The sequence below is a fragment of the Glycine max genome, chromosome 10, assembly GCF_000004515.6.
Source record: "Glycine max cultivar Williams 82 chromosome 10, Glycine_max_v4.0, whole genome shotgun sequence".
Taxonomy (NCBI): Eukaryota; Viridiplantae; Streptophyta; class Magnoliopsida; order Fabales; family Fabaceae; genus Glycine; species Glycine max.
The window spans coordinates 9,195,108-9,332,262 of record NC_038246.2 but is presented as its reverse complement, the minus strand read 5'-3'; the positions used below and the strand labels follow the sequence as shown (position 1 = coordinate 9,332,262).

At 33.8% G+C, this 137,155-nt stretch overlaps 6 protein-coding genes and 2 long non-coding RNA genes across 8 annotated transcripts; 3 read left to right on the top strand and 5 right to left on the bottom strand.

The window, feature by feature from the left end:
- The first annotated feature begins 26,246 nt into the window (after nt 1–26,246).
- On the top strand, nt 26,247–27,646 carry LOC100780240 (protein TRACHEARY ELEMENT DIFFERENTIATION-RELATED 7A). The gene has a single exon (XM_003537061.3). It carries the CDS (start codon nt 26,469–26,471, stop codon nt 27,318–27,320), a length of 852 nt encoding a protein of 283 aa, XP_003537109.1. The 5' UTR covers nt 26,247–26,468; the 3' UTR covers nt 27,321–27,646.
- Nucleotides 27,647–29,698: 2,052 nt separating this feature from the next.
- On the top strand, nt 29,699–30,355 carry LOC102664344 (uncharacterized). Its single transcript, XM_006589811.1, has one exon. It carries the CDS (start codon nt 29,699–29,701, stop codon nt 30,353–30,355), a length of 657 nt encoding a protein of 218 aa, XP_006589874.1.
- Nucleotides 30,356–57,544: 27,189 nt separating this feature from the next.
- Nucleotides 57,545–58,444, bottom strand: LOC102664070 (uncharacterized). Its single transcript, XM_006589809.4, has 3 exons — nt 58,012–58,444; nt 57,705–57,906; nt 57,545–57,633 (listed from the first exon to the last, which is right to left on the bottom strand). The coding sequence occupies exons 1-3, from the start codon at nt 58,057–58,059 to the stop codon at nt 57,545–57,547; spliced, it is 339 nt and encodes a 112-aa protein (XP_006589872.1). The 5' UTR covers nt 58,060–58,444.
- A 2,139-nt stretch (nt 58,445–60,583) lies between these two features.
- On the bottom strand, nt 60,584–65,108 carry LOC106794738 (uncharacterized). The gene is made up of 6 exons (XM_014762622.1): nt 63,626–65,108; nt 61,921–63,178; nt 61,490–61,778; nt 61,319–61,390; nt 61,177–61,244; nt 60,584–60,701 (listed from the first exon to the last, which is right to left on the bottom strand). Exons 1-6 carry the CDS (start codon nt 65,106–65,108, stop codon nt 60,584–60,586), a joined length of 3,288 nt encoding a protein of 1,095 aa, XP_014618108.1.
- A 6,520-nt stretch (nt 65,109–71,628) lies between these two features.
- On the top strand, nt 71,629–74,962 carry LOC100779175 (heat shock protein 82-like). The gene is made up of 3 exons (XM_014762621.2): nt 71,629–71,832; nt 74,382–74,819; nt 74,927–74,962. The coding sequence occupies exons 1-3, from the start codon at nt 71,629–71,631 to the stop codon at nt 74,960–74,962; spliced, it is 678 nt and encodes a 225-aa protein (XP_014618107.2).
- Nucleotides 74,963–87,068: 12,106 nt separating this feature from the next.
- On the bottom strand, nt 87,069–91,143 carry LOC100778638 (uncharacterized). The gene is made up of 3 exons (XR_416281.4): nt 89,909–91,143; nt 89,130–89,201; nt 87,069–87,892 (listed from the first exon to the last, which is right to left on the bottom strand). It is a non-coding gene; the product is annotated as an uncharacterized lncRNA (long non-coding RNA).
- A 12,334-nt stretch (nt 91,144–103,477) lies between these two features.
- Nucleotides 103,478–104,931, bottom strand: LOC106794737 (protein IQ-DOMAIN 1; the record flags this gene model as incomplete). Its single annotated transcript, XM_041006162.1, has 4 exons — nt 104,916–104,931; nt 104,177–104,301; nt 103,679–103,792; nt 103,478–103,588 (listed from the first exon to the last, which is right to left on the bottom strand). Coding segments are annotated over exons 1-4 (366 nt in total), but the record flags the coding sequence as incomplete, so codon positions are not given.
- A 388-nt stretch (nt 104,932–105,319) lies between these two features.
- Nucleotides 105,320–108,708, bottom strand: LOC112998090 (uncharacterized). Its single transcript, XR_005886869.1, has 3 exons — nt 108,565–108,708; nt 107,119–107,220; nt 105,320–105,854 (listed from the first exon to the last, which is right to left on the bottom strand). It is a non-coding gene; the product is annotated as an uncharacterized lncRNA (long non-coding RNA).
- Between the last annotated feature and the right edge of the window lie 28,447 nt (nt 108,709–137,155).

The following is a 137,155-nucleotide window of genomic DNA, read 5'->3' as shown; positions in this document are numbered from 1 at the left end:
CACAAAATCTAAAGCAAAAAAGATTTTTTTTTTCATGGGCTTAGTTTCTCAATTTATGTTATTCTGATTTGGGTTGGGTACAAAAATTGTGAATAATCAAAAAAGAAATAACAAATGTGATTCGGAAAAAAAAAATTAAAAATTGATTGTTACAGGTGCAACATTGCCACTATTTCCTTCCACTTCCTCAATCGCCTTACTGGATTCCTGACTTTGCTGTCATTGCTGCCTTTTTTCACCATTGATATGAGGGAAACTGTCGGGTAGATGGTCTTAACACCCTCCAATATGCACGTGTTTGATTGTCGTTGTGATGACTTCCTACTAGCATGAGGGAGGAAGAAAGAAAGTGTGAGTTAGAAGAGAAGTGACTTGATGGGTGCTGATTTGGGGAAGAATGGAGAGAAAGTGATGAAAAGCGCGAAGCCACCCTTATCAGAGTTGGGGACAACTTTGCGGAGGCTAAAGGTGATGGCAGTGCCAGTGATAAAAGAAAAGGGATCCCAATAGAGGTGTGAAGGTACTCAAGAAGGAGATGGAAATCGAGAGAAGTTTGCAAAAGAAGAATAAGGTATATTGGGAAAGAAAAGGGAAAAATATTGTCCAAAAAATCAATTTTTTAATAGGGGTACCATAGTAATTTAAGTTATAATTACTAGGGGGTATACTTGTCATTTTCATTTTTAAAATAAAAAATTATAAAATGGATAATAATATTTAAGATATAATAATTTCTTTTTTAACTTTTTCATGGTGGACCAATTGCCAATATGTTCACCATAGAAGTTTCTTTATTGATAATGTAAAATAATTTCATATTGTTAATATGTTAAATTAAAAATGGTTTTATTCATTTGCAAATCAAATAATACTTTGCAATTCACTCTCATTTTGTAATAGTCTACTATATTTTTTCATGATCCACACTAATAAAGGAAACCGACTAACATAATATTAATTTTAGATGACCAACCTAGTCCAGGAAACCATTTATCTAACCAGAGAAGTGTTATTTACACTCAACTTTTTTGTGATTTCCTTCGTAAGTAAAGAAATTCAAGGTAAAAAGTGTAGCACATGTAGAACTACTCATAAAAATGGTTTAAAAAAGATTAAAAAAAGGTAATATTAAAGAAAGATAGTAAATATTAAATTCCTAGGTGAAATGCTAACATTTCTTACTTGCAACATAGAATGCATAATTAGAAACAAGGCAGCCTAGTAATTTTTCCCCTCCTTATGTTTAGGTAAAATGAATCAAATTAGTGCTTTTGCATTTTAGGAACTTGAGGTTATCCTTAGAGATCATCAGATATATAAGGTAGTGAAGGAACCCTACTAGCACCAAGGAAGGAGTTTCATGGTTGTTGTTATTATTATTGTTGTTGTTGTCATCATCGTTGTTGTTGAAGTCGTTGTTGTTGTCGTCGTCATCATCATCGTTGGTGTTGTTGTTGTTGTTGTCCTCTTGGTTAGGCTCAGTGGATACACATGAGCTATGTGGTGAAGTTGGTGACACCATTGTTGGAGTGGTTCCACTTTCGTCATTCATGGTTATTCCAAAGTATGTTACCTGTTTTCACTCAAACCATTAAATAAAAGAAGCACATAAAAATTTGAGTTTTAAGTAAAAAAAAGGAAAAAAAGAAGCAAGGTAAGCATTTATGTACCTTTAGAGGCTTGAAAAACAAGGTTTGGTTGAAGGTAATTCAAGTTTTGAAGGAGAAATGAAGTACGATGAAAGGTTCAAAGGAGAAAGGGATGTCAAGCTCCAACACCAAGCAAGTGATATGTGTTTAAGGGCCTGGCGTAGACCACTTTAGAAGATGAAAAAGGAAGGGGTCATTGAATGCATATATTTATTGCAAAGTAAAATTTATTTGTCATTCTTCATTTTCCCCTTTCTTTTGGTTGATAATTACTTGCCAACATTATTTTATTATGTTTTTAGTATTTAAAGAGGGGTTGAATTTAAGACTAGAAAATGAGATAAAAGGTAATTAGAGTACCATGTAATTTACTATCTTATTTTTATAATAATTTAATAAGCTTTATATTATATATTTATTTTTTGCATTGATTGAGGATGCTAACTTTTTCATTGAGTATTTATGGTTTGTATTAATCAACAATTAAGACACCATGACCGTGATATTATATTTTATCAGTTATTAGATGGACCCATTAAATAAGTCCGACGTAGCATAGTAAGGCGGGTTCATCAAATATTAATCTTTTACCGTCAAAAGTCTCATAATTTGGTTTAGTTTGATACTTAAATGCATGCTTAAATATGTTTTTGGTCCTTTAAAACATATATGAATCTTACTTTTGACCCTAATAAAAAATTTCTTGGCTTTTCATTCTTCAATTTTCGTCATTAGGTTTGATCTATTAAGTGTTGAGGTGACATTTGAATATTTTATAAATGATTTATGAAAATTTTGAAAATATTCAGTATTGATTTAAAAAACTAAGTTACATTTTCTAACGATTTTAAAATCGGTAGAATGAATTAAAGAAAAAATAAAATAAAAAGAAATATGATTAAAGCAAAAAAAAAACTAAGAAATTTGTTAAAATTTCAATTTTTTAATTAAAAGTTGTTAATTCATCATCTACACCTGCTTAACAAATTCTTTTGATTCACTTGTCTCACCCTAGCATGTAACACCCCATGTTTTGAGTATTAGGAATATATCATAAAGAGAACTCTTATTAGGACCCTTTTGTTATATTTTTTGTAAATATTTGTTATTATTATTTGTATATTATTGGTTTTGTCCTAAGCATGTACTTGTGTTATGATAATGTGTGTGTTCCTATACATCTGTGTATTTTTTTAATTTATTGTTGTTGTTGTTGTTGTCTTTATTATATTATGTTATATTATATTTGATGTTAGAAGAGTATTATATTAACTGCTTATAATTAAAATGCTTGAAATGTTGAAGTCTAATGTTAGTTTTATAATGACAACCCTAGAAAGATCACCATGTATCTTAAGTTATAGTTGTCTATTTGAGGTGTTGTTTGCATCATTGGAAAAATTGATGAAAAAACTACAATTCATTCGTACGCCTTGGAAACCAAGCCTTATATGCACATTTGACAAAATGATCTCATGAATCCCTTTCTTCCCTTATATATAAAGGAAACCACCAAGCCTTATATGCACCAAAGAATTAAGTGAGCATAGCATTAGGTATGGAGCCTCTCATTATCAATATTTTTATATTTCCCTTTGAGTTTTCAAACTTGGGGAATTTAGACCGCTTGAGATTGTGTTTTTAATCACAACCTAGGTTTTGCCATAGTAAGAGTTGTCGTGATGATCGTGGTGGACAAAGCCATTGTGTCAATCTGATCATGGGAGTGGTCATGAGATTGTCTTCTTTTTCCTTGTTGAGGAATTGCTTCATTTGAGGTCAAGAGGAGTGAGTTCTCTCTTTTTCTTTTTTTGTATGAGTGATAATGAGCCGTAGGTAGATTGTACGATCTTAGGCTTATGATTATAACAAGTTTATTTTCTTTGATGGGTTGTGAATACCCTAAAACACTTTTTTTTGTTATGATTTGAGGAATTTGATTGTTGGATGTTTTGATGTTTTGCACTTTTAATATTCTTGAAATTGAATTTGATAATTGATGTTGGATGCATATGCTTATTTTTTGATAGAAAATTTTAACTTAGAACACCAAAAAGTATACTTAAATGATAGAATTAGATTGTGTTCTTCATAAGAGTTGTTGTGACACCCTCTATCCCGATATACATATAAATAAATAAAACATATAAAAATACTGATAAAAAATTCACGTGGATAAAAGGTTCACATTCACTTCACTATTACCAAATAGAACTTATTAAAAACATATCCACTCAGAACAAGGCTGTTAAAGTTTACAAAAGAAATTTTGTTAAATTAGTGAGGTAAAATAAAATAAAGTAACATCATGCGATTAAAATAAAAACTCATTCCCAATGTCACATCCTACCAGAGCATTGTGTCCCAGCGTCTTCTAGCATGAGGTTCTTTAAAGTCATCCACCTAGTCATTTTCTCCCACGAACACAAAGTTCGAGATCATCACAGGATCCAAACACAAATAGCACACATGGAGTGAATTATCACATTTAAAAAAAACAAATAAACAAAGATGTAATCAAAATAAATTATGGAAGTAATTATAACATAGCTCAATTTATTACAATCCACATCACTTCACCACTTTGTCATTTAAAATTCATTTCTCAAACACCAATCACATTACGCATGAATCACACACTCGGATCAAGATGAAATAACACTCATCAATTTCACAATAAACAATTAGCAAGAGGTATACAACAATTATAATAAGACTCAAGCTTATATGCAATGTGGTACCATGTCAGTGAAAAACCACCATGGGGCGCTTAGGAGTACATAATAAGACACACCACACAATGGGTATGTTAGGTCACTCTCACTAAGTAAAATTATAAGGTGATCGGTTAGGGTCACTTTGTTTTGCGAGAATGCTCCAACCATATGAGATCAACATAGGCTTAAAGGAGCACTCCAACCGAGAGTGTCTTTACCCCATGACCTAGACTCCAAAGAATCTGTTAGGGCCTCACCTTCCTGATTTAGGTCCAACTCCTAAAATAATTTTTTTGCACGCAGACATTGCTCATGAATTATACAATATCCACGACCTCACACTCCTGTTTCAAACACGTTCAAAACATTGCACTACAATTTAACACCGGTTCCTTACTATGAATCCTACACTTTCCTTTTAACACTGCGCATAAACATTTTTTCTCAAGGTAAACACTGGTCGGGTTATTGTATAATTCACAGCTCACAACATAAGTATTGTCGCATTAAGTCTTAACCACATACTTATTCACAACCAAATCTCATGTCCACAATTTAACATCTCTTAATGCCACAATCCATCATCACATGTTTACGTCTATCTAACAAATTAACACATTCAACTTTGCACTTATACTCAATCTTAATAATAATGTTATAATCTCAAAACAACATGTGATAATTGATATGCTTACGTAATTTAAATATTTAAATCACATAGCAATTATCTAATTTTTCTCTCTTTTATTCCTTCTTTTGTGTTAAAACATTAGGAATTTAGCTTCTTCTGAGTTTTTATCCAATAAATGCTAAAGTTATCTAATTTACAGTGTTTTGGTGTGTATTGTTTTTTTTTTTTTTTGTAGAATTACATAGTAGGAGGCCTAGAAGAGGGTTGAAGAACTGGATCAGCACGCTCAATGCGTCAACAATCGCTCAGCGTGAGGAAACAACTTGGAGGCCAGGCTTAGCCCGCATCTGGCGGCTTAGCATGCATTTGGTGACATAGCGTGCATCTGCGGCTTAGCCTGCATCTTGCAGCTTAGTGCGTATCTGTAGCTTAGCGCATCTGTGGCTTAGCATGCATCTGTGGCTTAGCGAGCATCTGCAGCTTAGCCTGCACCTTGCGGCTTAGCACGCAGTCCCTTATGTCAGTTGGACTTTGCATGTGTGCTTAGCGAGCACATGTCGGCTTAGCGCATGGTTAATGTTGAAAAACATGATTGTGCTGCATTTTAAAGAAAAAAAGAGGGAGAAGTCAGGGAGTTCTTTTGGGGGACCAAAATAAGAAGCTAGGGCACGAGAGAAGAGGGAGAACCCATTCACTTGGGGACTCTTGCCTCCATTTTCTTCCACACCTCTTGTTTTCTTTTTGTATTAGTAAGCTTCTCATGACAATGAAAGGCTAAACCACCCATTGTTGGTAGCTCAACAACCAAACACTCTTATGTAATGATTCTAACTATCTATTTAATGTTATTTTGATATTATTTGTCTTTTTTCTGTGCTTAATTTCATGTTTATGGCTTGATCACCCATGCACATGTAGTGTTATAGGATTTATGCATTGGAAAATGTTTATCTCCTAAGAACTTGAAAAGAGCATCCAGGTAATCCATGTCTAGGGATAGCATGGTATTATTTAGCCTTATTTATGCATCTTTATTCTTAAAGCAAATTATTTGATATAGCTCTTAAGGGATTAGGAGTGAAATTAGGTAATTTAGACTCTTTCACATAAGGAATCATGGTTAGGGTATGTTAGTGGATGAAGGTAATAATCAAAATAACGTTAAATAGTGAAAAACCCTTAATGTTGCATCAAGAGTAGTTTTGGTAGGTTGAGTCTCAACACGTTCTATAATTCTACTTCAACCGACAACTCACCCCCTGAGTGTTTGTATTCTATCTCTTTAATGTGCTCTGCTTAATTATCTTCATTTATGTCAAATTTTATATTCCATATCATTATTTGACTAATATAAAATTTAGTTCATTGATTGCTTAAAATTGGACATATACAAACTCTAAGTACAATCAAAGTCCCTGTGGACTCGACACTCAGTCTTACCGTTTTAAATTACTATTTGAACAAATTGGTGCACTTGCCAATCGATTAACAAGTTTTTGGTGCCGTTGCCGAGGATAGAACTCGGGTCACCTGCATGACAGGCGGGAATACTTACCATTATACATTGTATAATTTACAGCTCACAACATAAATATTATTACATTAAGTCTTAACCACATACTTATTCATAGTCAAATCTCATGTCCACAATTTAACATCTCATAATGTCACAATCCACCATCACATGTTTACATCTATCTAACAAATTAACACATTCAAATTTGCACTTATACTTAATCTTAATACCAATGTTATAATCTCAAAACATGTTATTTCACAATTCATCACATATTCAATTTATAGACACTACTCATGAATTATATAATACTCACAATCTCACACTTATGTTTCAAACACGTTTAACACATTGCGCTACAATTTAACAATGGTTCCTAAATAGGAATCCTACATCTTTCCTTTAATGTTGCGCATAAACACTTTTCTCAAGATAAACACTGGTCGGATTATTGTATAATTCACAGCTCACAACACTAGTATTGTCACATCAAGTGTTAACCACTCACTTATTCATAATCAAATTTCATATCCACAATTTTACTATCTCAATATAATTATTTATCATGTTAAATCTTATCTAAAACACAAACAAATCATACAAAAATGTTTCTCACAACACGAGGAGTAAAATCCCTCAAACAGTTCACATGATCATACAGAAAGAATTACAATAATTTGTATAAAATAAACAATTGAAGAGAATATTATTTAGAGTACAATTCATGTTAATTAACAAAAAAACTTAATTTTTAGGGTTCATACTCAACACAAAAACACATCAATTTCATGACAATTTCTCATTGGGATATTAATTGGTCTGTCAAACATGTATAATTCACAATTATAATTGTAAAGATAGAATCAAAATTTGCAAAAATACCCCAAAAACCCATTTCAATTGGTATTCTAAGAATCCCTACACATGTTCTCACTACTCTCCAATTGTGAATAACTCATCCCTTACCTCTAAGCGGGCTCACATGTGTTCCATCAGTGATAGCGGCATCTTTAATGGTTCCCTAACATTCCTCAAGCTTTTCCTCTGGTTGCTCTGATAAGCTTTCCAAACGTTAGAGAGAAGGAGAAGAGATTGAAGCCTTCATTCCACTATCTACATGAAATGAGTATTTCTCCCTCCCTAGACATTATTTTCCACATCTCAACGGTTAAAATGTGCGGGACTTAATTTCAAACCTGGTGTCCAAATTTCACAATGATCCAACGGTTAATATGTCCATGATTGTAGTTTTATTGGGACAAGTTTTGGGTCTCCGCTGGAAATGGAAAAGCTATGACGTGAAGGGAAATTCTTTCAAATCCTGGTGCTCAAATTCCAACCCTGAGAATGTTGAGAAATGAGTTCCAAACCTGGTGCTCAAATTTCACGACAATCCAACGGTTAACGAGTTCGAGATCATCGTTTTACTGATATAGGTTTGAGTGTGTGAGGGAAAAAAGAGAGGGTTTTGGGAGGATGAGAAGGGAAAACGAATTTAAGAGGAAGAGAAAACACAGAGACTATCGTCAGTCTAAAACTGACCTAACATGTCTCTATTTATAGTTAGGTACTCTCAGCCTATTATTTACTCTATTTTTTCTTTATTTTTATTATTTTATAAAAAAAGATCTCTATTTTATTTCCTATAAAATGAATAAATCAAATATCTTGTTTTTCCTTCAAACCATTATTTTAATAAATTTATTTCTCCTTATTTATTTAATTATAAAAACCTCACAATTTTTATAAAACTCTATTTATTTTTAATAAAAAAATCTTTTTAATTTATTTATGAAAAATTGGGTGTTACAGTTGTATGCATACGAGTAAATGGTGATAATGATAATGTCGAGGTGCCATTGTGTGGCACTTCATCAACTACATGGACTCCCAGGCTATATTCACAGTATTTTCCAAAATGGTGCCATATGCATACGAGTCTCCAGGTTTAATGTGCATCGCATTTCATGTGCGACTTTGTATATGGAATGTTTGATTTGGACGAGACATGCTTGTGTTGTGGAACATAATTGTTTATAAATATATCTTATATCTATATGATTTCCTTAATGTTGAAATTCATTGAGAAGTATCTCATTCCCCATCTGTTTGTCTTGTTTATGTTTGAGTTGAATGTCACCCTTGTAAATGAGTCTCTATAAGGTTATGATGATGATGCTACTAGAGAGACTTAGGTCTCCACTTTATATTACTATTGATTTTAGGGTTATGAATGATCTGAAAAAAAAAATTAACATTAGGACATAGGTTTTATTCATGTATATAAGGATTAAAGTAATGAGTAGTTTTTCACAATATTTTATATAATATGGTTTGTATGGACTTTCAAGCGCTAAGATTTGTTTAACATGGAGTTATGTTATTTATTGATCTATTTTCTTTAAGTTTACAAATATTTGACATGTAATACTTTTATCGCGAAATAATTTTTTTTTGAAAAAAAATTGTCTGTAATCCGTTTAAATTCTGCTATGAACCTGTCTAGAAAACATTACAAGTGTATGTGTCTTGGGGTAGAAGGGTGTTACATAGCATCACAAAATCCATCATGCTAGAGATCCATTCTCTTCCCTTCTGGGATGATTTTACTAGAAAATTGCACTATCTTAACCATTCACTAGACCTATATCCTCCATTTTCTCTATCACACACATCACAACCTTCATAACACCATCCACTTTGATGACCCAAATAGGATTTGCACCACCTAACCTCACTTTAGATCTCTCAGATCTAGGCATAAGACACATCAATAGACTCAAGATCTTCTAATGTGGGAACAGTGAAGACAACATAAAAGCTCTAGAAAGGGCTTCTAATAGTTTGAAAAAAGTCATCAAGTGAAAAGGTGCTTGGTGATGGACATACTTGGAACCCTTGGCTGTTCACTGCATCGAAAACGTGACTCCTCAAAGCAGTGAGGCTCCAGTATCCCCTTTTGCGACGCCATTCTCATTGTTTCTTCTTCTTCACTCTTTTTCGCTTTTCCATTTTTAGTTCAGCACAACCACCATAAGATCTTAAGAAAGGTTTATGTTATGTTTTATTTTTATTTAATTGATTGTGGAGATCTTAAATCTTGGGATAAGAAAGACATAAATAATTAGAGTAAAAATAATTTCTATATTAAAATCATTTTACAAAAAAAGTATGTAAATAATTTACATATTAATTTATGAAATTTAATTATAAATTGATAAAATAAAAATAAAAATATAAATTATTCAAAACAAAAACATAAAATTATATAAAATAAAATTTAAAAGATTTATATATTAAATATTTTTAATTTATAAATTTTGATAATTTGAAAAAAAATATAACTCTTGACTTAATGATACATAGAAAATAATATTAATATATTTAACTAAGCAAATAAAGTATATTAGTAGTTTATTACATTGTCTATGAATAAAGGGTCACGAGTTCAATTCATATTAAGATGTTTTTTATTTTTCACTTCATTTAATTTTTTTTCACATAAGCGCCATGTCATTTGCCTACATAAGCTCCACATCAGCACCAATATGTCACATCAAAGTCAACATTTGACTTTGGATGATCAACTAATAGGACTAAAATTGCTTATTTTGGAAAATAGGAAAACTAGATGTCTTGATTTATAAATGGGGGGCCAAATTGCGGATTTGAAATCATAGGGGGATCAAAATAAAAATTTAGCCTGAAAAAGACTTAAATTTATTTTTCATACCTATAATATATCCATTTTTCATATTTCTACCTATTGTTATTTTTTTAATTTTGCTATCTGACCTTGACATCATCATTGCCACATCAAGTTGAGACGGTGAGTTGTTGTCCTCTAATTTTTTGCATCATTATATTTTTTAATTTTTTAAAATTGATTTAAATTAAAATTAAGAAAACATCTATGTTTAACACTCTTCTTCTTGATCTCCCTATCAGCATCACCACCTCCCACTTAGTCCTCAATCACATTGCCAACACCTCCCTGACGATCGCCACGTTCTGATTTGGGCCCTTCATTGTCGACCTTATCAACGACCTCCACCGTGAAATGAAAAACAACATATATGATAATTTTGTGTTTTCTTTCTTCCTTGATTTTCCTCCATTCACAAAAAAAAAAATAAAAAATTATGTAGAAGCAAATAACACAAGAAGGGGAGTTGAGTTGTGTTTTTAGAAATTTAAAAACTTTTTTCTAAGACTGATAACATGTTTATCATCTAATGTAAATAGACCAAAGAACAGTTAGAGACTAAATTATATCAAACGATGATAAAAAAAAAATTCCTTGTAAAAGAAAACAAGATATAAAATCTAAAAAAAATTCAAACTCTTTGTCAGTTAAAGTAAAATAGAGAAGCACACAAAGAATTATATTAGTTCATCTCAAACTAAAGACTATGTCCAATTCTTGGCAACCACCAAAGTTCCACTAACTTATCAAAGTTACAAGTATTGTTTAATGCTACTTCTAGCTCTAATGCTTACAAACTCTATCCCAAGCTTGACTTAAAGTCAGTATTGTTTGTCCTACCAAGAAACTACTAGCTCTAAAAAATCATCAAGATTAGGTGGAAGATTGTACAATGACTAAATAGTATGATTGTCTTACAAACGGATATATCACTTAGCACTTTTAGTCTTTTCTCTCAAGGTATACAAGGTGTTTTGAGAATTTTATATCTTTATAAGAATTTACAGAAAACTTTACAAGAAAGTGATCCGTGTAGGAAATTTGTGTATTATTTCTTCAAAGTTTCTTCTATATAGTCTTTATCTCCAAGTATTTGTTATTTCTCAATGGTTGGATTCTTCACTTTGTTCTCCATTTGAGGTCTTGAGTCCATTAGAGCATTTAGTGTTTGCATTAAATGCATTGCCCCTTTTTCGTGCAAAGTTCATATTGATAGGTTAACATGCCTTGTACTTCAGCAGTGAAATCACCAAATAATTTCTCAAGTTTTAGGGGTAAGAAGTTTTTGTTGTGTCTTTGACGCCCACGCGCTAGCTAGTCTTAGCCTTTGGTTGTGAGCGATTTGGGTTCCAACACCTCTTCCTCTTCTTTATCATATATTCGGATTGGGAAACATAGTGAACCTCCACAGTTTTGGAGTTTTATGATGCTTAGTGAGTAAAATAAAGCCTAGACAAGTGAGCTAATTAAGTAAAGCAGAACTAATTAAGGAAAACAAGCTAATTGAGAAAAGTAGAACTAATTAAGGAAAAAAGACTAATTGAGGAAAGCAAGGCTAATTATGGAAAAAAGACTAATTAAGGAAACAAGACTAATTAAGGAAAAAAGAATAATTAAGGAAAGCATAATAATTAAGAAAAGTAAAGGCGGGGCTTAGTGCAAGAAGTCCGTTAATCTGCACCTATAAAAGAAGAAGAGAAAAGAAAGAAAAGACACACAAAAATTTCAAGAGAATACAATTCCTTATAGAAGGCAAAAGCTGGAAGAAGGATAAGCAAGCATTGAGAATCATTCCTTCCCTTCATTCCCTTTCTTATCTTTTTCCCCCTTTACTAAATATTCTCCTCTTGCAATGGTAAAGTCTCTATGACAATGAGAGGCTAAACCCCATTTGTTGGGAACTTGGCAGTCAACTACTCTTGATGTAATTTCTCTTCCTATCTATTTATGAATATTACATTTGCATTATCTTTTCCTGTGCTTAATATTATTGTTTCTGGCCTGATCACCCATTTGCATGATAAGTTTTAAGGGTAGCGTTGGGAAATATTATTTTCTAATAGAACTAGGAAATAGTATCTAAATAAAGTCATCACTAGGGATAGATTGATATTTGTTTAGCCTATTATACATGCTTATTCTTAATGTAATTTACTATTTTAGCTTTGCAAATGGATTTGGGAGAGAAAATAGATAAATTAGACTATTTCATGTGGGGACCAAAGTTAGAGTATACTAGTAGATGCAAGTGTAACTTGGAATAATTATAAATATAGAAAATCATTAACATTACATCAAAGAATAGCTCTGGTAGGTTAAGTTCTCAACACTCTCATCTTCTGATTTTCCTTCTACAATAATATTGAATTTTCTCATATTTTATGTCTTTTAATTTAAACTATTGTTTAACTTCTCCTCTTGTTTGATTTAATTTTATGTCAATTTAAATTACTATTTTCTACAATCTTTCCAAATATTTTTCTTAATTAAATATTCAACTACCTAAGTACAAACGAAGTCTCTGTGGATACGATACTCGGACTTCCATTTTAACTTTACTACTTGAGACGCATTGATGCACTTGCAATCCATCAACAACATAGAATCTCTGCTGTTATTACGTGGATAAATTTCTTAGATTGAGATGATTTAAAATTAATATTTTAAAGAAAACACATAATCCATTTTTATCAAATCTTATTTTTTTAAAAAATAGTTATTCCTTAAATAAATTATACTAACATGATTAAAGTACAAAAAAAGTTAGAACAACTAGTTTGCGTCACAACTATAGAGATTCATCATGGATCAGAACAATGATCTCATCAACGATTCTTGATTTTCTTGGTTTACGCAATAGGGCAAGGATTTCATCTAGAGAACACCCAAAAGTTGCATTCAATTCAATCAGACATTTGGTACTAAATTTTGAATAGATGAAAAATATTGTTTCCACATCATCGTCATGTTTGAGTTTCATACAATTGTATTCAACACAACCATCACCTACGTAAATTGGTTGATGATAAAAAAGATCAAGTAAAATTCTACTACCTCTGTTGGTGTCAAAAATTGTTTTCCTTAAGGCATCAAGCAACATGTCCCCACTTATTGTGATGACTTTAGAATCATCATGACATTCAAACACTATCCCTTCATATGATGGAATCATGATCCCATTGCAATACACAAAAACGGATACACTCTCCATGTTTTAAGCTAATATAGAATAAGTGTTGAGGTTCATCTAACCCCTATAACTATTTATATTAGGTGATCAACTCTTCTCTTGTGACTCATACCAATGGCTGAGATTGTATTGACAATATAAATGGTTTAGATTGTGTCTTAATTTATTATAGTTGGTTTGTGTAATTAAAAAAAATGTTCAGTTATATCATCTAAAAAACATTGTGAGGTCAAGTTGTCTTGAAAAAAGCAATATTTAGTTAATGTTGTCTGTGTCCTCCATTCCACATCTAAGAGGTTGTCTATTCTTGTCGGCTATTGATGAACTTGTCCATGTTCTTTGGATTGAAGTTGTTCATTAGTAACAACAAGTTTCTCTTTCACTAAAATTTGGTTGATTGGTTGAAGAATTACTAATAATAGTTTGGTGAAAGGATCCAAATGAATGTACGAGCATACTTTGCATGTACACATAAGCAGACTTCGGTGTTTGAAGATCTAAATCTATGAGGTTGCTCATAAAGTCTTCTCTACTAGCACTGAAGAACAACGAATTGTTCCCATAATCTTGATGATGTTGTTGTTGTGGCGTGAATTCAGATGATTGAGGAGGTGGTTGCAGTCTTTCATTATGCATGTTGGCAACAACTAGTGGGCTTTGTGGTGGAGGATGTTGTTTAGTTTCCATCTCTGAATGATTGGATTGTAGAAGCAAGCTTCATGATGATGAATCAAGTTGATTCAAGTAGTTTTGATGAGGACAAAAAGCCCAAAGAATGATTTCAAGATTCAGTCAACAAGTTCAAGATCAAGATAAATTTCAAGTTTCATGAGAAGAAATCAAGAAGATTCAAGAATCAAGAGAAGTTTGATTTCAAGATCCAAGAGAAGATTAATTCAAGATTCAAGAGAAGAAATCAAGAAGACTTCACAAGGGAAGTATTGAAAAGATTTTTCAAAAAACAAACATAGCACAATTTTGTTTTTCAAAAGAGTTTTTCTCAAAATTTTTGAGTTACCAGAGTTTTTACTCTCTGGTAATCGATTACCAGTTTCCTGTAATCGATTACCAGTGGCAAAATTTGATTTAAAAATCTTTTAACTGAATTTTCAATGTTCCAATTGTTTTTTAAATGGTGTAATCGATTACAATATATTGGTAATCGATTACCAGTGTATCTGAACATTGAAATTCAAATTCAATTGTGAAGAGTCACATCTTTTCAAAAATGCTTTGTGTAATCGATTACATGGTTTTGGCAATCGATTACTAGTGACAAGTTTTGAATAAAAATCAAGAGATGTAACTTTTCCAATGGTTTTCAGGTTTTTCTCAAGGTCATAACTCTTCCAATGGTTTTTCTTGACCAGACATGAAGAGTCTATAAAAGCAAGACCTTGACTTGCATTTCAATAACTTTTTCATATATTCTTTTACAACCTTTGAATCTCTTTGAACTTCTTATTCTTCTTCCTTTGCCAAAAGCTTTCTGAGTTTTCTGGTTTCCAAACTTTGTTCTTTCACAGAAAACAAAAGTGTGCTATTCATCTTTTGCATTCTCTTCTCCCTTTGCCAAAAAGAATTCGCCAAGGACTAACCACCTGAATTCTTTTTGTGTCTCTCTTCTTCCTTTTCCAAAAGAACAAAGGACTAACCGCCTGAATTCTTTTGTGTCTCCCTTCTCCCTTTTCAAAGAATTCAAAACGACATAGTCTGAGAATTCTTTTGATTCTTCCCTTTCCCTTAAACAAATCATCATTGCCACATCAAGTTGAGACGGTGAGTTGTTGTCCTCTAATTTTTTGCATCATTATATTTTTAATTTTTTTAAAATTGATTTAAATTAAAATTAAGAAAAACATCTATGTTTAACACTCTTCTTCTTGATCTCCCTATCAGCATCACCACCTCCCATTAGTCCTCAATCACATTGCCAACCTCCCTGACGATCGCCACGTTTGATTTGGGCCCTTCATTGTCGACCTTATCAACGACCTCCACCGTGAAATGAAAAACAACATATATGATAATTTTGTGTTTTTCTTTCTCCTTGATTTTCTCCATTCACAAAAAAAAAAATAAAAATTATGTAGAAGCAATAACACAAGAAGGGAGTTGAGTTGTGTTTTTAGAAATTTAAAAACTTTTTTCTAAGACTGATAACATGTTTATCATCTAATGTAAATAGACCAAAGAACAGTTAGAGACTAAATTATATCAAACGATGATAAAAAAAAAATTCCTTGTAAAAGAAAACAAGATATAAAATCTAAAAAAAAATTCAAACTCTTTGTCAGTTAAAGTAAAATAGAGAAGCACACAAAGAATTATATTAGTTCATCTCAAACTAAAGACTATGTCCAATTCTTGGCAACCACCAAAGTTCCACTAACTTATCAAAGTTACAAGTATTGTTTAATGCTACTTCTAGCTCTAATGCTTACAAACTCTATCCCAAGCTTGACTTAAAGTCAGTATTGTTTGTCCTACCAAGAAACTACTAGCTCTAAAAAAATCATCAAGATTAGTGGAAGATTGTACAATGACTAATAGTATGATTGTCTTACAAACGGATATATCACTTAGCACTTTTAGTCTTTTCTCTCAAGGTATACAAGGTGTTTTGAGAATTTTATATCTTTATAAGAATTTACAGAAAACTTTACAAGAAAGTGATCCGTGTAGGAAATTTGTGTATTATTTCTTCAAAGTTCTTCTATATAGTCTTTATCTCCAAGTATTTGTTATTTCTCAATGGTTGGATTCTTCACTTTGTTCTCCATTTGAGGTCTTGAGTCCATTAGAGCATTTAGTGTTTGCATTAAATGCATGCCCCTTTTTCGTGCAAAGTTCATATTGATAGGTTAACATGCCTTGTACTTCAGCAGTGAAATCACCAAATAATTTCTCAAGTTTTAGGGGTAAGAAGTTTTTGTTGTGTCTTGACGCGCGCGCTAGCTAGTCTTAGCCTTTGGTTGTGAGCGATTTGGGTTCCAACACCTCTTCCTCTCTTTATCATATATTCGGATTGGGAAACATAGTGAACCTCCACAGTTTTGGAGTTTTATGATGCTTAGTGAGTAAAATAAAGCCTAGACAAGTGAGCTAATTAAGTAAAGCAGAACTAATTAAGGAAAACAAGCTAATGAGAAAAGTAGAACTAATTAAGGAAAAAAGACTAATTGAGGAAAGCAAGGCTAATTATGGAAAAAAGACTAATTAAGGAAAACAAGACTAATTAAGGAAAAAAGAATAATTAAGGAAAGCATAATAATTAAGAAAAGTAAAGGCGGGGGCTTAGTGCAAGAAGTCCGTTAATCTGCACCTATAAAAGAAGAAGAGAAAAGAAAGAAAAGACACACAAAAATTTCAAGAGAATACAATTCCTTATAGAAGGCAAAAGCTGGAAGAAGGATAAGCAAGCATTGAGAATCATTCCTTCCCTTCATTCCCTTTCTTATCTTTTTCCCCCTTTACTAAATATTCTCCTCTTGCAATGGTAAAGTCTCTATGACAATGAGAGGCTAAACCCCATTTGTTGGGAACTTGGCAGTCAACTACTCTTGATGTAATTTCTCTTCCTATCTATTTATGAATATTACATTTGCATTATCTTTTCCTGTGCTTAATATTATTGTTTCTGGCCTGATCACCCATTTGCATGATAAGTTTTAAGGGTAGCGTTGGGAAATATTATTTTCTAATAGAACTAGGAAATAGTATCTAAATAAAGTCATCACTAGGGATAGATTGATATTTGTTTAGCCTATTATACATGCTTATTCTTAATGTAATTTACTATTTTAGCTTTGCAAATGGATTTGGGAGAGAAAATAGATAAATTAGACTATTTCATGTGGGGGACCAAAGTTAGAGTATACTAGTAGATGCAAGTGTAACTTGGAATAATTATAAATATAGAAAAATCATTAACATTACATCAAAGAATAGCTCTGGTAGGTTAAGTTCTCAACACTCTCATCTTCTGATTTTCCTTCTACAATAATATTGAATTTTCTCATATTTTATGTCTTTTAATTTAAACTATTGTTTAACTTCTCCTCTTGTTTGATTTAATTTTATGTCAATTTAAATTACTATTTTTCTACAATCTTTCCAAATATTTTTCTTAATTAAATATTCAACTACCTAAGTACAAACGAAGTCTCTGTGGATACGATACTCGGACTTCCATTTTAACTTTACTACTTGAGACGCATTGATGCACTTGCAATCCATCAACAACATAGAATCTCTGCTGTTATTACGTGGATAAATTTCTTAGATTGAGATGATTTAAAATTAATATTTTAAAGAAAACACATAATCCATTTTTATCAAATCTTATTTTTTAAAAAATAGTTATTCCTTAAATAAATTATACTAACATGATTAAAGTACAAAAAAAGTTAGAACAACTAGTTTGCGTCACAACTATAGAGATTCATCATGGATCAGAACAATGATCTCATCAACGATTCTTGATTTCTTGGTTTACGCAATAGGGCAAGGATTTCATCTAGAGAACACCCAAAAGTTGCATTCAATTCAATCAGACATTTGGTACTAAATTTTGAATAGATGAAAAATATTGTTTCCACATCATCGTCATGTTTGAGTTTCATACAATTGTATTCAACACAACCATCACCTACGTAAATTGGTTGATGATAAAAAAGATCAAGTAAATTCTACTACCTCTGTTGGTGTCAAAATTGTTTTCCTTAAGGCATCAAGCAACATGTCCCACTTATTGTGATGACTTTAGAATCATCATGAATTCAAACACTATCCCTTCATATGATGGAATCATGATCCCATTGCAATACACAAAAACGGATACACTCTCCATGTTTTAAGCAATATAGTGAATATTAGACAAAGGTGTTGAGGTTCATCTAACCCCTATAACTATTTATATTAGGTGATCAACTCTTCTCTTGTGACTCATACCAATGGCTGAGATTGTATTGACAATATAAATGGTTTAGATTGTGTCTTAATTTATTATAGTTGTTTGTGTAATTAAAAAAAAATGTTCAGTTATATCATCTAAAAAACATTGTGAGGTCAAGTTGTCTTGAAAAAAGCAATATTTAGTTAATGTTGTCTGTGTCCTCCATTCCACATCTAAGAGGTTGTCTATTTCTTGTCGGCTATTGATGAACTTGTCCATGTTCTTTGGATTGAAGTTGTTCATTAGTAACAACAAGTTTCTCTTTCACTAAAATTTGGTTGATTGGTTGAAGAATTACTAATAATAGTTTGGTGAAAGGATCCAAATGAATGTACGAGCATACTTTGCATGTACACATAAGCAGACTTCGGTGTTTGAAGATCTAAATCTATGAGGTTGCTCATAAAGTCTTCTCTACTAGCACTGAAGAACAACGAATTGTTCCCATAATCTTGATGATGTTGTTGTTGTGGCGTGAATTCAGATGATTGAGGAGGTGGTTGCAGTCTTTCATTATGCATGTTGGCAACAACTAGTGGGCTTTGTGGTGGAGGATGTTGTTTAGTTTCCATCTCTGAATGATTGGATTGTAGAAGCAAGCTTCATGATGATGAATCAAGTTGATTCAAGTAGTTTTGATGAGGACAAAAAGCCCAAAGAATGATTTCAAGATTCAGTCAACAAGTTCAAGATCAAGATAAATTTCAAGTTTCATGAGAAGAAATCAAGAAGATTCAAGAATCAAGAGAAGTTTGATTTCAAGATCAAGAGAAGATTAATTCAAGATTCAAGAGAAGAAATCAAGAAGACTTCACAAGGGAAGTATTGAAAAGATTTTTCAAAAAACAAACATAGCACAATTTTGTTTTTCAAAAGAGTTTTTCTCAAAATTTTTGAGTTACCAGAGTTTTTACTCTCTGGTAATCGATTACCAGTTTCCTGTAATCGATTACCAGTGGCAAAATTTGATTTAAAAGCTTTTAACTGAATTTGCAATGTTCCAATTGTTTTTTAAATGGTGTAATCGATTACAATATATTGGTAATCGATTACCAGTGTATCTGAACTTGAAATTCAAATTCAATTGTGAAGAGTCACATCTTTTCATAAAATGCTTTGTGTAATCGATTACATGGTTTTGGCAATCGATTACTAGTGACAAGTTTTGAATAAAAATCAAGAGATGTAACTTTCCAATGGTTTTCAGGTTTTCTCAAGGTCATAACTCTTCCAATGGTTTTCTTGACCAGACATGAAGAGTCTATAAAAGCAAGACCTTGACTTGCATTTCAATAACTTTTCATATATTCTTTTACAACTTTGAATCTCTTTGAACTTCTTTTCTTCTTCCTTTGCCAAAAGCTTTCTGAGTTTTCTGGTTTCCAAACTTTGTTCTTTCACAGAAAACAAAAGTGTGCTATTCATCTTTTGCATTCTCTTCTCCCTTTGCCAAAAAGAATTCGCCAAGGACTAACCACCTGAATTCTTTTTGTGTCTCTCTTCTCCCTTTTCCAAAAGAACAAAGGACTAACCGCCTGAATTCTTTTGTGTCTCCCTTCTCCCTTTTCAAAGAATTCAAAACGACATAGTCTGAGAATTCTTTTGATTCTTCCCTTTCCCTTAAACAAAAGATTTCAAAGGACTAACCGCCTGAGATATCTTTGTTTCCCCTTCACAAAGTTTCAATGGACTAACCGCCTAAGAACTTTGTCTTAACACATTGGAGGGTACATCCTTTGTGGTATAAGTAAAGGGTACATCTACTTGGGTTGTTGTAACCGAGAACAAGGGAGGGTACATCTCTTGTGGATCAGTTCAAGTGGAGGGTACATCCACTTGGTTGTTCAAAAAGAACAAGGGAGGGTACATCCCTTGTGGATCTTTGCTTGTAAAGGATTTTACAAGGTTGAAAGAAATCTCAAGGACCACAGGTCGTTTGGGGACTGGATGTAGGCACGAGTTGTTGCCGAACCAGTATAAAATTCTTGTGTTTGTCTTCTTCTTCCCTACACTCTTTAATTTTCACTGTGCACTTTAATTATCGCTTTTACTTTTGGTTAAGTTTCTATTTCTGTTCTTTACTTTCTTAACTTTGTAGTAAAAGCCTAATTGAATCTAGTAACATTAAGAAGGATAAATTTTTAATTAGTAAAGGTTCACTAATAATTAATTCAACCCCCCTTCTTAATTATTCCGAGGCCACTTGATCCAACATGGATGAGTTGCAAAAAATGTTAGAAAAACTTTTGAATTTCCTTGGTACCAATTCATGTAATGACTCATATGTTCAAGATGTCCTTGAATAGGTTGACTAATTAACACATATTTGGGTCGTTCCTTCCAAATTGTAATTCACTGTTAATGTTCCTCTGCAAAATTTTTCCAATGTCCTCTCATGTTAGTTTGATGGAGTTTGTCAAGATTATGTGGTAGATTTGGTATGTCTTGACAAAGTCTAAATTGGAGCATGACCATGTCAATTTGCTATCATACTACCATTAAGAAAGAAATTAAAGCAACACACGCACTTTATATTTTGGAATCCTTGTATGCATGTTTTGACATAAATGACTCAAACCCTCTGTAAGGTATCCAATGGAACTGAAAAAATAATCCAGGTTAATAATTTTTAAAATACCATAATTGGCATTTGATAAATAAAACAAAAATAAATTGTTTAACCTCGCCATTACGTATGTTATTGAATCTTGATCTGTATCTTGTAACATCATATCGTGCGGGACTCCAAAAAATCATGTTCCTCTGTCACTCCATCTAGTAAAATGTGATACGGTAGTGTCAAATACTTTACCAAAAATGGTCTTTGTTTGAGTGAAAAAATTTTATTTACCTAATTGCAAGTGGATATGATGGTTGACACTCGACCATTGATTGAATGAATGACATGGAATACCATGCCCAAGACTCCAACAACACTGTACATCCTTCCACTTTTTTGGATGATGGATAACTTATTCTACACATTTCTCTATACAAATGTGTTAAACATGTGAAACTCTGTACAAGATCTGCTAACAGAGGTAGATACATTAGGTGAACTCTGTTTCCTGACTTGTCTGACATCAAGACCCCACCAACCAATCCTAAAATGTATGTCCTACAATGAATTGCTAATTGTTATTGTGTGAGTTTTGCTGAAAGAGTAGCCTATTTTCTTTTAACCATTTAAGTTTTAGTGTTGATCCCACTAGTGTATTCTTTAGGGAAACAACACCTGTATATTTTGTGCACATTTGTTCCCAATCATAATATGTTAGGCTAGTAACTGGTTTTCCATCAACACATAAACCCAGTTGAAAAACAACATTTTCCAAAGTGATTGTGCATTCACCAACTAGAAGGTGAAATGTGTGTGATTCAGGTCTTCACCTTTCAACCAAAGCAATCACTAAAGTGTCGTCAATTTTAATTTGTCTTAGGTGTTGGACCAGCGGCCTCAATAACTTAAGAGGGATATGCTTAGAATGCAGAAGAAGCAACAATCAATTTAATAATGTTCTTTAAACATACAAGACAAAATTGATTGCAACAAAATAAATAAGATAAGGGAAGAGAGAATACAAACACAGTTTTATACTGGTTCGGCAAATTCCGTGCCTATGTCCAATACTCAAGCAACCCACTTGATATTTTCCACTCCCTTTGTAAAAATCCGTTTACAAAGTCTGAACCACACAGGGACAACCCATCCCTTGTGTTTAGCATTCCTTACAACTTAAGAGACCTTCGGTCCCTTAATCAATCTCATTGAATGAGAAGAAAGAAGAAGAAGTTTCTCTCTTTAAGAGAAGGATATCACAATTGAAGTCCATGAATGAACTCTTAATGGATTTGCAAGTGTTTGCCCAAGAGTTTCTTTTGAGAGAGCATTTGGCAATGAAGTTCTCTTGAAATCTCTCTCATTTTCTTTTGAGAGGATAAGACATTTTGGACCAGCAAAACTCTCTTCAAAATTCGTGCCCAAGTCACCTATTTATAGGCCTTTGATGGCCATTCACAAATCCAATCAAAAGATGTGACTGTTGGCAGATTTTCTGAAAACTCTCCACTGGTAATCGATTACAATGTTTGTGTAATTAATTACACAGTTATAATTTGAAGGGTTATGACTTTTGAAATTGAATTTTCAGAGTTCCGTTGCTGGTAGTCGATTACAAACATATGGTAATCGATTACATGTTCAAAATTCAAATTCAAAATCCTTTTCAACAACTTTTTTTCATTCTTCCCTTCTGGTAATTGATTACACTTCCTGGTAATCGATTACCAGAGCCTTGCATGACTTTGAAACCCTTTGTTTTGAGGCAAGGCTTGATCTTTAGTGAATCTTGAAACAAGACTTTGTTTGTTGAAGCAATCTTGAATTAATCTTGAAGCAAATGCTTATCCTTTGAAGCATCCTTGTTTGATTCTTCGTTGGCATCATCAAAATCATCATACATTCATATTCTCCCCCTTTTTGATGATGATAATCAAGTGATTTCTTTTCGACATCATCAAAACAATGCATGATCCACATTCTCCCCCTTTTTGATGATGACACTCATTATCAAACAAATTCTCTTTGACATCATCAAAACCTGCATGATTTACATTAGGAACCAATTTCTGATCTTGAACAATAATTTGTATCATCGATGTAGATAAAAAAATTGTATTATTTGTGTAATTTTTTTTTTTTTTTGTATTTTAAAGGTAAAAAGTCACCAACAACAATGTCGTCATATACATATAGTCTAAATATAATGTTTTAACAATGTTAATAAAAACTTAACCAATATGAAACTCATTTGAGAAAGGTATGTAAAATCAAGAATATAGTTAATATTAATATATTATAAAAATATGTAAAAAAAAATCAAACATAAACTTTCACTTTGGAAGTTGTGCTCTTCATAATTTGTTTCATAAAGTGAAGATCATCAATATCATATTTGTGGTAAATTTTTCAACAATTTTTTTCAAGGCTTAATTGCACATTTTACCTCTCAACACTCATAATTTTGCAATTTTTACCATCTAAATTTCCCTCCTGCAAATTTTATCATCCAAGTTTTCAGTTTTTGCACATTTTACAATCCATTTTTTCACACATTTTATTATCACAGTTTCCAATTTTTGTGCATTTTACCATCATGTATTTCAATTTGTGCCTATTTTACCATTATGTTGACAACAAAAACGATGTTGTTTTATTTTCTCAAAAAATGTTTTTAGTGACTCATCAACATTGGTACTATATGCAAAAGGTTGAAAACTTGGATGATTCTTTGCAAAAAAAAAAAGGATGGTAAAATTATGATAGTTGGGTGATAAAATATTCAATTAAACCTTGTTCCAATATAAACAATTATGTGATTTGTCTCTTGTTGTAGTTGCTTTTACTTGTATAGATTTAGTGCCCTAGAGGCTTTCTAATAGATGAATAAAATTGTCTTTTACCTATTACTAACATGCAATTCTTAGTTTCCTATATTTACAAGAAGGTGATACATGTGCAAAAACAAATTAACTAACTTTGGTGCTCATAATTCTTTTTGTTGGTGGTACTCAGTTGCAACTTTTATTTTGGACAATTATACGAGAAAGAAATAGAGATAGTTTGTCTTTTTTAAGCTTTAGATGATAGTTGGTGTTGTTGGTTGTTCCTTAAGGGTTTCTATTTGGCCCCATTGCTTCTTGTATTGGCCTCTTTTTTGGTATTTATATTTTTTAGAGTGCCTTTTGACATTGACAAAAGAAAAGTCAAAACAAACTGTAACTATTTGTGAACCAAATGATACAAAATTGAATTATCAATCTCAACTAATTTTTTATATAACTCAAACTTGTCAATAGTAAACAAACTTTGGAAGTTGACATCTTTGGGTATATCAAATTCATAATGTTGCAATCCAAATCAAATTAATTGGGTTGAATTCACGAGTTACTTGTACTCGCGCACTCTACTAATTAAAATGTAATTAAGTTTTTAGTCCTATAACTAGTCTCCATAATTTTTTGTAGACCATTTTTAGTTGCTATTTAAAAATCTAAGTTTAAAATGTTGTTTGTTCCCTTATAAGACCTGGTGTATACTATTCCTTACATTAATTATTTTTAAACTATAAATATTCCTAATTAAGAGAAGAGATGTAATGCATTGATAAACAATTAGAAGGGAGAAGACTATTAATGACAATGATAGTTTTAAAAAAAAGTTATAAATTTAAGATAAATTTATTGCTATAAACCAAATTAACCATTTTTCTTAATATTATGAATTAAGTAATTAAGTCTTATAATAAAAATAAAGGGAGTAATTAATATTAGTTTTTTCAAAGAATAATTTTTGTCTATTTTTAGTCACTCTCATGGACTAATATTGATGAATACAAATAAATGAGAGTAAAATATGTTTCTCATGCTTAAAGGATATTATAAAATATGTTTAAATGTTTAGAAAAACTCAAAACTTAATTAAATCTTAAGTTATATAAAATATTCATATGTTTCTCATGCTTAAAGGATATTATTATGCTAATGTTCCTAAGTCCAATTACATATCACGGTCTTAAAAGTTCTTTCATTATAGTTCTAAAATTATAATTCTCTAATTTCTAACTTGGGTTTAGGGATAACCTAGTCCATACACTAGATAAAAATGAAGGTGTTACCGAAAATAAAGATGATGGAGATCAAATCCCGCGACATCCGAATGCATTTGTATTAAAATGGTTATTCAAAATCAGTTATGAGCACTGCCGAAAAAGAGTTGTCAAAAAGAAAAAAAAAATCAGTTGTGAGAATTATATTTTTTTAACTCATAATATTGGTGAGATATACTAATCTTTATTTAAAAATCTGATCAATTTGTTTTTATGAGATTTCATTTTTCAATCAGGTTTTAAAATAATGAAAATCGAAATATTAACAACATTAATATATAAAAAATATTAGCAACATTAATATATATAATATTGAAAATTGAAATTGTGATTTAAAAATGTGTTAACAAATCAGAAATCGGATAAAATTAACAAATTTAACCCCACTTAGGCCACATAGAACTTTAAAGATGACAAAATTCTTTCCCTAAATATTTAACTAAAATTTAAGACTATTGATTAAACTAAAATAATTCAACACTAGTTAATCAACACACTTGGTTAAAATATCAATTGAAAATGATAAAAATATTTACAGAAAATAAAACTAACAGATAAATGTTAATTAATTGAATAATAATATTGACCAACAATGGTAAGTAATATATGTATTTAATTATACATATCTTTCATAAAAATAATTTTAAATATCAATTATATTTTTTTTGGTAAGTTGGGATTTTTGTTTCTTTCTTTAGTTAAATACGCTGGGATTTTTATTCAATAGTGTATATATATCTGTTTTATGGTAAGTTGGGATTTCTGTTTAACACTTCTGTCATAAATTAGATTATTTTTAAATTATGTATAATTAAATATATTTTCATATAAAAAGCTTGTTATTGTAACTTATTACTCATTTTTATTATTTTATCATGACAGTAAATTACTAAATTTTATCTTAAAAACCCACAACATAATTACTTTAGCAATTACCATCAACAACTTACTACATTTGGCTTCCTTTACTTAACCCATTTATCTAATTTAATCGTTTTTATATTTACACACATTACAATATAGAAACAACGAAACCTACGGTCTTCACACATTTCTATCAATCTAATTTTGTGTCTTCCGTTGCTTTCATCACCAAGAACCTCCTTTCTCTTTGTTTCTTCCTTGGGGTAGATAGACTTCATATATCACCCTTCACCATATTGCCTCTCTTTCCCCTCTCCCTCCCTCCCTCCCTCCCTCCCTCCCATTCACTATCGTCATCATTGGGAGAGAGATAAAATATTAAACCAAAAACCATCATCAAGCAGAGTTTTAAGAAAAAGGTTTGGGACTACTACAATTGTAGTTGCAACATCAAAGTTTTTAGGATATATATCTTATTGCAACCATATCAACCGCAATTTCTTGTAGTATCAAAGAACATAACGAGACTATAATATTGTGACCACAATTTAAAACCTTGTGGTAATCAACATGGCTTCGTCCAATCAAGAAAAAGGTAATTCCCAAACAGAATCACCACCATTGACTAACCAATCCTCAGAACAACACACCGACCCACCACCACCAACCACTACACACCCCACCCATCCACCTCCTCACCCAATGTATTACCAAAACCCTCACACATACCCCCAATACCCACCCGGTTACCCACCCGGTTACCCGCCCGGTTACCATTACCCCCAAAACGCACCTTACTATGGTCCTCCTCCCACCTATCAAACCTCTTCACCCGGTACCCGATTCATTCGAAGCTTCATATTATGTTTTATGATGATCCTCACGTTCTTTTTTCTCTCGAGCCTCGTCTTAGCCTTGATGCTACGTCCGGAGCTACCTGTGTACAAGGTTGTCTCCTTCAATGTAAATAACTTCACAACCACGCCAACCTTGGCTGGTCAATGGGACACAAAAATAAGCATTGACAACCCGAATGACAAACTTGTCGCTTATTTTTCCAACTTCAAGGTTGACGTGGCGTACAAGGATGGCGTTATGGCAATTAATCATGCGCCTGGGTTTGTGTTGAATACAAATGATCATATGGATGTGAACGTGGCAGGTTTGTCTAACCAAGGGAATGTAAATTTGTTGGAAAAGACAACGATGGATGACTTGGTCAAAGAGCGAAGTACCGGCTCCGTTACCTTCACTTTGAGGGTGTCTTCCGTGAACATGTTTAAGTCAGGTTCAATTTCCACGAGGACTGAAGAGATAGTGGCAATTTGTGAGGGGTTGAAGGTTGTGTTTCAGAATAATAATGCCACCACTGGGACAATGGACAATAGGGGAAAACCTGCTGATTGTCAGCTATATATTTGAAGCGGGTTATCAACAACATTTGGTGTGACCGAGCAAGTTTGAGTCTTTATACGTATATGTTTAAATATTTGAAGGAAGAACTTGATTTATAATAGTAATCATATAGAACATTAACAAGATTGTTTACCGTAGAGAAACATAGTTTCTAAAAACAACCTTTGTCTTATGTGGAGGAAGAGAATGGTTATTCGTGTATAAAATTGTATTTAGTAATGATGTCTTGTTTGGAGATTGAGGATCTAGATAAAAACAAGCTTGAGCCTTGTAGCTATATAGAAATTAAATTAATTTGGCATGCTACTTTGTTTTTAGCAGTTTTCCTCATCTTTCTTTCATATATCCTGTTCTAGCATCATCATAATTAAGTTAGTTTGGTTTCTAGCCAAAAGCTAGAGTCTTGTGAAAGTATCAATACAAGAATGTATCGTATGTGGGACAAAAATCACCTGTCCCAATTATATGTTTCAATTCGTTACCATCCAATTCATTTTAAAAGTACATGTGGCATTTCCCATCCAATTTAACATGGTTATCTATGTAACATTCTTTTACTCTCTTAACACATGCGGTGTTTTCTTAAAATTGTCCATTAAAGAATAAATGATCCTTTTATTTCATTTTCTCATTAACCTATAATTCATCATCTAATGATTTCATCGCACTCAAAATTATCTGTCTTATTATTTTTTCCAATTCCTTTCTTGACCGTACCTTGCTCCTATTTCCCTCACTTTGATTTTTTATTTTTTCGTTCAATGCTTCTCTACTCTAAGTTAAAGAAATCTATTTTCATTGGTCTTAATTTTTGTACTTCATCTTATCATTTTTCAAATAGTAATATTTTTGTTATGGATATTGGATTCCATGATGGTTGTTTTCTTGGGTTCGATATAATGTTTGAAGGCTTGTAATGTGTGGGTGATTCATAAAGGCTAGATGGGATTTTATAAGGAGATTAGTTCAAATGGATGTTTAACAGATACAAATTAAAGCTTAATGATAAGCTCTTCCATAATTAAATAATTAGGTACTTGATAATGGTGATAAAGGAAAAAAGAATGTAAATTATCTATTTGACCTCCAAATTATTTTAAATGGTTCAATTTGATTTTTAAATTTTTAAAAGATTCAATTTGATCCTCAAATTTTTAAAAATAAATTAATTTGATCCTCAAATTTTTAAAAGGTTTAATTTGACCCTCAAATTCTTAAAAATAAATAAATTTAGTTCCCAAATTTTCAAGAACTTGAGAACCAAATTTAACCATCTAAAATGATTTGGGGATGAAATTGATTTATTTTTAAAAAATTGAAGATTAAATTATTTTTTTAAAAAAATTTGGAGATAAAATTAATTCATTTTTAAGAATTTAAGTATATATTCAACCTTTAAAAATTTTAGGATCAAATTAAATTGTTTAAAATAATCTAGGACCAAATAGATAACTAAGCAAAGAAAGTCAAAAACCGAATAGCTCCATTCGATATATCCAACACCCGATAATATATTATACACTTAGAAATCAATTACTCTGTACGTACCAAAAAAAGAAGAAGAAATGAATTACTCTTCCTGTATATATTTTGATCATACAAATATAAATAAATTTTAATTAATTTTATAATATTTAAAAAAATCATCTCCAAAATACTCTTTATCTAATTGAGATTCTATTTTTAATGACATCTTTTTATTCTTTGATAGTTGATATCAAATTCTAATAAATGATAATTTAAAAAGAAAATTTATTTTGAGATGAATAAAATTTAACAATAGTTTCTCCATTCTTATTTACAATACTCGAATTTAAATTGATGTTTGTTTTTTTATAAGAGTACTCATTTTATAATATTTATTACATTAATTATTTTTAAATTAAAAATACTTCTTATTAAAAAAAGAGAAATAATATATTAACAAACAATTATGAGAGATATTTATTAATGATAATAATAGTTTTTTTTTTTTAAATGATAAACTAAATTAGATGAGTCTTATATATAACATCCCAACAGAGTATATATATTAATTAATTTTTAACCAGTGAGAAGTTAATTTTTTTTCTTAGAATCAAACAGGAAGAAATACATTCTAGACATTTTCTATTTAGGTCAGCTGACGTTGTTTGGGCCCCAAACCAACCAAAACCGACCGATGATCCGCTCCAATTTCATGAAGTTCACGTTCATGAGAATCTGCATTGTGTCATTACCTGTCCGCGTATACAAAGATCTCCTTAATTTCATGAACTTTTCAGAAGAAACCGTTGTTTGCATTACCTGTAAGAGTAGGCACACTCATTTCCGCCATGAAGAGCCACATTTGATTCACACCCCCCAATGTTTCTTCTCCTTTTCTTTCTTATATGTACAATCCCATGGCACCTTCTTCTACGTACCAAACCCAAAACTCTCATCCTTCACCACCAACCATGCCGAGGGCGAAAAACTCCTTCAGCTTCAACCTAGACCATCTCTCCCGAATAAGCTACTGCGCCATGATCTCTCTTGTCGCTGTGTTTTTATGGATGGCTTTCACACCCCACTTCCCGTGCTTCCATGTAACGTCCCTCAACGTCACGTCCCTAAGAACCAACACCGGCGCGGAGTTAACGGCAAAATTCCACGTTGAGGGCGTCCTCGGGAACCCCAACGTTGTGCTCTCGGTCCGGTACGAGAGCCTCGACCTTGCGCTCTCGTTCGACCATGACGACGACGACCTCATCATCTCCTCTGCCCCGGTCGAGCCGTTGCCATTCTCGACCGGGGCCGAGACCGACACCCTGGTTCGGGCGCGGTTCGCAGTCACCCGCAGGCTGTTCCCTAGAGGAGTCGTCAAGGGAATCACCGAGCAGCGTCGGCGGGGTTCTGTCCTTTTCGGAGTCACGTTGCTTGGTAGGGTTAGGTTCACTTGTGGCTCCTTGCACACCAGGGTTCACACTTTGAAGCTTGAGTGTTACCCGTTGAAGGTTGTGTTCCCTCCCAACAACAGTACGGGAAGATTGGTTTCTACTTCTGATTGTTATGTAGTTTAATATGTGAGTAATTGACTTATGTAACATGCCCCAGGGTGTAGTTTGTGTATTGTTGTTCTTCATCCTATTTGTAATAATACAAGAGGAAACAATTTTTTTTGTGTTGTGTTGTATTAGATACTGGTGGATGAGTTAAACAGTTCATATGTTTTTTTGTGTTGTTCTTCACCCTATTTATAATAATACAAGAACTTTCAAGAGCTTTAATGGAGAAAGCTCTGTATTTTCAGGAGAGAAACTCTTAAAAGCTATCTGAACAGGTCCACGTCTCTTGATTTGATAAGTTAATACTATTGAAAGAATACTGTATGATTAATTTTGCTTCATTATGCAACCATTGGAAACTAATTAACAAAATGTGGTCATTGACCCTCTCAAAATCCTCATCACAGGTTGCTTGTAATATGTTCAGTGCTTATTTATTCTTCCCATTATACATTTATATACACAGAGAAGGCTAATTGAAGTATGATAGATATACCCTTAGTTAGTTAGATTTATTAGTCAATGAAATACAATGGTTTATGTTAGCAGACTAGTAGCAGCCTATAATATAGGGAATAAACTATAAAAAGATTAGGAGACTTTTCCCTAGTTTCATTTTGGAGGAATATTTCATGTTTGAAGAAGAAAACAAAAATGCAGATGAAGTTTTAAGGATCAAGAGGCAAGAAAAGAATCATGGTAGCATAGAAGAGTAAAAATTGGTAGATGGATCAAGAAAAGCATAATTGGAAGGAGAAAGAGAAGCGAGAGAAGTGAGGAAATTGTTGCAGAACACATCACCATTGCAACGTGTGAAGTGAAGCATTGGAATCCTGGAGAAGGAAATGGTTCCTTTTCAGAATTATTGAGTGCAGTCCAATACAATAAAATGGGAAAAAGGAAGGAAAACAGAGTGATCAATAAAATGAGTCCAGTCCAAGTAGATATTAAAAAACTTCTCTTTCACAAGTCTATGTAGTAATTAGTCTTTTCCTATGATGCATTTAGACTCAATTTCAAAGTGACAGAGTGATCAACTCCAAAAATGTTACAGCTGGATAGCAGGTAGCAAGATGACTGCTATTTTGAAGTTTCAAAGATGTGGGTAAATATTTGTGTTTTAATTTAAAATTTATAAATATATATTAATTCCATTTTATAAAATAAAATATTTATTTTAGATTTTCTTAAGATTTTGTTTTAATGAGTCAATTAGTTTGTTATGTTTGTTTGACAACTGTATGTTGGTTTTCCAACGGTCATATTTCCAACGGTCATATTTTGTTGTTGCAAAATGCCTATATACTATCTTTCCTCCTTTCTAAAAAGATGACAGAACTACAGTCTCATCTTTTTCTCCCAAAATTTTCTATATCTTCTCTTATAAAATAAGTTATTTCTTGAGAGTAAGAACATTGGTGTTCATAAGGTTCGGGGATCCTTTCGCTGCACACGATCGGAACCAACGGGTTGTCGTATCTTGGGAGATGAGCGCAATCAGAATTTCTTACCCGTGCGGTGGGAGCGTTTTCTCTCTAAGGATAACGTTTACGCGCTTCAACCCAGGCTATTTAATTCTTTCCCTTAATTTAATTTTTCCTTGTACTCATTGTATGATATAATGCATTATTTATGTGTTGTCAATTAAATTTATTTTGCTACTGTTATTTTGTTATTTAATTCAAGACTGTGCATCTTCTTCGTATTTATTTTCCTTCATTTTTATTTTATTTTCCAACAGTCTTAGAGAGAAAAACAGTCTTAGAGAGAAAATCGATTTCACTTTCTTCTTGCATAGTCTTCTCTGTTGTAACATTCTATCTTATCAAAATGATTATCATGAATATGATTTTGTTCTTTTCTGATTATCCTAAAAAAATATTACGGGTGAAAATGCAATGCATTATGTTCCATTAAAAATGTTTTTATTATATTATTTTATTTCCTGAAATTTTAAATTAGTATGAGATTGTTGAAAAATATTTTCTTTATCAATTATATTTTTATTTAAGATAAAATGCTTTTAAAATTAGTTTATGTGAAAAACTAGAAATATCTCACTACTTCCATTCCTGCCTTAGGAAGTTATCTTTTACTTGATCAAATGATCCTGTGAACACAAGTCTTTAAAATCAGGACATTTGTTGTTAGGTTTTTTAATTTCTATTGTTTAACGTTATTATTATTACTGCAAATATTTTGTTGTTACTTGTTGACTGATTGTCTCTTTATATATAACTCATTGATAAAACATAAAAACAATAAAATAAACACTTTGGTGGTGAAGCTTTATATTTTGTTTGTCGTATTCTTAATAGAGTCCCTTATAAAAAAAAATTTAAAAAAAAAATCTTTATAAGCTATGGAGAAAAAGAGAACCAAATCTGAAATATCTTAAAGTGTGGGGGTGTCTAGTAAAGGTCAATATCCCTATTAATAAGAAAAGAAAAATTGAAAAAAAATGTTAATTGTATTTTGTTGGATATTTTTTACATAATACTACTTATAGATTCTTAGTTGTTAATTCAGAAGTGACTAAAATTTATAATGTTACTATTATGTAATCTAGAGATATCACTTTCTTTGAAAATCTTTTTCCTTAAAAAAGAAATTGTTAAATCTTTATATGGTTTGAAACAAGCCCCAAAGCAATGACACACAAGTTTTATCAAGTTATTCTTTCGTATGATTTTCAAATTAATGATAGTGATAAATGTGTGTATGTGAAAATTTTTTATGATAACGGATGTGTCATTTTATGTTTGAATCTGGATGACATATTGATATTTGGTAGTAATATGCATTTCATAAATGATGTGAAGTCCTTATTGTTTAAGAAACTTTGACATAAAAGACCTTGATCAAGTAGATGTGATTTTGGGAATTAAGCTTATAAAGAAAAATGATGGCATGACTTTTACCCAATCTTATTATGTTGAAAAGCTATTGAAGAAGTTTAATTATTTTGATGCGAAACATGCTTTTACTCCTTATGACTCTTATCCATCAAGTTAAAGAAAATTTGAGTAAAGGAATTTCTTCACATAAATATTCTCAAAGTATCGGTTCTTTGTTGCATTTGACAAACTTCTCTAGGCCTGTCTAATATTGCACATGCACTTGGTAGATTTGAAAGTAATTGAGAAATTTAGTGATACAAAATTGAAGTTCTGATTTTGATGAAATAAAATTAACAAGTGGTCATGTCTTTGCTTTAGCTGGTTGTGCAGTATCATGAAAATCTATTAGACAAATTATTATTTCACATGGAAGCAAAAATTATTGCTTTAAATACTGCTACTAGTGAGGCTGAATTTCTTAAAAATGTATTATGCAATTTGTCATTGTTGAATAAGCGTATACCTCCAATTCCAATGCATTGTGATAGTCAAATTGTTATATCTAAAGTGACTAGCAAAATTTTAATGAAAAAAGAAGACACTTAAGAGTGAGACATAAGTCTATTAGAAATTTGATTTCTCATGGTGTCATTTCTCTTGACTTTGTCAGGTCATAAAATAATATTGCGGATCCGCTTACAATAAGGTTGACATGTCAACAAGTATTTGAGTCATCGAGGGGAATGAGATTAAAGCCCATTATTTAGTTACAACAATGGACACCCGTCTCCGTGTGATTGGTGATCCCATGAATGGAGTTCAACGGGTAACAACGAAATTGTTTGTTGACTAAAGTACACCAAAATGAAATTTGACGGAGCTGTTCCATTTCTCATTCCTATGACGATGTGTATTATAAATTGTGGCAATATTAAGGTTGAGGTATTTATATATGTGTATTTTTGGTAAAAAAACAAAATACCTCTTAATGAATCCGATGACAATTATTGTAGGGGTGGGGGTTACAACTCACTCTTTGAGGATTCACCTAGTGAGTGTGGTGGTGGGGCCGCCACTGTGAGATATGGGTTAATCTCTAAGTGACACTCACGAAACAAGACACAAGCGCAAGGCCGTGTAACGCGCTACCACTGATTAAAACCTAATTGAACACCAATATTGTAGGGGTTGTGTACTAAAGTCCGGTTAAAGAATATGTAGTTCAAGACAATCAAGTCACTACATTTTTCTCGGATGGAAGTTCATAAACACTAGGTATAAGGCTCAAACCCGGAAGGTTCCTTATACCGAAATACAATATCACATGCTCTTTCTCTTATGTTTTTATACAAATTATCTTTTAGAAAATATATTTTAAAATTTTAAATTATGTGGGGGAATGTTGGTAAATATTTGTGTTTTAATTTAAAATTTATAAATATATATTAATTCCATTTTATAAAATAAAATATTTATTTTAGATTTTCTTAAGATTTTGTTTTAATGAGTCAACTAGTTTGTTATGTTTGTTGTGACAACTGTAGGTTGGTTTTCCAACGGTCATATTTCCAACGGTCATATTTTGTTGTTGCAAAATGCCTATATATTCTCTTTCCTCCTTTCTAAAAAGATGACAGAACTACATTCTCATCTTTTTCGCCCAAAATTTTATATATCTTCTCTTGTAAAATAATTTATTTCTTGAGAGTAAGAGCATTGGTGTTCATAAGGTTCGGGGATCCTTTCGCTGCACACGATCGGAACCAACGGGTTGTCGTATCTTGGGAGAGGAGCGCAATCAGAATTTCTTACCCGTGCAGTGGGGGCGTTTTCTCTCTAAGGATAGCGTTTACGCGCTTCAACCCAGACTATTTAATTCTTTCCCTTAATTTAATTTTTCCTTGTACTCATTGTATGATATAATGCATTATTTATGTGTTGTCAATTAAATTTATTTTGCTACTGTTATTTTGTTATTTAATTCAAGACTGTGCATCTTCTTCGTATTTATTTTCCTTCATTTTTATTTTATTTTCCAACACAAGATACATGTAACATAAATTACATTTATACTTCACACAAACACACACACACATGCTGAAAAATGAAAAAGAAAACTAAAATTATATTCAGAATTAATGATCTAAAGTCTGAATATGAGAACTAAAACAGATCAATAACGACAAAATTATCTTTGTAACTGCATTGAGAGGGGATTATTTTGAAGTGAACCTTGGACTTGTTGGGAATGGTTGATGATGAACAATGTCTTGATTTCTTTTTCTCTCAAAATTTCTCTAGAATGTTATGAGATACTAATACTGTAATACTCACTAGACCAAATGACAAGGGTTTTGACCTTTTGGTGTTTCCTTGAGTTTGTTAGTATATATAATGCAGCTGGTTTTGCTGGCACAAACAGGGATATACAGATTTAACCCATATCATCAGCACTCAATGAGAAGGAAAATAATAAATCTCCCGTGATGGAAGGGCTCAATATTTAATGCTTTAGAAAGAAATGAAAGTTTAACACAATTACTGTATCAACTAAGGGAAATGGGACTGTTCAGCATCAACCATTTCCAACTATTCCATGATTCTTAAAATCTATGAAGAAAGTACCTCACAATGCAGTTATGTCAATAAATGATTTGGTATATATCTCCATGTTTGACCAGTAATTTTGACGCTAAACTCTTTTTCTTGCTTATTGATTAATATTTCCTGGAAAAACAACGTAGCTGATAATATGTTTGTCTTCACATATTGCCATAACAATTGGCACATAGCTGAAAATCAAGCTTCTTCTACAAAACCTGATTTCCTGTTGACACTTCATCACCAAGTTCTTTTTCTAAATGATCATGGTACCCCGACCAAGAAACTAGAATTCCACATGGGTAGACCAATGTAATTTTTTTTTTTCCATTGAAACACAGACAATAAATTATAGAAAAATAATTAATACTTGTATCTAAACTAAATATAACCACATATGTTCAAGAAAATATTGTCAAGGATATAGCATTCGTGTCAACTTTAGAAAACTCATTGTTATCAAAATGATTGGATTGGACGTTTGCTTTCATTGAAAAAAGACTTATTATGTTTTTAATTAGTCCATGAAATTTGGGGTGAATTTGGTTTTAATCCATTGAAATTGGAAATAAAATATTTAAGTCTCTCAAATTTTAAAAAAATGTTTAGTCCTAAGCAAAAAATTTGAGAGACTAAAATGATTTTTTTCAAAACCATTTTTAGTCCCTAAACTATAAATTTGAGAGACTACTTAAAACTGTATTCTTTTTTCAAATTTGATGGACTATTTAAAAAAACAATTGGAGACCAAACCGGATTCACTCCAAATTTTAAGAATTAAAAACATAATTAAACCAAAAAAATAGTAGTAAGACTAGTTGAGCTTTCTACGTGAAAGATCTTTGGCATTTACTTTGGAAATTAAGTATAGTAAAATACGGGAAAAAAAAGAGTTCATTAGACTAGTTTTGTTATGCAAAATTACTGCCAAAGTAATTTTCATAAATTTGAAAAAGAAAATATGATCTTAGAAAAAAATGCAATTAAGAGATAATACAATATGATTTAAAGTTTGAATCTTTAGAAAAAAAAAATATTAGAATATAATTCAATGTATAGGAGAATAAACCCAAAATGAAGAAAGCTTAACCAAGAATAAAACACAAATATGAGCAATGATTCAGGAATCAATAACAAAAACTCATAATGTAATCAACAAATAGAAAGTTGGAGCTCCATTTGGGGGTGGTCGTAAGTTTTCATTTTATTTTTTTTTGTTTTCGAACTTAAATTTGAAAATATACCTTGTTTTGATAAATGGGGTTCGAATGTTTTTTAAATGATTTTTTAAAACCATTTAATCTCTTTTGGAAATAAATAAAACAAATGCTTTTTGGTAATTTTAAGTTTTTAGAGGCTGTTTTGTTCCTTTTGAAATTTTCCTTCACTCTACTCCACCTCGCACACCTAATCTTCTTTGCTTCCCGTTCACACTTTGCAAGAGGTGGTAAAACAGGTAAAGTCTCTCTCAAACCTGCTTGGTGAAATATAGCAGTTGGGTTTTTAATTTTGGATCATGAACTAAAATGAGCCTTTTTTTTTTTAACCCAATTCTATCATAGTCCGATCTAAGTTCAACCAAAAAAATCCTGTAATTTAAAATGGCTTAATTGAATTTGGATTTTTTCCCCTGACCCATTATATCCCACAACCGGTAGGCAGTTGCTTTGGACACCCCGTAACACAGGTGGAAGGGTTAAAATATCCTTCACCTTTTTTTTAAATGCAGATCGATGATCTGTATAACACATATGGATTGACGTTTCATATGACTCATACAGATTGGTGATCTGTATGAGTTTTTTTTTTTAAAAAAACAATTGGTACAGATTGATGATCTGTATGAGTCATATGAATTTCATACGGATCAACAATCTGTATGATTTTTTTAATTTTAATTTTTTAAAAATAAAATTTAAAATCCATATTTATAAAAAAATTAAAAAAAAATCTCATACTGATTGATGATCCATATGAGTCATATGGAATCCATATGACTCATACAGATCATCAATCCGTATGAGGTTTTTTTTATTTAATTTTTTCTAAAAAATAATATAATTTTTTTAAAAAAAAACTTATATGGATTGACAATTTGTATGACTCATACGGATCATCAATCCGTATGAGTTTCTTTTTAATTTTTTTTAATTTTTTTATCAAAAATTAAAATTTAAAATTCATATTTATAAAATTGCTAAAACTATTACAAAAAAAATTACACTACAAAAAAAATTAAAAAAAATATATTCACAATTTTATTTTTTTTAAAAAGCCCTACGGATCAGCAATTCGTATGAGACAAACAAATTAACAATCCGTAAGGCCATACGGATAAGCAATCTACATGTTTTTTTTAAAAAAATTATGCACGTCTTTTTCATTGACGACGAAAAATCATCCAACTTCACCGTATATTTATAAATAACACACGTACACCGCCAGAGACAACAAATGCTCCAAATAGGAGGCTAACAGAAGCAAATTACACAAGGGAGTGAGATTTTACAAAAAAAAGGCATTGTAGAAATGAAAAACGAAACATGCTATTTATAAGGGTATTTTTGGCATTTTGAAAATCTGTTGGGTGTCCCAGCAAAAACATTGGGTGCCCCAAGCAGATGCCTAACCTGTATTGAGTAAGTGACTAACCTAATTAACCCAAATCCACCAAAGGAAATGGTGGGCATGAATCAATTAAATACTTTTTTTTGTCTCAATCTAATCATGATCTAATTTGGACTTGTCCCATAAAAGGAAATACAAAACCAAGCTTTCAGTAGGGTTCAAACTCATTTTAGATGAATAAATTGAATTTGATCAACTTTTTTTTTCCTGACCCACTTTTGCATGCAACTCACCAAGTTCTCGTTTAGCTTGACTATAATTCGTTCGATGAACTGATAGCTTATTTGTTCCTTTTTAACTTATTTGATCATGAACTAATATGAACTTTACATTCAAAAGCTTGTACAAATCCAGCTTTCACTAGGCTTTGACCTTGTTTTAGAAGGTCATATTGAATTTGAAAATTTTAACTCTACTTACTATAATTTGTTACTTGAATCAAGCTCACATTTTCTCGACCTAAGCCTACTCGATGAAATGTTATGTTTTGGCTTTAAATTTTGAGTATGAATTAAATTTAGGCCTTTCAGTCGTATATGGGCTTATCCCACAAAAAAAATATGCAAATTGAGTGCGAGCCTCATTTTAGAAGCCATGTTGAATATGAGTTTTTTTAGCAACTAAAACTTGCAACATGCATTGAGCCCACAACTGGACCTACCTAAATTTGTTCTACGAAATGTAGGCTAATGGCTTTGAATATTGAGCACAAAATAAATTTTAATAGCCTGGTCCAATCATACTTGATCTAAATTTAGCCTACAAAAGTATTTACACATTTGACTTTCACTCACCCCACAAGCTTCATTTTAGAAGCCCAAATTGAATATGGCTTTATATCCTAACCTGCTATATCCTTTAACTTGCAATCCAGCATCGAGCTTGCGATCCAAACTCGCTTAGTAAAATATTGGGTTGGAGTTTTAAATTTTGAGCATGTATTAATATATGAGCTATTTTACTCCAATTGGGGCTTAGCCCACAAAATTCTCATAGAAACCAAATTTGAAACCAAATTTAATCTAGAATTTATGACTCAACTTACTATAATTCATGACCCACATCGAGTCAATGATTGAACTAACCTAACCCAAATTAGTTAAATGAAATGTAAGCTAGACCCTATATTTTAAGTACAAATAAAACATGAACTTTTTTAGCCCAATTCAATCATGGCCCCAGATAGGTGTAATCCTAAAAAAATCCATATAAACCAAAACTTCACTAGGATTAGGGCATGACCTTATTTTAGAAGTTTAAATTGAATGGATACTTTTTGCTTCGACCTACATCAAAGTCATGAATGACTTGACCTGCACCCACTTGGGAAAATGTATGGCTTAGACTTTATTTTGAGAAGTTAAATTTGGATATGTTTAAATTTTGAGAAATTATTTTTTTATTATATTTAAATCAAGTACAATTACAATCAATTCGAGAAAAAAATGGTATTTTTAAATTTAAAAGTATTAAAAAAATTGAACACCCAAATTTAGTATCATGTGTCACTTTTTATTACAGGTTAATTTGAGAGATAGAGGAATTATACAATAAAACTCCAAATATAATTAAAAATTAGCCACGATGTTGACCCATATGCATTCGCACGAGTCAGGTTGGTCTTTATCTTGCTACGTACTAAAACAATTTGTAACTATAGTAATAAGTTGACATATATCAATTTTATTCATAAAATTTATGACTATTATTGCAAATGTAACAATTGTAATGTTAAACTATACAAAAGCTTATATGGACAAAATAATCATATTTATTGTCATAAACAATGAAATCCCTTGTTAGAAAATGAAAATCCATTAGTAACTATTTTGATAATGAAATCTACTATAAGCAGATGAAAAATTTATATTTTTTTCTCTCTTCTCAGATGTAAGCAAAAATATAAAATAAAAATCCATATATATTATCTCAAATATAAATAAATTTCAACTAATTTCACCATATTTAATGATATGATATATCTCTAAAATACTCTTTATTTAATTGATTGTTTTTAATGACCTTATTTTATTTTTTATATCAAATTTTAATGAAGAGTAGTTTAAAAAAAATAATTTCTAAATAAAATTAGTACAAATTAGATATGTTAACTAATTTTCTTAATTAATATATATTATATTTTTTTTGACTTATATTTGATACGGGAGAGAATATATCTAAACCCTTAAAAAATAAAATTAGATAGTAATCATTTGAATTTTGAAACACTAATAATAATTTATATAAAAATAAATAATAATTATATCTAAACTACTTATAACCATTCTTGCTAGGAAACATTAATTGTCAAGAATACATAATGTGTGGTCAACTTTTTACTTAAAAAGACTTAAAACGTATGAGGCTGAAGCAATCTGAACAGCCCTCTGTGCCAATGCATCACGAGTTGGAATTCGCCCATGCATAAGTCTCCATGAAAAAGCCAAAATTTTGGAAGCACAATTACACTTCCAAAAAGACGAAAAACAGACAGATCATCTACTACAGGGACATTTAATTTGCTCAACATGTCATTTGAAGAAAACTCTCTTGACAAGTCATTCTATAGGTTCCATCTTAACTGAAAGCTTCTTTGAATCTTTAGTGGTAGAGGCTTGAGTTTCCCCAAGTCGTAGACAATAGTATTTGTCTTCCAATTCTACACATGATATTTTGCCACATTCTACTGGTTGGAGTCTCTTCAACATCAGTAGTAGCCAACAATGCTTTGGTATTTGAATCTGTAAGATTTGTAATGCGGCAAAGGAAAAAAAGAATTAAAATTGTACTGTGTTATTGCTGTGGCCAATGCAAATTCCACTCTCAACCAGTGTAGTTGAGAGGACTAGTACAATAATAAAAGACAAATACGGGTGAAACAGAGGAAATATTTAGATGAAGAGAGAGAAAATCATAGTTTACCCATCATCCCCCTCACAATGATTATCCTTCCCTTTTGATAACCAACTTTTCACACAAAATCCCTTAGCTTGCTATTGGCCAAGTGCAGTCTGCTGCCTTCCCTCACACACACATTTCTTGGACCATTTGTAACTAACTTCTCATTTTCTCTCTCTTTTGTTGACTCAGCCCTTCCATTACCTGGCAAGTTCATTACATTGCCTTCCCCTTTAAAAGGAACCTTGTCCTCAAGGTTGAATTGTGGATAACTGGCTTGAATTTCTGCAACATCCTCCCAAGTTGTCTCTGTCGTACTACAACCTTTCCATTGAATGAGTACTCGAGGAATTAGAGTGGATCCTTTAACAATGGTCCGAGTTTCAAGCATTGTTGTAGGGCCCAATAAGGGTCCCAATTTAGATGTGGTAAGTGGTAGTGGCACATAAGGCTCTATGGCAGCTCCTTGGAATTGTTTGAGTTGAGAAACATGGAAAACAGGGTGAATCTTTGCGGTGTTAGGAAACTACAATTTATAAGCCACTTTGCCAATTTTCTCAATGCAAGCACCGTGAATGGACTAAAATAACGCATGGACAATTTCTGATTCTTCATAGGGCTGTAGAATGTTGTCTATATGGTTGGAGTTTTACTAGCACTTCATCTTCCACTTGGAACTTTCTATCAAGCCTTTTCTTATCCGCCTGAATTTTCATAGCTGTTTGTGCCTTGATCAAATTCCCTTTCAACCTGTCCAATAGCATTTGTATGTTATGTAAAACTTCCCGCACTACTGGCGGATCTTGAGAGCTACCATTGTATCTAAGTAAAGCTGGAGGTTCCCTTCCATACAAGGACTGAAAAGGTGTCATTCCTAAACTACTGTGGAAAGAGGTATTGTACCAGAATTCTGCCTACACCAACAACTTAGCCCAGGCCTTTGGATTATCAAAAGTAAAACACCGCAAATACATTTCCAAGCACTTATTAAGAGCTTCCGATTGTCCATCCGTTTGAGGGTGGTAAGCGGAACTCATAGCTAAGGTAGTCCCTTGTATTTTGAATAGGTGTTGCCAAAAATTACTGGTAAACACTTTATCTCTATCCGAGACGATGGACTTGGGAACACCATGTAACTTAATTATATGGCACATAAAAGCTTCAGCCAGAGTCTTACTGGTGCAATTAGACTTCATTGATACAAAATGACTATACTTTGTCAATCTATCAATCACAACCATAATAACAGTAAATCCACTAGAGTTAGGCAATCCAATGATAAAATCAATAGCGATATCCTCCCATACCTGGTTAGGAATAGGTAATGGTTGCAATAAACCAGCAGTACGACATGCTCCGACTTGGCTTGCTGACAAATGGTGCAAGTTCGTACAAACTCCTTCACATCTTGTCTGAGTTTAGGCCAATAAAATTGGGCCGAAATTCTAGCCACTGTTCTACCAATTACAACATGACCCCCCTTCCAAAATAATAACCCATCTTTGACCTTATATGGATAATCCGGTAGCTGAGCATTTTGGCAATCGTTCATGATGACTTGTGTCTGTTCATCATGAAGCATTTCTCTCTTCAATTTATCAATCAATTGAAATTGTGGTTCTGACCAAGCCATAAAGAACACTCGGGAAAGAGCATCAGTCGTGACATTATCCTTCCCTGGCTTGTATTCAATTCGAAAATCATTACCAATGGATTTATGCAACCATGCTTGCTGTTTAGGAGTTTGTAGTGATTGATCCAAGAGACTTTTCAAACCTTTCTGATATGATTTTATGGCAAATTTCAGGGGTTGTGGCAATAAGGCTTTGCCAAAAGCCTATCAAAAGGTAGTAAGGGTGGATTTGGGTTTGATTATCATTTGGGTGAATTTGGGTTTGATTATCATTTGATAGGATTTTGGCAATAAGGCTTTGCCAAAAGCCTATCAAAAGGTAGTAAGGGTGGCTGGTTGTTTTTGGGGTTGGGGTTTGGAACATCAGTCTTGACGGGGTTGTAAGTGTATTTCTGGTAAGGTTGGTTGGTAGTTGAGGTTTTGGCTTGGCTATTAGAGAATTTGGGTTTAGAACTTGGTTCATACCTTTCCTCAAACAGTTTGGCTAGTGCTACTGCTTTGGCCAGGGTACTAGGGGACATGGCTCGGACATCCCTACATTTGTTCGCTTTTAAACCACTAAGAAAGCAATCCATCAAAGCTTCACTGCTCAAACCGTCAACTATGTTAGCAAGGGATGTAAAATCCATATAGTATTCACCTACAGTACCAATTTGCATCAATTTAAACAAAGTGGATCTTGGACACTCATAAACAGAAGGACTAAAATCCAACTTGAGGGCTCTTGTAAAAACATGCCAAGAGGAAAAAGGATTAGCCCTTTGCATCATTTGGAACCAGGGAATCACATCTTGGTCAAGATGAACCGAAGCAATGGTTAAACGATCATAATCAGACATTCCATAATAATCAAAGAATTGTTCTACTCGAAAAATCCAATCTCGTAAATTTTTTCCACCAAAACGTGGGAAATCCAGCTTAACGGAGCACACCTGGAATGGTGCTTTCGGTTAGTTTGAATCAACATGGGGATAACCTGGAGGGGGCGTTTGGCACTGCAATAGAGTTATCAATGCTTCCGTGATGTGATTGAACTTGGACTCATTCGCCAGTTGCATATGGTCCATCTTTTCTTGGAGATCGACATATTTTTTTCAATAATGTTGGAATTTTTCTTTCAGGTGTGTATTCTCTGCCATGAAGATGATAAAAACACCAAATGTAAGGTTTGTAATGCACCAAAGGAAAAAAGGAATTAAAATTGTATTGTGTTATTGTTGTGGCCAATGCAAATTCCACTCTCAACCGTGTAGGAGAGAGGACTAGTACAATAGCAAAAGACAAATAGGGGTGAAAGAGAGAAAATATTTAGAGGAAAAGAGAGAAAATCACACTTTACCCATCACCCCTCACAATGATTACCCTTCCCTTCCCTTTAATAACCAACTTTTCACACAAAATCCCCTTAGCATGCTATTGGCCAAGCACACTCTGCTGCCTTTCCTCACACACACATTTCTTGGACCATTTGTAACTAACTTCTCATTTTCTCTCTCTTTTGTTGACTCAGCCCTTCCATTACGTGGTAAGGTTCATTACTGAATCTCCATCTTCAATCCCAGTCTACATCAAACTAATCAAATTACCAATGATTTTTCAGCTATTTGATTAAGAGTGTCCATCAAGTTTGCCTCATCTTCAAGGTTGACAACCTACACTTGTAAAGTTTAATTATCTCAATAATAATAATAACAACAACAAATTATTGAAAATATAAAATCAATCTAATTATATGCAAAACACTAAGTACCGTTATCTGATTCTTACTTTTAAACTGTTGGTCGGTTTGGTTATTATTTGATAGGCTTTTGTCAATAAGGCTTTGCCACTTTTGGTGAATATTACGTTTGTTGACCTCAATCTTGAACATAAATTCTTGATCTAAAAATGAGTTCAACAATGTAGGAAAATTTTCTTTTTAGATTTCTAATTAATACGTTGAAGAAAAACTTTAAAACGTAATCAATGATGCTGAAAAAATTACGAACAACATGATGAAACATAAATGAATATATTTGTCAAGCAAATCTTTTGTTGATTTTCTAATAAAATATTAACCAATGATGCTGCAAAAATTACGACCAAACAGAATGAATACAGGTTAAATTATTTATTTGGTTTTTATAGTTTCACAATTCGTATCTTTTAGTTGTTATAGTTTGAAAGTGATTTTTTTAATTCATATTATTTATATTTTAATTCTCTTTTAGTTCCTATAATTTGAAAATGATATTTTTAGTCCCTATAATTTATATTTTAATTACCTTTTAGTCCTTATATATATATAATTAGCTACAAATTAGTTATAAATTATTAACTATTTTTATTATAAATTATCTTGTGATAAATTAGTTACGAATTATTTGCTAATATTTTTATAATTAATTGTAATTGATAATATTATTCATATTTTGATATATAGGAAAGACTAGGAGGGAATTAAAATATAAAGTATATAGACTAAAAATATTACTTTCAAACTATATGAATTAAAAGAAAATTAAAATACAAATTATAAAGACTACAAAAATCACTTTCAACTTAAAAGAGAATTAAAATGTAAATTATAGAAGCTAAAAAACCACTTTAAAATTATAAAGACGGTACAAAGTAGGAACCAAATAAGTAATTAAACCAACAATAAATTATAAATATATTTTTCAAACAAATCTTTTGTTGATTTTCCAATGAAATATTAAACAAAATGATCAAACAATATAAATATTGCAAAACAGGTGTTATCTGTTACATTATATATGCAACTTGAGCCTACAAAATTCACCAATTATTTTAGAAAAACCATAATGCAATCAACCAATAAATCTATTGTTAAAATAAATAATTAAAATAAATTACAAACCTAGGTACAATTAACAATCACCATCCTCTTACAATTCTCACAAAAAAACTTGGTTCCAATTTGGAAATACTTTTTGTATACATTTTAAACATGATTTGTAACACCAACCGTTTTCACTCTCAACTTCAATAACTTTGACAAGAACCGTAACAAAACACTTCTGAAGATTTTGAAAATAAAAATAAAATATCAAAACCGGAAAAGGCATTTAAGCAAAACAATATAAGTTCAGGTTTAACTTAAGAAAATTAAGATAAGGCAGATGAATGTATAATGGACTGAATCATACCTTTGATGTATATAAGGTGCAAGGAGAATTAAACTTCAATCAAATTAAGTTACAGATACAAAAATTCAACCATACAATAATAAATATTACTCCAGATCTTGAAGGACTATATATATAAACCAATTTAGACTTTTTTTCCTTGTTTCTCAATTTCTTTAATGTTGTCCTTCTCAAATACGTGGCCAATCACATCTACAATAAACAGTCGCAACATGCCCAGTAAAATGTTTAAAAAGTAAGCCATAAAAAAACTTCGAAATCAAATAAGAGATTCCAAAAAGCCAACCTAACAATAAGTCTTCCTTCAATGAAGCCAAAATGTCTTTGAAAGACATGAAATCGAAATGATAAAAGTCAATTTCATCAGCCTTTGTCGAGGAACAAATAGTTGTTGAAAGAAGACAAACTTGAATTTATGGCGTGTAGCTTTGAAGTTAATTTGGATCGTTTTGGGCAACCAAAAGATTTTTAAGGAAATAATTTCTATAAATACTTCTTGAAAATTATCCAGATATTTTTTTCACACATACATGAATTTTTCCAATCTATATAGAGAATAAGAAAAAGAGAATATCAATTCTGGCATGAAATTAAACTCTATGGACTTAAATTAAAATAGTTCTTATTTAACTTTTTATCTAGAATAAGCATCTCAATCTTGCTGATTTGCTTTTGATTTTTATAGTCGGACAAAATCCATAATTTGATCACACAATCCTTAAATAATTAACACTCTTTTTTTTTCTCACTGCAAGGTACTTATCTTTTCATTAATAATAATAGCTAGAATTCAACAAGGAATGCTATTAAAGATATGTGGACTAGCAAGATTTAGATGCTCGAGCTAGAGAATGAGCAGTTAGATTTGACTTGTCTACACCTAAACTCAGAGAGTGGTATGGGCGGCGATGCAACCTTCATGTTTTTTTTTTTTTTCTTTTTTTGTTCTTTCCCCACTCTATTTCTTCTCTCTTGGTGTACGCTAAGCCTTTTATTTTTGTTGGAGTTGGAGACTTGATGGTGCTGGAAAACTGGAAAAAAAGAGAGAATAGTGGTGTCGTTTGCTTCATTACTTGTCCCTTTCCATTTTTTTTTTCAGATCTTAGATTCTCTCATTTTTCATTCTTCCATTTTCAGTGCTTAAACTGAAATTGTACAAATTTGATTTTTTTATTAAGATTGAAACTTTGTGCCAATTTGAATGGTGCTCTTTAAATTAGGAAATTCATCTCAAATGTTCTGCATCGTTTGTTATGTTATTGTTACTCTCTATAGTGGTTGACGTAATTGGAGGAACATACCCATTGGAAACTAAAATGGATTTTATAGAAAAACCCATGTTAGAACACTCATGAAAATCTCACAAGTTAAACCCTATGTAAGAGAAGAGGCATTGAAGCTAGGCACTTGATTTGATAGCAAATGTGAGAGAAGAGTGCTAAACTTTTTGAATGTTTCTAGATTTTCTATTGCTATTATCTGATTATGGTTTAGTTTTTGACTTTAACAAAGATGAACTTTTAAAGCTCTTGGAATTCACCACCTATTAGAAGCAAGTTGTACAGAGATGGTGATAGAAGCCTGGTAGAGTTGATAAAATGAAATAAAAGAGTTTTTTTTTTAAATGTACTAAAAAACTGGTTTTAACACTTGAATTTTTTTATAAAACTTTTCAATTTTTATTTATTTTATCAACTCGTCTACCAGGCTATCACCGCCACCTCTTTGTACCTCTTGCTTCGTTAAAATCAAAAGCTAATCCATAATTAGACAAAAGCAACAGAAAGCCTAGAAAAATTAAAAAAGTTTAGTACTTTCTCTCGCACTTACCTTCAAATCAAAGCTCTTCTCTTAAATGGTGTTTAACATGTGATGAGATTTTCATACAAGTGTTCTAAGATGGGGTTTTTTACGGTGCATTCCAATGGGTATATATGTTCCTACAATTAATACATCAACCACTGCTGAGAGTAAAATTAACATAACAACGATGCATATCATTTGACATGAATTACCCAGTTAAAGAACACCATTCAAATTTGTACAGAGTTTCAATATTTATTCAAAATCAAATATTAACAATTTTAGTTTTTAAAGAAACAAAAATTGAGGAAAAAAAAGAAAGCGATACAGAGCAAACGATTGACACCACCACTATTCCTTCTCTTTTTGTAGTTTTTCAGCGCCACTAAGTCTCCAACTCCAACAATAAAAGACATGACGTACACTGAGAGAGAAGAAATAGAGGGGGAATAAAAGGATAAAAAATATGGTGAAACTGCTGCCGGTACCATTGCTTGCACCGTCGCCCGTACCACTAGGAAACACTTTTGTATGGGATTGAAAGGGAAGCCTGTTTGTATGGTCGAGGAAAAATGATTTTTTTTAGCATATATATAAAAACAAGGGCAAAATTTCTCCATAATTTAGAGACTTCCGACCTTATCAAGAAGACAACAACCCGTTTTTATCAACGAATTTTTAGCCCAAATAACAATCATCAAGGAATTAAGATTCAAGCATGAAATGAGAATTTGTACATAAAATGAGAATTTACACAAGTAAATCAATAACATAATAATCCACCGTCAATAGGAAAAAATCAAGTAGAAATCAAAAGCCCACTCTCCTCGCTACCTACATAACCAGTGGGAAGAGAGGAAGAGGATAGGGAGAGCTTGTTTGCTCCAAAGTTTCCTTTGGTGGCCAATAATGGTTGTTTTGAGTGGTGGGTGATGGAGGTTGAAGATAAAAGCTTTAGTTAATTTTTTTAAAAAGTGAAATGGTGATGTTTCTTAGGTAGGGAAAAGATGAGAAATGGTGGGGGCATCGATGAAGACGATAAGAAGTGAGCGAGAGAGAGTTTGCAAGTGGTAAATATATAGAGTAGGAAAAGGTAGTCAATTAAATATGATTATTTAATTAACCATTAAATAATTTTTTAATATTTGAATAATTTATTTTACTATATTCACTATGCTCGAATAAAACATTAAATAAATTATTTCATTAAATAATTTTTTTACACAATATTTAATTAAATATTACTCTATTCATTATGCATTGAATAGGATATTTGACTATATTCATTATGCATTGAATAGTTTTTTACTATATTAATTATTCATTGAATATTTTTTTAGAATGTTTATTATGCATTTAATAAGTTATTTAAAAAACTATTATCTCTATTCCTTTTTAATTGCCGAGTTTTTGAACAAAAAATGTGTTTATATATTATTTATCTGTTATTTGTAAAATTCAAAATCTTTATTATATAAAGTATCGATTATTTGCATATATTGTTACATTTATTTATAAGCATGCATTTTTATTTAGAGAAAAATATTTAATACTTTGAATAATTTATTTTACTATATTCACCATGTATTTAATAAATCATTAAATAAATTATTTAATTAAATAAATTTTTGATAGAATATTTAATTAAATATTAATCTATTCAGTATGCATCGAATAGTTTCTTTATACTACATTTATTATGCATTGTGTAAGTTATTTAAGAAAACTATTACCTCTGTTTTTCTTAATTGTTGAATTTTTGAAAAAAAAAATATAATTCTATTTATCTGTAGTTTTTAAAGTTCAAGATCTTTATTGTATAAAGTAACGATTAGTTGCATATATTGTTACATTTATTTATAAGTACGTGTTTTTATCTTGAAAAAAATATATATTTTAACTAATCACTTATTTATAATAAAATATTTAATACTTTGAATAAAATTATTACATTTATCATGCATTGAATAAATTATTACTGTATTCATTATGCATCGAATAAAGGGTTGAATTAAATTTACTACTATATTTATTATTGCATTGATTAACTTGTTTTTGTACTACATTCATTATGTATTGAATAATTTTTTCACTGTATCCATTATGGATTGAATAAATTTTTTGACTATATTCATTATGCATTGAATGAATTATTTTAAAAAATTATTTAATACTTTGAGTAAGTTTTTTTTTACCATATTTATTATGCATTTAAGTGTTATTTAACGTATATTTTTTTGGATCGGTAGGAATTAAATCCAATACTCACACACCAATTGAACTAAATTTCCTTGGTAGGCTATATATGCATAGCTTTCTACAAACCTCTGTGGGAAAACATGTGTTGCATAACGCTCTTTCATCTTCTTGAATTCTGCTTGAGAGAGGGTGAAACACAAAAACATCTAAGATACCGCTCCAGCTTCTGAACAAAACACTCATTCGTTGCTTCTCTTCGATCCCATCAACAGGTACTTTTTTGGGTATGTCGTGGTCCACTTCCATTGCGCGTAGGAAGGATTATTGCACTTCAACTCATCAGTTTGTTTTTCTTCCGCTTGTTTCTTTTTAATTTTCACCTCTTTCTTGTTATCTTTGGTGTCCAATGTGAACGTAAGATCTTTTTCTGTATTTGATATTGTTGGGAATTTTTTCGTTTATAACTAGGTTTGATGTCAGATTGCAACATGCATGATTTTTCCTTTGTTTGGTTATGTCCCGATCTGTAATATGTTCGTGTGGATTAAGGTATGCAACTGAACATACTGATTTGCGTTAAGACAAAATGCAAAAATTAAATTACAATTCAAATGTTTAATAATTCTTCCTTAGTGCAGCAGAAGAGGATCACGACGCACCCAAAAAAGCAACAGTTGATGGGATCGTAAAGGACCACTGAATCAGTATTTTCTTCAACATGTGTTTCCTCTCCATGCCACTTCTGTTATTTTTCTCTCCCTCCCTTTCAGCTAAACTCCATCGAGCTAATGACAACGATGAATGATCAATTAATTTGGAGAGGTGATTGTTTCGGGAAACAACAACATTCTTAACATTATTAAAAAGTTTCACATCGTCTGTCTCAGTTCTTGGGATACAACTTATATATCTGATGGACAACTTCACTTAATGCCAATTGATTTTAAGTTGAAATCTAACATGATATAAGAAGTCCACAATGCCTGTCTAGATGCACATACGGATACAAGTCAGGAAGAGAGACACCGTTCTCAACAGGTTGTTACTAATGTGGTAGTAATGCTGATGAAAATTGTCAAGGTATTTCCCTCAAACTACACCTTTTAGAGATATATTACATCTTTTAAGTTAGGGACTATTTTGCAACACTTATGCAAAGATAGAGACTATTTTGAATTTTTCATTAAGTTAGGGACTAATATGCAACAGGTGTACAAAGTCAGGGACTAAATTTTCTATTTACTCGTTTTGTTATCATCAAATGACGTGATATTTTTAAGAGACACGTTCACGTGTCATGCCACATCATCCTTTAGTGCCACGTTGGATAGTCCACGTGGCACTAAAATTGACCTCACTAACAGCGTTATTTTAAAATTTAACGGAAGGACTATTTTGTAACACTTATGCAAAGATAGAGACTATTTTGAATTTTTCATTAAGTTAGGGACTGATATGCAACAAGGGTACAAAGTCAGAGACTAAATTATCTATTTACTCATTTTGTTATCATCAAATGACGTGACATCTTTTAAGAGACACGTCCACGTGACGTTAAATAGTTCACGTGACACTAAAATTGACCTCACTAACAATGTTACTTTAAAATTTAACGGAAGAAATATTTTGCAACACTTATACAAAGATTGAGACTATTTTGGATTTAATTAGAGACTAATATACAAAATGGGTACAATCTCAGGAACTAAATTATCTATTCACTCACTTCATATTACTATAAAGTTTAATCTGTACATTATTGTCGTTCACCATTATTAATAGTAATGAAGTGACAATATTTCTTTTTGGATTGCATTGGGTTGTGTGTTATATTAGTTACACTACTAAAAAAAAGGTTTTCTACATCGATTCTAACGACCTTTCTACATCGGTTATGACGCGTGGTGGTAACCCGGGGTCATTGAATCACAACATCGGTTTTATGACCGTCTTTGAAGGGCAGCTTTTCTACATCGGTTGTGCAGCTACAACCGATGTAGAATGGGTAGGTTTCTACAGCAGTTCTAAGGCTGAAACCGATGTTGAATGGGTAGGTTTCTACATCAGTTATCAGTCAACCGATGTATAAAATGAAAGGTTATTACATCGGTTATAGTTAAACCGATGTAGAATGACTAGATATGGTAGCGTGGCTACATCGGTTATCAATAAACCGATGTAGAAAATGAAAAGTTTTTATATCGTTTATCGTCAAACCGATGTAGCATGAGGAGATTTTCTACATCGTTTATCACTAAATTGATGTAGAATGGGCACGAATGGAAAGGTTTATACATCGGTCTTCAATCAACCGATGTAGAATTTGAAGGGTTTTTACATCGTTTATCGCCTAACCGATGTAGAATGAGGATATTTTCTACATCGTTTATAATTGAACCGATGTAGAATATGAGATTTTTTTTTTACTTTTTGGAAATTTATAAACTCAGGTTAAATTAGTACAAGAAGTTACGTTGCTTATATGTAATACAATACAAATAATGAAATTCAACAAAATATTTTGAACCTATGTAATACAATACAAATTCTCAAGCTTACATCTCCAGCATAATGGTTAATTGTGAAAAAGTCTCATGAGTTGAGGGAACATGTTGCAGAAAAACAAGAATATAATTACAATTTCAACTATTATATAATCAATTAAAAATGCAACCCACAAAAGCATATGGATTATGGTAAACAGAAAATTTCAAAACTATGTGTCAGTCAATCAGCATGTCCATTAGGTGATGTGCTATACACAGACACAGTCCTAAAATTCAATGAACTGAGAGAATGCAATGACAATGATATGTTCTCCAGATTCATAAACTTTTGGCGGGTTCACCTGATATACACCCTAACAAAGAACATCGATGCCATGTGAAAAACTAGATAGAAACTTAGAGGATTAAAGCATACCTCTAGGGCCATTGTAGGATGCTCCTTCACCAGCTGTTGTAGAACCTGCACAGATCGAACCAAGCATATGAATTATAAATCGAAGAACAAGACTAGTAAGGAAGTAGACAAATTTAGGTAAACAACCTCAAACACACCTGAGGTTGACACCACAATCTCCAACTACATGTAAAAAGAAAATAAATGATGAGAAGCACACCATTAACATATATATGGCCCAAAAAGCATTTAAAGTAATTAACTAGTAGGACCAATTTTAAAAATTAGACAAAACAGGCCATATAAAATGTCCTGAGTTATATACATATGACTCAAAATAAAAGAACATCAAAAGTATACTCACAACTAAAATGCCACCTGTTATTGCAGCTTTTGCAGCTTCCATGGCCACTTCTGCACTATATGTAGATGAAAATAAAAAAGTAAGTCAGCATAAAAGCGAATTAAAAAATAGTATTGACTAATATAAAAGATATTTGGGGGGGGGGGGGGGAATGCATATGAGAAAGGACCAAACCCTCCATATATGTACCATTGAGCCAGTGAACTAATATAAAAGCACATGTGCAAGTATCATAGTAATACAAAATTTTACATACCCCACACAGTATCGATCTACAAAAAAATTGTTGGCTTCATATGTCAATTGCTACTTATTATCTCACCCATGAAAAGAAACACGTGAGGTATGTAAGAAACCTTTATGACGTGTTACTTCCTTAGACCGAGAAGGTCACATAATTAATGTGTTACTTTAAACAGCATTCAAACCAAAATAAAGAACTAATTTGCAGATAACTAATACAACTAACTAGCTCTTCAAAGTTCAACAACTCAGTTTCAAATTTTTGCTCCAACTTCATTCACAATTAGAGTTTCCCAAGTCATTAATAGCAAGTTTGTGTTATAACAGTTGAACTGAAAACTTCAAGAACATAGAAATTCTAATGTGCAGTGCAGAATCTGATAATCCAAAGCGACATGACGATATAGCAGCAAGTTCAGGGAAACCTTGGAAATAAAATTATGGTTTAACCAGAAATCACCAAATTAGAAGAACGTTGATTGTCAATTTGACACAGGTTTATAATTCTCAGCTATAAAAATTGGACATTAAGAATTTTGGTCAAACACGTGCAGAACCAGGTTTATAATCCAAAGCCCATCCATGCATAGCCTATTATCTTCACTAGTTGTCTGTGATGTTGGATTATCTATAATGCAACATTAGAAATTCTTACTTGCACCCATATTGCTAAAAAAAAATGCAAAAAGAGCGGTCAATCTGGCAACAGAAATAACTTTCAAATTAAGATGTTGGATTATCTACACAATTTCACAGTTCCATATACCCCTCTAGGTATTGCAGATGAGTCATCAAGATAACATTGAATAATAAAATTGTAAAAAAAATTAAAGAACTATGACATACATGGAAGAATGTGCACAAGGTCCAATTCAAACAACCATCACGGAGGTGACTGACTTTCATTTGGTTTAGAGAATGATTCATTTTCAGTTGTGAAGAAATTTATCATTGAAGTCCCAAGATGGCTTGGGAAACTGTCTTTGACAATGAGTTGAACTAATGTACCCAACTTTCTTTTTAGTTATAATGTAAGTTATAGTTACGCGCATTCACACACAAGTGTTTTCTCAGGAGCTGTTGGTCACGTGGCTCATAATAATTATAGCAAGGAAGAAAGTAAAAAAGGCTAAAAAAAGGAAAGACAAAAAAGCTATAAAGGAAAGCCTAAGTTGCATTAGGTGCTGTTTTGTGCTTTTATATTAGAAATTTTTAACTGCATTAACTGGAGAGGGCACATCAGTGACATTTCATTAGTGATATCTATTGCCGCAGTATGAGATAAAGGAGGAAAATGACACAAGAACTGACCGCTATCCTTGGAAAGGTTGCTGATAAGCTCATGAATTCCTTCTTTGCCCAGAGTGTCCTTCAGATACATAGCAACAGATACTACCTCCTCAGGTGTCACTTTCCCATCATAATCCTTGCCAGAACATGACTAAGCATTTGAATGACATTTATTTCCAACATTTAGTCATAAAGATTTTTAAGGGAAAAGAAATAAAAACCTTTATCCATGTTTCAGTGCTTACTAGAATCTTATAAATTCTATATGAATTGAAAACTTGGGACGGATTCATTTCCAGGAGGAGTAACGGCCACAGAGTTCTGGTACTGGTTAATGACTTAATTCATAAGAGAGAGAGGATCCCAAGTAATGGATTCAATTGTGGGTATGTAAGTAGCGCTTGTTTCGTAGAACGTCAAAACATTTAATTCTCAGTTAAAATGAAAGAGAAATAGGATTTGGAAAATCTTGTGGATAGACATCTCATAGACTGAATTACCAACCTCCTCCCCTTCATTATGCCAAATTGGCGGCTGGGTTGCATTGCTAACGTCTTAATGTTGAAACTCTAGACTGCTAATAGAAACAATTGGATTTCGGATCAGATGCTTTTGTAACTTTTTCACCCCAAAATAACCAATGTCGCTGAACTATTACTGCTCTAAAGCAAGCTCTAGCCTTGCAAGTCTTAATTATGATGTCACTGTGATACAAGTAATATTTTACTTGGTTTTATTGAGGGGATGGGTACAGTGATTATTGGATATTATAACTGGGGCGGATGCGTCAAAGATTTGCTTGCAGAGAATTTAGAGTTTCTGCGAAATCAGAATTGAACATGTAAAAGAGAGAGACCATAAAGGGGATGCACTAACATAAATTGTTTGGCTCACATCAATTATATTTATATATTAAGGCAATGTCTATTTTAAAATTAGAAAATCAATTCTGGCACTTTTCTATGAAAACACACATGTTCCAATGTAAATATGTGGTTCAGATTTACTTAGATACATATCTCAAATTCTCAATCACATTCAACAATTCAAAGTCAATTTTATCAAACTCTAAACCAAACAAGTACTAATATTAGGCTAAGAGTGTTGTGCACAGAAGACTAGTTCACACAAAATCAATTCTATCAAACTCTAAACCAAACATATACTAATGCATACTCTAAAAAAGTCAAAGACACTAAAGGACCATAATAACCATCTAAGTTCTTTGAATGCCGACAAGAGTTATTCCCTTAACATTAGCATAACAAGCCATGCAAAGAAGATAACTTTCTCCCACAACAATAACATTTGAACTTCCATCAGAGCTGTCGATTCAGCTCTAACCAAATTCTATTCAATGATAGAAAAGTACAACATCATGAAATAATGTTCTACTTTTAGCCCCCTCTCAAAATAAGATAAGGTAAGAACCTCATGTATTCTTCAATTGACACATGCACTATGACTAACCAAGAAGTGAACGAGGAGGCAGACATCCAGATATTGGTGAAACAAATATTTAAGAAATCTAAGAAATTGCAAAAATCCTTATCTAAACCACCATACAAAGAAAATTTTCACCATAAAGCATAAAATGAAAATTACCAGAGAAGAACCAGAGTTAACAGAAAGGGAAAATGAATAAATGAATCTTACTCCTGTAATCTTTTGCGGAGCATGTAACGCAAATATGCATCAGTTCCATATGGGTTGATGCCCATATATTTAAACATATTTACCAAGAGAGGCATGTTTTCCATTTTCATAACCAAATAGGCATGTTAATACAATAGCGGAACCCCAAAATATAAGATTAATAACTGGAGAGCACAACTTGTTGAACATAAGCAATGGTAGAAGCACCAACTTGCTAATGTTATCCAGGGTGAGCTCATCATTAAATAATTTGGCAAATCCTAAGATTTCATCGTTAGAAACTCGAGCACCTGTTCTGACCTATTTTAATAACATAATAAATACAAAATAATGATACAAGTATTGCACATATAATGGGGTGTCTAAAACATAAAACAACTATATCTTGAAAAGTACAGCTGACCTTGTTCATAAATTCATCAAGATCTTTTGCTGTCTTCTTCATTTCTCCACTTTGTGAGTTATGAATCTCCTTTGCCATTTCTTTTATAGTATCTTGAAGAAACTTGGCATATTCTATTCTTGCATTTAACCTTCTTTTCAATGCCTCCTACAAGTTAAGCCTTCCCAAAATTGAGATAATAAAGCACACCAGTAGTCAAGCATGTATTGTTTGATGAGTACAATAAAATCACCTGTTCTTTCATCTTGTCCTGGAAAGTGGAAGGCAGCATGTTGGGAAATAATTTAAGGAATACTGGCAACAATAACTCCATGAATGGAACTATGATAAATACAACAAATGGAACTAGGCTGAAAATATCAGTTGTTGTCCTTGTGAGTTGCTGCCTCTCCCTTCTAGAAAGACTCTTTCCACCGACAAGTTTCAACAATAATCTGGAGCTTATCCTAATATCAGCCCAAAGTAGTTTTGTACCAAACTAGTAGTGTTGCAGGGTAGACTTAAATTCATCCCACCAATGACGAAACTTCTTTGCCCAGTCATCCCTATTTTCACATTTGCATTTTTTTACTTGCTGCCAGGTTTATAATGTAGCATTAGAAATTCTTACTTGCACCCATATTGGTAATTATGCAAGTTCCTCTTTCCAAAGCCAGAGGCAGCAGCATATGCATCCAGTTAGAAACTGCAGAAAATTTTTACAAAAATTAAACTTAAGAATAAGATTAGAACAATGCAAGAGCAGGGAACACCTACTCTGAGAATCATAACCATCACCACCAGACATCATGATTTGATAACGATCAGCAAGAGTTCGCTCGGCCAAGCATTCAAGAACCAGATAATTTAGTTCTTGAACTCTTTGAAGCAACTTAAGAGCAGCCAAGGGCTTGTCACCACCAAACCCAGCTCCACAACCAATGTAGACCTTATCCCTTCGCCTTTCCGGATTACTTCTCTGTAATGAAATATCAACAATAGAGTCAATTCCTTCACTAGCATTGATGCTGCATTAAAGAAAGTAACTAGAAAGATAACCCAATGTAAGGAACAATAAAGCAACCAGCTTGATCAAACAGTTATGGATCTCTTCTTCATCCTGGGGTTCCATCACTTCAACTTCTTCTTACACCCCTGGTTCTGCTAGCAAAAGAATAACCACATAAAAAATAAAAAAAGAATCCAAGAGCCCTTTCAATATCTCTAGAGAAAGAATATGAATTTAATGCAAAACAAAGGTACAACAAATCATTCATCAAAGGACATTTTCATTCTGAGACTAGAGTACCGGATAACATTTTGAATCGATGTATTCCATTCAATCTTGAGTGTGAAAATTTAGCACTGTTAAACAAAAAAGATGCGCTCTATTTATCAAACACCTTAAATTCAAACCAGTTTCACCATCCTCTGTTTGCTTTTTTTTCTTTTTTGAAAATCATTGAACAACAATATCAAATTCAAATAAAATCTATAATCAATAGTAGGCTACCATCTTGGCATACCATACATCAACAATATCAAAATAACGTAGCATTTTTATTTGTAATTATAAACTTATAAAATTTGAATTTAAAAAAAGGAGAGAGGTGATTATTGCAGCACCTAAGGAGCTTTTCCGATGATTTCTTGGACCAATGTATGAAAAGGTTGCGGCGGACTGAACGACCCAAGCAGGAACATTTCAAACGCTGACCTGCATACAATTAGAGTTGCACAACAAAAAAACTGATCCTATATTGGGACCAATACAAAATGCAACCCAAAAGCAGTGCACACTAATAACGTAAACAAGTCACATAATCATGTAACGATGCCGAATTAAAAGTCATGACCATACATAATGATGTGTCTTGTGCAATGAAAATTTTACGTTACAAAGGTGATAAATGTTCCTATGTCATCTAAATTTGTCTAATTTACATCCATTTTCCAACTTCTAGAAAATAGGCTGCCCATTTCTTGCGTAGTGTCGTCATGGTGTCAGTGTCTAATGCTGTTCCATCAGAAAAATACTACCAAGGGGAAGAAAATAAAATTTAGTTAGTACATCAACCATTTAAGTACGATTTCATACTACACAAATTCATTTGTTAGTCTAATAGAGGACATACGTTGTGGAGTTCATTTTTCAAACCGCCACTAACGATGCACCACATCCAATGCATCACATAATATCCACACTCATATGCTCCTTGTTGTACATGGCTCTACATGCAATATAAGCACTCAATAAATGCTGGATCATTCCAATTGAAACATCAGACTTATTTCAAATTTTCAAAAAAATAGGGATTACAACATACCTTAGCCTCAATCCATTGAGGTGGAGGTGGAGGTGCATTGTCCTTGCCTTGGAGATTACTGCATATTTTCTTCATTGCACTAAGTTTGACAATAACAAAAGCCGAAGTTAACATGTAATGTTTTGACTAGTAAACTACAAGTAATGACCAATGCTAAATTGAATAAGGTTGCGAAGTACTTGTTCACTGCAAACTTAATGTGAACATCATTCTTCACGCGTGTCCTTTGTGCAGCGTATAGACTGGGGCTCAAGGAAACCGTACACTGGAGAAAAACTAATGCTTGTATTCCAATCATTCATAAACCTGTTTTAAACACAATCAACAATATTCTTAGACAAATATGGAGTGGACAATAAGATATGACAACCAGTCAAATAATATGATTTACTTACATCATCCACAGCTGCAGTACAGATATGTTTAAACATTTGTCACCTAAAATGATTTCAGTCACATCTGCATGTGTGATGAAAAAACCATTTGTGGCATTAGGTAACCCGAATTTCGCCCCGTCCCATGCCAACTCCATTGGCTTTGTGTAAACCACATATGACTTCTTAACCAATTCTCCTAGTGGGTCATTTGTGGCCACAGATGTTAACCTGTTCGGCTCTCCAACAGACTTTGATGGAGGCTTATCGAGTCCTACGACCACCTATGATAATTGAAGTTAGTGTACAGGATGAAGAAGCATGTCAACAAATAGAACATATTCATAGGAGGAAAAAACTAACCTCATTAGTTACTTCCCTAACAAGATGTGTCGGCCATGCGACGAATGTGCCAACGGCCTGCTCAAGATAATGAACCTCTGATGTAGGAATAGGGACCTCAGCGTGAGGCATATATGTTCTGACAACCTGAACCTTAACAACATCATTTTCATAACGAACATTATGTATGGTGGATGAATTCTCAAACACTTTTCCCAAGCCCGCAAGCACAGTATTTTGCCCAACAACTATGAACAAGCCCATCAGATCGTCATCAATGGGGGTAGCTACCCTTTGTGCTAACACGCGCAAGTAGAGCTTGTATTTCTAGCGCCTCAATGGGGGCTGACTGATGTGATGCAATATGAGATAGCTCTACTTTCAGTGATTTTTTTAACTCTTGCTTCATCATCTCCAAATTTTGCCACTGTTTTTCTTCAACTGCCCTCATCCAAGCCTCTTGTTGCTGCTTGTGTTCTTGTTGTACCTCCTTTCTTATCTCATCTTGTAGCTGCTTTCTTATGTCATCCTTAATTCCACCGATGATATTGTTGTTGGTTGATCGATGGTGACGATGTGCTAGAAGCATGTGAGGCTTGGCCAAAGTATTGGCTTATTGTGACACCTGTCCTTGCGACGCGAACACGGCCTGGATGCTCAGGTCAGCCAAGGGTCGTGTTGAGTATGTCCTGTCGCCCATGTGGAACAAAACTCCCCTGTGTTGCTTGTTCCTGTAATGAATCCAGCATGGATATACAATTGTTGAATTTGAATAAAATAAATTTGACTAGGTTAGCTAACCATTGTTTGGCAATGACAGTAACCAAAAAATATATGAACTCACAATTTTGTCTGCAATTTCTTGTGCCACTTCATACGTCATTTGGCCATGCCGCTTTGTGCTGGTGATCTTCCACTTCATGTGTCTTGCAACTGGGCATGGTGGGTCGACGTTGAGTGTTGGGCTTTCAGTACACGAATGTTCCTCATGTCCACACTTGCTCTTCTCCTCCATAAGTTTCTTGTCAAGCAGTTCATACCCCCCACGAGACAGTAGGTGTGGGCAGTCATTAAATTTTTGAATTTCCTGGGCCTTCTTTCGTATACCCTTAAAAAGACAAGCTGGTACTAGTCATATATATGTTACAAAACAACGAAAGAAAAAATTGAATCGATTATTGTAGATACAGAAATACTTAAACAAACCTGCCAATTAGGGGTTTTGCGGCTTTTTGCAAATTCCGCCTATGTTTCTGGATCAAGGCCATACTTGGCTGTAGGATCAGATATTTGTTGACCTTCATTGTCAGCAAAGACAAATTTTGAAGTCAACCAAGACTTAAATTGCCTCCATCTTGCTGCAACTGTTGACATCACCTTTTTTTTTTGCATTTTCACCTTCAGGGATATCAAATTTGCACTGCACAACAAAAGGAGTTATGTAACAGTATGTAAATGAATCCTTTAAAAGTAACTTAACAACAAAATCATGAATACAAGTGTATTTAGAATTACTTACCAAAATATCTTTCCATATTAAGCTCTTTAGATCGTCGGGGACAACATTCCAATTCGTGTGTACAATAGGAACTTTTTCCCTTGCGACAACCCCTAAATAACTGTGAAATTTCTCTTTATGAGGCCCTGACCCTCTACTTGTAGCCGGATTCACGTTCACAACTGGCCATGGGCCATCTAAGCATCTAAACGTCAAACTTCTGAGCCTCGTGGATTGTCTTGTCCTTTTTGAAGTAACCTCAGGAGGGTTTTCTGATTGTGGCGGGGACGGTGGTGGTGTTGCCATGGCCCTGCGGAAAAAAAAAGTGTAATAAATTTGTCAAATTCAATGATGTAATAGGGTGCATGATTTTCAAAACAACTTAGCAATTTATGCATGAAAAATGTTAGAAATGTTAAGTAATACTTATATGGTTGTGCTTACATAGTTACGTACGAATGTTCTCCCATAAACCCTCGTCATGATCAGTACGATTTGCATATACATCATCCTCTTCTTGTTCAACAGTACTTGAAGGCATATCTTTGGAGAAAGATGGCATGTCAGTGACATCAAGTGTTGATCCATCAACATGGTGACCGATACAAATTGTTCTCCCTTGCAAAACCACTGCCCATCTAGAGTCGCATGGATCTTCTACATAAAACACTTGTCGAGCTTGCGCTGCCATTATGAATGGGTCGTCCTTGTAACCAACTTTTTTAAGGTCTACTAAAGTGAATCCCATTTTGTCTTTACGCACATCTGTGTTTCCATTGACCCACTTACATTTGAAAAGAGGTACTCTAAATTCACCGTAATCAACCTCCCAAATCTCTTCAATGACTCCATAGTAAGGCATGCAAGCTTCAATGGGATTATTGTCAGCAGCACTACAAAAGTGCTCTAATTGACCATCAACACTGACCCCGCTATTCTGCACACTACTTTTATCATCCTGGGACTTTGTGTAGAAAGAATATTGATTGATATCATATCCCTTCCAAGTTGGAACATTCATATTTGGACCCACAACTAGCAATCTTAATGTGTCTGAAGCACTGTCATCGGCGAAGATTGTTTGTCTAAACCATGATATGAAAGTTCTATTGTGCCCTTGCAACAACCTCATCATGTTCATTTTTGGGTGAATACGACACAAATGTTGTTTGTGAGCATCTATGTAAGGGATTACCTCAGCTGTGTTGTGTAATACATATAGATGAGCTTGTGCCAACTGTTGGCGATCCATGGTTACAACATTGAACCCCCGTCTGCCCCTACCTTCCATGGTGGAGCCATGACGACTTTGAGGAAGTCCCACTGGTGTAGCCATTTCTATATATTGTGAACAAAACTCAATAGCTTCCTCAACAACGTATCGTTCAACAATGCTAGCCTCTGGTTGATATGGATTTTTTGTATATCCTTTCAACACCTTCATGTAACGTTCAACTGGATACATCCATCGTAAAAACATGGGCCCACACAACCGAATCTCACGTACAAGATGAACAATTAAGTGAACCATGATGTCAAAAAATGATGGAGGAAAGTACATTTCTAATTGACATAGGATAATGGCTGCCTCGTTCTCCAAATCATCCAATTGTTTTGGGTCAATGACCTTACGACAGATTGCATTAAAGAAAAAGCACAAGCGGTTGATCGCAACCCTTACCTTTTTAGGCAATATACCATGCACAACCACTGACAACAATTGTTGCATTAACACGTGACAATCATGAGATTTCAAGCCAACCAACTTCAAATCATTAACTGACACAAGGCTCTTGATATTGGAAGAGTATCCTTGTGGGACTTTCACATTTTTAAGACAATGACAAAATTCTTTTTTCTCCTTAGTTGACATTGTGTAACATGCTGGGGGCAAATAAGTTCGCTGACCTTGTGATTGCGGATGTAACTGTTCTCGTATACCCATATTGACCAAATCCTGTCGACATTTTAGATCATCCTTTGTCTTGCCTTTGATGTTAAGAAGGGTGCCAAGTAAACTATCACAAACATTCTTCTCCACATGCATAACGTCGAGACAATGCCAAACATGTAGATTGGTCCAATAAGGAAGATCAAAGAACACTGACCTTTTCTTCCAAATATTCTTGTTAGCATGATCCTTCCGTTGTGTCTTACCAAAAACAGTTACGATGTCTTTCACCCGATCATACACTTCATGGGGAGCTAACGGTTCTGGGGGTTCTTCAGTCTCTTGGCTACCATTAAATGTTTTCTTCAATCGTCGATAGGGGTGATAATGTTTTAAAAACCTACGATGTCGTGTATAAACTGTCTTCTTCCCATGTTTAAGTTGGATGAAACTTGTGTTTTGCTCACAAATTGGACAAGCATGGTGACCTTTCACACTATATCCACTCAAATTCCCATAAGCTGGAAAGTCATTGATGGTGCAAAATATCATCGCATGCAACCTGAAAGTCTTACCCTGATTTGCATCATACACATCAACCCCGTCTACCCACAACTTGCGCATGTCTCCAATCAAAGGAGTAAGGTACACATCAATATCGTTTCCTGGCTGTCTTGGACCCGATATCATCATAGACAACATAATGTATTTGCGCTTCATGCATAACGAAGGAGGAAGGTTGTAAATCATTAGCAAAACAGGCCATGAACTGTGATTAATGGACAAGTTACCAAATGGATTCATGCCATCCGAAGCAAGACCAAGTCGAAGGTTTCTTGGTTCCGCTCCAAATTCAGGATACAAGTTATCAATTGTCTTCCACTGTGGAGAATCAGCTGGATGTCGGAGAAACCCATCATTTATTCTGTCAATTGCATGCCATTTAAGGTTAGAAGCATCGTGTGCAGTAGCAAACAATCGCTTAAACCTTGGTATAATTGGAAGGTACCAACAAACCTTTGTTGGACGAGGGTTGGATGTGGCTACATCATCAGTGTATTCCCCGTCATTTTGTTTGTATCGTGATACCCCACATGTTGGGCAATTCCGCAATTCGGCAAACTCTTTTCTGTACAACACGCAATCATTATGGCAAGCATGAATCATCTTGTACTCCAGACCCACAGGACATAATATCTTCTTAGCCTCGTAGTGACTATTTGGTAACTTGTTATCATTGGGAAGCATATTCTTCAATAAGACAAGCAACTCAGTCAGACTTTTGTCACTCCACCCAAATCTAGCCTTCAAGTTGACCAAAGCTAGCACTACAGATAACCGAGTGAAAGTTGTGCACCCGAAGTACAACGATAACTTGGAATCTGTTTCCAAATCTTCATAATAGGGTGCATGAGCTTCCAAAAATCCCTCTTGCCCAAGATCACGTATCATGTCTTCCATTCGATCTCCGGTTTCTAACGGTACCGCTTCATTGTCGGCAGGTAATGAGACCTCTGGCAATTCACCGTGCCATATCCAATTTGTATAACTCCGAATGAAGCCATCACAAATTAGATGTGATCTAATGACAACTAATGCCTGACGCCTTCCATTCACACAGTTTACGCACGGGCAGAAATACTTTCCACCCACAGCTGGTGCATGTTGTTGTGCAAACTTCAAGAAATCTTCAACCCCCTTTTCATACTCATCGCTTATGCGTGGTGCTTGAATCCAACTTCTATTCATGTTTCTTGTTCTACAAGAGGGCGTCTATTATGGCATATGCATGAAAGTCTCACTTTTTTTATATGAAGGTCGGGTCCTATCCCATTCAGGAACAAACTTTTTTTGCTTCATTCATATGTACAAGTTAAGTATGTTATGCTAAATTTGATGAAATTTTGGCAGCATTTCGCATTGGTCTCCAAATACACAAAATGAAAGCGGTCACCTAAATTGACCACAATCAAGTATGCACTCGGAGAACAAAGCAATACGCAATAAACCAAAATCAAATCAAATATACCACAACATACTTAACCTATAACTATGAATGAAGTAAAAAAAGAGAGTTCCCAAACTGTCCGAACGGACAATTCAAGAATCCATACCACAACTAATCCAAACTATCCGTATTAATCATGGTATGGAATCTCAAACGGGAAACTAGGGTTCACTCACAATGCACATATTTTTATGAACAATAATAGTAATTTATGGAACAACAAACTTACAATCCAAATAAAATTCCTATTAACTTACATACCTAGATAGATGGCTGCGGTAATGGAAGCTTCAAATACTATCAATTTTCTCGTGGGTTAACCAACAAAGTCTGAATTGTCCAATACAAAACTCGTAAATTGTAGCCACGAAAACCACAACAATGTGTAGACAGCTGTGAAGCACAACAAATTATACATCGTTTATCAGCAGTTGATGAAAATTTAAATAAAATCATACATTGCTAACTCAATTGACAAACAAATTTTATGATAATACAAGTGTTGAACCATATACAGAGGTGCATACTTTTATAGCTAGGCCTAGGACTATTGTATCTATCATTTATTACACACAATATCAATCTGAGAATATTATTGTCTTTATTATCTCTTTCTCCCTTTGCCTACTACCTAAACATTATAATTCAAGCAGTTCTTATCCTTGACTTATGCTGCAAATTTGTTTTAGTTTTCCACCATTGTGCATATTGCCTTGTATATCCACATCTATTATATTCCATTCTTGCTTCTTTTTTTGTATTTCTTGGTTTTCGGAGTTTTTAAAATCCTAGATAATTATCTTGTTAAAAAATAGAAAGTGTGGTTCTTGACATAAATTATTCAATATTTTAATGGTGTGAACATTTGCAGTTATTTTTTTTTGGGGGGCATCCATCATCACCTGACTATTATACTTGGCTATAGTATTATTATACTATTTTTTGCTGGTAAAAAAATCTGGAAAGTAACTTGTTTGATGGTTTTTAGTCATACAGAAAGTTGCACTCAACTTTTTTACTAACGACTTAAATCCGACTGTATTTAGCTTCTTTCTTTAAGCTGAACATAGTAGCTTGTAATTTTTTTCAAAAAACAAACTGTTCAATCCCTCCCCCAATAATTACTATTTACTATTATCATGCATCCTTATTTTCCTAATTCAGAAGATCCAAGGTTTCCAACAGCTTTGGTGTCAATTTTCTTTTTCGTGTTTGTTCCTAATCATAATGTAGTTTGTCCACTTTACATTGTAGGGTGTAGGACACAATGATCAGAAAGTTCTTGTTCTAGCAACTACAAATACACCTTATGCTCTAGACCAGGTAAGAAGACAATAGTTCTATTTACTTTTTTTATTTTTATTGAGTCAATGGGAACGACGTTTCGATAAGCGTATATACATACCCCTACCTAATTTAAAGACTCGCCAACACATGTTCAAGGCATGGGCAATATACATGATGATGTTCATTGGTCTTATTGTGTATTGTGAACCTAGCAAATGGCCTTACAATGTCTTTTTCTTGGTTGATAAATTGAACAGGTGCACCTAGGAGATACTCCCCATAACTTGGCTGAAAGTGATTTTGAACATTTGACTCGCAAGACAGAGGGGTTTTCAGGTTTAGATATATCTGTCTGTGTAAGTTTGACTTCTATATTTAATACCTGGTTAGAATAATGATCATTTTATTTGGATTAGTGTTAAAGGTAATTGGACCTATTCTACAGGTGAAGGATGTTTTATTTGAACCTGTTCGCAAAACCCAAGATGCCATGTTTTTCTTTAGGAATCCTGATGATATGTGGATCCCATGTGGACCAAAGCAACAGAGTGCAGTACAAACTACAATGTAGGATCTTGTTGCGAAAGGACTTGCTTCTAAGGTATTCAAGATGCTGCAGATTTTGATGATAGTAGGACTGCATAACTTCTTTTTCTAAATGAGAATTAGAGAATAAGAGTTTTTATGTTCTTGTTTGCTGTACAGATCCTGCCACCTCCTAGTTTAAACATGGGATTCACAAAGGAGTTCGGAGAGGAAGGATAATTCTGACAGAATTTTTCTTCAACCATCTTCACTAGTTTAAACATGTTATGATTTGTAATCTACAGAGCTATTGGATCAAGTGAAATGCATATTTTTACTAATCATAATTTGTGTATAAAAACAGACTGATGAAATGATCAGAAAAATAAATTTTATGTGAATATGTGATTCCAGTTACTCATGTTGGTCGGCTTTTTGAATGTAGATGTCACAAATTTTATGATAGTTATAGGTTTGAGTTTTTTCAGATTCCAAGCTGGGGTGAGGGTTGACAATTTCAGCTGCTATGCTTCACCCAACCGCAAGAGAAACTAATTTCATCCCTAAAGATGCCAATTAAGATATTAGTTTAACTGTAAAATCAAGTTTTGAGCAGGTTGTTCAACCAAATGTGATATTACTTTGCAATTCAAGTTAGTCCTAGAAAAGCATATAAATTGTCCTAAACGTGGTTTATATATGCGAAAAATGCTTGGAAAGGTCATCTTTATTAGATGTGACTTGTAAGAGAACAAAAGGCATTGCTAATGATGACACGGTCTGAAATTATCAATGGAAACAAAAAAAATTTGGCCACCTCTAATTGCTTGAATCGTAGGGACGGCCAGTTGATAATTTGAAGAAGTGAATGGCATGTAAGCTGTCTAGTTACAATCAGTTCCAAATGTGAGGAGGTGATCTGCCAAATAGATATATTGAAAAACAAAATAGGTTTGTTTACATATTTTGCAGAGGGATTAATTAGGGAAAATTATGAAGTATGAAAAAGAACTAGTGTAAAAAAGAAAAACCACATTAATTAGAAGGATTCAACCATTCGTCTCTGTATGAGCATACAATACTAGAACTTTAAAGTTTGATATGGCCCAGTGGTTGGAGAGGGGAGAAGGGAGGAGGGAGAGTCATGAGTTCGAATCCCCCCAAGTGATATTTTTAACAAAACTAACCTTTGTTGATACAAAAAATGCCAAAAGAATCTAAGGATGGAACATTTTTGGCAAAGCACCTAGTAATGAAATATAGCTTATATTTTCTATCTTTTTATTTTTTTTAAGAATCTTAATTGCACTGTAGCTTATGGTCTATAAGCATATGCGATTTATGGTTGCCAATAACATACTCTCAAAGTTTAGACAAGGGAACCACCCATCGTCCTTTGCAGTCTAAAATATTGAAAAATTTGTATTAGTTCCAAATAAGGTAGCCGTGAATGATACAAGTATCAATCCAATAATTGTTGTTTATAATTCGTCCAAATGATGTTAGTTCGTTAAATATATATTCATCTTATCTCCTCTTGTGAATGTCATTTAAGTTTTTGAAGAATCCCAAATGTACACTAAGTTATAACCAGAAACATATAAACCGGCAATGATTATTTTTATATGTGTGACATGACATATAAGTTGGTCCGTGTATGCTATAAAATAGGTGAATCACCAACCCAAAAAATGAATCAACATTTCCACATCTAGCATCTATTCTGGACCCCTTCAACTTATCATGAGGTTTGCCAAAATTTTGAGCTCTTTCACCCTTCTGTTCATTGGGTATACTTTGGTGAATGGATCCACACCAAAGGTAAGGAGCATATTCACTTGAACTTAATGCATGTTGTCAATGTGAGTTGCATGCATCTACAGCCTATGAGCTACATTACTAGCAGCTCCTAACTACTTACTTATATAGAACAAAACTAACTTTGGGATTTGCATTAATGTAGCATTATATAGTTTACATGGGAGATCATTCACACCCTAATTCAGAATCTGTAATCAGAGCAAACCATGAGATACTAGCTTCAGTTACTGGAAGGCATGTCACTCAATTTAAGATAAAACTCATGGAATTCATTATAACTAATGATGTTATTTTAAGCTTGATTTATTCAGAATGGAATAGCGTAGTCTAACATAGTCTTCCTCTGTAAATTCTTTGCACTTTTTAGCCTCAGCGAAGCAAAAGCAGCAGCACTCCACCATTATAGTAAAAGCTTCCAAGGTTTCTCAGCCATGATTACACCAGAGCAAGCTAGTCAACTTGCAGGTATTTATTCCAGTGTTATACCCTTCTGTCTTTATCTTTCCCACTATATTGGCCAAGGAAACATTTTGAATAATAGATGGAAGACTAATTCAATATTTTGAGAAAGGCTTCTCGATTTAAATGGGGTGGCTCCAAGCCTCCAATAATTTGGAGCCGTATATTTTCAAGTTTCATAGTGATAAGCATATTCTATATGGAATTCATTCACCACTTTCTTGATCAGGCTCTGAATGACGTTTTGAATTGTGTTTCAGAATATGAATCAGTATTGTCCGTATTTGAGAGCAAAATGAATAAACTTCACACAACACATTCTTGGGATTTTCTTGGATTAGAAACTATCAGTAAGAACAATCCTAAAGCACTGGACACCGCATCCAATGTCATTGTTGGTGAATTTTTGCTCAGGCTCAATGAGAACTGTTGAGGAGGCTCTCAAATGAGAAGTTTTTGCTCAAGGTCAACATCAAAGTTAAGAAAAGAAGTTATGAATTTTTATTAGAGTCACTAGGTGAGTTTGTTTGATTTCCTTTTCACTTTTTGCACAGGTGTCTCACTTTTTGTGTTAAAAATTCACTAAAACAAAAAGGAAGAAAACTACACACTACTCATTCGTGGGAATTCATGGACCTGGAAGGGAATGATGGGGTAATTCCCTCTGATTCACTGTTTAGGAAGGCCAGATATGGTGAAGATACTATTATTGCGAATTTTGACACTGGTAATTTTGGTCCCTTGTTTCTGCTATTATACATTTTTGCCTTTCCCGAGTCCCATCTACCTTAAACTAGCTATTTAGGTCACTAATGTATTATAATTATATTACTATCATTACTATTATTAGAAGATTATGTCCAGAGATTTAGACTAGAATGTGTTATGGTATCACACAATCACAAAGCAAGCATTCCTTACATATTAAGAGTTAAAATTTTGACATGTCCTGTTTCCGATGACCAGTTTGCTCTTTCTTGTGTGCTGCTGACTAATAAAAGTACCGTAACTTTCTCTGTTGTCTGTCATTATGTCCTTGACACATTGACACATGCATTCTTTTTTATTTTTTACAAAGCAAGTATATTTTTATTGTCATTTTACACTAAAATAGACTAAACTAAATCATATTTTGCAAAGTAGGGAATAAAATACTAATTTTTTTAAGTTAAAAAATGCTTACAATTTTAACGAAAAAAATTAGAGTTTACTCCATACAAATCACATTCAATTTCTCACATTTTCAACACTTGATCATAGTTTTTCATTAATAAGAACCTAGAATATATTTTTATCAACGTAAAATCATAGGAACCTAGAATATATTTTTTCTTATAAAAATAAGGGAGGCAAAACACAAAAAATCATGATATTTTTAATTTTATCAACATGATGAGTTGTACCCCATCAAGTATATATATAAGTCCCCCACAAATCAGAAAAAAAATAAAAATAAAAGTCCCCAGGACCCACTATACAAGCATGTACATTATTTATTTTTATGTTGATTACTTATGGGTCTGGTTCTTTGAAATTTAAAAGAATTTATTTATAACAATTAAAATAAATGAAGTGCATTGAATCTGCGTCCCATCCTTTGGAAGATTGCCTTTTGTTTGGTATAAGCTAAATGAGCATATTCAAAAGGAATATTGTTTTTTTTTTTTTAAATATCATTGTTTCAAATGTTATTTTTAAATCAATTTTAAAACACGATTATTAATAATTTTTTATAAAATTATTTTAAATAACATTACACTGTTTATTATGGAAATACAAACACAACAAACAAAATATAAGTAATTCTTTTATCAATTTAATTATCCCCCGCCCCAATTTTTTAAAAACTTTTTTTACAACTTCTACCAAACACATAATGTTCAGAAATCAATACAGCTAAAATAATTAAGAAATCAATATTGTAACTAAAAATTAACTATATAGTTATTTAAAAAGCATCAATAAATAAAGTATAATTAATTAATCTAGGTGTGACCGAGTAGGAGACAATGGCTTGGATATCTTGACTTGGTCTACAAACTAATAAAGCTTAAAGTGGAGATATCATGCCTATCTGACCAAGTAGAACAAAAAGAAATGTTAAGAAATGAGTTGGAGCTTATGAATAAATCACTTGAGGAATCTGAGGCTCGGTTATAGAGTAGAACAATGGAAAGCAATGAGCTGGTGAGTCAAATTGCTTTATTGAAGAAGGAAGCAGAAAGGTCACTTGATGAGCTAAATAGGATGAAGAATCTAGAGTATGAAAAAGAGTTGGCGGGTAGAGTGTTGCAGTCAGAGTTAGAAGCACTTAGAACTCAATATAATGACTTGAAAAGTTATCTTCTTGGGGATGAAGCTGAGAAAGAAAATGTGAGAAAACAAGTTTTCCAGCTAAAGGGTGAACTAAAGAAAAAAGACGACGCGTTAATGAACATTGAGAAGAAAATGTGAGAAACCATTTTCTTTATGAATTTTGTCATAAATAACTTTTTAACTTTATCAATATAATATTTGATAATTATTTGCAGAAAATGGTCCAAGTCTGGCATACAAATTGGTCTGTTTTATGGCCAATATCAGTACTAGCTGATACATAATAATTTGGAATCCTATACCTTTTAAATCAACTTCAAGAATAACATTCCCATGGTCCTCAAGTACAGCATATACATGATCTACAAATGATGGACTCGCAGGAGAAAAAGAGATAACATGCACATATATATCTAGTATTGGAAGTGTTTCCACTTGCCAAGAAGTTAAACAATTTTATTACTAGTGGCATGCAATTCTCAACCTCAACCACTCCTAAGCCTTTGCCCATCAAAATCACCAAGAATCTGTGGTTCCAATGTCGCAACAATAACCAAAATAATCCATACATAAAATATATTCATTCAAACTAGACCGATAACATTAGAGCAATAAAGTTACAACCCATCCTCACTCAAAAGAGATTCTTCCCAATCCTTCACCCTCGGAATCAAAGGATGAGAGGAAATCAACAAACACTATTGTATTCAGGTCATAAGAGAGAGGTTCCACCGAAGGTATGATGACTCACCTCCTAAATGGAGGTGTAGAAGAAGAGTGTTAAGAGTAAAATTAGATGGTTAGAGAATAGCTGTTTGGATACAAGGTTAATTAGAAGTCTTTTTGAGAATTTTTCTGCTGAAAAAGCTTTATATTTCAAGTAGAAAAACTATCAAAAACACTTCTGACTTGTATCTAACCAGTTCTTAAGAGATAAGCTCTTTATAAAGAGCACTCACCTACTTTCATTGTATCTTTTATCATTTCAATGTTTTATATGGATCACTCCTCTCTTATTCTTTGAGTTGTATATATGATGTGTGGCCACATACCCATCGGGATTCTGATAAAGTTCAGATACTTGATTGGTCAACTTTTAGTAGTTAGGGAAGTCGATTAGTTAGGCAAAGCATCTATGGTACGTATTAGCAATGACTTTTAAGATCTTTTAACCTTTAATCCATTTGAAGAACAAATGGTAATTAAAATATCTCAGAAATTTTCACCCTGAAAAAATAAATAGTACTTTTAGCATCTTAGTTGCCAAATATGCACACAAGTTGCTCCCTTTTGTTTTCTCAATCATTTATTTAAAGTTTTTCGAAGTGTGTGGTAGTTGGAATAAATTAGGTTAGCCGTTAATGCAAACAAGTGTTTATTGGATTGAGAGTTAAGGTGGCATCCATGCATGCATGTTTCATGTCAAATAGGTTTATTTTCAGAAGTATTCCCTTAAACACAGAATTATATACTACTTTTTGATCTTATTAGACATACATTTGGCACCTAATCAATCTTTGATTTTTTAATGATCAGAACTCGGGTTTCCATCCTAATCCTCTTATCTTGAAAACAATCCACTCTAGGTAAAGTTTCCTTTCATTACAATTTTCTCTTTATGTTAAAGTACACAAGCATTTGAAGAAATTGAATGTCTGACAGCATCAAAAAAATTTAATTTACAAGTAAATTTTGTTGTGTTTTCATTATTATCTTATAGCAAAATCAACCATCCCTCAAATTGATGATATTCATTCAAGTGTCCATTCTCACTATTTCACCAAACCTCTTGTTTAGTCCCCATCAAATATCAATAAAATTAGATGTCAAAAATACAATAAGAAGGTTAATTAATGGGGAATCATATAATATATGCTTGTCAATCAGCAAAAGATCATAGATCATTGCATCAATTGACCACCTTTGCTCCCTTCCATTCAAAGTTTTATTTTTGTTCTACTTTGTGTCTTGGCTCTCAAGTTAAGACATATATGTAGCATGAAGAGGAAAAGCATCAGGAAAAAAATTGATGTATAAAGTGCCAAGGGCAAATGCAATGTTTTAAAAATGTGTTAGTGGCAAGGCCTCAAGATCAGAAAAGTTTCAAACCATCATAAAATGAATCTAAAACCAGAGGCAGAACTGGTCGCAAACTTATAAAGGTATATATGGGTACTGATATGGAGGAAAGCCTTGATGTTGTCGCTATGCATTAGATAATATTATCCCTTATTATTTGACAAATATAGAAATGTTCATACCCATCAGTGAGAGTGCATGAAAGAGAAGATCACAACAATAAAAAGGAAGGGAATATAGAGGCGTAGGACTATGTGATCAAATGGACAACACCTTTGGTTTGGTGTGGGATAAGTTTGTTTCAATTTTTTCTCCAACACACACACGCACTGATTCTTTTGGTTTGGCGTTCTTATCATTATGTTCAACAATTATGCTGCAAACAGGAGGTTGGATCGAAAGCGAAAAATCGAAACTTTTACATCTCAACTTTGGCCATTAGAGAAGTAAATGAAAAACCTCAATTTCAACAACCACTTTTTAACCTTCTCTTTACTATTCTTTACCTCTTGTGACTTTCATATTAGTTACATGGTGCTATAGAAATTTATTTTAAGGAAACAAATTCATGTCATTTTATTAAGGATATCAACATACATTTTGAGGAAGACTATAACAAGTTTTATGAAGGCTTCTCTAAGAACTTGAAATTTGGTATTCATGAGGATTCTCAGAACAAGACAAAGCTAGCTAAATTGCTCAAGTATGACTCGAGTAAGAGTGGTGATGAGATGACCAGCCTCAAGGACTATGTTACGAGGATGAAGGAAGGACAGAATGACATCTACTACATTACTGGTGAAAGCAAGAAAGCTGTCGAGAATTCCCCCTTCCTTGAAAAGCTTAGGAAGAAGGGGTACGAGGTTCTCTACATGGTTGATGCTATTGATGAGTATGTTGTTGGTCAACTTAAGGAATTTAAGGGAAAGAAGTTGGTCTCTGCTACCAAGGAAGGCCTAAAACAGGTAGTAATCCGTATGCACCTATAATATATAGGGACTTTCAAGAATGAAGATTGGCTGCTTAACTTCTAGCATACCCTCACGAAAGGTAAAAAATGTTGATGTTTTAGCTGAACGTGAAGCGTCTTGGTCTCAACATGTTTTAGTTTTGGAGCACTTTCCCATGTTCAAATGCTTCTCTTGGAAGCTGTAGATTCTGCTAGTTTTGTTGCCTATATTGATTATGCTGAATGAACAAAAAAAGATGACACAATATTTTTATTATCATTATTTATAAAATCCATTATATTTAATAATTAGCATATATAAAAAAATTGATATAGTTAATAATTGATTGATAAACAGTCACCAGAGGCAAAGCAATTGCAAAGTTTCATTAAATATGTACATTACCTTGTATTGGAGGTATATTGACCCTTTCCTTTAGCAATAAAAAATCGAACACGACGTCCCAAATATACTTAATTATTCAATTCAAGAACCTGTGATTACAACAGAAAATTGATTTTTAGGTTCAAGTCATAACAACTGAGTATAACTATGAGTTTTCTAGAACTTATTAGTATGGTACTGTATGACATGGATGACAGGATGCGATTTCTCATCACAGTATAAACTAATAATTCTTATGCATGTGTAGAGGCTAGCACTTAATGTTTTCTCATATGGCTACTACAACTCACAATTTTCTTGTGCAATGACTAAAATTTAAAATAGGAACTATAAGGCACAAAGAAATAGTTTAACCAACGAATTTCTTCTAAACATAAACAAAAGTCAGAATGGAAGGACCTCAAAATGACCTGGCAATAGCAATTACTAATTTCGGTTTACTTTCTATCACTCTTTTGACTATTGCACTAAGTTTCCAACTTATCTCTCCACTTAATCCCATAAAAGTTTGTTTTAAATTAATATACATGATCTGGAGCAATTTGTTATGCCATTGATATATGTGAGTACAGTACTCATTTGTTTTTTGGGTATGTAAGTGAATCATAATAATTTCTCAGGATTTCCAGTTCTGTAGCAATAATAAATGGACTGGACTAGAAAGAACTAGACTATCAATAAATTTTAAAACAAAAACCATAACAAAGAAAACTATCAATTCCTACATTTAGTCCCTAGTTGGCAACTATTTTGGTCATGCTTTGGATTTGAGTAAACCCGGGCTTTTTAAAATGCTTTGTCATAGCCTTTGTTGGAACAAGGACATTATAATAATGAAACCATACACATGAATCAATTAACACAAATTATTTAATTTAACTAAAGATTAATTTCAAGTTTAAATTGTTAGCATACAGCTATTAGAAAAATTGTCACCTATAATAATTTTATATATTTGAAGATTATTTTTAATGAAAAATACAAGTAGTGGAGGGTTGGGGGTGAAGAAGAAGGGTGAAAACCCATTAGTATAAAACATATATATTAAATTAACAATCTGTAATTCATTATATGTTCTAATTTAAGGTTGTTAGTATTTTTTTATGCATATTTAAATTGAATAAAAAATTATTTTATTCAAAAATAGTATCAATTTAAATAAATTTTTATTCTAAAATAGAAAACAAAATAGAAACTTAATACATATTTTTTTCAGTGAATAATATACATATATTTATAATTAGGCTAAGAAATTCATTTATATAAAATAATTATTTTTTCTATAAATATCACATCTCTGCAGCGTTTTGTAGTGGATGAAAAAGTTTGTAACAAGCCATTCTTTTATTTATTTATAAAGCCAAAAAAATCTAATGTTGAACAAAATAATTAATCAGACTTTAAAGAATTTATTTAGGCAACTTTAACGAATTGGTAAAGCTTAATACATGTATTCTATCTATTAAATCAATATTTTTATAAATATATCTATAATTATAGACACAATTCACCTTAAACCTATACCTACCCATAACTTAAAATAAATCTATCATATTCAATTGATTTTTTATGATGGGGTTTCTTGTTGTCAAATAACATTTGCAGAGAGGAAGAGGATTGTGAAGATGCCAAACTAAAACCCAATGATAGAAGTTTGAGGACCTACTTAAGCAATGGAGAGATACACGCAAACTCTAAAATTGATTTTTCTGAAGTAAGGTTTCACTCATTGGGGCTAGGAGCCTTGGAATCACTTTGGCTTGTTTATGTATCTTGGTCTAAGAACACCAACTATTCATAATTAGTTCCAATCAATTTCTTTATGACATGTTACTAAAATTTAATTTGAGTCATTTTTATTTTTGTTTTTCTAATTTAAATTTATTTGCTGTAAAAAGAAATAATTTATTTTTTGCCCCTCAATTTTAAAAAAATATTATTTAGTCACTCTTTATGAAAAAAATCTCATAATAATTTTAGGGTAATTGTGATGCTTATTTATTTTTATGGAGATCAAGAGAAAAAAAGATTATTTTTGAAATTGAAGGACTACAAAAATATATTCTCTGAGAATTCCCATGTTAACATCAGTTTATTGTGATTTTACCCCCAAATTCCAGACACAATGATTAGGGGGTGGTATAAAGGAATGATTGCACTTATCAAAGGGTTATTGCCAAACCCCTTTCCATGTTACAACAATGTGGTCCTCAAAGAAGAAACTTCAAGGATTCACATTTCCTTTAATGATGTATGGTGTGACACCCTCTACCCCGATATATATATCAATAAATAAAATATATTGGTAAACAAAATCACATGGGTAAAAGGTTCACATTCACTTCAATTATCAAATAAAACTCATTAAAAACATATTCGGCTCAAAATAAGGCCATCAAAATTTACAAAAATATTTTGTTAAATCAGTGAGGTGAAATAAAATAAACTAACGTCATAAAATTAACATAAAAACTTATATCCCAATGTCACATCTTATCAGAGCGTTGTGTCCCGACGTCCTTAAGCACAATATTTCTTAAAGTAGTTCACCTAGTCATCTACTCCCCGAACACAAAGTTTAAGATCATCACAGGATCCAAACACAAACAGTAAACTGGGAGTGAGTTATCACATTCCTAACTAATAGAGAACAAGACAACTAGATATACATATCATATAAACCAAATAAAACTTACTTACACATAATTCACGTAATTCCACCACTTTGTCATTCAAAGTTCACTTTTCATCCATCAATCACACTTTTCAATCATTAATCACATTACACAAGAATCACACGTTCTGATCAAGACATAATAACACCTCAATTTCATAATAAACAATTAGCAAGCGCATGAGACAATTATGCTAAGACTCAAGCCTACATGCAATGTGGTACCATGTCAGTGAAAAACCACCCTAGGGCGCTTAGGAGTACATAACAAGACACACCACACAATGGGTTTGCCAGGTCACTCTCACTAAGTAAGATCATAGGGAGACCAGTCAGGGTCACGATGTTTTGCGAGAATGCTCCAACCATATGGGATCAGCATAGGCTTAAAGGAGCACTCAAACCCGGTGACCCCCAAGGCCTACACTCCGAAGAGTTTGTCAGGGCCTCTCCCTCTTGATTCAGGTCCAACCCCTAAAATCATTTTAGCACACAGACACTGCTAGTGAATTATACAATACCCACGACCTCACACTCGTGTCTTAAGCACGCACAACATATTATGCTACAATTTAACACTGGTTCCTAAATAGGAACCTACACTTTCTCTTTAACACTGGTTCCTAAATAGGAAACCTATACTTTCTCTTTAACACTGCGCATTTACACTTTTCTCAAGATAACACTGCTCGGGTTATTGTACAATTCACAGCTTACAACACAAATAATGTCGCATCAAAAGTTAATCACACACTTATTCACAACCAAAACTCATTCACAATTTCACATCTCATAATGTCACATCAACCATCTCATAACATTCCCAATAATATTCATAAGGTACAACATACACATGTTCATGAAATTTAACCATAATATTCTCAAACTCCAACACTTAATAATTTTTGGAATCATACTATAACACTCTACAATATTATTTACATAAATTATTAATATAAATAGCTACCTCTATATCTATAAACTAGCATACATCATATTGAATCACAAATTTCAAAGTAAGCTTTCAATGCACAAATTCTAAATAATTATATGAACATTTTGGTCAGTTTCAATTATGATATTAATTTTTAAATTATATATAAAATCATAAACAACAAGAAAAAGAGAAAATACAAAATCAATATCTCTCTCTAAACTTCTCCTTACTTTATTTCATCAATTCATATTAATTAGAAAAAGTACTCGATTTATAGGGTTCACGCTCAACACAATAGCATATCAATTTCATAAAAATTGGTCTGTCAAACATATATAATTCACTATAATAATTATAAGGATAAAATGAAAATTGCAAAAACACCCCAAAACTCATTCCAATTGATATCTCTAAGGATCCCTACACATGTTCTCACTAATTCCTAATTGTAAATAACTCATCCCTTACCTCAAAGCGGACTCACGTGTCTTACGACAATGATAGTGACATCTCTAGCGGTTCCCTGAGATTCCTCCAGTTTTTCCTCCGACTGCTCCGATAGAATTCTCCAACGTCATAGAGACGGAGAAGAGATTGAAGCCTCCACTTGTACTGTCTTTATGCGATTCCTTTTTCTCCATCTACGAATATTATCTCACAAATCCCAACGGTGAAAGTGTGCGCAATTGAATTTCAAACAACATATCTAGATTTCATGAAAATCCAATGGTTAACGAAACCGGGATCGTAGTTTTACCGAGATAGTTTTGGGTTTTTGCGGAAAAATAAAAGGCTACAATGCGAAGGGTTTTCCTCTAAGCTCAGACATGATTTTTCAATTCCCAACGGTGAGAATGCTCGAAATTGTGTTGTGAACGTGATACGCAAATTGTGCGACAATCCAACGGTGAATGAGTGTGAGATCATTATTTTTCTGAGATAGGTTTTGTGGACTGCGAGAAAAAGAAAGGGTTTTGGAGAGGAGAAGAGAGAAAACGAAAATGAGGGAAAGAAAATACATCGTCAGTCTAAAACTGACCTAACATCGCTATTTATACCTAGGGTACACACAACTTATTATTAGTCTATTTATTTATTTTTAATATTTTATAAAAAGAAACTCTATTTTATTCCTTATCAAATGAATAAATCAAATATTTTTTTTTCTTCAAACCATTATTTTTCATTATTTATTTCTTTATAAAAACATGATCATTTTTTTAAAACTTTATTTATTTATAAATAATAATTCTTTTTAAATTAGTTTATGAAAAATGGGATGTTACATATGGTCACCTAGACATACAATGTAACACATGGCATATGGTCAAAATTTGCATTTAAAGTTCAGCAGAGAAATTGTGCATAGAAGAATGACATATATAGCCATAGTATCAAATGCAGTTTGAAAAAAATTAAGGATAACTATACTTATAATGAAAAGAGACCTCTCATACAACAAACATGGTCAATATATTAATGGACCTATGAAATTGATCGCACTATGAAATTGTACCTAAATGAAGCTAATTGCTTTTTGTTAAGGGGGGAAAGGAATTAGCAATTGAGATTATTACCTTACATCTTTCAGTCAATTATATCATGGAAAATTTGGTGAAGCATTGAATCTAGTACCTAAAATCAATCCCTGCACAAAATCTAGTCCTCTATGGTTATTTATATGGAACTAGATAAAACCTTTGTTCTTCATATCTCAACAATGCGCTTAGCCTATTGAAACTAAATATTGTCAATGACTCAAATTTTCTCTGTTGATAATTTCAATGAAGCAAACATTTTAGAAGGTAGCTCCAGATTTCATAATATCTGGGAGATTCAGGAAAATAAAGAGAAGATGGTGTCGTTCAGAATAGGAATTTTTTTTTCCAACAAGTACTGTCAAGTCAATAATTTTATCAATTGCACTAGTAAGGTTTCAGTCATTGGGGCTAGGAGCCTTGGAATCACTTTGGCTTATTTATGTATCCTGGTCTACAAAATAAAAAATAACTTTTATTTTCTGTCTCAACATTCTTTCTTTGAAGATTGATGGGGGGAGGGATGGATTGGTATCTCTATATTTGACTTGAGCAAAAGATTATTGATCTCTATGATGAAATAAAGATGTATAGGAACAAAGTGAACTGCAAGAACAATTAAAAATGCAGTATCAATGTTCATCTCCTCCTCCTGCCGTTGATATGTAATGTGCTGATATGTAACTAAAGAAATAAATGGTGAGCAGGGAAGGTTAGCCAAATGAATTTCGATAGTTCACTATAACCATCTTATCCACAGGAGATATGGAATTTGGAACCTGGATTCTTCTGGTATTTTTCAAATTTTCATTCAAATCTTCAATTTCTCATTTATTTTCCTACAAGGGAAAGCTTTCCCTAGATAATTCAATTTGGAAATTCAAAGCTTCTTCTAAGGTCAATTTTTTCCAGCTAGAGATGAATTTGTCCTAGTTGGTTGGATCAGTTTCTTCATGCCCACTTTCAAGGGTTTGGAAATAAGAATTAAAATGAAAATCAAAACAATTTGGCCCTATGTGGTTTGTGAGGTGTGGTGTATGTGACTGGAAAGGAATGCTTCAATCTATAAGGGTGCATCATATCCTCTAAATTTGCTATAGATAGAAGTGTGTGTGTGGCTTCCCGTTGGTCTTCAGCACATGAATTAGTTCATGGAATCAACATATAATATATTCAAAGAGATTGGACACCTTTTCTACACTAACTAGTTTTATAGTTATAGGACTTCAACTTTTGTGTCTCTGTTTTGATTTTCTTTATCAGTTCTATGAGTTCTTATCCTGCATCTTTTTTATCTGTTTTCTCTCTACTCCTTATACAATTTTTTTTCTAATCAACTATGGAAAATAATAAGAAAAATACAGCAGTATAAGAGAGGACAGTTGAAATGAACCCGAATGGGAGAATAATTAGCTAAAAAAGGAAAAGAAAATAAAAAATATACTGCATCAGTCAGATTGCATATAGAGTGCTCACATTCACCGGCCAAGAGAACTGGAAGTTATTCAAAAGCTGAAACCTTTCTGTGTCATTCTCTCACAGCACAATCATTATTAGAAGCAATAATATGAGTTGCACCACTGCAAAAGTTTCCATGTCAAGCAATGTTCATGTTCCAAACTAAGACAAATAAACTTGGTACGAAAAATACCTTAAGGTGTCATATATTTCAATTGCATTTGTTATACCATTATCATCATGTGTGGTTCGTGTACAAAAGCTTACTCCTTTCTTATTCAAACGCTGCATTCAATATAGACATTATAAGTTGCATTCAACATAATCCTAATAGGACAAACTAGAGAAACAAAGAGAAGTAGCAGGCTTGTGTAGCATCAATAATTCCTACTACATATCCAATAAAATGAATAAATTAATATACATATATATATATATATATATATATATATATATATATATATATATATATATATATATATATACACACACACACTAAGTATATATTGCCAAACCAGACAGAAGCAAGCCACAAGAGGAGAAAGAGAGGAAAAAACACCGAGATCATAGAATCATGAATATCTATTAAGGCAAGCCCTGTGAATTAAGGAAGGTTTCACCCCCAAAAGCAAGTGTGATTAACTACAAGTTAATCTTAGGCTATTAAGTGGAGCTTGATTGAGAAGTGATTGTGACAGAAATAGGAAAAGTAGAAATAAGGGAGACCAAGCTCCTCACAAGCAGAGGTACCCATTTATTAAAGTGTAAACAAGGTGGTATTTTTAACCAAACTAGTCAAACATGCCTTTTGTTTCCCAAGATTCAATCTTACCTCTAGATATTACTCTCCAAAGTCAAAAGTTCAACAATATTTAACAGGGAATCAGCCAAAAATGAAAATCTATAAAGAAAAATGTGTTCCTCTTTAGTACATACAAGGATCATAAGGATAATATAAAAGATAAGGTTTTCACAAGAGTGAGTTTAGACTCAAAGTTTTAGTAACTTAATGCAAGGGACCACATATCAACCAAACCCTCCAGATCACTTATTCCATACTGATAACCTGCAATTCTTTTAATGAATGTGTAGCCCTCTCTAACCACCTGCCCTACATTTGCCATGGGAGAATTTGTTCACAGCAACCCACATCCCAGGGAACAAGCATGGAAAAATAAAAAGTGGCATACCAGACATTATTTCCTCATTTTAAATAATCATATTGGCAAGTGAAGTAACTACAATAGCAATCCCCTGCCCCCAAGAGAGAGATGTATCTGTAGCCTAAAGAAGTTACTTATCATTCAATGAAGTATCAGAAGCCTAAAGAACATGTATACAATAAGGAACAAATCACGTAGACTCACCTTACAAGTAAGCTCTCCTTGGAAGCCACCAGCAACAAGAAGATTATCCTTGACGGCTAATGTGCTAATCTGGGTCTGAGAAAATCCTTCCAACAAATTTGCTGCATATTTCTACAAGACCAAAGAATGCATAATTAAGTAAAGCAAAGAAATTACATATGTATACTTAAGTAAAGCACTATTGAAGCCGTTTAAATTGTGTTCCTGTATAAAATTAATCATAATTAACACACTTAACTAAAAGAAATTCTCAAATGAAAGAGGGGTTAGGGTTCAATTTGCAACGAAAGAGGGGCTAGGGTTCTGGTGCTGCTGAAGTCGAGCTACGAAAACGGCAGATAAAACGAAGCGAAAGAAGAATAAAAGAGAAGCAAGCACAGGGTTCGATTTGCAATGAAAGAAGGGCTGGGGTTCGATTTGCAACGAAAGAGAAGCAAGCACAGGGTACGACCTCCAGGAGCTGAGTACTTCGAACTTAAACCTGTGGGAGCTAAGTACTTCGAACACGTGCTTAATTAATTTTTTTCCCCCAATTACGACGAGCTTCAACTTAAACCCGTTGTAAACATTTTTGCATATAACATTCTAAGGCGGTTTTTAATAACCGCCTTAGAAAGTATTTCGTAAAATGCAAATTTTTTTCCAATAATTATGGAGAAGCTTGTACCCAATACAGGGCAGTAGATTATGTTTGCTTCACTTGATTTGTAATGCTGTTGTACGGCCAGTTTATGTTTTAACTATTAACAGCATTAACAGCTTCACTTGATATTTAACAGTTTCACTTGATAAAATTTAAATATTTAATTTTTAACTAATGTTTTGCTACTCGTGTAAACCTTGCAGTGATCCTAACTTGCACTTTGTGGAGTCTCCTGCATCGGCTCCACCAGAAGTTTAAATTGATTTTGCTGCACAACAACAGTAAGCTATCTTCCTTGACCTAAATTAATTCTTTCTATAGTAGGATAAAAACATAGATTGTAGAATTCATAGTTGCATTTTGAAGAGAAAAAGTAAACATAAATCCTTCTTCACAAACATAAACCCTTCTTTAGTATATTCATAAATCATATATAACAAATTTGATTTCTCATTTTTTAAAAAGAAATTATTTCTACACAGTTTTTTTGTTTCGTAATTATTACACATATTTTATTATATTTAAAATACTAAATTCTAGGCTTGCTCTAAGGGATCCTTTTAGTAGTGACTGCCGCTTCTTTGAACACTTAGGAGCTCCTTTAGATGATCTCCAGTATACTCGTCTATTGTAAATGCCTTTCAGGTTGCATTCAGGACAAAGGTATTTCACCCAAATATAAATAGCAATGAAAGCATTTGCCTTGGAGCCCTGCGCTAACTATTTCGAAGGTATGTTTCTTATTCCTGAAAGTATGTTTTAATCATTCCTCCAACATGGATAAGGTATACACCTTTTCACAGCTTTGCACGTCATTCTAAATATATTCATCTCGAAATTGATTTTGAATAGTTTTAATTAGTTATTGTGTTTTATTTGATTACTAGTATTTTATCATGTCGATCTATAGTTATATAAGATACATGTTTATTTTTATATAATTATTAAAATATGTTATAATCTTTTTAATATGTAATAAATATATATTGACGGGAGTATAATTGGTCAAGAAAAAGGTCAAATTAAAAAAACCGTGCTATAAAAAATGTTAATGAGATTTAAAAAAATTAATAACTACATAATGTGTTAAGGAATGATTTTATTTAATTTATTATATTTTTTCTTCCAGTTATTATTAGTGGAAGCCGGTGGCACTAGGACGTGTAGTTTTATATAGTTGAATATTTTAGAAGGATTCTGCCAGTTGTTGTTCACATGATTTCTGATCCAACCCATTTCACGTTAAGGGACGATTGAAACCACCAAAACACACTTGGCAACCCTGCAAGTGTGTTTTTTACCTTTGCCCACAAACATGTATACAATGTAATTAGTAGTGTGAAAGTCTTAAGATGCTAATATTTATTTAAGAAATTAATCTTTTCATTTTAACACTAGTTTAAAAAATAAAATCATCTACCAATGTCATAACATTCTAAAGAGTACATTTAAATCAAATATACAATTAAACGTGAATATTAGAGTAAATTACAGGAATACTTTCCTAGGGTTAGTGTAATATTTAAGAACTTCAGTGTAATATTTAAGAACCTCAGTGTAATATTTTTAAACTTAAAGTAAAATTAACGTAAAAACAACAAAAAAGGATGACATTATGTATGATTAGATAAAAGCTCAGGGGTTGCTGCTATAATTTGCTCTAAAAATTAATATTTTTTTTTTTAAAAAAAAAACTCAATTTATATATTTTAATCTTCGCCATTTATTATCATATCTAATAATTTGTATTTATTTCTTCGATAAAAAAATGTCTACTCACTAAATTTATCCTATCTGTATAGGGAGCTAATTTTAGAATAAATTAATCAATGAAAAATATATTAAATGTTGTGAGTGCTAAAATCATACACATCCTTCATTTATGTATCTATAATTCTATATATTTTTAATGGATCTGTATCACCAGTTTTCTAGGACGTGGCAATTGGCTTATCATTGGAAGCTGCTACTATGTCTTGTGGCAATTGGCTTATCATTGGAAGCTGCTACTATGTCTTATAGAAGCAGAAGAGTTACCTAATTACATGCCCAGGGAACCAAACTTGTTCTGAAAGTGATAGTTAGTAATGAAAATATAAAATGAGAAAAGTTGAGGCACTGTGAAAATGCTCAACTAAATTTGGCATGGGATGGGGACCATGGTATTAAAAACAACTTATTAAAAAAAGCATATATGAAGAAATCTCACATGTCATTTTGTTACTTTCTTCAGAGTTGTAGAAAGAGATGGGGAGGACAAGGAAGAGATCAGATAGAGAGAAAGAGAAGGAAAAATGTGGTACTAACAGGTGTTTGTTGAATGGCACAAGCACACCAGTTTCAACAACAACAACCACTAAGGAGAAAAGGTGGACTTTCAGGAGATCATCAGCTTCCAGGGAACTCAATTTCTTGTTCCAATAGGATTCTAAGACAGTCTCCTATCCACACCTGTCTTAGAATATAATACTTTCTAAGGTGGTTCTAAGTAGAACCGATGTAGAAAGCAGTATATTTTAAGACGGTTCCAAAGACACCCGTCTTAGAATGTAATATTTTCTAAGGCGGTTCTATATAAAAACCGATGTAAAAAGTAATATTTTCAAAGACGGTTGTACATAAAACCGATGTAGAAGGCAGTATATTCTAAGACGGTCTCCTCAAGACACCCGTCTTAAAATGTATTGACATTCTAAGACGATCTCTTTGAACCGTTGTCGTAGGTCCACCTACTTTTTGCAACACCCGCGACAAAGACGGTTCAAAACCGTCGTAGAAAGTGCTTTAAAACAGATGTGGAATCCTCTTTTTGTAGTAGTGAATTTTCTTTTTTATCAGCAAAAAGATATTCATATAATTAAAGAAAAATGAGATGAGCAGTAGAATATGATATGCCAAAACCCATCAGTTGTCTGTTTCATTAGATATTCTCTTTTCAAACAACTTTAAATGTTTTGGCTGTTCAATATACAAATAGAAAGATCATTAGGCATTTTTTCGGTAGATAGGTTATTGCCTTAAAATTAAATGATGCTACTTTTACACTTCTATTTTTTTGGGAGTTGTTTGAAAACAGTTATATGTAACATGCTTCAGTTTCTTTTTCCCTTTTCTTTAGGCTATTAATGTAGACGCCATATAATTGCATCATCGTATCACTTTAGGGATGCATCCGCACCCAATTTATGGAAAGACTAATTGAATTTTCATTTACAAAAGAAGAAAGAGAAGGAAATGATGGATAAACACAAAACTCTCTTTTCCATTGACGAGCAGAATAATATTTTGTTTGATTAGATCACTACAAGAAAAATGACCTATACCTACAGACAAAAACTGTCACTATAAATAAAAAATCCGTAGGTAAATGTATGATAGACTTTGTCCTACGAACGTTTTTTCCGTCAACTTTGAGGGACATATAATGACGGCTAATTGTCTGTCACTATAGGTTTTACATACTATGTATAATGTGTAGGTAAAAGTCATTAACTTCTACTTACATCTCCTAACTGTAGGTAAAAGTCTTTAATATGTACATATCATCTTCAACTGTAGGTAAATGTTTAGATCTTAGAGAGAGCTTAGAACATACATAATTGAATGTGGGCAGTGCAACAAACCAATACCTCTCTGCTTCTTCAGATTGAAAAAGAATTATATAAACTCATGAAAGATGAAATGGCATTACTAGAAAGCAGTAGTTGAATTACAAAAGTTTGGGATGCTTGACACTTTTTAGAATATCATATATTAGTGCTTCATTTTCATGAGAGACAAAGATTGTAGAGCTATGCACGCATAAAGAAATTTTGCAAAAAATTTGTATACTTGTGCAGTTTTCAGTTAAAATACTTTTGCTTCCAATCCTAATTACTGCATCGTAGCTAATATAAACCTTCAAATACATCAATCTTGTTGAAACATAGGAGAATAAAATCTGAATTATTACCTTTCCAAGTCATGATCATATATGACAGAGTTATCACCACCGGTATGCTATAGTGTAAGTCCTAATCCACGTATCAACGGTGCCAAGGGATTCTCATAGCAAACACCATGTAGCCTGGAAAATAATCAAGGAATGATCAATAAAATAAAAACGAAGTTATTGAGTTCTGACTCATTTCATTCACAGCTCTTCACATTTCACTTTATCAGATAAAAACTGTGTTTTCTCACAATCTCAAACATCTTTGAAGGATGTTTTCCAACATATGTATCCATACTAAGAAATTTTCTTTCAGCATAAGCATCTGAAAGTGCATTTAGCCAGGGCTGGCTTAAGGCACAAGCAGCCCAAGCAAGGGCTTTAGGCCCCAAATTTCTTTTTAGTACTAATATACCTCAAAAAAAAATATTGCCTAGTATCACCATATGAAAGTAAAGATCTCTAAAAAATCAAGTAATAATGACATATAAACTACTCTGGATTATATCTTATTAACACTTATAATTTTTCTCTATTTAACTTTTAATCACATCATATGACAACACTCTCTTCTCAACTATTATAATTAACTGCACATGTCAAATTGTGTATGTGGTGTGGTGGGATGGGGGGACAGTACAGAATTTCCAATATCCAAATAGAGAAATGGTTGCTTGATAGCACAACTTGCAAATGAAGCAAAGGGATTTGATGTCAGCCTTCTGGGGACTGAAATTCCTTTGTCTCATTCACTCTTCCACTATCTTTGATGTTAACTGCTACCCTCCTAACTCCTTCTTGCTTTTTCTCCCCAAAATTGACCGTTACTTGTTATAATTTTTGTAAGATGAATGTAACTTTTTTTTTTAAAAGAAAATAAGATGAACGTAATTTAGTTGATTAACAATCACCGTGAAACATTGAGAAAAAAGAACTTAGTAATATGTGGTTATCATTTTATAAACAAAATTTATAAGTTTAAACATTTTTCTTTTCTTTCACTTACACACGCTTCTATATTATTTTGTACAGACCTATGATATTTTTTACTCAAAATAATTATATTTAAACTAAATAGGATATTGTAAAGTCCACTTAGTACATTTGAATATAAAAAACATAAAATTTTAATTATTTGATTAAGTTGAAATAACTCCATATAAATAAAAACACATGGTTTAAAAATAAATAAATAAAAACACATATGATTTAAAAGCAACATGAAATCATAGAGTTTTACTACTAACATGGTTCTAGAATAAAATCATCCATACTTAAATCATATTATTTCAAAATCAATTTTACAAATGCTCATTCAAACACATACAAATCTATGAACAAATTTCAGGCAAAGATAAAAAATGGTGGTTACCTTCTTCCCTCGATTGACAGCATCGGGGTTCACCCTAGATGACCATATATTTGGTGCCACCAAGATACAATCCTATTGGAGCAAGAGATCCAGGCTTGTTAAAGTCATCCATGATGGCAGTTATATCCTCAGGTTTGAACTAAATAAAAATTAAAACATTAGAACATATCAACAAAAATAAAAAATAGATCTGATACCGCTTGAATCAATCACACATGAAAATCAAAAATAAAAATAAAAACTATGTTATAAATATTTTCCCTCTCAGCTATAAGTATATTTCTTTTTTTCTTCATTGGGAAGAAGCAGCGGGAAACAAACAACTAATGAAATTTTCGACTGTTGGCACTAGAATGCCTACATATAAGGATCAAGAAGGGTTGTGGCTGGGTACTATTTGGAGGGATAGCAGGAGGCATCAACCTTAGTAGTGACAGAAAACGAATATTTTGCGAACCTGATAGGCAGTTAAGAGTCTTTTTAAGAAACTATGTATCAGTGGCAAAATTTGTTTTTTAATATTTGATGTAATATGGTATTCAAGATTTAATTTTAAAAAATATCTTAAATCATCACTTGATATATATAGTCAATAGTGATAATAATGTCATTTGAATCTAAAGTCTTGGGCAAATTATCCAATAATTTCTTCAAGATAAATACTATAAAAAGATAATTCAAATGTCACCATCTTCACAATATAAAATATAAAAGGAGTATTATATATTTGATAAAAAAGAAATAAGAATAAATGACATTTTAATGACATATCTTCTAACCTGTGTTTTTCCTGGTTGGACATAGATCCTACTAGAATTTTGTAGACTTGAATGAGCAGTCAAAGCCTGTATGGAATTGTTTCAACAGAAGTCATTGCAAAATTATAGAAGTATCAAGTAAGAACATTTACATTGGTTCAAGTGATTCAGAATCAAGAGATAGGAAAATAAATGTCAAGTGATTTTGGGGTGATTGACATGTTGATTTTTTTTTTAACCTAAGAGACTAAAAAAATTGGATTATAAAAAAAAAGGCGAAAAAAATATTTTTGAAATTGAGAGATAAAAAAACAAATTTAAATTTGGAGGAACAAAATAAAAATGACCTCACTCAATTTAAAACACTGACAATATATTTAAATCTTAAATAAATAAATAATAGTATGATATTATTTTTTACAAAAGTGATAACAACTCATGAGTTATATTTAAGGTACTTTTATATTTCATAATTCATACGTCATTTGCTTATTATAACTTTATCCATAGTTATAACTTTATCCATAATTTCTTTCTTGAAATCATATGTTTGTGTAATATATAGCCAATTTTGTTAGTGTACCTGCCCTTCGTTCCTTCCTATTCTGGTCTAACTAGGAAATTTCTTGCAACTTTACCGTATCTAATCTAATGTAATGAAATACAATCAGTACCAATGTCAATGTCCTTGATCACTTTCTTCCCCACATAGCAGTACTACTAATCCTCCTTTCTCTTTCTATTAAACAGATCATGTTGGCATGACCCAAAAAAAGGTCTCCCCTCTCTTTCCCTCCAAGGGCCCGTCCCTTTCTCCAAAACCATGCCACAAGTTAATCTTCTTAGCACTAACATCATGAGTAAATGAAAGACAACATTCAAATAAAAGTAAAAATATGCAAAACAAGCACACTATCGTCTGGTAATTTGGTCATTGGGCACTTGTAGTACACACAATGTAAATGTAGTAGCCAACAACAAGTGAATAAAAGAAAAAAAGTAGGTGAAGACAGCAGAAATAATATATTGGAGTCTTATTATAACTTTATCCATACATAGTATATTGGAGTCTGTCATTAGCCTACTACCTACTGACTCATGTTGCTTTCAAGGATTATCAATAGAAATCATTTCTCTGTCTAGGAAAAGGTTCAATATTAATGAAAATGAGGAACCAAACCAAACAAGTACATATACACACAAAGGAAAGAACTAAGCCCAGTCAGACGTACCAAATTTATTCAACTTATAAAAGACTAACCCCATTCCTTAAAATAAAAAGATTAACACAATGTGTTATACTTTTTTTAATCTATGAAAAAAGAAAGTCATAATCAAAAAGTTTTTTACAGTTATGGTGTGGTATATTATTATTAAATATAATTAATTCTTTTAAAAAAATTAAGTAATTTATATTTTTGCATAAGGAAAGTGTTAAAAAATATAAATATTATTAAGTATTTTAGAATACCATCTTTTGCTATTTGCTTGTGGAGACAAAATAGGGGAAGGACAAAAAAATTAACCTGGGATCCACGTGAAAGTCTTTTCTGCTTAAGATAAAGAAAATAACCCTTTTTGAGCTTATCCATGCAAAGACAAAAAGAACTACCAACACAAAAAACACAACTTGACCAACAAACCAAGGAAAAGACAAGAGATAAGAAACTTTCAAAAAGTGGGAGTAGGGAAAGCAACATAATACAAAGCAATTTGCACAAAATTAAAGAATCAAAGAAGCTACTTCTACTGCTACCTTCTTCTTCAGCAGGTGGGTTAAATCCAGAAGAAGAGAGCTTCATGCTTGGAGCTATAACAATAGGTGAAGTTCCAAACTAGTAAAAACTGAAGCACCCCAAGTCGAATAAAAGCATTATTATTGTTATAAAGGTCAGAAATTTTGCATGCCCCTTTGAATCAGAAATTATCCTATTTCATAACCCATCCCACCCCCCCACCCACCCCGAAAATTGAAGCTACCCACATAAAACCATCATCCAAAGATATTATTATTCATAGAAAGGAATGATATATATACCCCGAAAAGGAATCATATATTAGAAATGATATATGATACAGGGTTTAAAGCATTTTTGTTTTGATATATCCTGTTTTTAAATTATAGCAACACTATAAAAATGCAACATATATACACTGAATATTAATTAGGACCAAAATATTATCTCTAGATATTAGAAGGTTCAGGTTCCTTACACTAATCTCCCCAGCTTCCACAAGATCTTTCCTGCATATGATAGATTATTGAATGTAACTTTAAGCAACAAATGGACAAAGATACTTACTATTAGAGTAAGGGCTAGTTTGTTTAAGATTTAAAAAGAAGTGATTCTCAACCAAACACACCATAAAAGAAACAACAATCTTTCCAATTTATTACACGAAGGACACAATCTGAAAAAAGAAGAGCATGCATCAAGTAAACCAATTAGGCATGATGCCAAAGTAGTAGCAGCAGCATAATAATAAAACAAACAAAAATGACTAGAGGTCCATGCAACATACTTCTGTCTTTGATAATTAGGAAGGCATGCAGCAATCATTCCAGCTGCAGCAAGTGCCCCACAAATTTTAATACCTATGGATTTGCATCCCTACATGATCTGGCATAATTAGCTTAATCCATCAAATTACCATATCATAAGCAAAAAGTGAGTACAGAGTAGGATGCCATATCAATCAGACTTCACAGAAATTAGATAACACTGTTACACATTGGATGCATAAGAATGAATTTTAATTACAAATACATAGAGGCCATAAAGAACATGATGTGACATTGCAACTAATTTATACCAGAAAAAAAATAGCAGTTGATATTAGTTATAATTGGCTGCAATTTTCTCCCAACTTCGAATATGAATTATCATTTATTAGCTGATAAATCCTAATTGATATTGTATAGATTTTGGATCGAACCATAGGGTTGTGACCTGTGAAACACTAACCCCTCATTTGTAGTAGAGGCTCTCCCTTCCTAATATAGCTTTGGCTTTTAAGACTAATGACTTCTCTATAATGTGCCAAGTAAGTTTTTCTTCTTTTATGTTAAAAAAAATGTCTAGTATTTTCATCCCCTTTAAGAAAAGAGAAAATTCAGGTTTGCAAATAGAGACTGCAATAGTCAAGATTAATTTAATGTGTGTTTGGGAAAAAGTTACATCCAACATAACCAGCAACATTCTCTTTAAATTCAATACAAGAGCTCCTGCTGTCAAACTGATGTTTGGAAGCAACACGATTTTCTCCCCACACAACAAGCTTAGCAATCATATGATCATAGTGCATGCTAACTTTGTCTCCTTCTTTAATTCCAATCCCCACTCGGACTTCCAAAATAGCAGATTTTGAATATGATAAAAAGAAAGATCCACAAATTAATATTTAAGTTTTATAGTTATTCCAACCAACTGGGGAAATTTTGATTCATCATAAATAGATTAGTAGGCTAATTTTGCATATCTGACCTTGCAGAGTATATAACAGAATTTGGGCCGATGTACTTATACATGAAAAATGGGTAGGAAGAAACTAAAGATATGAAAAGCAACATCACCTGATAAAGGTATGTGATTGACTCAACGGAAGATCTTCTCCAATGGCAACAAGGATTTGCCATTCAACAAGATCCTGACCAACAATCATTTCTGTAACATGATGATCAACCTGTATTAACATCCCCCCATGTTATACTTCTGTAAGCCTTGATTTTAGGAAAAGTGACTGAGTGACGGTAAAAACTAATACAATGACAAATAAATATCTATTGGGCAACAATAGAACCATGTCTAATTAGGTAAAGAAGCAGAGGACTGGTAGATAAGAAAAAAAAATAATACCTGGTATGCACAATGAAATCCTCCATTATAGATTCTAACTTCCTTGGCTTCTTGTGAAGGCACAAATTCAAATTCATTTAAGAATATATGTAAAATCGATTTTACATATATTCTTTGGCTGGTGAAAGATTTTTTTTTTTTTTTTTGAAAAGATAGGCCAAGCATCAAAATAAAGTAAGACATCCCAACTAGGTCAGTACCACTTACTTTAAAGGTCATTTACTACAAGAAAAATAACCTATACCTATGGACAAAAACTGTCACTATAAATAAAAAATTCGTAGGTAAATGTATGATAGACTTTGTCCTACGGACGTTTCTTCCATCAACTTTGAGGGGGCATATAATGACGGCTAATTGTCTGTCATTATAGGTTTTACCTACCATGTATAGTGTGTAGGTAAAAGTCATTAACTTTTACTTACATCTCCTAAATGTAGGTAAAAGTCTTTAATATGTACCTATCATCTTCAACTGTAGGTAAATGTTTAGATCTTAGAGAGAGCTTAGAACATGCATAATTGAATGTGGGTAGTGTAGATGCAATTGGCTTTGATGTTTTGATGATGATCATGATGATGTGTTGCAATTGATGCAAATGGGCTTTTCAAGATTAAAATTCAAGACAATACTTCAAGATTACAAGTCACAACATCAAGATGATCACTAGAATATTAGGAAGGGAATTCCTAATTGAATTAGCAAAGGTTTGGCCAAGTGATTTATATTAAAAAGTGTTTCTCAAAGGTTTTACTCTCTGGTAATCGATTACCAGAGGATGTAATCGATTACCAGTGGTCAAATACGTTTTATAACAGCTACAAAAATTTGAATTCGAAATTTTAGACTGTGTAATCGATTACACAATTTTGGTAATCGATTACCAGCAGTTAGTAAACGTTTTAATTCAAATTTTAAAAGCTGTAATCGATTACACAATTACTGTAATCGATTACCAGACAGGATTTTCAGAAAAATAATTTCAAGAGTCACAACTTTTCAAAGGCTTTACTCATGACCACCAATGGTCTATATATATGTGACTTAAACACGAAATTGCTTAGAGATTTTCAGAACAACAAAGTGTTTATCCTCTCAAAGAGAAAATTCATTTTATCCTCTTAAGAATTCCTTGGCCAATTCAATTGCAATTCATTAAGGAATTATTTGAGTGCTCAATCTGTAAAATCCATCTCTTTCTAGAGAGATTTGTTGTTCTTCTTCTTCTCATTCTCTAAGGGATTAAGAGACTGTGAGTCTCTTGTTGTAAAGGATCTCTAAACGCAAAGGAAGGATTTTCCTTGTGTGTTTAGAACTTGTAAAAGGAATTTACAAGATAGTGGAACTCTCAAGCGGGTTGCTTGGGGACTGGACGTAGGCACAAGGGTGTGGCCGAACCAGTATAAAACTGAGTTTGCATTTTCTCTCCCCTTAATCTCCTTTATTTATTATTGCTTTATATTCATATTCAAATTGTTTCATTTGAATTAATATTTAAGAAGATTGTCATTAAGGGAATTCATAACTTAAGTAAAAAGTGAAATAGAATCTTTAATTAGGGGAAACAGTTTGGAATATCTTAATTCAACCCCCCCTTCTTAAGATATCTGAGGCCACTTGTCTAACAAGTGGTATCAGAGCTTCATTCTTGTACAAAGTTTAGAAGCTTCAAGAAAAAGATGGCCTCAGGAAATTCCTTATTTCCAGAAGGGAATTCTATCAATAGACCTCCAATCTTTAATGGAGAGGGTTACCACTACTGGAAAACCCGAATGCAAATTTTTATCGAGGCAATAGATCTAAATATCTGGGAAGCCATAGAAATAGGGCCTTATATACCCACCACAGTAGAAAGAGTTTCAATAGATGGTAGTTCATCAAGTGAAAGCATAACCATAGAAAAACCTAGAGATAGATGGTCTGAAGAGGATAGAAAACGAGTACAATACAACCTAAAAGCCAAAAACATAATAACATATGCCCTAGGAATGGATGAATACTTCAGGGTTTCATATTGTAAGAGTGCTAAGGAAATGTGGGACACTCTTCGATTAACACATGAAGGAACTACAGATGTTAAAAGATCTAGGATAAATGCACTAACTCATGAGTATGAATTATTTAGAATGAATGCAAATGAAAATATTCAGAGTATGCAAAAGAGATTTACACATATAGTAAATCATCTAGCAGCCTTAGGCAAAGAATTTCAAAATGAAGATCTTATAAACAAGGTGCTAAGATGTTTAAGTAGAGAATGGCAACCCAAAGTAACGGCTATTTCTGAATCAAGAGATTTGTCTAACATGTCTCTTGCCACTTTATTTGGTAAGTTGCAGGAACACGAGATGGAACTATTGAGATTGCACCAAAATGAAGAAAATGACAAGAAAAAGAAAGGAATTGCTCTTAAAGCATCATCCTCAATTCAAGAAGAAAGTGATCAGGATAATGATCCAGATGATGATGATGATCTAAGTCTCTTTGTAAAAAGATTCAACAAGTTTCTTAAAGTAAGAGGAAATCAGAGGCGACCAAATTTTAAATCAAAGAGAAGGACAGAAAATTCATCCTCTACTCTAAAATGCTTTGAATGCAATCAACCTGGACATCTGAGGGTTGATTGTCCCATCTTCAAGAAAAAGATGGAAAAATCTGAAAAGAAAAATCATAGTGAGAAGAAACTAAAGAAAGCATACATCACATGGGATGAAAATGATTTGGAATCCTCTGAAGATTCTGAAAATGAAGAGATAAATCTTTGCCTTATGGCCAAAAGTTACGAAAGTGATGAAGAGGTAACATCTTCAAACAACTTATCTATTTCTTTTGATGAATTGCAAGATGCATTTGCTGATTTGCATAAAGAATCAATTAAACTTGCAAAATTAGTTTCATCATCAAAGAAAACAATTTCAAATTTAGAAAATGAAATTTGGAAATTAAACAAAGAATTAGATCTTCTTAGAAATGAAGTCTCAATCTCTAAAACAAATGAAAAAGTTAATATCTCCACTATTAATGACAAGAAAATAACAGATTCTTGTAGTTGTTGTGATAAATATGTAAAAGAAATTAAAGAGTTAAAAAATTCACTTGCAAAATTTTCATATAGTAGAAATAATTTAGATGTTATATTAAGTAAACAAAGATATGTGTCTAATAAAAATGGACTAGGGTATAAATCTGAAAAACTACAAAAGGTTCATAAAAACTTTTCCACTTCCACACAAAAATGTAATTCTAATTCTATCACTTGTTTTTACTGTGGAAGAAGAGGACATGGCATATCAACTTGCTACTTCAAGAAAAATTACAGTAACATTAAAATGATATGGGTCCCAAAAGGATCCTCAGTTTATACTAACATGCAAGGACCCAATAAAATTTGGGTACCTAAGTCAAAAACTTGATTATGCAGGTATCTTTGAGAAAGAAGTGGTACATAGATAGCGGATGCTCAAAACATATGACTGGAGATGCATCAAATTTTACACATATATCTCCAAAGAAAAGCGGGCATGTAACATATGGTGACAACAACAAAGGTAGAATTCTTGGAGTGGGTAAAATAGGTACAAATTCTTCAAACTCCATTGAAAATGTTCTACTTGTTGAAGGCCTTAAGCACAGCCTGCTTAGCGTTAGTCAACTATGTGACAAAGGCTATCTAGTATCATTTGATTCTCAGAAATGTCTTATAGAACATAAGCATGACATTAATATAAAGCATGTAGGACATAGAGTCAATAATGTTTACATGATAGACTTAAGCATAAAACAAGAAAACAATCATTGCTTTCTTAGTAAAGATGATGATCCATGGTTATGGCATAAAAGAATTGCTCACATAAACATGAATCACTTAAATAAATTAATTTCAAAAGATTTAGTAGTTGGTTTGCCTAAATTGAAATTTGAAAAAGATAAACTATGCGATGCATGTCAAAAGGGCAAACAAACAAGAGTCTCATTCAAATCTAAAAATGTTGTTTCAACCACTCGACCATTACAGTTATTGCATATGGATCTATTTGGTCCATCTAGAACCATGAGTTTTGGAGGAAATTACTATGCTTTAGTTATAGTTGATGATTTCTCTAGATATACTTGGACATTATTTATTACACATAAAAGTGATTCATTCCGAGCATTTAGGAAACTTGCTAAAGTCATACAAAACAAGAAAAATCTCAAGATTGCATCCATTAGAAGTGATCATGGAGGTGAATTTAAAAATAAAGATTTTGAATTATTTTGTGATGAACATGGTATTGAACATAATTTTTCTGCACCAAGAACCCCTCAACAAAATGGAGTTGTTGAGAGGAAAAATAGGTCATTGGAAGAAATTGCAAGAACTTTATTAAATTATACTTCTCTTCCAAAGTATTTTTGGGCTGAAGCTGTCAATACTGCATGTTACATCATGAATAGAGCCTTGATAAGACCTATTTTAAAGAAAACCCCATATGAGTTATTTAATGGTAGAAAACCTAATATTTCTCATCTACATGTTTTTGGTTGCAAGTGCTTTGTACTTAATAATGGTAAAGATAATCTAGGAAAATTCGATGCAAAATCTGATGAAGGCATTTTTCTTGGATATTCATTACAAAGCAAAGCATATAGAATATATAATAAGAGAACTATGAATATAGAGGAATCCATTCATGTTACCTTTGATGAATCTAATGCTATATTGTCAACAAAGAATATGCTAGATGACATTGCAGATTCTTTAGAACATATGAACATTCATGAACAAGATTCCAAAGGAAATGACAAAGGAAACAATGAAGATCCTCCAGAAGAAGGCAAATCCAATGATGCACTCCCAAGAGAATGGAAAACTTCAAGAGATCATCCCCTTGACAACATTATTGGTGATATCTCAAAAGGGGTAACAACTAGACACTCTCTTAAAGATTTATGCAATAATATGGCTTTTGTATCCATGATTGAACCTAAAAATATAAAAGAAGCCATAATAGATGATAATTGGATCATTGCCATGCAAGAAAAATTAAACCAATTTGAAAGAAATAATGTGTGGAAATTAGTAGAAAAAACCTGAAAATTATCCTATCATAGGTACAAAATGGGTTTTTAGAAATAAATTAGATGAACATGGTATAATTATTAGAAATAAAGCCAGGTTAGTAGCAAAAGGGTACAATCAAGAAGAAGGAATAGACTATGAAGAAACATATGCTCCTGTTGCAAGATTAGAAGCCATTAGAATGCTATTGGCATATGCATCCATAATGAATTTTAAACTTTATCAAATGGATGTTAAGAGTGCCTTTCTAAATGGCTTAATTCAAGAAGAGGTATATGTTGAACAACCCCCTGGTTTTGAAATTCCTGATAAACCAAACCATGTTTATAAATTACAAAAGGCTCTTTATGGTTTGAAACAAGCCCCTAGGGCATGGTATGAACGATTAAGCAATTTTCTTCTAGAAAAAGATTTCTCCAGAGGTAAAGTGGATACCACATTGTTCATAAAGAGAAAGCATAATGATATTTTGTTGGTTCAAATATATGTTGATGATATAATTTTTGGATCCACTAATGATTCATTGTGCAAGGAGTTTTCCCTTGATATGCAAAGTGAATTTGAAATGTCAATGATGGGAGAACTAAAGTACTTTCTGGGATTACAAATCAAGCAAACTCAAGAAGGTATATTCATCAATCAATCCAAATACTGCAAGGAATTGATCAAAAGATTTGGGATGGATAGTGCAAAACACATGTCTACACCAATGAGCACTAATTGTTACTTAGATAAAGATGAATCTGGTCAGTCTATAGACATAAAACAATATCGAGGTATGATCGGATCTCTTCTTTATTTATCTTCTAGTAGACCTGATATTATGTTTAGTGTATGCATGTGTGCTAGGTTTCAATCCAACCCCAAACAATCACATTTAAGTGCAGTAAAGAGAATCATGAGATATCTATTAGGAACAATCAATTTAGGTTTATGGTATCCTAAGAATTCAACATGTAACTTAATAGGATATTCTGATTCTGATTTTGCCGGATCTAAAACTGATAGAAAAAGTACAAGTGGAACTTGTCAATTTATTGGATCGGCTCTTGTCTCATGGCATAGTAAGAAACAAAACAGTGTTGCTTTATCTACTGCTGAAGCGGAGTATATCTCTGCCGGTAGTTGTTGTGCACAAATTTTATGGATGAAGCAACAATTATCTGACTATGGCATCATTCTTGATCGCATACCTATTAAGTGTGATAATACTAGTGCCATAAATCTATCCAAAAACCCAGTTCAACATTCAAGAACTAAACATATAGAGATTAGACACCACTTTCTTAGAGATCATGTCTTAAAGGGAGATTGTGTATTAGAATTTGTTGATACTAAGAATCAACTTGCTGATATTTTCACTAAACCTCTCCCCAAGGAAGTGTTCTTCTCTATTAGAAGAGAATTAGGTCTCTTAGATGTAAGAGATTTAGAAAAATAGGGATTGATTGGTTGATTGATTGGTTGATTTACTTTTACCTTTTGATTGTAGATTATTTTGTTTGATCTTGTTTGAATTCTTGTTTTTATGATAGAATTTATGATTTCTTGTGTATATAATAATTGAATGATTGAATTTAGTGTATTAGTAGTGAAAATTAGTCATATAGGATGTATTTGAGCATAAATATAGATATTCTCTTAAGAAACTAGCCTAGGATAGGCTCTGGTAATCGATTACCATCCAGTGTAATCGATTACACATGAACAGGCAGCCTGTAATCGATTACAACATCCTGTAATCGATTACCAGAAGGCTTATTGGGCCTGTAATCGATTACCAATACCTGTAATCGATTACAATGCGTCATCTTCTATAAATACTCACGAAATCAGAGCTGTTGCGCAGCCAAAGCATCCTCCACGTTTTCCTCCATACCTAGAACTTCAAACCTTCGATTCTCACTCAATTCTTCACCAAATCAGGTCCCGTAAAGCCCAATCTTCCTCTTTTTAACCCCTCTTTCACTTCCACCGATCAAAATCCAGAAAAACTTCATCAAATGGCAGAGCCATCAAAGAAGAGAAAGGGATCATCCTCCACCGCTACCGCTGCTGCCCATCGCCGTCACGGCCCATCCGGAGCACCCACAACACCTATTCCTCCTTCTTTGTCATCTCCAAGATCATCAACACTGTTTTCATCCGATGATCAACGTCTACGGTACCTTTCTCAGTTTTCTTCTAGAATAATCTTAGATCCTAAGTACCTAGACGTAGAGTTCTTTAATGATGAAACGTTTGATTGCTATCAAGTGTTTCAAAACTCTGGTCTTGTTGATTTCATGTCATTAAAATTGCCGTATTATCCTGAACTTGTTAAGGTCTTCTACTGCAATTTAAAAATTCAGGATGGTATTATTATGTCTGAGGTGCATGGTACTTCTATGGTCATTGATCAGTCACTTTTCTTTTCTTTGACTCATTTACCCAGTCAAGGTGCACCTTTTGAGGGCACCATTGTTGATGACTGGAAATTCGATTATTCAAGTCATGATGCTCGTCGCATGGTCTGCAATGATCAAGCTGAAATGACCGGTAGATTGCTGGCCGGGTCATTAACTTTTGATAATCGCATCATGCATTATATCATTGTTAGAATTTTGCTTCCTCGGTCTTCAAATTTAGCACAAGCCTCTGAGGAGGATTTGATTCTTATGTGGGCCTTTCTTACCGGTCGTCAGATCGACTGGGCCCATTTGGTTCGGTACCGAATGCATAAGGCATTACGGGCCAATGCACCTCTTCCTTATCCACATTTGATTACTCTGTTTTTGCGTCATTTTCAAATTCCGCTTGATGATGAACCCTTTGTTCAAGTCAAGCGTTCCTTTGCAATTGGTGCTGGTGCAGTGACCTCCTTTGGGTATCGTAAAGATCGGAATGGACAATGGCTGAAGAAGGATGCACTCCCTCCTCAAGATGAACATACTCCTTCACCTCCCCCTCAACGTGAAGATTCCGCACTCATGAATGAAGTCCTCTCCGAATTACGGGGTCTTCGTTCTTATGTTGGTGACCGCTTCGACTCGTTAGATTCACGCTTTGCCGGTATGGACATTCGCCTTACACAGCTTGAAGAGGATGTCGGATACATTCGTCAGAGTTTTGATCTTCCTCCACCACCTCCATCTTCTTAGATTTTAGTTTCTGACTATATGTCTTTTTATAAGCCGTGTATTTTGGCTTTTAGTTTCTTAGAATTTACATTATTATGCTAAGTACTTTGCTTATTTATCTGTTGTTTTTTTTTTCTCAGTCTTGGATATTTTGTGGTTGTTGACATTTTATGTTATTTGAATTCTAGTTTGATTATTTCTTGTTTGTGAGTTTGGCTTATTGTGTTTAATACTCTGATATTTATATCTTGCAACTCCATTGTTATATCTGTGTTGATTTCTGAGTTCTTTGGCTTTTTGATGTTACCAAAGGGGGAGAAAAGGTTGCTTAACAAACTTAGAAATCAAGTGATCATGTATTCCGAAATATAGGGGGAGTAAACGCATGCACATTTTAATCTATATACAATTGCTTGTTGCTTGCTTGAATCTTGATTTCAGGTATTGTATTGTCATCATCAAAAAGGGGGAGATTGTAGATGCAATTGGCTTTGATGTTTTGATGATGATCATGATGATGTGTTGCAATTGATGCAAATGGGCTTTTCAAGATTAAAATTCAAGACAATACTTCAAGATTACAAGTCACAATATCAAGATGATCACTAGAATATTAGGAAGGGAATTCCTAATTGAATTAGCAAAGGTTTGGCCAAGTGATTTATATTAAAAAGTGTTTCTCAAAGGTTTTACTCTCTGGTAATCGATTACCAGAGGATGTAATCGATTACCAGTGGCCAAATACGTTTTATAACAGCTACAAAAATTTGAATTCGAAATTTTAGACTGTGTAATCGATTACACAATTTTGGTAATCGATTACCAGCAGTTAGTAAACGTTTTAATTCAAATTTTAAAAGTTGTAATCGATTACACAATTACTGTAATCGATTACCAGACAGGATTTTCAGAAAAATAATTTCAAGAGTCACAACTTTTCAAAGGCTTTACTCATGACCACCAATGGTCTATATATATGTGACTTAAACACGAAATTGCTTAGAGATTTTCAGAACAACAAAGTGTTTATCCTCTCAAAGAGAAAATTCATTTTATCCTCTTAAGAATTCCTTGGCCAATTCAATTGCAATTCATTAAGGAATTATTTGAGTGCTCAATCTGTAAAATCCATCTCTTTCTAGAGAGATTTGTTCTTCTTCTTCTTCTCATTCTCTAAGGGATTAAGAGACTGTGAGTCTCTTATTGTAAAGGATCTCTAAACGCAAAGGAAGGATTGTCCTTGTGTGTTTAGAACTTGTAAAAGGAATTTACAAGATAGTGGAACTCTCAAGCGGGTTGCTTGGGGACTGGACGTAGGCACAAGGGTGTGGCCGAACCAGTATAAAACTGAGTTTGCATTTTCTCTTCCCTTAATCTCCTTTATTTATTATTGCTTTATATTCATATTCAAATTGTTTCATTTGAATTAATATTTAAGAAGATTGTCATTAAGGGAATTCATAACTTAAGTAAAAAGTGAAATAGAATCTTTAATTAGGGGAAACAGTTTGGAATATCTTAATTCAACCCCCCCCCTTCTTAAGATATTTGAGGCCACTTGTCTAACAGGTAGTGCAGCAATCCAACGATCATTCCAGCTCCAACTCCAACTAGCTTTGCCAAGTTCATAATTACCTAGGCCTTGGCTAGAGCTGGCCCTCCACTATTTTTCATAAGATATTCATATTATTTTCATTAGAACCAAGGTGAAACATGGTAATGTGACTACTACTCATGATTAAGATTAACCTACCTGATGAGACAAGGCATATGCCATGGTTCTTTCCCTCTTGACTGCTGCTTCTTCTCTTTGATGTAACCTTGAAAGGATTTCCTTCTTGGTTTCAGAACCACCACACCATTCCACCTATTGTTTGTTCAAATTAATGGTCAGAAAAAGGGTGACTGAAGAGGGTTCTATCCAACTCTTTTATCTAGTGAAATAATTCCACCACTATTAAATGGTCAATGATAAAAGATTCCAAGCATTTCATCCATGATTGAATAGGAAAAACTAATATATGGAATCTGATTTCAATTAAGAACACATGTTTTAAGACATTTGGTTAAGCATTTTAACTAACTATAGAAAAGAGAAGAGAAAGTTTCTATAAGGATAGAAATGCATTTTAGAATTTCTAATATTGTATGATAGGAGCCTCTTTACAAACAAAGCCAATCTATTGGTTAACTAGAATTCAACAATAGTCTATAAATGAAATAAACAACTTGATATTGAAGATTCAACAACCATACATATACGACGAGCTTTAATCTCATCCTGTATCTTGCTCCATGAATGAAGATAAGTTATAGTGGTAACGACTTGTTTTTTAGCAGAGGAACCTTTAGTCTGGATCTTCAGTTTTGTGAATCCTGTCAGCAGTGTAAATATTTTCTAGCCTATCGGATTCAAAAGTCAGTAGAAAAAACTATAGAAAAAGAGGCACATCATAGCTTCCATAAATAAGCTTGGAAAAATGAAACATATAGAAAATTATAGAATTCTAGAACCCATAATTTGCAAGCTATTTGAAGGAACAACCAAAGATGGGCAAGTGATAAGTTTGCAATAATAAAAAAATCATAGCAACTACGATAGAGAAATGGTCCAGTTCAAGTCCAGAACTATGAAGAAAATATTTTGTAAGTCCTAAGCCATAAGCCTTAATTCACTTCTTTCTCTTGGGTACAATGCCAAGGAACTTTTATGTCTATGATCAACTCAACTGGTATCATGCTTTTACTCAATTGTGCCTTGGACCTTCATCAAAATATGGATAGCACCATATTACTAAAGACACCAATAGCAATCACCTTTGCAAGCATCAAATGGAACTCAACTCATCCACAAAAATTAGACACAAATTTCAATTCTTACTATAAAAATCATTGTCTATCTCTTTGTTGCTGGATATGTAAAATACTTAATTGTAATTTGTAAGTAATAACATACTGACAGACAACAGTCATTGTGTGTACAAACTTACTTGTGCTCTGATTCATCTTGTATGAATGCATGAAGTGCCTCAACTGCTAGGGAGAATGACATAAACAAAAGAAATAGCTGTCTACACAAGCAGCAGAACAAGAAAATTCAAGATGTTAGCGCATATGATGTAATGTACCAAACATGAGAAAATAATGAATTAAGTTTGCCATAGTTAATTAAAAACAATGTTATACAAAATTCTTTTAGCCTCATAAAAGCAGTCATTTAAAGACTTAACATTGTAAAATTCAAACCAGAATGTCACTTCATGGAGACATGGAACACGACATACCCTATGAATAAAATTGTTTCCCTTCAATATGAACAGTAGCAAGGTTCCAGGTATTGGACACTCCAATTTTAATTGCACAAAAAAGAAGCTAAATTAGCAAGGTTCCAGGTATCTTAAAAAAAATTTAACATTTGTTTGCCTACAAAAGAAGTATAATTATACTAGTACATGATAAACTAAAATTAAATTTATTTGCTATTAGGTGATGTTTACGTCACATTAAACTAAAATAAAAGTAAATCAGCAAAGATAAATTTATTTGCTATTAATAAAAACATTAAACTAGAATAAAAGCAAATCAGCGGAGAAATTATTAATGCAAAACACTTTATAATATTTTATTTAGACTACACAAATAAAAACATTACTCCCTCCGTAACTTCTTTAATAAAAACATTACTCCCTACCACCTAAAATAAGTCTCGTGTTATAATATTTTATTTAGACTAAACAAATAAAAAGTAGATTAAAAAAAATTTCAAGACATAAGTCATGACACTGCGCTTGCACCAGCACTCCTTAGAACTTCAAGAATAGAACAAACCAAATGGAACAGAGAAGAGAACCATCATCATAATAATATAGCGTATGCCATTTCTTGTAGAGTTGATCTAACAACATCCAACATCATCTTCCACACATCTCCTACATAGATTGCAGGTGACATTCATTTAAAAACAACAAGTAGAAATTTTGGCATGTATTTATTTTTGTAGAATTTGAGTGTGTGAAATAAATTTCCACACATCTTCCACACATTTCCTGTAGAATTTGCCCATCATTTAAAAACATTTGTAAGAAAAATTAATGGCAGCAAGAAAAATGACACAGAGCCATAGTACAATTCCCCTTACAGAGTCTACCACAACTAAAGAGGAATTTACTTTATTGCAAAGCAAGTAGAAATTCAAACCAATTTCAGATATTGTTCGATCAAATTAGACATGAAATTTAACTCAATTAATGACACCTTAAACTCATTTTCAGTCATTGCTTATCTATGGATAGAGAGGGGGAGAAAATTTGTATACATGACCAGAGGCATACAAATTAAACGTTTTTCCATGGTGGAAACAAAAATTTACATTAGCCTTCTTAAATTCTGAGGCAAGAAATTACCTTGCGTATAATTTAATTTCTAGAAAGAAGTAACTTTAAAATAATGATGCTATTAATACAAACTAAAACAAAAATTAATAATTTATTTAGAAGCAAACACAATTCTAAGAAAACATTCAAAAGAGTAGTAGCTGGATCATTAATAGCAGAGTTATGAATTGATTCCACACAATTCTGAGAAAACATCATTTCAAACTCGACAAACAATATCATATTAAAATAGAACCAACTATCCAGGGGAAAATGGCTTTGAAACATGTTTGGTCCAGTTTAACAAAAATATTTCACAAGACATTATAAATTAATTTATTGTTTAGGAGTTTAAAGGAGACCAGCTGACTTAATAGTTAATACCTGAAGAGTTTAAACAGATCATCACAGTCTCTCCGAAACAAATCCCCAATAAGTCCTCCTTAGACACAATCAATGGCCTATAGCCTAATCCAAGATATCCACCAGTAATCTGGAATATCCCACATATCCAGGTGATGACAGCTTCAATACCATTTTGTCACACCTCAAGCCCACCTAAGCATAAGACAAATCTTCTTGGCCAATCACATTGCCTAAAAGACTAATCTGAGTTGTTTTATTAGCTAGTAATTAGTGCTAGTAATTAGCTAGTAATCAGTAAAGTCTGATCCATGTAAACACAGATGAAAATGCACTTTATCATCTCATCTAATAGGTCCTAAGCATAATCAACATTGAAATTAGGACTACTGCATCAAAAAATAAAGCATGACTCTATATAAAACAAAACATTGTCAAAGGAAAAGAAAATATTTACCTATGTACCAGCAAAGAGCATATCATTATTCACAACAAGTGCATAAACTTGTCCAACAGGGCCATTAAGACTTAGCTCTGATAAATTTTGTGTGTTCGAGGCCTGCAACACCAATATCATTAACCAAAATAACATTAATTATGATGTTAACCAAAATATCATTAAATTTTGTGTGTTCCAGGCTTGATTTCAGTCAACAATGTAAGAACTAAGAACAAAACATAACAAGAGCACATATAGACTTCATACTAATATTGGACCTGATTGCTATTGGTCTTAAAAATTAGCTTTTCGGTGTTGAACAATCTCCTGTTATTGTTCAGCACCACATCTGACTTGTTTCTCTTTAGTTGTATGGAAAAGCTAGCAGGTATCTGGTATTTTTTTAGTTAGTGTATGTCAGTTTCCAGAGGAAAAGATACCCTATAAAGAACTAAAGGATGACATGATTATACATACAGAAGCTAGATATGATATCTTCACTTCATACCACGTGTGGGGTTTTAGACCCTGTAATTGATAAAAGCTAGAGCCACCATGTAATTGGATAGAACCAGGCCAGAAATAGGATGAATAGATAGATTAATATTACCCCTTATTAAGTCCTTTTTTACGAGAAGTTGAGAACATGAAGACTTTGTGTTCCCTTCAATTTCTTCACTATTATTTTTATTTCTTGGTTTCTCGGACCTCTGCCTCTAATTTCTATTTTCTTTTCACCATGGCATCATCTCAGCCAAACAATACCTAAGAGTCAATGTTGGGTACAATATGTGATACATACCTAATATAGGTACAACTCTAAATCCTTTTTCAAAAATGTCCCCAAATGAGTTGCATATTCAAAATGTAAAAAACATGAAGCCGTTATAGGAGGCAGTCCAATCCAATCTAATTAACAAACAGGTTCAGAAATACTTTTCCCAAAATGAAGTATCCTCTTCAAAACTTAAGCTGTTTTCAAAGGAATCACAAGCATATACACCTGGATTGCCTTTTTTCCATTTATTTCATTTGCATGTGTAATAAGATCCTAGCCAACACAAAACGACACAAGACTAAGAGAAACTTAGTAATGCAAATCAGCCACCAACTTTCCCTACTCTGGAGAAACAAAATTGTTGAGGTCTTGGTAAGGAAACAAACGATCTCCTTGTTTATCATCAGGGAAATGCGCTTCTAACCATTGCAAATCTATCTCATGAAAACTGTATCGAAGCTATATGTATTTTTGCAATCTCAGACAACTTCTTCCCAAACCTTCAATCATACTTAATGCATTTGTTAGCAACTAGAGTCCACACAGAATGAAAGCTCAATAGAATATCAATTTAGAACCTAAAATTTATTCCGAAGAAAAAATTCTTCCATAGAAATCGAAGTAAAAAACAAATGAAATGACCTAAAAATAAAAATCAAATTTGTAGAAGATAGGAATGAGAAAACCTTAAGGTAGAGAGAAAGAAAGAGATGTGAATTGAGAGAGGAGAAGAATGAGTATATTTAACAACCACTGAATCCGAGTCGAGTCGAGGAAGATATCGCCACCACCTTCCATTTCCACAATTCTCTCGGTTCCTTTCTCTCCCTCTTTTTGAGACACTTGTTCCTTTCTCTGTTCCATTCTAAATTATAGAATCAAGATTATACAATAGAATTAGAATGGATAGAGTAACTCTATTATTTATTAAATTATAGTTTGAATTAGAATGAGATGAACTAAGTCTATTTTATTAAATTATAGTTAGAATTAGAACCACCCTAATTTGTGAAAAATTAAAATAAGAATAAATTCAAATTAAATACTAGTAATATTTTAAAATTTCATTAATTTAACTACATTATCCATCCATTTGTAAGTAAAAATCTTTTTTATTTTACGTTGTAGGTATAAGTTTTTGTAAGGTTTTACCTACACTACATAGTTGTAGGTAAAAAGTACTTTTATATTTTATCAACATTTACCTATACTAAAAACTGTAAGTACAAGTTTTTGAATTAAACCTACATTAAACAATGGTAGGTAATAAAGTATTTTTAAATTTTACCTACACTAATTTATGTGTGTAGGTAAAGGTGTTTGTAGGTATAAGGCATTTTTCATGTAGTAATTTGCAGCCCACCAAGACAATAATACTTTTAAATAAGAAAGAACAAAAACAACAACATGGGGGACCAAACCCATACAAATCAACGAAAACTCAAACTCGGAAGCCCTATACAATTACGTAAAAAATCCTCAGAACAATAGCCAGGAACCGAATCCCACCAAATAAAAGATTGAGAAGAAACTCCAAAGTTAGCTATGTGGAAGCAAAGCTTTCAAGCTTATTTTGATGATGCCAAAAACTCAAGACAAGAATCAAGATTCAAGCAAGTTTCAAGAATCAAAGAGTCATTCAATCAAGAATCAAGATTCAAGTAAAGATTCAAGAGAAGACTCAAGAAATGCAAGAACTTCAAGAAAAGCATCAAGATAAGTATAAAAATATTTTTTCAAAGAAAAGATTGAATAACACAATTTGTCCAAAAGAAATTTTCAAAGAAAAATCTTTTACTAGAGTTTTTACTCTCTGGTAATCGATTACCAAAAGCCCAAACAATTTTATAACTGTTTTACAAAGTAGTAATCGATTACCATGGGCATGTAATCGATTACCACTATTTTTGAACGTTGGATTTCAAATTTCAAGAGTCACAACTTATGATAAAACATTTTCAAACTTGTGTAATCGATTACACGACATTTGTAATTGATTACCAGTGTTTCTAAACGTTGGTTTTCAAATCTAAACATGAAGAGTCACATCTGTTGATGTCTAAACGATTACACTATAATGGTAATCAATTACCAGTGACTGGTTTTGAAAAATAAATTACCAAGAGTCACGATTTTTAAAGTGACTAGTTTTTAAAGAATTTGCCAAGAGTCACAACTTTTAAGTGACTAGTTTTCAAAGAGAGTCACAACTTTTAAGTGACTAGTTTTCAAGAGAGTCACAACTTTTAAAGTGACTAGTTTTGAAGAAATTGCCGAAAGTCATAACTTTTAACCTGGTTTCTTCAAGAGCCATCAAATGGCTATAAATATGTGACCATGGCACGAATTTCAAAACATACTTATTACTGAATCATTCTCAACATCTTTCTAAAAGTTTTTGTTCAATACTTGCTTTGTCAAGAAAAGTTCATTGGGCAAAAACTTGTGCTATTCTATTTTCTTCCTCTCCTCCATTCTTACAAAAAGCTTTTCAAGAGACTTACTCTTGGTGACTGTTTTTCAAGAAAAGGTCTTCTTGGTTAAACACTGGACTTAAAAGACTAACGACTTTTGGGTTAATTGCAAGAAGCGGATTTGCTTCTTGGTTGATCACTGGATCCAAAAGACTAACCGCTTTTGGGTTCATTGCAAGAAGTGGGTACAACTTCTTGGTTGTTATCACTGGACTCAAAAGACTAACCGCTTTTGAGTTCATCGCAAGAAGTGGGCATAACTTCTTGGTTGTAATCACTGAACACAAAGGAGGGGATTCCTTTGTGGTTCATTGCTTGTAAAGGATTTTACAAGGATAGTGGAAATCTCAAGCGGGTTGCTTGGGGATTGGATGTAGGCACGAGTTGTGGCCGAACCAGGATAAATCCGATTTTGCATTCTCTCTTCCCTTATCTCTTTTACTTTCTGTTGTCTTCACATTTCCACAAGTTATTTTCCTTCATTTATTATTTCAGTAACTTGTTAACAAAGAAATAATTGAATCTAGGGAATAATTAAGAAAGGGAAATTTCAATTAGGAATAGTCAACGAAATCTTAATTCAACCCCCCCTTCTTAATATTTCTGAGGCTGCTTATCCAACAAGCTAACATATCGGCACAGGCATATATTCTCTAAAAGAAGAAGAAAATCACAATTAAACAAAAGATTACCATCAATTAAAAAACAATCCTATTGTAGAACCTCGTCCTTATCTTTTGTCACTACTACAAAGCGCGCTTTTTACATCGGTCGAAAACAACATTCTACATCGGTGGTCAACCGATGTAGAATACGACGTCGCTATAAGTGTAACGTTTTGACATCGGTCCAATATCGACCGATGTAGAAATACAATTTTTTCTACATCAGTCCTAAACCAACCGTCTTTGAAAAGTATTTATTGAAGACGTTGCTGATGTCATAAACGACTTAGAAAGTGTGTTATCTACATCGTTGCAAATGTCACGCCTGTTGTGGAAGGACTCATTTTTTAAATCGGTGTTATCCCGACCACCGATGTAGAAATTGCATCTTCTAAGTCGGTTTTTCCTTCGTAAACGATGTAGAAAATGTATGTTTTAACATCGGTGCTGAGGTAAGGACCGATGTAGAAATATGTACTTTCTAAGATGGTGTTGATGTCAGCACCGTCTTAGAAATTGCATATTTCTACATTGGTGTTTACCTCAACATCAATGTTAAATGTTGAGTAACCTGCATTGAATTCCATCAGTATTTCTACATATTTCTTCGGTGCTTATAAGTTGCATGTGCTAAATCTAATTATGCAGTGATAAAGGTAATTAATCAAAAACATAAAATACTGAAAGACTAATTCTACATGTGCTAAATCTAATATAAACATGTGATGCATGCATGTATGACATATGCTACATCTAACATCTATATTACCAATTCGTCACAAGTTTACCAAAAAGTCATCAATTAGACTAACAGGAATTTTCAATCAAGCTTAAGAATAAATAGTGCTTATTAAAACCGATGTATGAAAAGTAATCATATATTTCCCTTTGAAAATCCAAACTTGTGATTCTTTTGCACTGCATAATGTCTACATGGAAGACATGACAAAAATTTCATTGAGTATATAAGCACTACACATCCTACCAAGGCTTAACTAAGTAACTAACATTTTCCCACTGAAATCATTCAATTAACAAGCACACTAGAGATTATGCAGAAAAGGAGTCAGGGGGAACCGTGTGATAGTACTTCTACAGATAATAACACAACAACTAGAAATATCACTAACAAGCCTAAAAGAACCATTAGCAGGCCCACTTACCTCAAGGAATTCATCTGAAGAATTATGGCAGTAGACAGCTTCTAGATCCTGCTTATCTTTTTGATAGCAATCACAAACCTATTGATGTGAGGAAAACTATAAATTTAGCTTCAAAGGAAATAACAAGGCATTAGAAAACTTATCTTCACTATTTCCATTTTGTTTGAATCTTCTTCTTTTTTTAGCATAGTGTATCACTTTGTTGTCTTCAAATTCAACTTTAGCCCAGTCAATGCCATCTTGAATATATTCCTGAAATCAACCGTGTGCATAGGCAGATATTTAGCTTTCAGAGGAACATAAGTTGAACAGAATTAAATTAGTAAAAAAAATAATTAAATCCAATTATGTTAGAAAACCAAACAACATATTAGAACAAATAATGATACTCTGATGACAAAACATGAACTAAAGATGTAAACAAAACAATAAAACATAATACAAATATAATAAAGCATTGTGCATACATTTATAACACTGACCTGCTTCACGATCAAAAACCTCTTGCATTTCATGATAAACATCTGGAAAAAAAATGTAAAAGAACCAAAATTAAGCATCATGTACAAATGTGCAATTTTAAAAAAAATGAAGCAAAACAACTTGTAAAACATAAAAGGTGTCATCAAGCTATCTAAATGATTATGTGTTTGAACCATGCCTAATATCTACAAAGCACAAAGGGAATAACTTAACTGTATTCACCATTCTCCATCAGCTTCATAGCATCCTCAGTTAGCTGGTCAAATACAATCTTAGTCTCAGTAGACATTTTTGGCTTTCTATCACTGTTACCTTTTAACCTTCGTAAGGCTTGCAAGACCTTCTTAAGATATTTGGAAAGAAAAAAATCATTATAAACATCTATTTCCAAATCATTCAAGGTATTGAACCTACATTCTACCAATACAGACTTTGGAATAAAATCACTATCTTACAAGTGGTGTAAATGCAATTTATCACTTTCACAAACAACTGTATCAAGAAAAACTGAAGGAAAGCATGCAGAATCAACTTTGATGAGTTACAAACTCCATATCTTCAATCACCTGCTACCAGGAATGTCAAAAGAGAAGAAAACTATTAAACAAAATGAATAATAAATGGATTTTCATATCCAAGAAATATTCTACGAGTCATCAAAATCATAGAGACTCTAAATAATAAGATATCAAATGGATAGTGTAATGATACCATATTGATAAAGAGCCTACTTTATATTGTTATTGTTGAAATTATGGGGTTTTAAGTATAGAGAGAGGAAGCAAGATAAAAGAGAATGAAAAGATGAATTGATTGTAATTGAGATGTATGAAAATGTGTTGATATGTTGATGTGTTCAATAATATGTTCAAGAGCACGAACCCATAGTTAATATGTTGATGTGTTCCATGAAGGCAGATCATCTTTAAACTACAAAGATAGTGTACCATGACTGTGCAAAATTCGTCTGCATCATTAACACCACTAATTGAATAACAATTTCTCTGCCTCAGATAATTATAGTGTTCTACATTTTGTAGGTTTAGCTTTCCTAAATTATAATTCAAAGAAACAATCAAATAGAAAATCAAATAGACAAGAACACAGAACATTAATGTTTAAGCTTTTTGGATGTATGATGCAAAAAAATTAACTTTGAGGAAGAATGTTTACCTTTTCAAGCAAAACTATTTATGGTCATGCCAGGAGAATCACATAGTTTCAACACAGAGATGCAAACATTTAACATTCTGATTAGTTGCAAACTTTTGGTGGGAACAAGGACACATGGTTTCAACCATTAAGCAAAATAAAACTTACATGTTTGAATATTAGCACAGGAGATTTTTCCAGTTTCACTGAAGTGAATCTCAATGAGCTTTCCCTATCACATATACAACCAAATTATGAGAACTTTTAGCATCATAACAATATGGGATCACAACTTAATATAAAGAGAATGACAACTACAAATTGAAAGCAACCCGTATTACTAAACGGATTAAACATAAAGAGGCAAAGTAAGTAATTGGCTTTGGCCTAAGCTTCCATGAACATGCAAAATAGAACCTTCTTTGTCATAATCAGAAAGCTAGTATAAAAACAAAATCACGATGAGACGAAAACTGAGAAAACTAATAGAAATCCTATTGAAGAGGCAAAAAAGAAAAAACCTCCTCGACTTTAATTTCCAATTTGAGCTTGACGCGTTCTGCTTCTCGTCCGCCATTAGCTGCTTCTCTTAGAACCTTCCTGTTACAATGAAAATTGAAAATTGAAAAATGAGACTAAAGAATGGAAGGAAGCGAGAATTGAGAGAAAGAGGGGCATGACTAATGTTGATGACCCTACCATTCATTTTGATTGACTCATGTGCCATGATGGTTAGGATAGCAAACCCTTCTCCACTGTCGCAACCTACCCTTCGGCGGGAGGGCAACGCGGGACTCACGGGTGCGTCTTCCAAGTGAGGAAGGCGCACGGAGTCGCCACCAACGTTTATTGGAGGAAAACATTGAAAACTCGGAACGTGTGGTCTACGAACTTTAACCGTGAAAAGGTTCGGGAGTTATTTTTACGCACGAGGAAGGTATTAGCACCCCACGCGTTCGTCACAAAGGACGACAACCTTTAATCAAATGTGCAATATCATGTCTTCAATTTGTTTTATTTTCCCTTTTTTATGTTTTTATAGACCTTTTTGTATTTTTTTTATCTTTTTGTGGTCGACAAGGGTGTTTCCCTCGCTCCTACGTATCCTCAATTTGTGATGAGGAACTCAGACCTATGTAGTTCTTGCAAAAGCGGTGAAGTTACGTGTTGATTTTATGCTTTTGAACGGTCCATGTTAACCAATAAAAGCAAAGAAGATCGTTTAAGGCATTGGACCTTAAAACGGTTTTTAGTGATTTTTGCGGACAAAGCTTGATTTAAGAGTTGATTTTAGCCTTAGCTTCACTTTGGTTATTAGTAAATTCATTCAAGGAAACTTTCATAGAAAAATGTATGATTGATTTTTTTGATTATTTTATTATTTTTTATCAAGATATTTTGCTTTTTTTGCTTTAACTGAGGTTACAGTGTGAACGATCGGTTAGATTTTGCTTTAACAGTGATTAAACGAGATTACAACGTAAATGATCAGTTGAAATTCATTTTTATCATTTATTAGACGACATAACGGCTTAAACGATCGGTTAAAGCTCATTAAAAATGGAAGAAAAAAGAAAACCAAAAGTGAACGAAATGAAGATGAAAGCCAACAAAACAAGAAATGAATTGAAACTCTCGGATTCGAAAACTTACCGGTTGAAGAACGAAGAACATACGAAGAACGGCGGAAAATTTTCATGGATTTGCTCACGGAAACGTCTCGCAAGTGTTACGAAAGCACCTCAGCTTGGATTTTCTTCACGGAAACACGTTTTTCACCTAAAATAGCTAAAATGCATAGCATAGGGGTCAGGGACCCTTTGGAAAGCCCCCCTGGCCTATTTATAGAAAAATGGGGAGGAGGTTAGCTCGTCGGGTGAGCTAGGTTGCTTCCTCCTTAAGCAACCCAGCATCCAAAATGTTCTGGAAGGGCCTAGATTCTAAAATTTGGAAATTTCTATTTGCACCCCATCTTGATAACTTCACCCCTTTTTTAGTAATTTACAGAAAAGTTACAAAAGCATATAGAACTTGATTTTCCTCTTTTTTTCTATTCCCTTTCACAATATTAAGTGAAATAGGATTGCCCAAGGTTATCAGAAATTTTACGAAAGCATTACGGATGTCTCGGAAGCATATAGGACTTGATTTTCCACTTTTTTCTCTTGCCTTTCACCAATATTAAGTGAAATATGTTTACCCAAGGATTTCAAATTTTTACGGAAGCATTACGGAAGTCCCGAAAGCATATAGGACTTGATTTTCCTCTTTTTTCTCTTCCCTTTCTCCAATATTAAGTGAAATATGCTTACCCAAGGTTTTCGAAAATTTTACGGAAGCATTACGGAAGCCCCGGAAACCATTTTTCAACAAAACGTGGAGTTTGCTTAGCTAGGAAGAAAGAAAAGGTACATAATCCTCTAGAAGAGCCCAGTTTAGAAAATTTCTATCTGCACCCCATTTCACTAAATACACCCTCTTTGTGTTTTTCTGCCGATTTCTTTCCGAAACCTCTCGAAACTTTACGGGTTCCACGGAGATGGGTGTTTTTCTTCCTAAACATTGCGAAAATTTATAGATTATGCAACGATGCTTGCTTTTCCTTTCAGAATGTTGTGAAACTTTACGGATTACGCAACAATGCTTGTTTTGACTTCCGGAATGTTGTGAAACTTTACGGATTATGCAAAAATGCTTGTTTTGACTTCCAGAATGCTGCGAAACTTTATGGATTATGCAACAATGCTTGTTTTGACTTTTGGAATGTTGCGAAACTTTATGGATTACGCAACAATGCTTGTTTTGAGGGTCCTGAAGGGAATAAACAAGGTTCAAAAGCCGATCGCAAGTGTCTCCCGACGAAATTAGGGTATGACAGTTGCCCCTCTTTACTTATTTTTTATTGGAGATAAAAGGGAAGTAAAGATAAGACACTAATTTCGTTTGAGCTGAACCTCACTCGACCATCATCATCCAGTTATCATCGAACTTGTTCGCCTCTGGCTGACAAAGGTGTCGTTAACCACGAAGTATCTCCACATGCTACCAGACCCTTGAGTCTGACGATAGAAACGAGACTTCTTCGCGGTCTCGACCGGATGACGCCGACATCTCCGGGAAAGGTGCAGATGACCACGTTGGTCTCTACGTGCTATCGGACCCTTGAGTCTGACGGTAGAAATGAGACTTTTTCGTGGTCTCGGTCGGAAGATGCTGACATCTCCGAGAAAGGTACAAATGACGACGTTAGTCTCTGCGTGCTACCAGACCCTTGAGTTTGACGGTAGAAACGAGACTTTTTCATAGTCTCGGCCAGAAGACGCTGACATCTCCGGGAAAGGTGCAGATGACAACGTTGGTCTCTGTGTGCTATCGGACCCTTGAGTCTGACGGTAGAAACAAGACTTTTTCGTGGTCTCGGTCGAAAGATGCTGACATATCCGGGAAAGGTACAAATGACGACATTAGTCTCTGCGTGCTACCAGACCCTTGAGTTTGATGGTAGAAACGAGACTTTTCATAGTCTCGGCCCGAAGACGCTGACATCTCTGGGAAAGGTGTAGATGACGACGTTAGTCTCTGCATGCTACCGGATCCTTGAGTCTGACGATAGAAACGAGACATTTTCGCGGTCTCAGTCGAAATACACTGACATCTCCGGGAAAGGTGCAGATGACAATGTTAGTTTCTGCATGCTACCAAACCCTTGAGTTTGACGGTAGAAACGAGACTTTTTCGCAGTCTCGGCCGGAAGACACTAACATCTCCGGGAAAGGTGCAAATGACGACGTTAGTTTCTGCGTGCTATCGGACCCTTAAGTCTAATGGTAGAAATGAGACATTTTCGCAGTCTCGGCCGGAGGACGCTGATATCTCTGAGAAAGGTGCAGATGACAACGTTAGTCTTTGTGTGCTACCGGACCCTTGAGTCTGAGGGAAGAAACGAGAAATTTTCGCGGTCTCGGCCGGAAGACGCTGACATCTCCAGGAAAGGTGCAGATGACGACGTTAGTCTCTGCGAGCTACCAGACCCTTGAGTCTGACAGTAGAAAGGATACTTTTTCGCGGTCACGGCCGAAAGACGGTGACATCTCTGGAAAAGGTGTAAATGACTACGTTAGTCTCTGCGTGCTACCGGACCCTTGAGTCTGATGGTAGAAACGAGACCTTTTCGTGATCTTGGTCGGAAGACACTGACATCTCCGGGAAAGGTGCAGATGACGACGTTAGTCTCTGCGTGCTATCGGACCCTTGAGTCTGACGGTAGAAACGAGACTTTTTCGCGGTCTCGGCCGGAAGACGCTGACATCTTCGGGAAAGGTGCAGATGATGACGTTAGTCTCAGCGTGCTACCGGGCCCTTGAGTTTGACGGTAGAAATGAGACTTTTTCGCGGTCTCGGCCGGAAGACGCTGACATCTTCGGGAAAGGTGCAGATGATGACGTTAGTTTCTGCGTGCTACCGGACCCTTGAGTCTGACAGTAGAAACGAGACTTTTTCGCGGTCTCGGCCGAAAGGCACTGACATCTTTGGGAAAGGTGTAGATGGCGACGTTAGTATCTGCATGCTACCGGACCCTTGAGTCTGACGGTAGAAACGAGACTTTTTCGCGGTCTCGACCGGAAGACGCTTATATCTCCGGGAAGGGTGCAGGTGACCACATTGGTCTCTGGGTGTCAACGGGCTCGCTTGTCTTTAGCTGACAAAAGGTGCGAATAACCATAAGGTGTCTCCGCGTGCCATCGGACTCTCGGGTCACAGGATAGCAAAAAGTGTGCGCGGATAACCATCAGGTGTCTCCGCGTGCCATCGGACTCACAGGTCACGATAGCAAAAAGTGTGCACGGATAACCATTTGGTGTCTCTGCGTGCCATCGGACTCACAGGTCACGATAGAAGAATTGAGACATTTTTGCGGTCTCGGCCGGAAGACGCTGACATCTCCGAGAAGGGTGCAGATGACCACATTGGTCTTTGAGTGTCAACGGGCTCGCTTGCCTCTAGCTGACAAAAGGTGCGGATAACCATAAGGTGTCTCCGCGTGCCATCGGACTCTCGGGTCACAGGATAGCAAAAAGTGTGCACGGATAACCATCAAGTGTCTCCGCGTGCCACCAGACTCACAGGTCACGATAGCAAAAAGTGTGCACGGATAACCATCGGGTGTGTCTACGTGCCACCGGACTCACAGGTCACGATATCAAAAAGTGTGCATGGATAACCATTGGGTGTCTCTGTGTACCACCGGACTCATAGGTCACGATAGCAAAAGGTGGGGTGGTCGGTAAAAGTGGGGCTTTTGCTCCTACGTATCCTCAATTTGTGATTAGGAACTCAAACCTATGTAGTTCTTGATTTGGTGAGACTAAAATAGTCTCAGTGTTCTTTCACTAAAATGCAAACATGCTTTAGTAAAGAAACAAAACCTCTAATTGATCAGAGCGACATATAATTTTTGGTGAAAAATAATGTGTCCATTGGGGAAGGAGAGTATGCTGATGAAATTTTCTCTTAACCACAAATGAGATATTGGATGCTAGCGTTTCATTTCTAAATGACCATTTAGGGGAAACACTGGGTCCAATAAAATAGAAGAAAATCCCTCAAAGTGTATCAATCTCACACAGGTAAGTGTTTTATCCTAATTCTGAACCATAGATATGTCATAACTTGATTTTGCAAATCATTTCCTATCAAATCAAAGATTACATGCATGATCATGGATCAATAGGATTTTTTTGGGAATAGTGTTCTTGGTGGGAAATTTGGCTCTAAGTGTTTGGTCCTTTTCCTTCTCTGTTTTTGTTTAGTGCGGGGCGAGAAAGTCGCCAGTGCACAGGATTTTGGTTGGCGATCAAAGGGAGAGAACCACTTCAAGTCGTGGTTTCCTTTCTTTTCTTGTTTGCTTGTGACAATTCTATATTGTTCAGATATTGTCTGGTCCAAAGACCTTTTTGTATATTTCTTTTGTTTTCTTTCGATCTTTGATCGGGAATTTTTCTTTCTTTTTTGCATTCTTCCAATCTTTGATTGAGAATTTTCTTCTTTTGCTTTCTTCCGATCTTTGATTGGGAATTTTTTTCTTTTTCTTTCTTCCGATCTTTGATCAGGGATAAAGGAATGTCTCACATTATTTCCATGACACATATGGAACAATGATGATTTGGAAATTTTATGCAAAACTAGTCATGCATGCACCCATGTGGACACTCAAGCATCAAGTTTTTATGGTCATGTGACACTAGGGCTCAAGATTCGTTTTCCCTATTTAAGTCAACCCAGTGTTTCCAAAACATGTTCTTTTATCAATTCATGCATTCATCTGAGTCCATTTTGGGTGCATACACATTTTTTTTCCACCAAAAACTGGTGTTATGATCAGTGAATTTATTTTCAAAGAAAAGCTGGAAGTTATTTCTTTTCAAAAGCGTGCTGGCTTTTCAGCCGAAAGATATATTTTTTGTTCTTGTTTGTTTTTGTTTTTTTCTTTCTTTTTTTTTTTCAAAAGATCAAAAACAGCTTGTAACCTGGACATGGTTGATGCCCGAGATCACATCTTTTTTTAAAAAGGCGTGCAAACAAAAGTGCACAAGACCTACACATTTTTTGCGTTTCGGAAAAATCATCGTAAAGTAAGTACGACCATATGCCCAAAGCGATAAATTACTCACAATGCGACAGATAACTGCATGTTCAGTTCAATCACAATGAAAATAATAATTGGAAGCAGATAATGTCAGATCACAAGGGAAATAACAAAATAACTGAAAGTAGTAATGAAGAATAAATCACAAGTTCGGCGATCCCGGTTGTATGGCTCCGCCTCCTCCAAGGAAGTGCGAAAATTGATCATCCCTCAGCTACCCTTGTCTCTGTCTGAGGAATGACCATCCCTTGATGGCCTCAAAATGGTACTGATGTTCCACGCTCTGGAATCGGTGTTTATCAAAGCCTGTGTCGGCTTTTGGGGCCACACTAGAACCCTCTTCAATGGTGCCCTTCCTGGACCACTTCGCGGGGAGCTTCTTCGTAGTCAATTCTAGGTTTCCTCCTAGTAGCGCTTTTTTAACGTCTTGAGCCAAACGCGTGATGACTTGTCGGCCACGGGCCTACTATTTTTGCTTACCTTTGGCTTTGGACTTGGTCGCCTGCTGGTCGGACATGTGTCATAGCCAACTCTCTAGCCTTTTTGTGGATGAGCTGAGGTGAACTCTGGAGGTGGTGGCGGTGTGTCTATTGCCCGCTACTGTGATGCCTCGCTCTGCCCCTGCCTGGGGGCGCAATACTTCTCAATGAAAGCCCTGTTAATAGGGGCCTGATGACCTTACTGGGGGCGGCGGGCAATCCGTAGAACTGACGGAGGCTTGTAATCAGAGCTGGAAACCCCAGGACCCTGTTAGACTTCTCTGGGCCCACTGAGTGTCTTGTAGGAGTGATCCCTGAAAATAGTAGATGGCATCAGAAATCAATTGAGGCACATGCATACTTACCTATGTCATGATGGCATAAACCAGTTGACACTTTAGCAGGGGGAGATCGGAGTGGTGATCACTCCATAGAACCGACAGAGGCCCGTAATCCGAGCTAGAACCCCAGGGCCCTGTTGGACTTCTTCGGGTTCACTGGGTGTCTTGTGGGCGCGATCCCTGCAAACAATAGATGGCATCAAAGACTAGTTGAGCAACGCACATACTTACCTTTGTCATGATGGCATAAACCAATTGATACATCCGCAGAGGGAGATCGGCATTGTGGTCGCTGGACAGAATGTTGCTAAGTAGCAACATCATACATATCTGTGTAAGAGTGGTCATGTTGGTGCGCATGATCCACACTCACCTTTTTGCAACGGCTCGAGTGAAATCTTGCCCCAGTATGCATAGTAGCTGCGTGATAGCCTCCTCTTCTGGTTGTGCTCTCACAGTTGGCCCTCCTCCAGGATCAAGGGGTGACCCAAGAACTGATAAAAGGAAACTACTGGCCCCTTACCCGGGAGCACAAGTCTCGGTTAAGCATTAAGGACAAAAGACCTTGAATTCTCTTAAGGTGCGGATGTGGAGCCCACTGAAAGTGAGGACGCACAACCCTTGAAAGGCGAGGGCATGCAATCCTCTGAAGTCGAGGACGTGTCACCCATTGAAGGCGAGGGCATGCAGCCCTCTAAAGGTGAGGACATGTAGTCCTCTGAAGGCGAGGCGTCTAGCCCTCTGAAGGCGAGGACGTGTAGCCCTCTGAAGGCGAGGACATGTAGCCCTCTGAAGGTGATGACGTGTAGTCCTCTGAAGGTGAGGACGTGTACTCCTCTGAAGGCGAGGGCGTGTAGTCCTCTGAAGGCGAGGGCGTGTAGCCCTCTGAAGGTGAAGACGTGTAGTCTTCTAAAGGCGAGGACGTGCAATCCTGTGAAGGTGAGGACGTGCAGCTCTCTGAAGGTGAGGACGTGTAGTCCTCTGATGGCGAGGGCGTGTAGCCCTCTGAAGGCGAGGACGTGTAGCCCTCTGAAGGCGAGGACGTGTAGCCCTCTGAAGGCGAGGGTACGCAGCCCTCTGAAGGCAAGGACGTGTAGTCCTCTGAAGGTGAGGGCATGTAGCCCTATGAAGGCGAGGGCGTGTAGCCCTCTGAAGGCGAGGATGTGTAGTCCTCTAAAGGTGAGGGAGTGTAGCCCTATGAAGGAGAGAGCGTGCATCCCTCTGAAGGTGAGGACATGTAGTCCTCTGAAGGCGAGGACGTGTAGTCCTCTGAAGGTGACGGTACTGGTACCCAAGGGTCCACCCTTATGAGAAAGCAAGAGATTGACTCATTAAGAGGGCGGTTGATCCCAAATTCAAAAGATTAGACATTAGATGTAGGAAATCTATGCAGTTAACATGTGTTAGACCTTGTGGCCTCAATAATCTTAAGAGGGATAGGCTTAGAATGCAGAAGAAGCAACAATAATCAATTTAACAATTTTCTTTAAACATGCAAGACACAATTGATTGCAACAAAATAAATAAGATAAGGGAAGAGAGAATGCAAACACAATTTTATACTGTTTCGACCACTTCCCGTACCTACGTCCAGTACTCAAGCAATCCACTTGAGATTTCCACTATCTTTGTAAAATCCTTTACAAAGTCTGAACCACACAGGGACAACCCATCTCTTGTGTTCAGATGCTTTACAACAAGAGACTCACAGTCTCTTAGTCAATCTCATTGAATAAGAAGAATGGAAGAAGAATTCTCTCTTCAAGAGAAGAATATTACAATGAAGATCATGTAAGAATCCTTATAGATTTTGCAAGTGTTTGGCCAAGGATTTCTTTTGAGAGAGCATTTGACAATGAAGTTCTTTTGGAATCTCTCTTATTGTCTTTTGAGAGGATAAGACATTTTGGACCAAAAAAAATCTCTAATAAAATTCGTGCCCAAGTCACCTATTTATAGGCCTTTGATGGCCATTCATAAATCTAATGAAAAGATGTGACTGTTGGTAGATTTTCTAAAAACTTTCCACTGGTAATCGATTACAATGTTTGTGTAATCGATTACACAATTATAATTTGAAGGGTTATGACTTTTGAATTTGAATTTCCAAAGTTTCGTTGCTGGTAATCGATTACAGACATATGGTAATCGATTACATGTTGAAAATTCAAATTTCAAACCTTTTTCAACAGCTATTTCTCAACCCTGTCTTCTGGTAATCGATTACACTTCCTGGTAATCGATTACCAGAGCCTTGCATGTCTTGAAAGCACTTTGTTTTAAGGAAATCTTGAATTATTCTTGAAGCAAATGCTTATCCTTTGAAGTAGCCTTGTTAGATTTTTCTTTGACATCATCAAAATCATGTATACATACATTCACATTCTCCCCCTTTTTGATGATGACAAACATGTGATTTCTTCTCGACACCATCAAAGCTTGCATGATTTACATTCTCCCCCTTTCTCAAGCAAATTCTTCTTGACATCATCAAGATCTTCATGATTTACAACATGATTTTTAGGGATACAGATGCATGTAACCTTTGTCTTGAAATGCAGTAAATGCGGACTTCGTATGCAACAATGCAATGTAATGGAAAGTTCTACAATGTTCATGACATTTTTTCCCTATTTTGTGATTTTGATTTTGATTTGGATTTTTTGAAAAAGGTGATAATTCATGCAATCTCATCCTATCTTTTGCAAATCTCTTTGGGAACTCCCTTAGAGTGTATGTTCTGTTTGATTTAGTCACTTGACAATTTTGGAGTGACGGTAATGGAGCCGTTTGACGTTTAATCAGTCCATTGAAATCCCAGGGTTTGTCCCCCCTTTTTTTGTTTAAAAACATCGATGGGTGAGAACTTTTGATCTGCCCCTAGGTTTGTAGAAGCAAATGACTTTGATGTTTTGATGATGATCATGATGATTTGATGCAAATGATGCAAATGATTCAAAAATACAAGTCACAACATCAAGATGATCACTAGTATTTTAGGAAGGGAATTCCTAATTGATTTAGCAAAAGGTTTGGCCAAGTAATTTGAGTTAAAAAGTGTTTTTCAAGAGATTTACTCTCTGGTAATCTATTACCAGAGGATGTAATCGATTACCAGTGGCCAAAAATGGTTTACAACAGCTACTAAATATTTGAATTCAAATTTTAGACTGTGTAATCGATTACACCATATTGGTAATCGATTACCAGCAATTAATAAACGTTTTAATTCAAATATTAAAGCCTGTAATCGATTACAAATATATTGTAATCGATTACCAGAGGAGATTTTCAGAAAATAACTTTCAAGAGTCACATCTATTCAAATGGTTTATGAATGGCCATCAAAGGTTTATTTATATGTGACTTGGAAACATGAATTAAGAGAGAGTTTTGATTGCCCAAAAAGTTTTATCCTCTCAAAAGATTAAGAGAGTTTTTATGAATTAAAATGTCTTATCCTCTCGAAGATTCCTTGGTCAAACACTTGCATATTCAATAAGGAATTGTGATTGATCTTCATTGTACAATCTATCTCTTTCAAGCGAGATTTCTTCATGTCTTCATTTTACTTCTGAAAAGGGGTTAAGAGACCGAGGGTCTTTTGTTGTAAAGGAATTCTGAACACAAAGGAAGGATTGTCCTTGTGTGTTCAGAACTTGTAAAAGGATTTTACAAGAGAGTGGAAAATCTCAAGTGGGTTGCTTGAGGACTGGACGTAGGCACAGGAAGTGACCGAACCAGTATAAATCAAGTTTGCATTTATCTCTTCTCTTAAACTTCTTTTATTTATTGCTATTTATCTTTTTCCTTAAAAGAAGTTTATTTTGAATTGTCTTTTGAGTAATTCATGTTAAGGGTGCATTGTTAATCTAAAAAGAGAGAGTACAATTTTAATTGGGGAATAGTTCCTTGTTATCTTAATTCAACCCCCTCTTCTTAAGATAACTGAGGCCATTTTTCTAACAAGTGGTATCAGAGCGGGTTTCTTGTATAAAGTTTAAAAACTTCAAGAATAGATATGGCCTCATCCAACTTTCCATTTCTTGAGGGAAATTCTATTAATAGGCCTCTTATGTTCAATGGCGAGGGTTATCACTGTTGGAAAACCCGAATGCAGATCCTTATTGAAGCCATTGATTTAAATATATGGGAAGCCATTGAAGTTGGTCCTTTTAATTAATTTGATTTGAAATATTTGATGATTGATTGTATTTGATTGTGTTTGATTGATATGTCATTGTACTTGTTTTTGCTTGATTAATATTGAATGATTGTTTTAATGCCTTTTGGTATCACTTGATTATCATACATTGCAACAAGTGGTAACATCTTTCTCCTCTCTATTCATGATTTGTTTTTGATGTTGACAAAGGGGGAGAGAAAGATAAAAGATAAAATAGTAAGAAAAATTATCTATTGTTTATGAGACAATTTGTTTACATATGAAAAATATGAAATCTTCAACTGTCTCATATAAGCAATCATTGCAAAACCAAGGGGGAGTAAACTATATGCAAATAGATATTTTTTCTTTGTTGTTGCTCCTAACCTACAGGTGGTTGTCATCATCAAAAAGGGGGAGAATGTAAATCATGAAAATTTTGATGATGTCAAGAAGAATTAAGAATTTGCTTGAGAAAGGGGGAGAATGTAAATCATGCAAGCTTTGATGGTGTTGAGAAGAAATCACATGTTTGTCATCATCAAAAAGGGGGAGAATGTGAATGTATGTATACATGATTTTGATGATGTCAAAAGAAGAATCAAACAAGGCTCATTTTGCTTCAAGATTAATACAAGATTGTTTCAACAAAAAAAGCCTTGATTCAAGATTTCTTCAAGATCAAGCCTTGCCTCACAATGAAAGGTTTCAAGTCATTCAAGGCACATGTAATCGATTACCAATACATGTAATCGATTACCAATGGTTTGAAAGTGTGTAATCGATTACACATCATATGTAATCGATTACCAGAGACTCTGAATGTTGGGAATTCAAATTTTAAATGAAGGGTCACAACTATTCAAGAAAAACAACTATGTAATCGATTACACTAATTCTGTAATCGATTACCAAAGAGGATTTTCAAGGAATATCGCCAACATTCACATCTTATCATTTGAATTTTGAATGGCCATCAAAGGCCTATATATATGTGTGACTTGGGACGAAATTGAAGAGAGAGTTTTGCTTGGCAAAAGTGTCTTATCCTCTCAAAAGACAATGAGAGAGATTCCAAAAGAACTTCATTGTCAAATGCTCTCTCAAAAGAAATCCTTGGCCAAACACTTGCAAAATCTATAAGGATTCCTACATGATCTTTATTGTAATATTCTTCTCTTGAAGAGAAAATTCTTCTTCCATTCTTCTTATTCAATGAGATTGGTTAAGAGACTATGAGTCTCTTGTTGTAAAGGATTCCTGAACACAAGGGATGGGTTGTCCCTGTGTGGTTCAGACTTTGTAATGGATTTTACAAAGATAGTGGAAAATCTCAAGTGGGTTGCTTGAGGACTGGACGTAGGCACAGGAAGTGACCGAACCAGTATAAATCAAGTTTGCATTTCTCTCTTCCCTTAAACTTCTTTTATTTATTGCTATTTATCTTTTGCCTTAAAAGAAGTTTATTTTGAATTGTCTTTTGAGTAATTCATGTTAAGGGCGCATTGTTAATCTAAAAAGAGAGAGTAAAATTTTAATTGGGCAATAGTTCCTTGTTATCTTAATTCAACCTTCCCTTCTTAAGATAACTGAGGCCATTTGTCCAACAAGTGGTATCAGAGCGGGTTTCTTGTATAAAGTTTAAAAACTTCAAGAATAGATATGGCCTCATCCAACTTTCCATTTCTTGAGGGAAATTCTATTAATAGGCCTCTTATGTTCAATGGCGAGGGTTATCACTATTGGAAAACCCAAATGCAGATCCTTATTGAAGCCATTGATTTAAATATATGGGAAGCCATTGAAGTTGGTCCTTTTATTCCTACAAAGATAGTAGGAAATGCAACTATAGAAAAACCAAGAGAAGAATGGAATGGTGATGAAAGAAGAAAGGTTCAATACAATTTAAAGGCCAAAAATATAATCACTTCTGCATTAAGCATGGATGAATTTTTTAGAGTCTCAAATTGTAAAAATGCAAAAGAAATGTGGGATACTTTGCAAGTAACCTATGAAGGCACAACCGATGTCAAGAGATCTAGAATAAACACTCTTATACATGAATATGAAATGTTCAGAATGTTTCAATATGAGACCGTAGAAGAGATTTACTTGTATAGTTAATCATTTTGCATCTTTGGGAAAAATATTTCCTAATGAAGATCTTATTAACAAAGTGTTGAGATGTTTAAGCACGCAATGGCAACCAAAAGTAACAGCAATTGCAGAATCAAGAAATCTCACTAATATGTCTCTTGCCACTCTCCTTGGAAAACTTCAAGAACATGAAATGGAACTTATGAGACTTCATCAACATGAAGAGAATGATATAAAGAGAAAAGGAATAGCACTCAGAACCTCATCATCTTTTATTCAAGAAGAAAGTGACAAAGAGGACTTGACTGAAACAGAAGAAGATGATGATGATTTTAGACTCTTTGTGAAAAGGTTCAATAAATTTTTGAGAAACAAAAGAAATAAAAGGAAATCAAACATCAATACAAAGAAGAAAGAAGAAGACTCCTCCTTAGCCCCATCATGCTATGAAAGTAATCAACCTGGGCACATGAGATCCGATTATCTTGTCTTTGAAAGAAGAATTGAAAAATCCGACAAGAGGAATCTCAAAGAAAAGAAAGCATAGATCACTTAAAAAAAATTTCAAGTGATTCAGAAAAATAAAATCATAAATCTGGGTATCATGATGAAAGACTATGAAAACAGAGAAGAGCAAAAGCGATACATTGATAGCAATTTCTCCAAACACATGGCATGCATCAAAGTTTATTCAACAAAGAAAGGCCACTTGATCAATAAGCCCAACAAGTAATATCAATTGATACCAACAGGTCACTTGTCTTTGATTGATTACTTTGATGATCTTTGATTGATTACTTTGATGATTTTTTTTAACTTTTGAATGAGTTTTTGATGCTTGTTTACTCCTTAAATATTTGATTTTCATTAATATTTTTTTTATAGTTATGTAGAAAAACCTGAAAATTATCCTGTCATAGGAACAAAATGGGTTTTTAGAAATAAATTAGATGAACATGGCATAATTATTAGAAATAAGGTTAGGTTAGTAGCAAAAGGGTATAATCAAGAAGAGGGAATAGACTATGAAGAAACATATGCTCCAGTTGCAAGATTAGAAGCCATTAGAATGCTCTTAGCATATGCATCAATAATGGATTTTAAGCTCTATCAAATGGATGTTAAAAGTGTTTTTCTAAATGGCTTAATTCAAGAAGAAGTATATGTTGAACAATCCCCAGTTTTTCAAATCCTGGATAAACCAAATCATGTTTATAAATTGCAAAAGGCTCTTTATGGTTTGAAACAAGCCCTTAGGGCGTGGTATGAACGTTTTAAGTAATTTTCTCCTAGAAAAAGAATTTTCTAGAGGAAAAGTGGATACCACATTATTCATAAAGAGAAAGCATAATGATATTTTGTTGGTTCAAATATATGTTGATGATATAATTTTTGGATCCACTAATGATTCATTGTGCAAGGAGTTTTCCCTTGATATGCAAAGTGAATTTGAAATGTCAATGATGGGAGAACTAAAGTACTTCCTGGGATTACAAATCAAGCAAACTCAAGAAGGTATATTTATCAATCAATCCAAGTACTGCAAGGAATTGATCAAAAGATTTGGGATGGAAAGTGCAAAACACATGGCTACACCGATGAGCACTAGCTGTTACTTAGATAAAGATGAATCTGGTCAATCTATAGACATGAAACAGTATCAAGGTATGATCAGATCTCTTCTCTATTTATCTGATAGTAGACCTGATATTATGTTTAGTGTATGAATGTGTGCTAGGTTTCAATCCAACCCCAAACAATCACATTTGAGTGCAGTTAAGAGAATCATGAGATATCTATTAGGTACAATAAATTTAGGATTATGGTATCCTAAGAACTCAACATGTAACTTAATAGGATATTCTGATTCTAACTTTGCCGGATCTAAAACTGATAGAAAAAGCACAAGTGGAACTTGACAATTCATTGGATCCACTCTTGTCTCATGGCATAGTAAGAAACAAAACAGTGTTGCTTTATCCACTGCTGAAGCGAAATATATTTCTGCCGGCAGTTGTTGTGCACAAATTTTATGGATGAAGCAACAATTATCTGACTATGGTATCCTCCTTGATCGTATACCTATTAGGTGTGATAATACTAGTGCCATAAATCTATCCAAAAACCCTGTTCAACACTCTAGAACCAAACATATAGAAATTAGGCACCATTTTCTTAGAGATCATGTCCTAAAGGGAGATTGTATATTAGAGTTTGTTGATACAAAGAATCAGCTTGCTGATATCTTTACAAAACCTCTCCCAAAAGAAATATTATTTTCAATAAGAAGAGAATTAGGCCTTTTAGACCTTAGTGATTTGGATAGGTAATGTTTAGGATTGATTGATTAATTTATTCTTATGATTGATTGTTTATATGTTACTTTGATTGATTTTGTTTAAATTCTTGTTATTATGATAGAATTTATGTATTCATGTGTGTTTTATAGTTGAATGATTGAATTAAGTGCATTAGCAGTGATGATTATTCATATTAGATATGTTTAGCATAGATATAGGTATTTTTTTAAGAAACTAGCCTAGGTTATGCTCTGGTAATCGATTACCATTCACTGTAATCGATTACACAAGAACAAGCAGCCTGTAATCGATTACAACATCCTGTAATCGATTACCAAGCCTTGTAATCGATTACAACTCGTCCACGTCTATAAAAACTCACGAAATCAGAATTTCTGCGCAGCCACGACCTCCCCTCACGCCTCCTCCATACCTAGAACTTCAAATCTTCGTATCTCACTCAATTCTTCACCAAATCACATCTCGTAAAGCCCAATCTTCCTCTTTTTTCACTCCTCTTTCACTTCCACCGATTAAAATCCACTAAAGCTTCATCAAATGGCAGAGCCATCGAAGAAGAGAAAGGGATCATCTTCCACTGCCGCTACTGCTGCCCATCACCGCCACGGACCATCTGAAGCATCCACAGCACCTATTCATCCATCTTTATCATCTCCAAGATCATCCACATTGTTTTCTTCCGATGATCAGCGTCTACAGTACCTCTCTCAATTTTCTTCTAGGATCATATTAGATCCTAAGTACCTAGATGTAGAGTTCTTTAATGATGAAACGTTTGATTGCTATCAAGTGTTTCAAAATTCTGGCCTTGTTGATTTCATGTCATTAAAACTGCCACATTATCCTGAACTTGTAAAGGTCTTCTACTGCAATTTGAAAATTCAGGATGGCATTATTTCCTCTGAGGTGCATGGTATTCCTATGATCATTGATCAGTCCTTATTCTTTTCTTTAACTCATTTACCCAGTCAAGGTGCACCTTTTGAGGGCACCATTGTTGATAACTGGAAATTTGATTATTCTAGTCATGATGCTCGCCGTATGGTCTGTAATGACCAGGCTGAAATGACCGGTAGATTGCTGGCCGGTTCATTAACTTTTGATAATCGCATCATGCATTATATCATTGTTAGAATTTTGCTTCCCTGGTCTTCAAATTTAGCACAAGCCTCTGAGGAGGATTTGATTCTGATGTGGGCTTTTCTCACCGGTCGTCAGATCGACTGGGCCCATTTGGTTCGGTACCGAATGCATAAGGCATTACGGGCCAATGCACCTCTACCTTACCCACAATTGATAACTTTGTTTCTGCGTCATTTTCAAATTCCGCTTGATGATGAGCCATTTGTTCAAGTCAAGCGTTCCTTTGCAATTGGTGCTGGTGTTGTGACTTCCTTTGGTTACCGTAAGGATCGGAATGGTCAATGGCTGAAGAAAGACGCACTCCCTCCTCAAGATGAGCGTACTCCTTCACCTCCTCCTCAACGCGATGATTCCGCACTCATGAATGAAGTCCTTACTGAATTATGAGGTCTTCGTTCTTATGTTGGTGAATGTTTCGACTCATTGGATACACGCTTTGCAGGCATGGATATTCGCCTCACACAGCTTGAAGAGGATGTAGGTTACATTCGTCAGAGTTTCGATCTTCCACCGCCACCTCCACCTTCTTAGATTTTAGTTTCTAATTATATGTCTCTTTTAAGCCGTGTACTTTGGCTATGCAACTTAGATCATTATGTTCAGTACTTTATTTATCTTGTCATATTTGGATTTCAGATTTTGTGTTTTGATACTTTGTGTTTTTGGTTTTAAATTGTTTGAATTCTGGTTTTATTGTGTCTTATTTGTGATATTGATTGGTTATCCTTTATACTTTGATATTGATGCCCATGTGCTTAGTTCTTTTTGATGTTGCCAAAGGGGGAGAGAACTTGAGAGAACTTGGGTTAGAAATCAATTATCAATTAGAAATTTATCATTAAGTAAAGTTAGGCATACATGCCAAAAGATAGGGGGAGTAAGGGTTGTGTGAATGTGCTATCATCTTGTATATAGCTTGTCTTGATTTCAGGGATTGTCATCATCAAAAAGGGGGAGATTGTAGAAGATCTTTGGTGTTTTGATGATGATCAAAAAGCTTAGAAATCAAGTGATCATCAATTCCAAAACATAGGGGGAGTAAACGCAAATTTTATATATATACATTGCTTGCTTGAATCTTGATTTCAGGACTTATATTTTCATAATCAAAAAGGGGGAGATTGTAGAAGCAAATGACTTTGATGTTTTGATGATGATCATGATGATTTGATGCAAATGATTCAAGAATACAAGTCACAACATCAAGATGATCACTAGTATTTTAGGAAGGGAATTCCTAATTGATTTAGCAAAAGGTTTGGCCAAGTAATTTGAGTTAAAAAGTGTTTTTCAAGAGATTTACTCTCTGGTAATCGATTACCAGTGGCCAAAAATGGTTTACAACAGCTACTAAATATTTGAATTCAAATTTTAGACTGTGTAATCGATTACACCATATTGGTAATCGATTACCAGCAGTTAATAAACGTTTTAATTCAAATATTAAAGCCTGTAATCGATTACACAAATATTGTAATCGATTACCAGAGGAGATTTTCAGAAAATAACTTTCAAGAGTCACATCTATTCAAATGGTTTATGAATGGCCATCAAAGGTCTATTTATATGTGACTTGGAAACATGAATTAAGAGAGAGTTTTGATTGCCCAAAAATTTTTATCCTCTCAAAAGATTAAGAGAGTTTTTATGAATTGAAATGTCTTATCCTCTCGAAGATTCCTTGGTCAAACACTTGCATATTCAATAAGGAATTGTGATTGATCTTCATTGTACAATCTATCTCTTTCAAGAGAGATTTCTTCTTCTCTTCTTCTTACTTCTGAAAAGGGGTTAAGAGACCGAGGGTCTTTTGTTGTAAAGGAATTCTGAACACAAAGGAAGGATTGTCCTTGTGTGTTCAGAACTTGTAAAAGGATTTTACAAGAGAGTGGAAAATCTCAAGTGGGTTGCTTGAGGACTGGACGTAGGCACAGGAAGTGACCGAACCAGTATAAATCAAGTTTGCATTTCTCTCTTCCCTTAAACTTCTTTTAATTATTGCTATTTATCTTTTGCCTTAAAAGAAGTTTATTTTGAATTGTCTTTTGAGTAATTCATGTTAAGGGTGCATTGTTAATCTAAAAAGAGAGAGTAAAATTTTACTTGGGGAATAGTTCCTTGTTATCTTAATTCAACCCCTTCTTAAGATAACTGAGGCCATTTGTCTAACAAGGTTCGCTTAAGGCTCGTGCACGATGCCCCTCATTGCCCTAGTGTAAGGCTTTGAGGTACCAATCGTTGTCTTTCGTCATGACCTTGTAGCAGGGAACCTATTAGGTGAGAACTTCTAACCTGCTCCTAGGTTCGCTTGAGGATTATGCATGGTGCCTTTCATTGCCCCAGTGTAGGGCTCTGAGGTATCCATCGTTGTTTTGTTTTCACAACCTTGTAGCAAAGAAGAATGAAAGAAGCGGTTGATTCTCGCAAAAATAATTTTTCAAGGACAAGAAATAGTTGAAGGATTTTTTCAGTTGACGGATTAAGTCAAATGACTCTTATTCTTGATAGCTCACTTCTCTCTAAAAAAGACAAACTTTCTGAAATGATAAAATGAGGTCACATGAACGTCTATATTTTACTTGAAAACACAATCAATCAAATGCTTTTTTCTTTTTCTTTTTCTTTTTGAACTTTTCTGCTTTACTCGTTGTTTACGGCATCCTCACCAAATGTGTAGCACGAGTAATTTCTGATTGAACGGTCTTGGAAGTCCAAACTCAGGAGCATAGGTCGCTTGAGCAAACAAACCAATGGCTTGCACCCACATTCCAGTGGAAGAAAAGATGTAATTACGAGAGGATGAGGGACAAAGATGTCAAATTTATCCATTTTATTTAGCATTGAAACTGTGGTTTACAATAATGGCATAAACTTGAAAATCCTGATGAGTCATTATAGACATCTAACAATAGCTTTCAAAATTGCCCCATGTGTGGTGTCACTTGTCAATCTTAGGATTCACAAGTGATTCTCCTCAAACTTCAGCCAGCCTGCATTAATAAGACTTTGCACGTTACGCTTCAAGGTCATACAGTGCTCAATGGAATGTCCCGGAACTCCTCCATGATATGCACATGTTGCGTTCAAGTCGTATCCTCGGAAAAATAGAGGTTTGAGGAACCCTGGCAGGGGTTATGACTACTATTGCATTATCAAGTAGATATGGGAGCAAGTTAGCATATGACATTGGAATTTGGGGTGAATCCTACAGGCTTTTTGGGTCAAAATTCCTTTTGGTTTGCGATAAAGGTGGTGTTTGGGCATTGGGCGTGTGGTAAGCAGGCAGGCCTTGTGGCTGATTTGGGGATGGCTTTTGTGGATGATTGGGTGAGAGGGACTGTTATTGGTTGAGTAATGACATTGTTGGGCTGATGGGAAATTTGACTGTGTAGGAATGGCAGTCATAGCAAGGGTTTCTCCCTCATTCTCATCCTCTTTATTTGCCCCAGTTTTCGTATTCATCAAAGCAGGATGATCAGATTTACCTTTTTGCAGACCCACTTTGATCCTTTCGCTGGCGAAGACCAAATCCGCAAAGCTTGAAGGTGTGTAACCCACCATTTTTCCATAGAAGGGTTGTGGTTGGGGGCGAAATTGAGGCCCCTCTAAAGTGTTTTGCAGGGGTATACCACCAACTGCTTGCCCTTCAGTGGCATATCCGAGGCAAGGCTCGAAGTCGGCTAGATTGTGGTGAGGAATTTCATGTGTCTCCCCCATGGGTTGAGAGACATGTGCATGACGAGGTTGTCGGCTCTCAATGAATATGGGAGAAGGGAGTTATTGACATCCTCACCGGGAGTGTACGCCGCATTGGGTGGTGTATAGTTGGGAGGCAAGCCATATGGTGGGAAGGCAAGCTTGGTTTTTTGCGCTAAATGAGGGCCGCTCGTACCTCCCAATTCTTTGCCTTCCAGACCTACCATATCTGAGGTTGGATGATTTATTTAATTGAGGCCATATGGGGGGTCAAGTCCACTTCAGTAATGGTGCTGGTAGCGGCTATTGCAGCCGCATTGACCTCCATTATCTCCTTTATGCTCATCATGGCCTCCATCATTGTGGCCATTTGCTCTTTCAAGGCTTCTGTGTCGGCCTTCATATGCTCTTGCACCTCCTCTACTTCACCCATTACTCTAGCTCTAGCACGGGTTCGGTAAGGGCGCCGTAAAGCGTGTTCTTTCTTTTTGATAACAATGATTAAGTTCATTTTTTTACAAGGAAAGAATGCAATGAGCAATGCAACCAATGAAAAGCATGGATGTATGTGAATGATGCACAGTTGAAGTATTGCAAATTTTTAGGCAGGACATGGGGTTGAATCTATTTAGATTTTCAACATGGTCCATGACATCTTTGTCAAGGTGAAACTGGAAGTAACAAGGACATCAACAGTCCTAAATGTGTTTGGTAGTAGATGAAGCAGCGATGTAACTCGATCCATCTTTTGCCCCAATATTTTGCAAGATGGTTACTTCCATACTTGACCTTGACTTGATGAACTTTTTCTAGAAAGCATGAGCTTGGTTCAACCTCATAATCCAAGGAAAAGAAATTTTGATCGCCAATACTTTGACAATATTTCATAGAGATGAATGACTCAGGCATACTTATACTATGCATGGAAAATGTAATTATGAGATTGAGATGCCCAAAGAAACCTCATTTCCTAGTTAACCATGCATTAGGTACCATGTTCAATCATTTTGTTTTTTAAGAGAAACAGGTTTATGATCCCAACATGGTTGGCTCATGGTACCTAACACATGCAACTAAGAATGCAGTGTGAACTTTCATGCTTCCTTTTTTGTTTCTGTTTTGCGGAGGAAAATGCAAAGATCATGCATGAGTAAACATGAAAACAAAAGGTATACAGCTTGTAGAACAAAAAGCATGTTGAATGCATATGCATGATGATGCAATGACTCATGCAATGCATGAAATGATAAGTGACAAATGCAGGAACGATATGTCCATTACGATGCCATGAAGAGATGCTTATGCGATGTATGATATGAATGCATTTACGGACACGAGAGCCCAGAAAATCATCTCTTCTTACTTGCACATTTGGGGGTGCAGTGCCCCATGTGTGCAATTAAGAAGGTGATATGGACCTTCTGGCTTCCCGTGACAAAAGACGAGATCAACATACAACGCGTGTGTGACGACATGATGCAGACGCGCAAAAGCACAACACGGGGATGTACACAGTATAGCAATATCCACAAATAATCATACAGCAAAGGCGTACATGACATTTAGGTTATATGCATGGCAGTGTTTAAAAGGCACACAACGTGTTCGCTTCGTGCCCCTATTTTAGGGACCTAAACGGGAGGAACTAAAAGGCTTTTAGTGATAATTTCCAAGGTGGTCATATCTCTCTTGATGGTTTCTGGAGGTATCACGCCCTTAAAAAAATAAACATATTGCAGCAGTAGGGACTATCGGCAACAATATGTTATCAAAGAGAAAAACTCTAGATGAGGGTTCACTGTTATCAAGCAAGTCGGAGACCCAGCATGACCACAGATTCACCTCCACTCCTTATGTTCCCATGGACCCGAGTATATGGCCCCTTTTCAACTTACCGTGTGTACAAATAGTGTTAGTGTTTATGTGCATCAAATGAATAAATATCTATCTCATGCATACATTTCAAAAATACACTAAAAGCATCAAAGAGTTTATATACAAGAACGTAAGAGAAATAAAAGGAAACCGACAAAAGAGGAAGTCATGATATTGCATGAGATTAGAAGGCCTAACTCTCTAAAAACAGTCCCCAACGGAGTCGCCAACTATTGCAACCTACCATTCGGTGGGAGGGCAACACGGGACTCACGGGTGTGTCTTCCAAGTGAGGAAGGCGCGCAGAGTCACCACCAACGTTTATTCGAGGAAAACGTTGGAAAAATTGGAACGTGTGGTCTACGAACTTTAATCGTGAAAAGGTTCAGGAGTTATTTTTACGCACGGGGAAGGTATTAGCACCCCACGCATCCGTCACAAAGGACAACAACCTTTAATCAAATGTGCAATATCATGTCTTCAATTTGTTTTATTTTCCCTTTTTTTATGTTTTTATGGACCTTTTTATATTTTTTATCTTTTTGTGGTCAACAAGGGTGTTTCCCTCGCTCCTATG

What these genes read in the sequence shown, in the direction of transcription:
- LOC100780240 (XM_003537061.3), top strand. Translation starts at nt 26,469, where the DNA reads ATGGCTTCGTCCAATCAAGAAAAAGGTAATTCCCAAACAGAATCACCA.
- LOC102664344 (XM_006589811.1), top strand. Translation starts at nt 29,699, where the DNA reads ATGGCACCTTCTTCTACGTACCAAACCCAAAACTCTCATCCTTCACCA.
- LOC102664070 (XM_006589809.4), bottom strand. Translation starts at nt 58,059, where the DNA reads ATGGAACCCCAGGATGAAGAAGAGATCCATAACTGTTTGATCAAGCTG. An exon ending in ATAACTGTTTGATCAAGCTG is followed by an intron (nt 57,907 to 58,011) that starts GTTGCTTTATTG and finishes ATTTCATTACAG; the next exon opens with AGAAGTAATCCGGAAAGGCG. An exon ending in TGATGGTTATGATTCTCAGA is followed by an intron (nt 57,634 to 57,704) that starts GTAGGTGTTCCC and finishes AATTTTCTGCAG; the next exon opens with TTTCTAACTGGATGCATATG.
- LOC106794738 (XM_014762622.1), bottom strand. Translation starts at nt 65,108, where the DNA reads ATGAATAGAAGTTGGATTCAAGCACCACGCATAAGCGATGAGTATGAA. An exon ending in AGACATCGTAACTGTTTTTG is followed by an intron (nt 63,179 to 63,625) that starts GTAAGACACAAC and finishes AATTGTTGTCAG; the next exon opens with TGGTTGTGCATGGTATATTG. An exon ending in GCAAAACCCCTAATTGGCAG is followed by an intron (nt 60,702 to 61,176) that starts GTTTGTTTAAGT and finishes GATTCATTACAG; the next exon opens with GAACAAGCAACACAGGGGAG.
- LOC100779175 (XM_014762621.2), top strand. Translation starts at nt 71,629, where the DNA reads ATGGAAAGCAATGAGCTGGTGAGTCAAATTGCTTTATTGAAGAAGGAA. An exon ending in ATGAAGCTGAGAAAGAAAAT is followed by an intron (nt 71,833 to 74,381) that starts GTGAGAAAACAA and finishes CTTTCATATTAG; the next exon opens with TTACATGGTGCTATAGAAAT. An exon ending in CCAAGGAAGGCCTAAAACAG is followed by an intron (nt 74,820 to 74,926) that starts GTAGTAATCCGT and finishes TTGATGTTTTAG; the next exon opens with CTGAACGTGAAGCGTCTTGG.